General features: G+C 39.8%; 4 protein-coding genes across 4 annotated transcripts in view; 1 reads left to right on the top strand and 3 right to left on the bottom strand.

The window, feature by feature from the left end:
- Positions 1-1,411: 1,411 nt before the first annotated feature.
- Positions 1,412-51,514, bottom strand: LOC117824246 (rho-associated protein kinase 2-like). Its single transcript, XM_034699691.1, has 32 exons — positions 51,051-51,514; positions 44,947-45,028; positions 43,392-43,492; positions 42,570-42,707; positions 37,931-38,191; positions 36,268-36,412; positions 35,945-36,083; positions 33,029-33,120; positions 27,748-27,907; positions 24,074-24,170; positions 23,858-23,937; positions 23,675-23,723; positions 23,446-23,581; positions 23,039-23,130; positions 22,513-22,759; positions 19,894-20,000; positions 19,564-19,723; positions 19,027-19,187; positions 18,039-18,223; positions 16,270-16,339; positions 15,914-16,017; positions 14,138-14,324; positions 12,452-12,545; positions 12,074-12,168; positions 11,596-11,784; positions 9,742-9,910; positions 8,171-8,238; positions 7,974-8,062; positions 6,248-6,326; positions 5,858-6,125; positions 5,421-5,700; positions 1,412-2,007 (listed from the first exon to the last, which is right to left on the bottom strand). The coding sequence occupies exons 1-32, from the start codon at positions 51,144-51,146 to the stop codon at positions 2,004-2,006; spliced, it is 4,224 nt and encodes a 1,407-aa protein (XP_034555582.1). The 5' UTR covers positions 51,147-51,514; the 3' UTR covers positions 1,412-2,003.
- Positions 51,515-53,416: 1,902 nt separating this feature from the next.
- Positions 53,417-72,075, bottom strand: LOC117823894 (sine oculis-binding protein homolog). Its single transcript, XM_034699162.1, has 8 exons — positions 71,476-72,075; positions 66,988-67,321; positions 63,958-64,087; positions 63,470-63,664; positions 61,766-61,917; positions 60,447-60,542; positions 58,371-60,248; positions 53,417-55,703 (listed from the first exon to the last, which is right to left on the bottom strand). Exons 2-7 carry the CDS (start codon positions 67,078-67,080, stop codon positions 58,380-58,382), a joined length of 2,535 nt encoding a protein of 844 aa, XP_034555053.1. The 5' UTR covers positions 67,081-67,321; positions 71,476-72,075; the 3' UTR covers positions 53,417-55,703; positions 58,371-58,379.
- A 22,277-nt stretch (positions 72,076-94,352) lies between these two features.
- Positions 94,353-106,835, top strand: LOC117823897 (reticulon-4-interacting protein 1 homolog, mitochondrial-like). The gene is made up of 9 exons (XM_034699164.1): positions 94,353-94,979; positions 95,071-95,222; positions 99,307-99,375; positions 100,304-100,428; positions 100,893-100,941; positions 101,039-101,175; positions 103,157-103,340; positions 104,827-104,922; positions 106,114-106,835. Exons 1-9 carry the CDS (start codon positions 94,682-94,684, stop codon positions 106,312-106,314), a joined length of 1,311 nt encoding a protein of 436 aa, XP_034555055.1. The 5' UTR covers positions 94,353-94,681; the 3' UTR covers positions 106,315-106,835.
- The window catches only part of LOC117823895 (beta/gamma crystallin domain-containing protein 1-like), a 40,225-nt gene continuing 2,791 nt past the window's right edge, over positions 106,746-144,179 (bottom strand). The window contains exons 2-22 of the mRNA XM_034699163.1: positions 142,076-143,478; positions 137,922-141,537; positions 137,488-137,667; positions 136,264-136,302; positions 135,361-135,479; positions 134,004-134,160; positions 130,646-130,785; positions 129,030-129,156; positions 126,320-126,355; positions 125,283-125,443; positions 124,754-124,877; positions 122,354-122,499; positions 120,862-120,988; positions 119,887-119,916; positions 119,645-119,757; positions 119,063-119,195; positions 116,809-116,948; positions 115,348-115,471; positions 113,123-113,281; positions 108,834-108,990; positions 106,746-107,321 (exon numbers count right to left, since the gene is read on the bottom strand). Of these exons, the coding sequence (XP_034555054.1) occupies positions 107,233-107,321; positions 108,834-108,990; positions 113,123-113,281; positions 115,348-115,471; positions 116,809-116,948; positions 119,063-119,195; positions 119,645-119,757; positions 119,887-119,916; positions 120,862-120,988; positions 122,354-122,499; positions 124,754-124,877; positions 125,283-125,443; positions 126,320-126,355; positions 129,030-129,156; positions 130,646-130,785; positions 134,004-134,160; positions 135,361-135,479; positions 136,264-136,302; positions 137,488-137,667; positions 137,922-141,537; positions 142,076-143,478 (7,320 nt within the window). The 3' untranslated portion in view covers positions 106,746-107,232. The remainder of the gene's footprint in view (positions 107,322-108,833; positions 108,991-113,122; positions 113,282-115,347; positions 115,472-116,808; positions 116,949-119,062; positions 119,196-119,644; positions 119,758-119,886; positions 119,917-120,861; positions 120,989-122,353; positions 122,500-124,753; positions 124,878-125,282; positions 125,444-126,319; positions 126,356-129,029; positions 129,157-130,645; positions 130,786-134,003; positions 134,161-135,360; positions 135,480-136,263; positions 136,303-137,487; positions 137,668-137,921; positions 141,538-142,075; positions 143,479-144,179) is intronic.

The raw sequence follows: 144,179 nt of genomic DNA on the forward strand, positions 1-144,179 counted from the left end.
TTTTTGACGGTGGTAACTCAGTTTTTAGGTGCTGTGAAAATTATTAAATTCCATATAAACCAATTCCTAACTTTTTAAATCATAAGTGATGCTAAAGAAGCAGTTTATCTATCAGCTTGGCCGTTGTTTACTTCCGCTTTCCGAAACCGGAAAAATCCAGTGACATCTGGCCCAGCAAACTGCAAGACAGATCCAACAGAACAGTCATTCTACATACTAAATTCAAACACAGTATGTAGTAGGCAGTACCTACAGTATGTAGTAGGCAGTACCTAGTAGGTAGTATGTAGCAAGCCATTTCGAAAACAGCCTAAGAGTCCCCAGAACACCCCCCACCCACCAACTTTTTTCTTCTCTGTAGCTTAAAGATCTGTGCTTCTCTCCAACAAGAGAAATCAAAGCCAAGGAGTCGCTAGCATGAGCTTTGCTTTTTGCTTTTTTTTTAAGTTATATTTTTGGCTTTTTTGCCTTTATTTGGCCAGGAATCAAACTGGCCACCCCTGCGACACAATGGTAAATGGACTTTTAGTTATATAGCGCTTTTCTACTCTGTCTGACCACTCAAAGCGCTTTTACACTAATCGTTGCATTCACCCATTCATACACTGATGGTAGAGGCTGTAAACATAAGGAACCATCAGTATCAGCTGATATCTCATTTGTACACATTCACACACTGCTGAACAACAGCAGGAGCAATTTGGGGTTCAGTGTCTTGCTCAAGGAACATGTGACTGCCGGAGCTGGGATCAAACCGCCAACCTTCCGATTGTAAGACGACCAACTCTACCCACTGAGCCACAGCCGCCCCCTCTGTATGTGGGGCGCTTAGACCGCTAGGCCACCAGCGCCCCAGCTTTGCTATTTGTGTAGATCACCCAACTTCAGTATGTTAAAGAATTTAAATGTAGATTAATCTTTTATGCACTCATTGGTTTAACTGACACTGATATTATGATTCCCGGAAGAGTATCTGCTGCAATGCTGTTGCTAATGGGGATCAAATGATAATCTTAAATAAACCACTCAGATCATTCCTGGGAAGGGATTCCTGAGACCTGAGAAGCTGTAGGTATATATTTTCTTCTAGTAATGTTAAAAACCAAGAAATCTGTTTATATTAATTTCTAACCTGCTTCTGGTGCAGTGCTTTATTATTCCACAAAGAGAACTTTTTTCATGACTCAAACAGAAACTTTAAATCAAAAAACCAACACACAAAATAAATCATTAGGTTGACTGTTTGGATTGGTGTTTGTCATGCTCTCTTTTCCTCTCTTGTATCCCAAATCCTTCGCTGCAATACACAGAGACAAATCCTCATTTCTGGATGTTGAACAATAACTGAAAAATGAATGCTTTATTCAATTTCTGATGAATTGCAAAAAGAAAACACAGTTCCTGTTCAACATATTGGATTGTTTTGTGTTTTAATGGATCTACTATATGCAGCAAATATTTCCAAGAAACAACAGTCACAGTGATGTAAAATCTTGAAAGCAGTAAAACTGTATTCATTTACAAGACAAGGATATACTATATAATGTGCTGCTGACTCATTTCAATTAAAATAAAACAATCAACTACTATTAGCTATACTTTCTGTGATATAATACACAGACAGACCTCTTAATCCTATATACAAACGTTCACACACATGCTAGCACCCCACTAACACAAATCCATGTGAGTCACTGCAGCTGGCTGAAAACAAAGTCCATGTTTTTGTGATATTAAAATAAGGCAGCTTTAATCTCCAAGTGTCAGGCTGAGGCTTTTACCTTTTTTTTTTAGATTAAATCTCCCTTGAATATGAATACTGCTCATTTTCCCTCTTGTTAAAATAACAAAGACAGTCTCGGTTCTCATGACGACAGCCAGATTCTGTGATTAGCGGGTTTTTTCAGTCTACTTCCCTGAAGAAACAACACGTGTAGACACTGCCTCTAGACTGCTGTCGTTAATCCACAAAGATGAAAATGCACATCTTTGATCAGCAGGGGTTAACTGTGAAGAGAGAGAGAGAGAGAAAAACAAAATAATGTGAAAACCTTGGATGCTACCAACGGGACGGCTGGACTTCAAAAGCACACCCACACAAAATCCACACATATTACACAAGGAAGCAATCCAGTATCCTCACAATGCATGAGTAAAATGCATAAATAGCTGACAAATATTGGAATAATCTTCATCTGTATGTCTGGAAGAAGTAAAATATGAAAGCACATTTTTGGGATGGTGCTCATCTAGATTTTTAGTGTAATCGCAGTATGGTAAAAATAAAGCTAGCTTGGTCCAGTTAGACAGATACTTGAAGCTTAAGAGTAACAGCAGCCAATTGTTGTTTTATGACAGGTGTGAAGCATACCACTCTTTGCTTGGAGATGTTTTTGTTTAACCATTAAGCTAGGCCAGGCCAAACAACAGTCAGCTAAGGCTTCATATTTGATATTTTGGGATGTGTGCTAATATTTGCTCCCTTACACAGAGTTTAGTAAGAAGATTTAAACCACCTCCATGCCAGTACGATAAGCTACAGCCATCTGACAGCTAGCTTAAAAATAAAATCAGGCCACCTGCATCTGAAGTTCAGAAAGTGTCAAATGATCGATTATGGCTTTAATACAGGTTTTAAGACACCCTTTTTCTTTTAACAGCACTGGACTAGCTCTTTTCCCTGTTTCCAGCATAGACTGTATAAATAATGGATGTAGTATCCGTGACGTCACCTATCTGTCCCTGAGCGCAGTTTTGAAGCGTCGGTGGCAGGCAATCGTCAGTGGCAGGCATATCGGAAATACAGAACTCAACCAGGAAGAGTGCGACGTAAAGAGGCGGAGTTTGAGCCTCTTAGCCAACAGCTATGTGTTCCCGTCAGGGAGTCAACTCAGGTCCTTATTTGGGCAAAAACTCTTAGTCTTAATATCTTCTGAACCGTCGCGTTATAAAAAAATTCACCCCCCGTACAGTGTGTGCCGATAGAGAAATTATCTACGTAGAGCCAAGCCGTTTTTTGACCCAGGCTGTAAACATGTTTATTAATGCTGCAAAGATCGTCTTTTTCCCATTCATGTCTATGTGGTTTCCGGTGTTTCTGCAGCCAGCCTCAAGCGGATTCTCAATGAATTGCAGTTTATAACACTTCCGCATGGGCTTCATAGTTTGAGACTGGAGTTTGCTGCTTGCATACCACGGACAATTTATTCATGTTTTTTAACTCTTGTAAACACGCTATGTAGCATGCAGAGATAAAGTTAGTGAATGTTTCCCACTCAAGTGTTAAATGAGAAAATCACACAGAAAAAAATGTATCTGGCCTCATTAAGGCCTCCTACAAACTGCAAACACACATGCAGAGGTGCAGTTACCATCTGTACCCCTTCCTTCACTTCCTTCAGAAGCAAATATCATCATCATCATCATCATCATTATCGACACCATCCAACGACCAACTCCAGTCTTTCAGGCCAAAATCATCAAGCAATCTGTAACAGTAGGTATGAAATTCATTGAGGGGTAAATGCCTGTAGAGCTTCATGAACAGCTGGGGCATTACATGCTAAGTTAACCAGGAGGCGGCATGGGGCTGTGAGTTTAGTTATTCAAAGCTGCGTGTTATGATGAGGGGAGGCATTAGTGCACATGGCACCACGGCACAACCAAGGGCGGACAGGTCTTACAAGCTCGGCTACTTACAGTCTCCCAGCATGAGAGACGTTAGAATGGTGAGGTCAGAGGTGGAGAGGTCAAAGGTCAGTGGAGGATGATACGGAGCATGGGGCCAGTGCTGAGGGATGAGAGCCGGTTAGGTTGTGGCTGAGAGCAAATGTTTACAACTAGGCGTCATCTCAATCAATCGCAAAAGACAAGACAGATACAGTTAGTGACTCCCAAGTGATTTGGTGCCATTTTCTACTCAATTAAGTGGCTACTGGTGCTGAAGCTGTAATGCTGCATACAACAATTTGCTCATGCAATCAATTCAGTATTGTCTTTCAGAGCTATAGATCCTCTGTCAGGCACAGTTTGAGGTTTGTATCAACCACCAGGACTGAGAATCAGTAGCAGAGGCAAAAACGTGTACAGGTTTGATGTGATTGCATTTCTCAAAACACATTCTTCTAAAAATATATGTTTTTAAGAAGCTTACGCTGAGATTTAGGGACTTTCACATACTATTCTCGTGTTCTATGTCTCCCATGAGTTATTCTTTATTTGAGTTTCTAATCAGAGTTTAGAGTCTGTCACATTTTGCCATTATGACACTGATGACTCAAACAAGGCTATAAGTAACACAAAATTAAGGCTAAAATTGGAGAAAATGCAAATGAGCAGCTGGATGGACAATTTACTGAGTCCCTCAGGACATGTTTTGTGCTTTAGAAAATTCAACAATCAAAATAAAGACAGATACATTTCTGTATTTTGATACACTTATCTAAAAAAGTCTGTCAAGACAAAAGTTTTGGAACACTACATTTAAGCTCCAAATAAGCTTTAGCATTAACAACTGTAACCCGGGGAGTCCACAGGACGCGTGTTGGGAGAGTAGCGCAGCTCAGAGCAGGCAGGATCAGCTGGGTCCAGCACCACAGAGAGAACCACATACAAACAACAGGTCACAGAGCCTTTCTGTGGTTGAATTTCCACTCATTTGGAGAGTATTCCATTACTTTTGCGCTTTAATCATCACTGAGTATGCTACAGAACTGTTAAGTTTTGTTTTTGCTGATTTAGATGAGCTTAATATTGATAACTTGGCACTATTTTGTTGTACGGTTACCTTCTGACACAGTTATCATCTTAAAGTCATGTTGTAGTTGACCTGGATCATGGATATGTGGCTGTTTGTAGCTAACATCCATAATCGATGAGTATTTCTGATCTAAATGATCTGTAAACGGTCTGGAGTCAGTATATGATGTTCTATTTTGTGATTGGCAGATGTTGCATGTGATCGTTGAGCCTGACCTCCTGTCCAGGTCATTGTTTTCTGTGCATATTTACACATGCTGGGTGCGGGCTGCGTTGAAAATACACTTGAAGCGTATCTCTGGCAGAGCGGCGCAGGGGCACGCTCCCGAGACGGAGCTGAGAGCATTGACTAGAATGAGAACGTATTGGCTGCGCAGTGCAGCTGTAACATAACGTCACGAATCCTGTGGACCCGAGGCCTAAGATTTTCAAATCAAGCTGTCAACAGGTGTTGAAAACTGGTAGCTCTACACATTAAATCTTGTACTTGCAAAAGGTTGTTTTTTTTGACAGCGTGACCTAAAGATACCTTAAGAAACATAAAGATGTAAACACAAGCTTTTTTTTTTATATTATAAAGTATTATTATAAATTGCAACAAGAGACACCGTACAGCCGTAGTAAAAGTTCATGACAGTAATCAGAAAGTTCCGTGTTCCCACCTGCCCTTCCCCGATGTCTGTGGCTGTCTTGTGGACTGGATCTTGAAGGCTCCTCGGTGGGCCGACATGTGAGGTGAACCCCGGGGTGAAGCTCTGGGGGACATTCTTGGAGATGAGCGTGACGTTGCTTCAGGAGGAGTGTTTGGTGCTGCAGAGGGGGGACTCATGGTCGGATGTTTCCTCGGAATGCGTTTGAGGAGGTGGCTGACCCAGCGCTGCTGCTCCTCCTGAGAGCTGGCCAACAGGACCAGCTCTTTGGCGGTGGACATGTCGTAGTTTACTGAAGAGATAAAAAAAACAGGGTAGAGATGAAAAAAGGTTGAGCCATGATATTTCAACACAAAGGAAGCTATTTCCCTCCAATTCTACTGTTAGATAAACTCTCAATTCCATGGTGTATAAACTGGCTATTTCATCTCTCAACTGGACAAACTGACCTTTGCAGGGTACAATAACTTCCTCCTTTCTGTCCAAGTGGTCTTTGTGACACTTGGTGTGGCAGCGGCGGCACTCGAGGGCCGGCGGGGGCTTAAAAACATGCCACAGGGGCCGAGTGCAGGCCTCGCAGCTGGAGGGAAAGTGGTAGAGAGTGAGGATGAACTCATGGCCCTTGTGGCTGATGTAAGAGGCACGATCTCCGTACTGCGTTGGCTCAACCACAATCTCCTGGTCGCGTTTGCTTTCGCCTTCATTGGCGTACAGGATCTGGCAGAGGACAGTGGAATTTTAGAGACTCACAGTTGAATTAAGAAAACTTCACATGATTTCTACTGACAGCACGTCAAAGAACAGAGAGGGGACAGAAATAAAGAGTGTTAGCTCATTACCTGAAATATCCTTGGAACTTCTTTGGCATCTGCACGGTACACATCAGTGTGAGTGACGGGTCGGACATGAAACAGTTTACTGTGAGAGGGAGAGAGTTAGAAAAGTTACCTTTTGATTAGAGATAGACCGATGTGTTTTTTTTCAGGGCCGATACCGATACCGATTACTAGTAGTCAAGGAGGCTGATAACTGATATTTGGAGCCGATATTCATTTGCAGTAAAAGGGGAAGTATTGGCATAAAAATTTTGAATAATACAAACTCCAACACTTAACTACGTTTAAATGCCTTTGTTTATTAAACAGCCTTTCAGATTTGCAACATGTTAAAGGTTCTTTTTTTTCTTAGACAATAGACATCTTTGTTTTAAAATTCTAACACAAAGTGCAGGGAGCTCCCAGGCTCAGCAGCATGTCTTATAAAGTTCAATGAAAACTTAAACAAATAAATAGCTCTCTAAAGTTTTCTACAGTAAATAAAGTTTTCCAAAATGTCAATATAACTGAAATGTTAATCTTTCCCTTATCTTTGTTTTATAGGGGTATTTAAGTTTTTTTGAAGTAAGTTTTAAATCACTAGTAATTGTAGGGGCCACAATGGATGCTGACCAGCTCGTCTCCTGCAATGAGAAACTGCAGGAGAAATGGAACACAAGCTAGGCTACGGTTTCTGCAGATGGTGTCATTTCTGCCACGTGATTTAGTGAATTTTGAGCCAAAATAACCAAGTTTTAAATTGATCTCTTAACGGCCGTCGGATTTTTAAAAAAGGCCGATGCCGATATGCGTCAAAATGCCGAATATCTGTGAGGATAATCGGTCTGGCCGATAATCGGTCTATCCCTAATTCTGATTCTGGGTTACTTCTCTGGGATTTGGGGTTCATTAAAATCTAATGCATAATCTATTCTATTCTATTTCTGGCTATTTGAAAAAATGAAAGAGTTTTGGACAGCTTTAGGTAAAAAACATTATAATTTGAGTCAAGTTCAAGAAGTATTTTGGGTTCACAATTCACCCTGATTTCATTTATTGTACTTCCTGTATTACAAATTGAATCTTCTTTATGAGGCTGTTCTGTCTGTTTTTATACACATTAGGATGTCATTCTAGTATAACATCTGCTACAGGTGGGGCTGACAGATACTAGCAGCTGGACACTTTTGTCCTTTGCTTCAGTTCTATGTTGTTCTATATTTGTTTTCTGGTTTGGCCATCAGTCAGTGATGTCAAAGTTTGTGATGCTGTAGGACTAACTTTCTTTTTCTGTGGAACTTCAGGACGGAGTGCAGAGCAAATTGCTTGGAGGGATATTAAAGTGTATTTTATCTTATCAGTAGCATGGCTACTAGGATGGAACTCTCAATGTGTACCACAATTTGGCCCAGAGCAATCTCCTGACTTTTCCCCTAGCTATTTTTATTCAAAGGTAAATGTCAATACAGCTATTGGATGATAACCCTTGAAATCTGGTGCACTCTTTTATGTTCCCCTCAGGGATGATTTGTAATCACTAGTTTGGGGTAAAAGGTTACTTCTCTGGTAAAATGTGATAATTGTTCAGTGCTTTCGTTAATGTCTATCCCTGCAAAGTTACTATCAAGGCTGAAGACTTTTAGTGGTTACTACTAAAGGTGAAACTGCTGTTATGAAAATTTTTGATTTATATTTGAAAGTCATGGCAATTTTTTGTAATATGTGTTTGAATCCTGCGGTAATGACTCACTCGATTTCCAGGGTCATGAAAGGATTGGCCTGCTCTCGGTCACGCTCGCTGTTGTAGAACAGGATCTTCTTACTGCTCACTACTATGTACTGTAAAGGAAAGAGAAGAAAGGGCCATAAGGTTAGTGGGGGAAATGACTCATTTCTCATGGTGACTAATAGGAAAACAAATCTGAGAAGTAAGGGTGGATGCATTACTTTTCTGTCCCAGCCAAAGCGCTTTGTGTTCTTGTTAGGAAGTGAAATCCAGCCTTCCAGCCTCGAGTCTAATTACAGAGGAAAAATAACAGGAAGGTGTTAGAGAACAGCCTTTAATCACATTAAGTACTTGCACCTTGACATTATGACACTCTTTTATTCATTTTCTACTCCTTTTTTTCCCAAAGAAATGATTCTCTGCTTAAACTAACAGACAAGTGGTAAGCTTTACTAATCCCGTTCAGAAAAATATAATTCCGTAGGAACCATATTTTTTTACTGTATGTCCTTTTTAACAAGCTAGAAACATTTCAAATCAATACAGTGCTTGGTTGAAACTTAATATTTTAACAACAAAATTACAGTAGCTCCACCGCATTTTACATGTTGTGCATTGCATTTCAAATGAAAGTCCAAAAAAGAACTCCAATATCAATTTTTGGTATTTTTGGTATTCACTATAGGGGGCTGGTTTACTCCAGATATATACATACTGTTTATGTGTATGTTGAGGAGCTGCTGTATCAAAATGAGTTGTCTTTCCCCAGAAATTAGGGTTACCATATGTTTCTTTTATGATTCCAATCCATTTCTCTTTTGCTGTGGCTCAGCATTTAAATAACCTTTATAAGATTTGATGGTTTAGTCACAGACTTTACCAAAAAGTGTTATACTTTTCTTTCACAAATGCAGGAATGAAATTGCATTAAAATGTACAAAACAGTGAAATTTATCTTGCCTGGCTCAGCACCCCTAAACATCCAATCCTAGAATCGCCCCTAAATTTCAGTTTTGAAAAAACTCCACACAAACTTCACACTTGAAAAATGTGTCCCTTCATCTTTTGCAGTGGGATATTTCTGAACAAAGCGGGGCAGCATCACACTGTGAGAATTCCCGTGTCCAGTGCACAATAAAAAGGATTATAGCACAGCAGAGACAGAGACAACAGAGCAGAAGGATTAGCTGAGACTTTGCAGGGACAGACCAAGGTTGTTTCTTAATACAACAGGAGGAAAATATGTGGATCAAATCTTAGAACACAAATATTATGCTGTAAAACATTATAAACCATTGTTAGGTCTACAGCAGCTTCCTATTTTTAACCCCATGCGCCATGCAGGGTCACCTTCAGGTTCACCCTCAGAGGGCTGATCGTAGGTGAGGGCCAGAGGACGGGGGCCCTCCTCCACCTGCCCATCATGTTCATCATCATCCTCAGAGTCAGAGTCAAAGAGAGAGTGAGCAGAGTGAAGGTTTGGCCGGGTGTCGATGCAGACAGATTTGTGCGTGCGCTGGTAGGTGAAGGACATTGATTCAGAGGTGTGGGAGTGAGTAATGCGCACTGTGCCGCATCCCGGAGGAGGAGTTGAGGTCAAATGAGGGGGGAAAGGGAAGAAGCATTAAGAGGAAAAGGTCAAAATCAATTGGCCTGGAAGACAGAAACTCAAAGTGAGTTTTTAAGAGAACAGTGAGAACTTAGAAAGAAATTCTGCAGAGAGAGAGGAATGCAGAGAGTACATGCATAAGTGTGTTTGATCTGAGCTGATGAGAAGGTCTTTTTGGGCTACCTGGATAGCCTTCACCAGTGTCCAGCTCGTTGCCGCTGCTGATGCTGGTGGAATCCAGAGAGTGAACACTGAGGGAGGTTAGCTGGCAACGAAGCTGCTCCAGGTCGCTGTCTTTACTGTCCAGCGTCATCTGAAGCTCCAGACGCATCTGGTTCTCCTCTGCTATCACCTGAATCAAACACACAAACAGGACCATCGTTTCTTCTGTCTTTTACATTACACAAAAGGAAAATCAGTACACAGCTTTGTTTACATTCTACTTCTGAAAAAGTCAAATGGGATATTTTGTAACACAATACAACTTTTACATGTCAGTGTTAATTTTGGCGGCTATTTTAGATTTAGTCTTAGTCTTAGTCTTAGACGAAAATGCCTGTTTTAGTCAAATTTTAGTCTTTTAAGCCCTTTATAGTTTTAGTCTAGTTTTAGTCGACGGAAACTCAAAACATTTTAGTCTTTGATTTTTGTTAACATCTTCACTCTTTAAATAATTCATGGAGTCAATCAGATATTGGTATCAGGGTTGTACCAAGTGCTAAAATTGTCAACACTCCTTTAACACTTTTGCTTGTGTAATATCTTAAGTTAAATAATTCAGCCTGTCCCTGCTAAAAAGTCAAAAAGAAAACATTCTTGATGTGACCACTGTGACTGAATTTTGATTCTCTTTATTCACAGAAAAATGCCATGAAAGGACTGTTGCACATTTACGACTGTCCTTGAATGTACCTGCAGTGACAGGCGCACTGGACAGTCAGTTCATGGCACTCTGAAATGCATCTGTGTCTTTGATGACTAGGAGTTGATCCAAACTTACTGAAGATATCTGATGTATCACCAAACTGGATTAAATCAAGCTCAAGACGTGGAGCTTTTTACTGCAATAGCGGCAAAAACGGCAAACATCAAATATCCTGGTTGTGTCTTTGTCACTAACGCACACTGAGGGTAAAAATCATCAATGAAGATGAGACAGATGCATGGAGGCGAGGAGAGCTGGTTCATAATGCACACCTGCTGCAGGTAGAGACCAAGCTAACACTGCTCCCCTCAGATAATAACTCAGCCTGTCACAGGAATGCATCACTTTATTTCTAAAGATTAGACGCACAGTGGGGGAAACATGGATTTTGATTGTCCAACGATCGGCCACTAAAGTTTTCGTTTCATCGTCTCGTCAACAAAATCAAAACATATGATCGTCTTAGTTTTTTATTATCAGTGATGCACTTCAGTTTGTCATAGTCTCGTTTTCGTCATGAAAAATTAGTCGTAGACAAACATTTATCGTAACTTCGTTAACGAAATTAACACTGTTACATGTTTAGCACAAGATCAGAAAAGCGACAAAAGCTGATGGTGTCTTTTGCTTTTGTAGGTCATAAAGAGCCATCATTATTGACATCACTTTGTTTCATAACCAGCCAATAATTCCTAACAGGAGCTTTAATTTGCAATTGCTAGGGAATAGTGTGTCTCCAGCAGCCGTTTACACAGCAAGCATATTTTACTTGGAAGTTTAGTGCATAAAATATTAAAGCAGCCTTGGTAAAAGTCACAGACAAATTTTAATGTTTTGCATGTAATGTTTTTGAAGCTGGAGACTGCTGTCCATAAGATCTGTTTTCCTACACGGTCCTAAAGCTAAATAACTCCACACAGAATACATCATTTAATGTCAATTCTAACCTACAGCATCTATAGCTCCATCTCACATCTATATTCAGGGCTTTAATCATCAATAAAAACCCTCCTTGTCTGTCAGAAACACAGATGGTTTTCAGTAAGTGTGGCAGTATGTATTCACGCAGTGCCATTTGTTGGTATGCTGGTGTGCTGTGTGGGAGTACTGACCGCCTGCATCTCCGTCATCTCCCTCTGGTATTTGATGATGGTGCTGTTGAGTTTCTCCTTCTCGGTTCTCAGCTCCAGCTGCAGCTTCCTGTTTTCTTTCTCCTTCCTGTGCACCTCGGTGGCAGGGCCCCGGTGGCCTCCTCGCACCGTCTCCCTCCTGTTCATCACTTCAGCTAGCTTGTTGATAGCCTGGAAGAAAAAATAAATAAATAAATAAATAAAAGAGAAAACATAGCAATGCAGCTTTAAAAGATCTCTGTATGATAAATCTGCATCAGTGAGTAAACAGGGAAGCCTGCAGAAACATCAATGTTGCTGCAAGATAGCTGGTTTTAGATCTCAGGGAGAGTTCAGCACAAGCCTGCAGCTCAACGTTATTCTTATCATGGTATAAAAGTTGCCTGTGAAAAGTAAAAGTATGAAAGTACAGGAAGTATTCTCGGCATTCCAGACCTGTGTAGGCGCCCAGACATCATACCTGAATTTTTAGTGTCCTTTCATTCTGCAGCTGCTTTTCAAAGCACACTTTGAGTAAGTTCATCTGCTTCTCCCCCTCCTTGGTTTTCTGCAACTCTGTATAAACAGCAGAGAAGAATATGTATTCATGGCTCGTACATATTTCTACCTAAAGTAGGCTCTGCTGAAGTAATCTGTAACTTATGCTGGGAATTTGTGGACCAGTATCCTGCCGTTTTATAGACACTTGCTTTCCTGATGGAGACATTAATGGCTACTTTTTTACAGCCTCCTCATAAATCATTGGGATGTAAGACAGCTTTGTAACACATTTCCCAGGACTGAGGGAAATGTCACTCCTGCAGAAATCTGGTGCTCATTAACTCAGGATGACACTCACGCTGCTGCAGCTCTTTCAGCTGGTTGTTGAGCTCCTCTTTCTCACTCGCCAGGTTGGCCACATCCTCTGTCAGAGTGCGATTGGATTCTTCCAGCTGTAAGGGATGTGGAGAAGAGGAGTCTCATAAATCAAAACGTTGGCAAACAGGCAAGCAAAATTAATTGATGTTAGAAGTAAGTACTTGCTTTTCTTTATGATTGATTCAGCTGTATGATAAAACATATTGTGGTTTGCTATTTAAAAGATAGACAGTGAGACTCCTAGCACATCTGTGAGGTAATGTATTAGTGACTGAGGTGATTCACATTTAGTCTGTTCTTCTGACATTATTCATCAGTAAAAATACAGGAAAGCTGACAGTATGCTAACAAAAGAAAAGAGAACATGTACAAAATATAGTTTTTGAAATATGGTAAAACTTAAATGCCGGGTACACACATGTATACATGACTTCAAGCAAAAAAAGCATGAATTCTGCTATGATACTTTCAAAAATGTCAAAAGATATCACGCATGATTTAATGCAAGATCGATACAATCGTAAGTGCAACAACTATCATGGTATTTTTGACTCATAGTGATATGTGAGGCATCAATAATGATCATGACTTGGGGCGATGGTGGCCTAGAGGTCTAAGTGCCCCACATACAGAGGCTACTGTCCTCGTCGCAGGGGTCGCTAGTTCGATTCCCGGCCGCAACCATTTCCTGCATGTCTTCCTCCACTCTACTCCCCAAAATGTCCTGTCTCTCTTCAATTGTCCTATCAAATAGAGGCAAAAAGCCCCGAAATATGACTTTTTAAAAAAAAAATTATAATAATAATAATCATGACGTCCACATTGGTAAGTCTACAATTGAAGGTAAGGGGGGAAATGGAGCAAAGTCACAGCAGTTTGGTTATATTTTGTAGAGTAGTCCCTAAGGGGCAATTCACTTTGCAGACAGTCCCAGGTCTGTATACTTAATTAATCTGATGTTGCCCTACTTGTGGTGAAAAAAGAGAATGGAGACGATAACAGTGGTGTAGTGGTTAGAAGCTGAGCAGCAACCTCCAGAGTTGAAAAATGAAGCCAATACAGAAGTGCAAAAAAAAATGCAGTTCCTGGAGTGCCCACTTGGGGTTGGCTGCAAAGCCAAGGAATCCCCATTGGTTAAGATAATAGAAAAGGTACAAGTTATACAAAAATCTACATAATTAGGGTTATGGCAGTTGCGACTGACAGGTTGGTGCATTGTAGCTGTTTGCCGGGAGGCTAGAAGCCCGCCTCAGCTCCACCTCTCTGCCTGTTTATGCTTTGATCAAAAGCTAGGCTGAGTCAGTTTTTCCAATATGACGACCGCCAATGTTCGTCTTCATAATGCCTCTTCAGAGACCAATGGTTGAGGTCACTGCAACTACTATCTATGTCGGGGACCCAAAAACTGGAGTTTTGCATAAAGTAAGTTTATTTAAAGAACGCCACAGAGTTGATCATTGCAAGACAAGACCCCTGTTTTTTGTCCCGCTCTCCCAGTCTGTGTTCCAATCTGCTAGAACAACCAGCTCACTATAAATCATTCCTTACAAAAACAACAAATCCACAAATGAAATGTCACCTGTTCTGTAAAAAAAAGTTCTTCATTGTGTCTAAAAAACTTTGAGTATTGGAATTTCAAACTTTTTGACCTTGACTGTGCTCTTACCGAGCTGATAGTAGCCTCCTTGTCGCCGAGCTCCTGTTTGTGTCTCGCCATCATGTCTTTGATCTCCAGCTCCTTCATTATCTTCTCCTTCTCCAGATCTGAGTACTGCTCCTCAGCAATGGAGCGAGCCAGCTGCTCAGAGTCAGCTTTGGTCAAACTGGCCTCCAGCTGGGATGTCAGAGAGTCTCTGTGGATGGAAGAAGAGAAAAGATCAATTAGTAAGGCCACATTTAAGTGGTACAACCGAACAAATCAATGAATAACAATGAGCCTTGCTGTCATTGTGGCAGTCGGGAACAGACTGACGATGGATGATGGACCTGAAGTTAAATGTCTGGGCATGCATGCATCGTTTTGTGACCTTTTTGTTAATAAATGTTTTTGAATGTGTTTTTTTTTTTCTTACAGCTTAAGTAAATCTAAGAACATTTACTTGTCTACAGTGATCCTTGGCTGTAGTGTGTCTGGGCTGCTAATCTAGTTAAAACTTAAGTCAATCAGATAAAGGTCAAGTCCTCTTTTTCAAGAGGAGATGCAATCCAAAAGGGAAAAAAAATCTTTAAAGTCTGCTACATTCTTCAGAAACAGATAAATGTTGACTGTGCATGATGCAAATAACTCTTCACTGTAACTCGGTTTTGGCTCTAAAACCACTGTGTATAAGTTTTTAACTGTTTTTTTTTTTGCTTGGTATGTAGGGGAGAACGAGGTTGGTTGTCACACGGGTTGGTTGGCACACTCGTTATATCTCGCCACCAGAGGGCACTGTCTCTCAAATTGTGAAATGGACATTTCCAGAATTAGGACCCGAGCTCACCTACATAGTCTTCTCTGGAGTAAGACAGCTGAACTTGAGGACTTTTTGTGTTGTTCATGTCAAATTGTAAATATTCAGCTCCTCAGTATTTTTCTTCTAGACTTTTAAATGATGGGTTTATAACAAAACAAGTGTTACCCTTACAAAGTGTGAGGGGAAAGCTATAGTTTAGATTTGTATTAGCTAGCTAAGTAGTTGTTAGATGGTTGTTAGCCTTGATGCTAGCAAAAAAAAATCCAGTTGGGGTTGGTTGTCACATGTGACATGTTGGCAACATCATGCATGGTGAAATGAGTTGGAGTGTGCAGACCCTACATTTGCCATCACTGTAACTCAGACAGTGACTGCATGTAGTCTGGTTGAGTAGGCCGTTATTGTTCGGCCTATTTGTTTTGTTCTTTATGTTGTTATATAGGCTGGCCTAAAGATGTGTTTCCTGTTCATGTTCCTTGCTCATTTTATGTTAAAATGCATTAAGTTATGTAGGCCTATCACTTGTCAGTGCAATTAAACTTTCAAATTTAGTTCTGCCTTCTTGCCTTTTTAAAAAGATTTTTCCCATTGAAATACCATTGTGACAACCAACCCCATAGTGTGTGACAACCAACCCTGTGATGGGGTTGGTTGTCACACACTATGGGGTTGGTTGTCACAATGTGTCAGAGTGTCTTTGATAGTTAATTACCTCTTTGTTACAAATAGTTGGAAAATGAGAGGGATACACATTTCAAGCTGACACCTTAAGCTTCAATTTAATGTAGGAATGACTATTGAAAGATGTTTTGATGATGAGCAATCATCAAAACAGTAAAAAAAATGTGATGACCAACCCCGTTCTCCCCTATTTGTCAATTCATTAAAAAAGTGTTGTGTAGTGTTTGCACCAGTTTCACATCAGAATTTCCCTTATCTCTTGTTGAAATATGTGAAACAGAGAGGTCAGAACAAAACACTGTTACCTCTCCTCCTCATATTCTGCCAGTCGTTGTCGCGCGTCTTTGCACAGCTTGTTCTTCTCATCGCACTCCTCCTTCAGCTCTCTGATCTGCGTCTTGTAAAGGGTCTTGGGGGAGGACAGGTGGAGATTCAATTAATTTAATATCACAGATACAGCATGGGATGGAGCATGCACGAAAAAAAAAAATCCCCCTCTTTGCTCATATCATCTTCCCACTCAAGCGCCACATTGAGGATCAATTTAGGTTTCTTGCTTGTCTGACAATATAATGTCTGTGATAGTGAGTGAGAAATGTTTGGCTGTCACTTCTGTGTTGACGAGGTGCACAAAAGAAGCAAAATTATTGGGTAGAGTTACCGTGAAATACTGCTCTGCCTCCAGTTGGTCCTTCAAGTCCTTCAGCTGGCCGCCCGCCTCCTGCTTCTCCCTGGAGCCCAACCAACAATCTGTCAATCATTTCAGCCTGCCAACCACCCACCAGAGCCAAAACACTTCCCTCTAATAAAACATGTTGAATGTGATTCTCCACAACAATTAGCAAACAGAAACACAAGAAAAAACAGTGCATTGTGTGTTTATATTCAACATGCTCTTTGCCCATTGACTTTACTCATCATCATACATTTCCTCTGACATCACACTCTTGATAGGAAGCTCAAATACTGTTATAATATCCTTATGCTGTGTTCCAGGCTGTAAGTTGTATGAATTAAGCATTTCTGACAGCCGTTACTAATTCAACTGTCCCGGTTTGATCAGTGACCAAAAAACAACGAACAGTAAAGCGTATGGGAAAACAACATAATGTATAATGCAACTGCTACGGTAAAAAAACAGCCAAAATTAGCATCACGCCACCAACAAGATAACATTGCTGTTAGCCTAAATTCCTTGCTAAGATAGCTATAGCAATTCCCTCCTTTTTTATATTTTGGGCCTTTTTGCCATTATCTTATAGGACAGCTGAAGAAAGACAGGAAATGTGGGGAGTAGAGAGTGGGGGAGGACATGCAGGAAATGGTCGACCGGCCAGGAATCAAAACCAGCGACCCCTTCGACGAGGACTACAGCCTCTGTACGTGGGGCGCTAAGACTGCTAGGCCACCAGTGCCCCAGCAATTCCCTTTTAATGGCAAATGCTGCACCAGCAACATGATCACAAATGTTAAATCAATCAGCAGAAGGAGTCGGGAAGGAATCGGGAACATATCACCTCTGCCAGTTGACACTGTGGCAAAAACGTTATTTTCTGTAATCATACTACATGTTAGTGTTGTAGTCAAGACCACATTAACCGAGACCAAGACATGTTCGATACCAGAGTGCACCGAGACCAAGACAAGACCAAGACATTTAGGGATCGAGACCGAGTCAAGAAGACCAAGACCAAGGCAGGGCAAGACCGAGACAAGACTAAGAACATATACTGTATATCAATGAAAAATCATTATGAGAGTTAACAAAATAAGAGACTTCTGTTTATTAATTTAAGTTTGCTTTGAATACAGCAACAAACAAGGTTTGGTTTTGTCTTTGTTATCTTTCTTTTAAATCCTTAAGTTTAATTTTTTCTCTTATCACAGTAATGACAGGGAAAAAAAGTGCATCAGTGATGGTCTCGACAGGTCTTGATATAAAATACGGAGTCCGCCCAGTCCGAGACCGAGACTAGACCGAGTAAAAATGCTTTTGATTCCGAGACGAGACAGACCTGAAATAGGCGGCCTCAAGACTGGCCTCGAGACCAAGACCGGTCCCAAGGACAACAACACTACTATATGTTTTACATTGTGGCAAAAATATTAGTTTCCTTCTGAGGCTGGTCTTGAGGGTCTGCTTTGGGGCCCTGAGTAAAATGTAGTTATTAGGTTATCAGTTATATAAGTATAAGTTATACTCAGAAATATTTCCAGCTTTCCCTCAAATGTCTGTTCAGCAACTCATTCAGTAAGAAAAGGTAAAATTGATACATTGATTTGTATGTACCCAATGTACAGTATATTTCAATTATAAACTTGTTCACAGTAGTACTTTTTGTCAGCATCTGAGCTTCATACCATGAGCTTATTTTCAGTAGAAAATGTCTTCAGTTAGAATATGGTAAAGTATATAAACGTGTGTTAGACCTGCGTAGCTCCTGGTTCTGCTTCTCCAGGACCTGCTTGAGGTCCAGCAGGTGGTTGAGCTCCTGTTTGAGCTGCTTCTCTGAGGAGCAGAGCACCGACACCTGCTGGTTCTGCATCTTCAGCTCGCTCTGGCTCAGACTGCGCTTGTGGATCTCCTGCTCCAGGCGTGAGGCTAGGTTTTTTATCTGCATAAACAAAAAGGCAAACAAAGAAGCATATTGATAAAGAATACTTATTAAACCATAATAAAGTCGAATAGATGAACACACGTCCTTCACAAGGTATGACAAACTATGTTAAGAAAAACTGCAAATCTTCCCAATAGACTCATTTTGAAATATTTATTTGATGGAAAAAATAAAATGTTGTCAATGAGTTCTAGGTTATTTAATTTATTGTTATTGATTTGTAAACTGTCAACCTAATTATTATAGTAAATTACATATTTAAAAAAAAAATTATTTGCATTTTTCAAGTTTATTACATACAGTTAGTCAAAAAAACAAAACAAAAAAAAAACAAGACAGATGGACAAAGTAATATACAACGACCAATGAAAAGGATAATAATAATATTAAATAAAAGTAAAATAATAATAATTAATTTTCAATAAGATTGCAAATTACACTAAAATCAGAATTACATAGAATTTTGATTGGCTTCTTACACTTGTAAAACATGGGAATTTATTACCATTATAAGTGTGAGTGACATCCAATGTGGTTTAATTCATCTAGTTAATTCAGAATGTCAATACATATTTGAAAATGAACAAAGTGTATACCTACCTGTGTACAATTTCATGTGTATATTAAGCGTTGAAAAGAGGAGAGAAGCGAGGGTTAGTAAATTACATCTTATGATGCAGTATAGTCATAAAAGCTCTTGTGGAAGCAGTTACTGGTTAATCCCAGGAAAATGCAGCTACAGACCATGACTACCCTGCTGTCTCCAAAGAACATGGATTTTTATAAATAGTAAGACTGACCTCTTCAGAAAGTTTCTCCTTCTGTGCCTGCAGCTCGTCCAGTCTGTGCTGCCCCTGCTTGTAGTCATGGTCCAGCATGGAGTAATCCTTCTCTAGCTGTAGCAGCTTTCCCTCCACCTGTAGCTTCAAGCTGTGCTCCTCCTGTAGGTTGCTCTCCATCTCTGGAGCCAACAAGCAAGCGGGAAAACAATCAGTCATCAGTACATTTTCACAGCACTGACAAAACACTTTTTACCAATGATCTTAGCCTGCGTTAAGCACCAGATCGATGTCTATCGGAGCAAAGTGTTGTATTGTAGCCCCAGCCTGTTATATTTTTTGTCAAATCGCTGGGAAACTACAAGTACTTGCAAATGTAAATTGTCCAAATTCCAAAGTTATCTTTCATTTCCTGCGGAGCTGTTCTGAAAAAGATGAGTCTTGTGCTCTTTTGTGTGTATTATCTTAGTATCTACATTTAAAATAACTTTAAAAAAGGCTGATAATTTCACCCATCCTTCAATTATCTTGCAAAAATGTGTTCTCCCACTTGCTCACCCTTCACAGCCTCTGACTTTGCCACCTCGATGGACTGGTTTATGTTGTTTTTATCCGCCAGCTTGGCTTTCGTGGCCTTGTGCTCTGCCTCCTCCTGCTCCAGATTCTGCTGCAGTGACTTCAGCTTGTACGCTAAGTCGATCTCTTGGTTGCTCTTCTCCTATAGAATCAAAGCAGGTGCTGGTTTTCATAACATCTAATGAAAATGCTTTGTGTTAAATCAAAGTTTTCCTGTAAAAAAAAAAAAATATATATATATCCTAGACAGCTACTTCAACTTGATCTGTAAATGTCAAATTAAACGAGGAGCTTTTTTCCGGGCCAGCCCACCTTCTCGAGCTCGTTGAACTTCTCCTGCAGCTGCTTCTTTTCATCCTGGACTTTAGAGAGAGAAGCCTTCAACTCTTTCATGTCGTCTTCCAGGTGAGAGAGTCGTCCTACGGTGGAGAAATGGGAACAGGGAAACAGGGAAAAGTAAATGATAAAAAAAAGATGTTATGGAAATATGTTAAAGAAAGAAATAGGATGATATGAAGTGCAAAAACTACAAGAAAATGCACCTGAACAAGACATTGCTTAATTTTCCTGCAAATGTTCAGCCTCCAATATTCAAAAAACAACACACTGAATGTTTCCCTTTCACTAACTCCACCCCGATGGAGAGTTTTACTAAGAGAGAAAAAAACATGGAGACACCACTGCAAACAGTCGACATCGTTGTTTTGATTTTGTCCCCTCTAACCTCAGCGTGGACCGAACACATTCAAGTTTCCAAACAGTGTCTCACAAGAGGTGGCTGGCTTTGCTCCAGATTTGCTTTCACAGCCTCTTACTTCACTCCGAGTCTTTTGAACACATGTTTCCACCTATGATCTGATATTTCCCAAAGCCTGGTCCAAAACAACGATTCACATCTAACACTCCTTCCAAACACTCAAGGCTCCAGGTTGTGTAAGGCATTTTTTTCCCCCTGCTGCTGCTGAGGAGATGTTTACTGCAGCCGCTCAGACAAACACAGTTTGATTCCCCGCAGTTATGGCAGCAGATTAATCTTTCATAGCTTTTGTAACCTTTTAGCATTTAAAAGACACATCAAATGTTGGAATATAAACAGCTCATAAATATTAATTTTCTGGTTTCTATGATGGTTTTAAGCAGTTACTTTTAACAACTAGGACAACACAGTAGCAATTTTCTTCAGCTAATTTGCATGCTGGCAGTGTGAACAAACAAATGATCAAAGCTACAATGTTCAGCAGTTAGCTAAAATGTTAAGTTACTTTGTTAAGAGAGGAAAGTTACTAATTCATTGCTAGATATATTTGATAAAATTAGCCACCATCAGAGGTGCTAATTACAGACATTGTTTTCACTCAAGCTGCAGTACAGATTCATTTTAGCAGTTAGATAGAATGGTAAGCTATAGCTAAAATTGCTGCTAAGAGAGGAACGTTCTTAAGTCAATAAAGTGACTTATTTTTCACTAGTTACAGTATATTTGCTAATGTTATCCACCATAAGAGGTGCAAAACATGGATAGCAGTTAGCTCAAATAGCAAGCTGTTGCTAAGAGTTATTTATGGGTGGTTTGCTAACATTAGCCACCGCACACACATTACTATGAACTCATGTTGCAGATATTTGTGAGGCAACAGGTTCTGATAAATGTGACAGTACTGTTTTAAATGTTCTACTTAAGTCAAATGTGACGGATGTGTGATGTTTTCACAGAATAAAAGTATTAAAGTAGTCCTCTGAAAATCACCTCTAAGCTAACGAAACCATGCTTTATATCTGGGAGACTATGAAGTGTAGGGTTGCCAACTGTCCTGTATTCGCCGGGACATACCATATATTGGGCTAAATAGTTTTTTTTCATAGGGGACCTCAATTGTCCCGTATATTGGCTATTAACTATTTTAAATACAGCAAACTGCACTCATACAGATCCTAGATCAGATAAAACGGCAGGGGCAGATCATGTGCCAATCACACTGCCTGTCATCCCATCACAGGCCCCCTCACGCGCATCAGTTCAAGAGAGGATTTTCTCTCTGATGGTCATTAAATGGTCAGACTCGAGAAACAGATGCAGCACAGAGGTAATCAAAAATGAACTTTAAATATCAGTAAACTGTGACTTGTCATGTAAGGACTTCTCTCTGGCTGCAAAAGGACAGAAGACTGTTTGAGTCAGTCAAGAGCAGCAAAAAGGATCCATGGAAAAAGGACATTTGGTGAGTCATACTCCTCTTTTGCATTTCATTTTTCTTTTACCTGTTATTTTATGTAAAGAGCCAAATTGTGGTTTCTTTGAGGATTATTCATATGAGGTTACATAATGATACAGTAAGGATTAAAGGGAATATACACACTTTCTGCATTTCCAGTTGAATCAGAATATGAATATACGCTGAATTCACACATCATGCTCACACCACCATGGCACTGTTCACCTGTCCCTTATTTAGTAGTGATAAAGTTGGCAACCCTACACTGCACACACATTACTTTGAACTCATGTTGCAGATAGTGTCCCATATTTCTATTGATTTACAGTCATATGGCAAGGTGTCGTTACATCCCTAGTCTTGATGTTGATTAGTTGGAATGATATTATATGTAATAAAATCAATTTATGATTCACCTCAACTACATTAGATCACATAACAAGCCTTTTTGGAAAATGTAAAGAGGAGAAAGTACAGGTATTTGTGTTAAAGTGTAAGGTAGAGATTAAAAAAAAAAGGTGCCATAATAACAAATACTCAAATGTGGTACAAGTATCTGAAACTGAACAAGTGGGATTTGCTGCTTTGAAATCCAACTTTTCACTTGATAAATGAGTAATAGCCTCATAGTCTGCTGTAAAGTCTCACTTTGGAATGACCTATCCAGAACTTTTAAATACTTTTAAAGAACAAAGTATAACAGACAGCAGCTTCTCACCCTGCAGGTCAGTAATAGTTTCTGTCCCGAGGCTGTGACCTCTTCTTTCCTCCTCCAGCTCAGCTTGCAGCCCCCTCATCTGCTTCTCCAGCTCCATCTTGCTGTTCTCCAGCTGTGTGCTTCTTTCTTGCACCTCCCTCAGGCTGACCTCAAGGCTCTGAATCTGTTTCTGTGCCTCTGCCTGACTCTTCTTCAGCCGCCCTGCCCCCTCCTGCTCAGCCTGCAGCACGGCGCTGGCCTCCTCCAGCTACAGAGGAGAAACGGGAGAGGATGAAACATTTCGCTTCTACAAACTGGGATAGGAAAGCAACACAATTAGAGGGATTTAATGAGGGAAATGCAGAAGAATGATAAAAAAAAACACCAGGCACAGCTGTTTGCTTCACTGTAGCTTAATAAATTAGCATATTCCATTTGCACAAGTACAAACACTTATAAAACAGTGAAGCTTTATGAAAAGTTAATAAAGGGTGAGCGATAAACATTAAAGAGTCTATGTTATGTGGAGTTAAAAGCTCTTTCTCACTTGTTTCTGAAGCTGGATGTTCTTTTCATTGGAGATCTGAGAATTCTGGTTTTTCTTCTTCAGATCCTCAAGCTGGTCTCTCAGGTTGTTCACTTGTGATTAAACCCAGAGAAATAACAGATTTTATACAGTGTTTGATTTCACAGATTCACTGGACCCCTGAAAGACAGCCAACCACCCACTATCAGCAAGCATACATTATATATAGGCTGTAATATAATGAGTGAGATACCCTTGAGGATGGACTTGTTCGGCATGTAAGTTACGTGAAAACGAAAACAACTGAGACCTACATACACATACAATCCTCCAACTGATTTCCCCATGTGCATTTAAATCACATGGCGTTTAGAGATTATACAGGGAGATATTCAAGCCTCTCGTTTAGATATTTCTGTGGTGCTCACATTCGTTCTCCAGGCCACGCTTTCTGTCAATTTCAATATCCGCCTTGCGCTGGTTGTCAGCACTCTGGTGCTGCAGCAGAGCTCGCTCTCTCTCCAGCTGCCTGAGCGAGGCCTCCACTTTCTGCCTGCTGCTCATCTGATCACAGAGGAAATCAAAAACAGTGTGAGTGGAATAAACTCTGACCTGCTGCGTCGTTTTACGGCTTGAAAACCATCTTTCCATCCTTACCTCCTTATCTAATTCTTTGACAATCTTGTCTAAACGGTTGGTGGCATTTCTGTAGAAACAAAAACAACACAGATTTGTTTTTATTCTGTTATTTCTGCACAGTAAATAGTGATTTGTTTTTATTATCAGAACCAGATTTTGTTTGTGTGTGTGTGTGTAGTTTTGTTATTTGTCCTTTCATACTTGCACTTCTGCTCCAGCTCATTCTTGGCCTGCATCTCATTGTCGAGCTTCTCCTCCTGCTGATGAAGCTTTTTCTGCAGCTGCTCAGACAAACCGACAGATGTTGAAAAATACTATTATCTGAATGAAAGTTTCCGTATTTTATTTTATTTTATGCATTTTATCTATCAACTGTTACCATGACATTAAGATGTACTTGACACACAGAATATTTACCTCTTTCTTGCTTTCAATGTCTTTCTCCTTATCCTCAGAGCTTTCCCTACTCTCCTCTGAATCCTCCACAGAACTGCTGTTGTCTCCTTTCAGCAGCCTGAGTGTGAGAGAGAGAAACTGAGTTCTGGCAAAATTCATCTCCATCCACAGTTCCTTATTTCTACAGCCAAGTGACATATTTTACCCTAAAGAGACTCATAATGTCCACTGGGTGGTAAAGAGAGTGCTGATTCAGCAATAGATGTCAAATGTATTGCTTTACTATTTCCATTCACTTATTCCGAAGATCCAGAGCTTCATGCTGAAACCCAAGCCCACTCTGTCTGCCTCATATCTCCTAAAGGGATAGTTCTGCCGGAGTTCCTACACAGCTGCAGTGGTACAAGCTAGCTTTGTAACCACTGCATATGGAGTCACAAGTTCTATGAATTTAAGTGAACTTAACTTAAGTGTATGTTACATTTGGGAATTTTTTTTCACAGCTTCAACTTCATGTCAAGCAGCCCTTTCCCTCTACACTAGTGGTGTCCAAACTTTTTTCAAAGAGGGCCACATTTTATGGTTTCAGAATACCTCAGGGCCAGTGGCTCCTAAAATCATAAAAGTTATATATGAAATATCTATTTAATAACAATTATTTTACTTTTTTTTTCTCAATAAGAAAGTAACTAGGTAGTCCTAAGTTCTCCACAAGTCACGTAAACATTAGCAAACTTTTTCTTCTTCTGGAGGAAAATGTTTTTCATTAGGGTCGGGCAATGTGGGAAAAATAGTGTCTCGTTATTTTTCTCAGACAGGATCACGATCTGGATTTAATCACACTTCTGACCAGCAGACAACAATTTTAGAACAAAATAACTATTTTCCTACATTCTGAAGATTTTTTCTGCACCAAATTTCGCCTTTTCTGCCTAATTTCACAATTTTTATCTTGTCTTGTGTCCTCTTTTGTGTCATCTGAACTTTTAGTGTTCATAAAGAACATTTTCACAAAACCTGTCAACTTTAAAGAGTTCTTGTGTTTCTTCTTTATTGCTGTCTTGCAGAATTCCCAGAGCTTTGGCTTTATACAAAAAGTCCATATGAAGCTTTTGAGACGTTTCTGGATTGACTTTAGTTTTGTTTGTGTGCTTGAAAGAAACTGCAAATGTACAGATAATTCAGAATGTGATTCATTTCTTTGCTATAATTAACACGTTGTAAGATGCAAGCTTGGGGCCATAAATAAATGGACCTTGGACTTTGGATTGGCCCCGGGCCGTACTTTGGACATGCCTGCTCTACACTATGGGGTCACAACAATTATTAATACCTCCACATGCAGCTCACAGTATCAGAACAGCTGTTTGGGTCAGTTATTAATGGGAGAAAAAATAAACAAAGGACAATACATGATATAATTATGGAAACAAAATGCTGTTCATGATGGGGATTCCTTATATGAGGTTGGCTTCTCCTATAGGAGCCGTGCTGACTGCTCTAATCCACTTCATAGATTCAGTCTTGACAAGTACCTCATTCAACCCCACTTAAAAAAAACAAAACAGTTTTAACCAGGGTGAGGGTGGTGGACTCTAGAAATCACTACAGACTCCTCCACCAGGCTGCATGATGACCAAAATATCTAAAGTTAGTTTATGATCTCTTTAGGACCAGCCATGCTCTTCAGTGTTAACTGTTTTTGTTGATGCTAGTTGTGTCACAGTGGCTTAAGGGCAGCGTTCTTTCTCAAACTTGAGAAACTTAAAAACAACATTAGAGGGAATACTGATGAGCTATTCCTAATACAATCTTAGCAATCTTGTTTTTTTTGTACTTTACAGAACTGCAGGTGTTGCCAGACTGTAGGCTATCTTCCTTCTGGTTCTCCTTCTTGTGATTCTGCTTTAAAATCACATATATGAGAACTCATTTCTAATAACGAGCTGAACTGGGACAGGTTGGGTTTGCATTTAGGATTTATGGTAAATGGACTTGTACTTATATAGCGCTTTTCTAGTCTTTCTGACCACTCAAAGTGCTTTTACACTACTAGTCACATTCACCAATTCATACCCATTCCCTCACTCACTGATGGTAGAGGCTGCCATAGTAAGGGGCCATCAGTGTTAGCTAATCTCATTCATTCACATTCACACACCTCGGAACAACAGAGGGAGCAATTTGGAGTTCAGTGTCTTGCTCAAGGACACTTCGGCATGTGACTGCCAGAGCTGGGATCGAACCGCCAACCTTCCAATAGATGAACGACTCTACCCACTGAGTCACAGCCGCCCCATTTAGTGTGTATGGAAGTGTATTTGATAACCTGAATGTGTCTGTAAATACATAAACATATGTAAACATGTGTATATAGGTAATTTGTTTACATATTTTTGATCCTTCTTTCCTCATCCGTTGTTTTAAATGCTCATAAAAAGCTGCCATGCATTTCTCTGTTGTTAGAACACTAAATAATATATTTTAAATACATAATTTCAGGGTAATTTTTTTTTTTTAAGTGTAAGCTATTTTTGTATGATGCTAGTTCAGTCAGGACCACTCTCGTCAAAATAATAATTATTTGCATGCAATAAGTTATATTTGGCTCTCTTCTGAGAGCTCCGTGTGCCTACATGGAATGCCAAAAGCTAAGGTAGGGAGAGCACACCTCCCTTCTCTTACATGTGCATACATTGAAAGCCAAGGCAGGATGATCAGCAGCAGCAGTACCCAGGGGTACAGAACAGGTATCAGTGACAATACACATGACACTGGTAAAATTAGATACAGCAGAAAAGGAGAAGCTGGGGTGGAGGTGCGTCGCAAAGGAATTTTTTGGTGGGGGGTATTAACTTTGGGCCCCAGCAGTTTCAGAGTCCATCAGCATCTTTTCCAGTGACTCAACGCATGGTTGCTTTACACTGCAGACCTTGCTGAGTGAAGAAGGAATAAAAACGGTGCTGTTCTCCCTCCTACACAATCAAAGTTCTGCACAGAATCAAAGATGCCTTTTAGATGAGAGGTGAAATGCCTTCAAGAACTTTAACCAACCCCAGCTACCAGCTACCTTTTGGATACAGCTTTGAATCTTAATGACCTGGATGACTAAGGACTTTCACAGATCCCTCCAAAAGCTGGGGTTTTTAATCAAAACACTTATAAATACTGATTTAACTCAGTCACTGTGATTGTATTGTAACATCTACATAAGATAACTGCTCAGACACAAATAGTTGAACCTTAAACCTCAAAGCCTTAAAAGTAAAATAGAGCACTATAGAATCATGAATTAAAAACATGTGTTGTTGTTTTTACTGCTTTTTCAGCAAATAAGGACCAGAGCTTCAAAAAGTTGACTTCATCCTAAGCAAAGGGGGATTTTAAAGGGGCTGTCAGAACAAGGCAGCAGTGTGGAGCCTGAACAGGCAAACAGTGTCTGACTGCTGTAAGACTGTATTAAAGGTTTGGGTGTGAGGCTGTTTTTTTACCTCTTACGTTTTAGGCACAGAAATGTCCTTAAAGGCCTTTCCTTAGTGTGGAGCTCTTTAAGAAAATCAACTTAACATAAAGGCTGCAGTATTCTGAGGTAAGATCTAGATTAAATCCCAGAATTATTAACAAAATGCACAAAAAACATAAAATCTAGACATCAGTTGAATAAAAAACTGTAGATATGAATTAAAAACACTCACTGGTCCTCTTTGAAGTAAGTGAAGCCGATGAACGGTAGCTGGTTGCCCACAAAGGCTTTGGGTGGTGGAAAGGTCTCAGCATCTTTTTTATCTTCCTCGATGTCGTCAAAGTTAGTGGTGTCTATGTCGCTGTTCAGCTCTGGCACCACTGGAGCAACAGCTGGAAGACAGAATTACATACAGTCATTAGGAGGAGGAGGAGGAGGAGAAGGAGAAGAGGAGGAGGAGGTCTCCGTCAGTCTCTCTCTTTCAGCCTCTACCTTCATCCAACTTCGGAGGCAGATGGCTGTCTACAAATTTGTCTGGTTCTGCACAAGTTTTCTGCTTGTTAAAGACAGATTTACCTGCCATTGTCTCAAAATTTTGCCAAATGTTTTGGTGGATTAATGTTAGGACTCTTTACTAAAATATCAAGGGGGATAATCTGAACCAGTTTAGTAAAAAAAAAAGTCCTTTTGTTATGATTTGGTGCTATGGAAATAAAACCTAACTAATACAGGAAGGTGCAAACAAAGATGTTACAGAAAAAAATAAAGATTTATTCTGTTACATTACAGCTTAAGTTTAAGTTTTTAAGATGTCAAATTAGTTTGCTGAATGAGGCTAACCCAGGGGTGCAGCACGCCCCGCTGGGGGTGAAGCTTCCACCAAAGCGTCTGCCCCCTGGTGGCTGGCTGCAGTACATGTCAAAAACTCTTTCTCCCCCATTCATTTGAATGGGGCTGCAGTCAAACTTTAAAAAATAAATACACGTCGTATGAATGTTTCTCACATATGCTGTGGTGATATTATATAGTTATCATTTTACTGTTTTGTGTTCAAGGCCTCTTTTTTCTGAAAAATTTATTTTTCATTAGTTATCAGAGGTTAAAAAATGGGGTTTAACTTCCAGATTCACTTTGATTGACAGCTGCTGTAGATGGAAACTCCACAGGATCTTGTGACACTACGCTGAAGGGCGGAGCTCATTACCGTGGCAACACAGAAATTACAGTGGCAACCACAGAAATTCTCTACAGCGCAGACTCTGGCTGCACAATGGCTGTGTATAGGAACGGTGTTTTTTGGCTTCAAAACCGTACAATGTTGTACAATGCGTATAAAATATGTAATGAATATAATATGTAATGAATATAATATGTAATGTATGTGTATAAATCTTATGTGCTTTGGCAACAACATGTCTTTGTTTATGCCAATAAAGCAAATTGAATTGAATTGAATTGAATTGAAAAGGCGGAGCAACGCTGTCCATTTTATATACAGTCTATGGGCTAACTCTAGCAGAGCTAGCACTTCGGTCCTCCTTGCAGGTTAACGAACACATGCCTCAGCTCGCCACTTATAACTCCGGTCGAGTGGTTATACGCCAATTTAACAAGACACAGCCTTCATGCAACTTCCTTTTCTAGGTCAAAATACTGCCAAATTGCCCTGCGCTACAGGAAGCAATCTGTCCAGTATTTGTTTACATTTAGGTAGCACTTCATTACAGCATTATGGCAGGAGCCAATAACTTGAGCTTGAGGCGGATGGCTACAGCTCAGACACAGCATATTACTGGCATTTTAGGCTTACATTAATATAAACATTTTAGAACTGATAAGTAATTCTCCTGCCGACTGACAAGGGTGACAATGATTAATCTTTTAGTGTACTAAACGTTCACATCCCTAATATTTAACATCTTTTATAGATGTACTTTTAAAAAAATCATGCATATATGGTAAGAATATGAAGAAGAAAGAAGAAGAAACATACTTTAATAATCCCCAGGGGGGAAATTCAAATTTTTCCACTCGTGTTATATTTTTTGGTCATGCTACACGCACAGTTTGGTATATACATACAATTTTATGCACAAACATGCAAAGGACATGCACTTAGGGGGAGATGTCAAAGTGAGGATGCTGCCTTCAACCAGCGTACCCAGGCAGTTGGGGGTTCGGTGCCTTTCTCAAGGGCACCTCGACAGTGCCCAGGCAAGTGAACCAGCAACTCTACAGCCACAAGTCCACTTGTCAAATGTCGTCAATGCTGGGACTCGAACTGGTGACCCTTTGGTTGCCAAGCTAAGCCCCTATGGACTGAGCTACTGCCACCCCATGGTTGTCATTTTAGGCTAAATGTTGCTGTCCATTTATTTCTATATCAAGCACTGAGTGAAAGACAGCCACTGAAATATAGAGTTGAGTCGAGGCCATGAGTTAAGCTCTACGGTTGAATCAAGCGCCCCATGTACGAGGCTACAGGCTCTCAGAGCATCAGTTATGGGTTTAATTCCAACCCTCTGCAATTTGCCATAAGTCATCCTCCACTCTCGAGGGGCGACTCTATCCACTATCTCGTCCTTTCAATATAGACATAAAAGCCCCCACTTTAAAAATCGGGTGGAGTTAAGAAAAGAGAGGAGTGATGTATTAATTAAATTGAAGATTTTGTTGATAAAACTCTTTCCTGCTAAAGGACTAAATACTTAAAATAGATCCTCAACAAACTGCAAATTTTTTTCAGGGGTAAACTCACTGCCAGCTTTGGCACAATTTGCAGTAGGAGTGAGTTTCTGCAGGTTGGCTTGAAGCTAACACCACTCCTCTCTCTGTACAGAGCTCGCTTTGTGCCCCACACACAGTTCCTTTCACAGATGGAGCCTTAACGCCTGCTCTCTCCTCACAGACGCAGGCGAGCTTTAAAAGTCTCAACAACAGGCAGACAAAAACGTGTCAAAGGGCCAATCAGATAAAACTAAGCTAGTCCTTTAGCCTATAAATAGTTCCTAATTGGAAAAGAAAGCAGCCATTATGGATCCAGTTCCTCAGACCAGAGCTCATTACAGTCGGGTCAAGTCAGAAACCCTCAGCGTGACAAATGTGACTCAAAGTCGGTGCAGAAAATACAGGCAGAGATGGAGCGCAGGAATGAAACAAACGAGGGGAAATAAAAGAGAAGAGGCTGTAAAAAATAAAAGCAGGAATGTGGTGAGACAGAAAGAGACACAGGCCGCTCCGTGGAGGCCCTTGTGGCACGGCTTTCCCAGAATGCTCTCTGATAGCGGGCGGTTAATGACAGGCAGCAGTGGCCACAGTGAGAGTGAGAGAGCGGGAGCAGCCCTCCAAACCGGGGTGCCCCTCTCATTAGGGCTGTCCACACAGGCCGCACAGCCAGCCCCGCCCGCCGCTACAGGGGGTGCTGCCTCCTGTCCCGTCAATACTGGGTGCTGGTTTCTTTTCCCCTCAACTATTCCAATGCTTGATAAGCTTTGCAGAGAAGAAAACAACTGGGAAAATCTGAACAATCAACCACACAGTCGCACACAGCAGGGAGTAAAGACACTCCTAAACAGACACTTAGGGCTGGGAGGTACATGCAAGTCATGTTTTGAGTGTGTGTTTGAGTGTGGGACATGATATGAATGTCCAAACTGAGCAGCACAGTGGTGGCACAGCACAGTAGTGGGGTTTGTGTTGTAGACTGCCAGGCGGTCTGAAGTTGTGTCTTAATCAGAGCCAGGTGAGGTAGAAAGACCCTGCTCTTAATGCTAAAAAGACACAGAAGTCCTGCTGAAAGGCCCCATATATCCTTATTTCCTTCCTTCCAAGGAAATGCTACATCTGATAGGACTTTGAATCTCTTTTCAAAACTTAGGGTGTTTTGCTTTTGATCTAATCAACCCACAATAGTGCACCTTCCTGCTGCATCCCAACCTCTCCAAAACAAAAGAACACTGTTTCATTGAACTGTTAAAGATTTTATGTTTTTCGGTGATTTAATAATCGATAATTTAACTAATGTAAAAAGCACACTGTACATCAGAGTAAGCCAGTACATGTAATAATCAGTATGACAAAATGTTTTCACTAACAGTTAGTATCTACAGAAGAGGATCATGGCAACTGATATCTAAGTTTTGACCTTTTTTCAGAACTCTGAGTTATTGGCTGTTTTCGAAACGGTCTGCTACATACTACCTACTAATGTAGTAGGCAGTAGGTACTGCCTACTACATACTGCATTTGAATTTTATATGTAGTATGAGTGTTCTGTTCGATCTGTGTTGCAGTACGCTGGGCCAGACGTCACTGGATTTCTGGTTTCGGAATGCGGAAGTAAACAACGGCCAAGCTGATAAAGAAACTGCTTCTTTAGCATCACTTATGATTTAATAAGTTAAGAAGTGGTTTATATGGAAAGTAATAATTTTCACAGCACCTAAAAACCGAGTTCCCCTATCAAAAAAAGAAGACATAAGAAAAAGCGTAACGAGCGCTGTGCATTGGGGGAAACAGTACGCGAGGCAGATTGGTCCGATGCATACTGTGAAATTTTCCTGAATCAGTTCAACATCCGGCATACTGAAAATTTTGCTCTTCTTCACATACTCCTTATACATCAGTGCGTAGTGCTAGTATAGTAGGGAGTTTCGAAAACAGCCATTGTCTCTGAAAAAATCTTAATTCTGACTTTTTTTGATACCATTTTCAACGATTTTACTCAGAATTTGGAGAGGTTTGACAAAACAGATCAGAACAAAACATATTGTTGGATTAAAGCCAGTGAAAAGGGAGGATAAAGTTCTAAGATCAAAGTTATACTTATTACTTTTATTTCCAGGAAATCTGATAAAAAAAGGTCACAACTTAAGGAAAAATGAAGTGGCCTTAATCCTCTAAGGAAATGATCCCCCTTGTTTTTAGCCAAATGAAGAGTGTTGTATTTGTTGCCACTTTGAGGGAGCAGAGGTTCAGCTCTGTGGTGGTTTAATCCTTATAATAATAATAATAATAATAATAATAATAATAATAATAATAATAATAATAATAATAATAATAATAATAATAATAATAATAATAACGCCAGGCCGCTCTTTTTTATATACATATATATATGATGATGATATGATGATATATATACACTCCTCAATTACTTAAGCTTTATTATTCCATTTGTATGACACACTTGCAGTTTCACTCCCAGTTGTTTCCTCATTGAGTTGCACCCATGCAGCTGGTTCTCCTGCATCATGAGCATCCAGTCTTATAAAATATTTGTGGGGGAGCATATGGAGAACACATGGAGCATTTATGTATGCTTTGTAGCTCAGGAGATGGAAATAAACTATGAGCTAATGCTGAAAAGAAACAGATCAGCAGAAGAATGAGTTGCAGGTGATAAGAAGTCAGACGATAAGAGTCAGAAGTCAAACATGACCAGAAATGGAAAATCTGCACCTGCAGAGAGGATTTAAGAAACACACAGGATTCATAAACGTGCACACACTTACTTTCTCTGATGTTGTCAAAGGTCCACTGGTTGTTCTTAAAGAAAGGGTGAATTTGAATTTCATCCACTCCTGAGCGGCCCAGACGGACTTTCCTGCACACACAAGACCAGGACCAAGACTATGAGCAAAACCTGAACACAAAACACACCCTGGTCCTCCCCTCCACCCACCAACATCGTCATCAACACACAGCCTGGTGACCAGTGACCACGCTGACCAGTATGGAGAGCCGCATGACCACTGGTGAGCACCGGAACCTCCTCTAACCAGACAGATAGAGACCCATGAGGAGAAGGATAGACAGTGTTAAGATCTACAGAAGATTAGCTGCTTCTACCTTCACTCCTTCTCCCTAAAACTCTGCACACACTCTTTCTCTCTGCTGGGTACAGGGCTGGAGGGGTGCGGCACTTTGGGCTTGCCACGTGTGGGACATTCCAGACCCAGCCAAGAGGAAGAGGAGAGGAGAGGGCAGGGGCGGGGAGGCAGAAAAATTAGAGAAGGGAGAGTTTTTAAAACCCCCGCAAAATCAGAAGAAACACTGACATGGGGCTGTTGTGTTCCAATGCTTGGAAAGCTGCAGGAGTGCTACAGGAGAAAGTTAGGGCTGGAAAATGAGAGGATGAAGAAAACAAAGTGACATCAAGATGAGAGGGTGAAGAAGAAAGAAAATTATAAACAGAGAGTGATGAAAAACACATGGAAGAGGAGAGAGGAAAAAACAAAAAAAAAGGAGAGCGGAGAAGGTGGTTAGTACAGGAATGATTCAGCAGGACAGCTCGACAGTGACAGAGCATGTGGGGTGAGTGGTGAATGAATGTATTGGTCAGTATGAGTGTGGTGTGTGTGTGTGTGTGTGTGTGTGTGTGTGTGTGTGTGTGTGTGTGTGTGTGTGTGTGTGTGTGTGTGTGTGTGTGTGTGTGAGGCAGGGCAGCCGTGCACATGTGAGATTCTGTGTGTGGTGGGAGAATAGTGAGCGAGAAGGTAAATAAACCGTCAAGTGAAAGTCTGCTCTGTGTGGGAGCAGAAAGGGCCTGTGTCTGAGCTCTCAAAGGGGGGGTTACTAGTGTAAACAGGAAGTGGTTACTTCCAGGGGGATGGGCCTGTGACCAAGTGCATGACCCACGCCCACACGTTCATGCAGCGTTTACCTGTATTACTAAAAAGACATTATGACGCATTTAAAACTATCTCGTTCAGTAATGTAGCTGAGATCTGTCACACTCAGGTTACAGGTACTGATATCACTGTTAGTGAATATTTCAAGACAGAATTTTTGTTTTATCCAATAACAGAGTGGTACTAAACACATCCGCAACTCTGACTCACTTCAGTCATTTAAAAACCACCTCAAGACCTTCCTGTTCATAAAGCATACAATACATAACCTCTAATCCTACTCTACCTCTGTCTTTATTCTGTTCTGTTTTCTTTATTTTCTTTATTTCTATTCTTATTTTTTTGTAAAGCAACTTTGAGTGCCATGAAAAGCGCTATACAAATCCGATCAATTATTATCATTATTATTACTATTATTATTATTACTATCTCACTGTATCTATCCAATTTTTTTTAGAAATACCATGATAAAAGGAGTGTGTACGTGTGTGTTTGGGTGTATTCTTAGATATATTTACGTGCGCTTGTGTGTATCTATACTTATGTTCATGCGCTCTTGTGTGCGTGTGTATGTGCGTTTGAATGTGTGTGTGTTGGTGGATCTGCTTGTGTGCCTGTGTGTATTGGTACATGGGGTGCCCTTCTTTCGTTCTGTTTTACTTTTACTTTTATTTTTTTATTTACTCATTTCTTTTTCCTATGTCTCTCCCCTTCAATTTATATATATTTATTTACTTATATTTACTTTATATTTACTTATTTCTTGTTCTTACTCTCTCCATTTGGAACTGACAATTTTTCAATCGCTCCAAAATCCATTACTACTAACATATTATCATTATTATTATTATTATTATTATTATTATTATTATTATTATTAATATTATTATTATTATTATTATTATTATTATTATTATTATTATTATTATTATTATTATTATTATCTTACAATAGTCATCTGAACTTTGTTGAAATACCATCCACTCTCTACCAGTGTACTTTCTATTAGTTATTCTGCTGTTCCGAGTCATGTGTTGTGTATAATGCAATTGTCCCTCTGCACATCTGTCTGTTACGAAAATCACAAATAAAGAAAAAAAAAAAAAAAAAAAAAGGAAAACCAACAATAATTTGGTCCTACCATTAAATGAAGTGTCGTATTATCCAAAATTACGACTGAATAAAGACTTTTTTTGGCTACATTTTTTGTCCAAAAACAACAGAAATCAATGAGCCTCACAATTGCAATGACAGACATTTGCATCCATTGAAAAATATTTGCACTAATTATTCATCCTGTCATCCTGCATGCTGCAAATACTCCCTGGCACACCAAGCGTATCAATCTGCCAAAGAAAATAGCCCCAGAAACATTTTGCTCTTGCTTGAGAAACTGATGCTGTTTCTAGGAATTCCCAGCTGTATTACGCCCTTTTTTTTTTTTTTATAAAATCCATTTGGGACCTGTTTTAAAAGATACATAATATTCACAAATGTCTTAGGGCAATGAAAATATAGAACAAGGAAAAATCTGTGTCCTTGTAGCTTGTTTCTTGAGTTCTAACTAAATGTGTGTTTTGAAGTTATTCTCTTTCACACAATATTGTAGCTAAGGATTTAACACGTTGTACCTCTGCTTGACGTTTTTCTTTTTCAGATCAGTGTCCTCTCCGATCCAACATAAATCTAAGTGTGTGTTTGCATCTGTCTTTACATGACAGGCAGTCTGATCTTATAAATTATTCAGACTTTTTGTCAAAGCACAAGCGTTTGATGAAATGATTTCCATGTGCGAACCTGTCAGTCAGAAAGGCACAGATGAGGTCTTTGGCATCCCGAGACATCTCCACATCCTCGGGAAAAACGAGCGAGTTCTTGTGGTTCATAATCTTCCCATAAGTTCCAACCAGGGACTCTGCATAGAAAGGAGTCTCACCTGGAAAAGAAAAAAGAAAATTGAATTTCCAGTCACTAAAGGGTATCTTATCAATCAGCCGGGGGTAAGTGATTGATGGTGAATCAGAAGCTTCAATGCAGACAGTTACTGTATGTGCTGTATTATATCCTTTCAACATGTGACTTAAAAAAAAAACATAGCTGTGTTATGTTAGACCTCTTACCAACAAACAACTCGAACATAAAGACTCCTACAGACCACCAGTCACACTCTCGGCCGTAGTAACCGTCACCACCCTGAGACTGGAGCACCTCAGGAGAGATGTAGTCTGGTGTGCCAACAGCTGTGTCACAGTGCACCATGCCCGTCTGCAAACACAAAAACACAAGATCAAATAAAGCAGGGAGCAAAAGTGAACAAGAACATAACGATAACTGTGAGTGCATGAGTTGGAATAAAGTAAAACAAATTACTAACAAGCAGATTCAGGTGTCTTAATGTGAGGATTTACATCTTTTCTTTGGGATTTATGGCAGTAAATAAAGAGGCTTTGGGGTTTTGAATGCTCATTGGTCAAACTTAGCAATTTGAAGACATCATATGGGAATCTTGGGAAATTGTGAGAAGCAGTTTTTTAAACATTTATGATGTCAAAGATATATAATTCATAGTGTAAATAACCTGCAGCCATATTTATTACATTTACATTAAAATGAAACATTTTTCAATCAAACAAAAGATATGTAGTGTAGCCTGAGGGGACATTTCTATCTAAGTCAGACTGTCAGAGAATAGACTGTAAAATCCTGCTGATGGTTATAAAGCACTGAATGGTTTAGGCCCAAAATACATTGCTGATCTGCTGCTACTGTATGAACCATCTGGACCTCTGAGGTCATCAGGTACTGGTCTACTTTCAGTCCCGAGAGTCAGAACGAAACATGGTGAAGCAGCGTTTAGTCATTATGCACCACATATCTGGAACACACTCCAACTCTCACCTCTTTTAAATCAAAGATTAATACTTTTTTATTTGCCACTGCCTTCCTATCTTAGCTTATTTTAACTCACTTTAATCTAATGTAATTTTTGATATATTTCTAATTTTCTTTTTCTTTTCTGTTTTATTATATTTGTCATTTTAATTGTGTTCTTTTATGCTTGTCTCAATGTTTCCAATGCTTATAATGTTTTAATGTAAAGCACATTGAGTTGCCCTTGTGTATAAAATGCGCTATACAAATAAAGTTGCCTTGTCTTGCCTAAGTGGCCCTAAAAAAGTGTAAAAAAAAAAAATGCTATTTAAAGCACTAAATGTATGAAACAGTCTTCCACTGTGCCACATTGTGTCTGTTTACATGCCTCTATAACATTTACAACATTCCATATTTAGAAAGACTGTCAAGAAAGGAAATCCTTTCATGTCTTCATGCATAGTTTGTTTACTTAGAGCAGCTAAATCTCTGCTAGACTGTCTTGACTGTGTTTATATGACACACTGTCAACAGTTAGATTTTCAGAGAGCTTAAATGTGTGGGACCACTCATAAACCATCTATTTAAAAATTCACAGTAGTGAAAAACAGAAGACGGAAAAACATTTCCTGACCGACATAAGAGGCGGGACCGCCGCTGGCTGTCTTGATTGGTTGGTTAGCACAATAACTTCTGAGGACTTTCAAAACAACATGATGCAAGAAAGCTGTACTGAGCTGAACTTCATGATCTGAACACTAGGTGGTGCAATAGAGCTCTGATATAAAGCCACCAGATTCAAGATACAGAAGACAGCTGTCCTGTTTTCAACTGATTCAATCATTTAGTTGTTTTTCTCAAAATAAAAGGCTTGAACTCTAAAGTTCAGTGTTTAAAACATTTCAAACCCACCGAGTCCATCTTCATACATGTGCCGAAATCTGCCAGTTTGAGGTGCCCGTGTTTGTCCAGCAGCATGTTGTCTGGTTTGACATCCCGGTGGATGAAGCCCATGGAGTGGATGGCGTCCAGCGCCAACACGACCTCAGCAGTGTAGAAGCGAGCCCACTTCTCAGGTATATCGTAGTTCATGGTGAGTGTTACCAGGTCTCCTCCGGGCATGAACTCCATCACCATGTAGAGGTGGCGGTCGTCTTGGAAAGCACAGCACAGCTAGGAGACAAAAACACAATCACTTTGTGTCCTTGAAAGTCTCATGTGGGATGTTGAGCTGTTCTTTTGGAGCAGAGTAAACTACAATGTGTGGGTGTTATTTCAGGATCATCTGGAGGCATTATTGAACAACAGACCCCGGTGATTAATCATTATCCACAATTTCATGCAACATCGTGACACCAGCTTAATACTGCAAGGCATGATAGGGAGAGCTTAGACTGGACAAACCAAAATAAATGTTGTCTCATAGGATCACATTATCATCTCAGAAATCCTTCGGGCTTTGGTTATTGTAATGTAATGCCTCAAAGTTAAATTAAGTGGATTTTTCTTTGGTTCATCATACTCACATTACATTTTACTCTGAGTGTTTCTCATGTTTACATTTGGGCCTGCCTGCTGTTTGTTCTGGACATTACAGTAGTCCCTTTGTATACACTACCGTTCAAAAGTTTGGGGTCACTTAGAAATGTCCTTATTTTTGAAAGAAAAGCACTGTTTTTTTCAATGAAGATAACATTAAATTAATCAGAAATACACTCTATACATTGTTAATGTGGTAAATGACTATTCTAGCTGCAAACGTCTGGTTTTTAATGGAATATCTACATAGGTGTATAGAAGCTCATTTCCAGCAACCATCACTCCAGTGTTCTAATGGTACATTGTGTTTGCTAATCGCGTTAGAAAGCTAATGGATGATTAGAAACATCTTGAAAACCCTTGTGCAGTTACGTTAGCACAGCTGAAAAAGGTTTTGCTGGTTAGAGAAGCTATAAAACTGGCCTTTCTTTGAGTTAGTTGAGTATCTGGAGCATCACATTTGTGGGTTCGATTATACTCTCAGAATGGCCAGAAAAAGAGAACTTTCATATGAAACTCGACAGTCTATTCTTGTTCTTAGAAATGAAGGCTATTCCATGCGAGAAATTTCCAAGAAACTGAACATTTCCTACAACGATGTGTACTACTCCCTTCAGAGAACAGCACAAACAGGCTCTAACCAGAGTAGAAAGAGAAGTGGGAGGCCCCGGTGCACAACTGAACAAGAAGACAAGTAAAGTAGAGTCTCTAGTTTGAGAAATAGACACCTGACAGGTCCTGAACTGGCAGCTTCATTAAATGGTACCCGCAAAACGCCAGTGTCAACGTCTACAGTGAAGAGGCGACTCCGGGATGCTGGCCTTCTAGGCAGAGTGGCAAAGAAAAGGCCATATCTGAGACTGGCCAATAAAAGGAAAATATTAATATGGGCAAAAGAACACAGACATTAGACAGAGGAAGATTGGAAAAAAGTGTTATGGACAGACAAATCGAAGTTTCAGGTGTTTGGATCACACAGAAGAAGATTAGTGAGATGCAGAACAAGTGAAAAGATGCTGGAAGAGTGCCTGACACCATCTGTTAAGCATGGTGGAGGTAATGTGATGGTCTGGGGCTGCTTTGGTGCTGGTAAAGTGGGAGATTTGTACAAGATAAAAGGGATTTTGAATAATGAAGGCTATCACTCAATTTTGCAATGCCATGCCATACCCTGTGGACAGCGCTTGATTGGAGCCAATTTCCTCCTACAACAGGACAATGACCCAAAGCACACCTCCAGATTATGCAAGAACTATTTAGGGAAGAAGCAGGCAGCTGGTATTCTGTCTGTAATGGAGTGGACAGCGCAGTCACCAGATCTCAACCCCATTGAGCTGTTGTGGGAGCAGCTTCACCGTATGGTACGCAAGAAGTGTCCATCAAGCCAATCCAACTTGTGGGAGGTGCTTCAGGAAGCGTGGGATGAAATGTCTTCAGATTCCCTCAACAAATAAACAGCTAGAATGCCAAAGGTCTGCAATGCTGTAATTGCTGCAAAGGGAGCATTCTTTGATGAAAGCAAAGTTTGAAGGACAAAATTATTATTTCAACTAAAAATCATTATTTCTAACATTCTCAATGTCTTGACTATATTTTCTATTCATTTTGTAACTCATTTGATAAATAAAAGTGTGAGTTTTCATGAAAAACACAAAATTGTCTAGGTGACCCCAAACTTTTGAACGGTAGTGTATATTATTCATACTTCTGTTAATATAAAAGTTACAGTATTAACCCATCATTGTTTTTCTTGATCTGGTGTGTATAAGTGTATAAGTATGCATTATTAATGTCAGTGCCTCATTATTTGAATGTTCTTTCTGCTCATTTTATTTCTCTTCTTAGATTTCTTCCAGCACTAGGCGCTGAGTAATTAAAAGCTGAGCTGTATTTTGTTCCAATGGAACTAACAGCAATTAAATTACATTTAAAGCTCCTCTGAGGACTCTTTCTCTGGTAATGAAACAGACTGAAATTCAAACTAATACGTCTTTATGACCTAGAAAAGTAAATGAGACCATCAGAGAGAAAACTGATTATATGTATACAGTTATTTTATATATCTGTCTCCCCTGCTGGGGGGTAGGTGTCAGAAAAGTCGATTAGTAGCATGCTGCCAAAGATAGCTCTGTCAAAATTGTTCCACTCAGAGGATTCAATTTCAGTCGCACGCGAGTCATTTTCAATCAATCATTATTTCTAGAGGTGTGAAAAAATATTGATACAGCAATATATCCCAATACTTTGACCTCCGATATAATATTGATAGTTCAACTCTTAATATCGATTTTTTGTAAAAATAAAAATTCATAGTTTAGCCGAGTTGGAACTAAAATACGACTTCAGTATTTTAAAAACAATAAAGTGGAAAAGTTGCTTTCAATCCAATAGTTTTGACTTGATTTGTCATTTCAATTTTGAGTAATATTGTATGATTTACATATACACCATCTCTATTTTTTTCTTAGTTTACTGTGTAGAATATCGTGATATATCGTGATGCGTATCGTGAGGTTCTTGCCAATACTCACCCCTAGTTATTTCTGGCACCTATTTTAGATGTAGTCCTAGTCTTGAAATAAAAAGGCTTATTAATTTCAGTCTTAGTCACATTTTAGTCTTTTATGTCCTCTCTAGTCTTAGTCTTGTTTTTGTCAAAAAATCATTTGTAGTCAAAACATTTTCTCTCTTTCAGCTCATTCAATTAACAAATTAGTCACTGGTATCAAGCTTGTACCAGGCGTTTAAACCTGTAAAGCAACATTTCACCCTCTCAATACTTTAACTTGTGTAATATTTGGATTACTTTCCTTATTTGGATGATTTAGCCTAGACCCACTCACAACACAATGCTGCTGTGATATCCCTGCTGATCTACTGAGGTAAGGAAAGTGTATTACATACGGTACATGTAAAAGTGGTAGTATAGTCCCTGGTTTTATCCATATCTGACCTTCCCTGCTGCTTTTTACTTGTTTTATTTAACCACAGTGTTTTAACAAGTGTCTGCATTTTACTGTCTGTTTTTAACCTGTTTTTATTCTTACTGCCTTTTTAATATGTCCTGTAGCACTTTGAGATTTGTCTAGAATGTGAAGTGCATGATAAATAAAATGCATTATTTTTATTATTATTATTATTATTATTATTATTATTATTATTATTATTATTATTATTATTATCATAGGGGACAGTTCTTTACTGTCTTACTTAATAATTTCTCTAACATATTCCCAAACTAGGATACATAGTACATTTTGGCAGACTACAGAGGACAGATTGGATGTTCAGGAGGGGAAAATATCCTGGATTTTGAATTTCTGACAGTCCACCACTAATATTTCAGCACTGTCTCGTTAGCGAAAGCAGTCCTGTGCTCATCAGAGTTTTTGTCAGTGATGTATCGTCATCATCTTATCTTTATCATGGAAAAGAAGGTTATTTAGAAACATTTATCGCCATAATTGTCTTAAGTGAAATTAATGCTGAATAGAAAACACTTCTGACACATGTACAAAACAAGATGAGCAAGCAGTTAATTCATCAAGCTTTGGCCAAAAATCGACTGAAACTGAAAATTACTCAAGGAGCTTTAATCTGGTTTTATCAAAAGCATTAACATAATATAACTTGAGGATGATGCTGATTAAACTATGTTTAATTATTGGCTTATTTTACTTAAAGTGCACATTTGAAATGTGTTGTTTTTTTGACAATTAATGTTTCAATTTTCTAATATCTTGAATATTGTTATCTATTTCTTTTGATAATTATTTGTTTGATAAGAGAAGTTTGAGAGGGAAAAGAATAACTAAGTTTATTACAAGTAGTAAATTAAAAAAATGACTATATGCGTGTTTAAAGGGACCAATCAAGCAAAGTTCCACTCCTGTGCCTGTAAGGAGGTCAGGTTTGAGAGAGAATATACTCATGTTTCTATATTTGAATGTTTGACTCTGTCACTGTGCAATCATGTGTAATTTCTGTGAAATAAAAACATTGATGTGCACACCTGGACAACCCAGGGACTGTTGGAGAAGGCCATGATGTGTCTCTCCTCCCAGAAGAATGCAGAGTCTGACCGCTTGATCATCTCAAACTTGCTGAGCTGCTTCATAGCATAAACCTCCTGAGAGGCCTTGTGACGGACCTGCAGAGACAGAAGACGCTGACTTGTAAACATTGATAACTATGCAAGGACAAGAAAGAAAATGGAATGTCATGAAGTAAGAATGTCACATTAACCAGAGATAACATGAGATACAAGAAGAGACAGCGAGAGGGGAGCCCATAATTACAGGCACACACCCATACAGAGACATGCTTACACAAGACTTAAGCACAAACACAGCATGCATCCCCCACCACCACACCCCCACTGCAGACTTCGCACTCCTCTCCCACACGCTGAGCCTGTCCAGACTTGTTTCTAGCACAATACTCTCAGTAGAGACCAGATTCAAGCTTCCAGCAGCACCAGAGACAGACATCTGGAAAAAGTGGTTGTTAAGAGGGATTTACTGGAATCCCTAATGACTTTATTGAACTCAAATTCGGTTTAATGGACCATGCTGTGGAGACAGATCCTGATTATGTTTCAAAACAAGTTGCAGAGGTGACATGTTTCATATTGTTGCAATTTAAGAGATTGCTGCGCCCTCTACTGGTTCACATTTTGGGTGTTTTGGTGCAACTTGCTGATTCCAGATGCATCTGGGGAATCTCTGCTGCTCCATGTCCCTTTATACACCTAGCTGTACGACTGCTGCTGCATAATCTAAATAAACAACAACAACATCAACAACACGGTGACTCATTCATTTAAACATCTCACCAGCTGCACTTCTCCATATGCTCCTCTTCCGATCAACTTCACTCTTTCAAAGTCGTCCAGCTTCACCTGCAGCTCTCGCAGCTGACTCACCACCTTTTCATCTGTGGAGATTGAAATACACAATGTGTTACCATGGTAACAGACATTTGCGTTGAAAGGAGTGGGTCAGTTTTTAAACGCTGGACCAGACAGAGGTCAGTGAGAGAGATCATACCATTCCAATGTTATTTCATAAGAACCTATGCAGTTTATAGATTTAGAGGTCATGATGCTGCTTTTGTGTTCTTTCACACAGGAAATTTATTTTAGCCACATGCTGACCCACGTTGCTAATTTTCCTCTATTCAAGTCAAATTAAAGGTGCGGAATAAAAGTTTCAGAAAAAAGTAGAGAGGCTTCAGAAAAGTGACTCATATCCAGGGCGTAAAATTAACTTTTTACCTCATCAGCCATTGGCTAGTGACCTCCAAAAATTGACCGGCCAAAATTTTTTTCCCCAGCCAAATAAAAAATAATGCCTTATTTGATTTAAAATAAATACCATACATTTTTATTATGAAAAGACAACTTAAGCATCACTTAAAGAATGCTATCTTATTAGGTTATACTTCATTTCAAGGTGACTGCTGCATCATCATGTATTAGAAATATTAAATATTAGAAGTGGACGCATGACCTTAATCAAAAACCAGACAAGTTCTGGAGGATCTGGCAACCACTGCACTCCTTCTTGCTGAGGATATAACTTATCATCTGTGCCTGGAAGATGAGGACTGTTTGCCCTTTCATTTTTTTCATGTATGTGCTCTTTGTTTACCTGTCTCCTGTCATCCTTTCATTTACTAATTTTTCTTGTGTATATGTACAGCACAACGCTCTCTGTTAGTTTGGGGAGGGACTTTTTATGTTTTCTATGTGTTTTGTTTTATTTTGTTCTAATATTTGTGTTTATAAAATTGAAAAATCAATTAAAAACAGTATTAAAAAAATATATATATATATATTAGAATATGTGTCGCCACATCTTCCTGGAAACGCTCTTCCCACCGTGCTTCTTCAAGCAAAGGGAATGAATAGAACTCCACTAACTGAAGTCATGCCGTTCCCGACATACCAAATCACAACAGAAGTACAGCGCGCTGCAAGGGTCAAAATAGCCTGACAGTCGGCAGAAATGGGTGAAAGTATGAAAACAAAACCTCACATGCAATACAAAATTTACCATCAGCCACTGGCAGGTGTGTGTTTTTTTACACGCCAAATTAATTGTTTACCCACCATTGACGCTTGGCGGGTGTTAATTTTACGCCCTGCTCATATCTCACTTTTAGTTGAACGGCTGCAAAAACTTTCAGGACAGTTATAACTGATATTCAGACTGCAGAGGCGTTGAGTGATAGATTTCCTATCTCTTTTGTGACCTGGGTTCATGGACAAAACAAGCAGCACACTCAGTTCCTCGTGACTTGCTGTTTCATTAAAACACATCATAAGTATTTATCAAGCTGGACACGGGACTCTTGACCTTTCACCAAACACACTGTAGCTCTCTTACATCGATTCAGAAAGGCCTCAATGTTTTTGTTTTTCCTCAGGGCAGGATAGTTCAAATCATGAGCCAGAGCGTTCATGGAATCCTGAAAGACAGAGAAGACAAAACATTGATTTAACATTTGAGAACAAACAAACAAGAAAAGGAACAAAGTGCAGAGATTTAACGTCTAAGTTACAAACTTGTGTTTTAGAAACCTTATTTAATAGTACTTCTTTTTCTAAAACTGACCACATTGTTGGTAAAACATGAAATGCTGGAACTTTTATTTCTTAGGTTTGGCTGAAATTTTCACTTTGAAATTGAGAAACAGGATACTAAAATTCAGTTTCAGAGAGAATCTGAAATTTAATTTATGTTGGGAAGGAAGGAATATTTTTACGACTCTCATTAATCTGTCTGGACATGTTGTCTAAGTTCGGCAACCCAGACCTTCTGCGGGCTGAGGGAACAACAAAACCAGCATGAATGGAGGAAACAAGGAGGGAAGGAAAGAAGGAGTTGTTTATGTTCTCTGCTAACAACGAAACAGGGACAATGGAGGTTGGAAGAAGACATAAAAGTCATGCTAGAACAATATGAAGTCGCATGGTGTGAGCCCCCTGCCTGATCTCACACATTGTCACCAAGGCCCACCAACAAACCCCTGTGTGTGGGGGCAAGGCAGCATCAGACTAAGAGCCAAGGTCTCAGTAGTGTCATTAGCACTTAAATCAGCTGTGTTCAGTTTCAACCCAGGACCCAAAATGTCACTGTGAACCAAACACATGAGGCCGCTGGGGCAGTTGGGCAGCTGGGTGAGTGGGTGAGTGGGAGCAAAGGGGGATGGTCGGTAAAGTTTCATCCCCTGATCCCCAAAAACAAGGGTCATGTGAAGTCACCCAGTGTATGTGTTGGAGGCAGTCGAGTCTTTAGCTTGTTTGTTCGGGGACATATGAGTGGGTGGGCACAGGCATGTGGAACAATTCTGCACCTTTAAATAGCAGCAGTGTGGAGAGATCCCCCCACCCACCACCACCACCCAAAACCCCCACCCAACCACAGACGGATGGAAATAGACCTGAAGCCTCAGAAGCTATTGTGGGACAAACAGCTTATGGGTCTGGATTGAGGCAGAGCGCTCGAGGATCTGTGATAATTTTACACCGTGTGTGTGTCCCTAAGTGTGTGCTGTAGCAGCTATGGTTACTGCAGTGGAGGGGACTCTGTTTTCCACAGTCTGGCAGCCATGTTGAAGTCTGTAGCTTTTGAATAGTACATAAATATGATCAGATTTTAGCTGTGGCTTCCTGTGAAAAACAAGTGTATGTGTTGCTATAGAAAAAATCATTAACATCAAGTCTGATATCCCTGTATATTTACTTACCGATAGTTATTAAATATAAAGGTTAAAATATCTGGGAAATTAAATTGCAGTACATTACGGACAACAAGTTTGACAGCTGTGTAAGACAACAGTCAGAATCTGTATCCAGGGCAGGTAAAGTTTCAGTTCTTAATTTATTAATAAAGTACTTTATTGCTTTTTGATGGGAAAACTTTATGACTCCCCTGTCAAATCCAAAAGTTATGAACACAGTAACATTATATGTTTAACCAGAACCAAAACATTCAACCACATCTCTCCGGTTTTAGCTTCCCTGCACTGGCTCCCTGTATGTTTTAGAATTGATTTTAAGATTTTACTGATTACTTTTAAAGCTCTACACAGTCTTGCTCCGAGCTATATAGCAGACCTTTTAATACCCTATGAGCCAACGCGTACATTGAGATCCTCGGGCAGAGGTTTATTGTGCATTCCAAATACTAAAATGAAAACAAAAGGGGACAGGGCGTTCGCAGTGAGGGGTCCGACACTCTGGAACAATCTGCCCGAGGAGATCAGGTCTGCTGAGTCAGGGAGCTCTTTTAAATCCCTTCTTAAAACATACTTTTATCACAGAGCCTTCCCGGATTTTATCTGAATTTTATTTGACTTTATTTTATTTTAACCGTCTTAAGAAATATATTTTAAAATAATTTTATTCTCTTAGTGTTCCTTTAGGGGAATTTTATGTCTTTAAAATATGTTTTATTTCTTTATCTTGACTTGTGTGTTTTTATGATCTGCATGTTTTATTTTGCTGCCCATGTAAAGCACTTTGTAACCTGGTTTTGAAAAGTGCTCTACAAATAAAATTATTATTATTATTATTATTATTATTATTATTATTATTATTATATGTAAGAATCAGGTGTTGCAGACATAGTTGAAGGTATCTTAAGAGTTTTTATCTACTAGTAGCACTGTTGTAGAAGTCTTTGTTTTGTTGGTGCTATTGCTCATTAAGGCTCATGTAATGAACAGTAGATTCGTTGCACCTCATGACACACACATAACACATCATGTAATAAGCTTTTTTAATTAAACCTGCCTGGGTTTAGAGTGTTTTTACGTGCTAAAAAGCTTAAAATCGTTAGTTTAAACTGGATTTTTCTTTAACATTAACAAGAAAATGATCCCTTCTGCCGTCTTGATTTGCAGGGTTCATCGGCTTTAAGACTGAAGCATAACAGTTCGAAGGGGGGGTTATCATATATTCATTAGGAATGTAGCAATGTATTGGCTGAAAATCTGTATGGGCAAATATCTGCCCTGTTGACAAAAATCAGCCCGACAATAATGTGCTATGCATGAATGTCACAGCAATGTGTTGCACCAATTTAATATTCAGAGAATGTTTTTTATGCTAGGTGGAAGAAGATACCTGTTGGACAAACTCTGATTTGTGATCACGGTCAAACATGCAAGAAAATGTCAGTAGAGATCAGGAACATGCAGTTTGTAAGACAAGAGGGACGACTAGTTTGAGTTTTACTATCACATCTCATAGCTCAAATAAAAAACAGCCATTCAAAGAAGGAATAAAAAACATTAGTACTGGAATCAGCTTTTGACTGCTTATTTTAAACGTAGGAATCAGGATCGGCCTTGATTTTGACAATCAGTTTGTCTCTAAAATGTATGTCTTTGAGTCGTCCTTAACTTTAACCCACATACATGGGATACTGACACCTGGGATTTAGAAATTTAAGCAAGAAGTGTGATGCAACGTTTGCTGAAACTACTCCACTGAATACAAAGACTTCAAGATCATTGAAAATCTACTACTACAGACTGCAAAGTGTGATACAGCCAGAGTCTTTAAATTGTCTGAGGTACACTCAAACACTTGACCAAGATCTGTTGTACAGAGATCTGCCTCAATCAAAATCATGACATCAACATTATCTTGGGTGACTATCTTCATTGGATAGTCTCTGAGTTATCATGTTGAATTATAATCCCACTTCTATTTTCACTGCAGGGATTAAAGATTCCTTCGTCTGCTGGTTCAGTCTGGTCAGACAGTAATTGCGTTAAACTGGTTTGATTTTCACTTCTGGAATCTGAACATGATGCAGTAGTTTGGCTTTGTGTGTGCGTTCTCACCGCCTCAGACAACACCTCCCACCTACTCCTCTGTGACTGCCTGAGCACAGTCGACAACAATAGAGAGGATCTCGCAAAGTATGAAAATGAAAAACGAGTCCTGTCTCAAGGGAAATTGAAGACAAGTTCCTACCAAGACTAAAAACTAGGACTGCCTTTAAATGTGCTAGATTCAATTAAACCTATTTCTTTATACATTGTCGGATCTGTCTGTATGAAAAAAAATACTGGAATTGTCACATACCTCTGAAACTCCCTGCATTTGCATATTACCCGTCTTTATAATGTATGCATGCTTGGATAATAACAATGTTGCAGAGGGAGAGAACGAGAAAGTAGATGTGGCTCGTAAATATACTGCCATGTTCACACATAGCCTCCATCCAGACTGAGGGTTTCGGTTAGTAGACTCCTAGTGAGAGATACTGACTGGCACATTTATCACATTTGTTATGTGTGATCACTTACAATGCTGAGATGGGAATAATGGTGTCATCTATTTCTGCATGGTCTCTGTGTGTGCATATATTTTGATAATGGCTTCAGTGAGAACAACTGCCTCTATGATTATTCTGCCAACTGTTCAACAAACACAATGAAGACAGTTTAAGAAACTTAACAGCAGAACATCCTTTTAAAAATTGTCCTTTTAGAGCTCGATGTTTTGTTCTACAAATAAAAAAAAACGCTTCAAAACACATCTTCTGTGCAACAAAACTCATTGTGGACAAACAGGAAATAGTGATGTGAGATCACTGTAGGTTAACGCCATCTCAATTCCAGGAAGTGACTCTAGCTTCCTGTGTGGTAGCTCCCAGCATCAGGCAGCATGCCGGCCACTTTTAAATCCACTATGGAGCAGCTCAGAGTAAGCGCAGCTGAGTTAATTGATAAAACTAAGAGTGAAGACTGCAGAGGTTTGGATTGGCTTTAACTGATTGATCTCACTTTGCGGCCCGTTATGTGACATAAGTTTGGATTGCTCTAAAGCTAAAGCAGAGGTTGTAAGTGTGACTCATCAGCGCTGAGAATAGAAACAACATACAAAGGGCACGGTTGTGTTATGTCAAAAACCTGGGCATAGTATTTTAAATCTTGTTAAAATGCCCCACCTGGTCATGAGGTTATAATTCAAATCCATTTATGATACCTAAGCATGACTCAGCTATCCATCAGGTTTTTAATTTTGACCCAACCATAATCATTGAGTCAGACTTATCCATTCATAAGGTTGTCATTTTGACCCCACTCGAATCCCTGAGCAGGGCTCCTTAGCATCAAAAATCTATTCATCAGGTTTTCAGCCTGTCATGATCTGTAGACACAGCAAATCTGTTGATAGGGTCATAATTTCAACCTCCTTATGATATCAAAGTAACACAATCTAATAAAGTAATGATAATCTTTTCAACAGATGATCATTTTGACCCCGTTGTGATTCCTAAGCTTTCCCCACTAAGTACCCTGATCACTATTTTGATCCCAATGTAATCCCCAAGCATGAATCATTGTTTTACCAGCTGATCAATTTGACCCCACTTGGATGTGTCAATATGAATCGCTGATTCATCAGGTCATCATTTTGACCCTACCAAAATCCCTAAGCATGACTCATCTTTTCACCAGGTTATCATTTTATGCTAGTTTGATCTGAAAGTATAATTCGTGTATTTGTCAGACAATCATTTCAACCCATTGTTCCCTCCAATCTGACTAATCTACCTCCCAGGTTAGAATTTTGACCCATTTTCACCGTTATGATTGCTAAGAGTGACTCGGGTCAAGACATTTCCTCAGGTACGGAAGTTAGTGGGTTTAACATACGCTGAATGTATATTTGCTGTGTATTGCTGAACAAAATCCATAGATTCCATCCATAGAGTCAGTATTCGATTAACAAACAACCAAACAAGATTAGTTAAGTTTTAGTCTGCATGGCCTGGTGTGAGATCCTGTCCAGAACAAAGCTGTGCCATATCAGCTCATGTGTATGTGTATCTGTTGACAGAGGTCGGGGCAGAGAGGCTTAGCTCTGGGAGTAGTTTTATCAAAGTTGGCTGAGTGCATTCTTAGGACAGTTCAAAGAAAGGACATGTCAATTATAGGACACGCCAAGAGACTCCCTAATGATCAAGGGGGCAAGAAAAGACAAATGAATCAGCTGGATTTTAAGAAGGGGGGCACTGATCATGTCTAGTGTACAATACTTGATTGCCTTTTCATCAAAATACGCTTTTAAACATATATTCCATATTTGATAGTTACAAAGTCAGGATCCCATTGTGTAGGCCCAGTGTCATTTTAAAGATAAGATAACCACAAACACTAGACAATGGCTACATTTGGGGTGTGGGTGGGGTTTCCCTCTGCTGCACCTTTGGTTAAAGGTCAAACTAATAATAAACAAGACTATTGTTCAATCATTCGCTCACAAGGTGACAGCAATATCTGTTTATCTTTGCTTCTTATACATTGTGCGGTAGAGTCTGATCTGACAGCCACAACTATTTAGACACAGACAGAACTATTTAGGTGAAGTGTGATCAGGTTAAACTCTTGTCTGACTCACTAGTCAGTCTGAGATATGAAGCCTGCCTACCTGTATCAAACTCTGACGGTATTCATGCAAACTCACCAGCAGTGTTTCAAAGTTAAGTGCTGACTGTGGAGTCTTCAACAGGGTCTCCAGCTTCTTCAGCCGGCTCTCCAGCCTGCTCTCCGCTCCAAGCATGGTTACAGTCCGGTGTATCCAGATAAAATGTCATCAAAAACAAACATACACAAACACCTGTAGGCCTGTTTTTTTTTTGTCTCAGCGCACAATCGGGCGGTAGTCACACTCCCAGGCTCCTCATGTCAGCTCCCCTGTAAACTGCGGTTGGAGTTGTCAGGTTAATTATTTATCCACTGGCAAAGTCTTCTGTCTCACTCCTGTTTTTTATTTATGTCTCAAAAGAAAGTGAAACCGAGCGGATCGTTTCAGGGGGGAAAGGAGGCGCGCTTCACTTTCAGGTGCGCCTAGTCTGCTCCCAGGTAGCTACAACAAAATCTGATCCAACCACAACGTGTCCAACCTGTAGGACGGACCACAGTCAAGTTAGACAGGACATAGAAGAAGGACTTCCGGGGACAACTACCAAAGTAAAAGTATGATGACCCTCTCAACTAAAACAGAAATAAAATAAAATAAAATTTGCTCTACCCTGTAAAGCAGGGGTTCCCAAACTTTTCAGCCCGTGACCCCCAAAGCATAGGTGACCCCCACTGTCCCTCAAAGTGATTTAATGTGGCTTCATCCAGCTGGTCTGCAGAAAATTAGCCTACATATATGAGCCTGTGGCTGTGTTTCCTGTGCTGTTATGAATTAACCTACAGCTACTGATGCTTTTGATAATTAACTGTTCACTAACTCTAAACTTAGGAGTCATCAGGCAAAAAGAAAGGCAGAGCACTCATTACATTTTCTATTTTCAAAGTTTTATTTCAAGTTTAGATACTATTTTTGTGGATATTTTTTTACTATAATGGGTAAAATATACTATTTTTAGATTTTTTTTTAATTCTGGAAGACATCTCACGACCCACAATTTGGTACTCGCAGCCACCCAGGGGGTCCCGATCCACACTTTGGGAACCCCTGCTATAAAGAATACGGAAATATATACAAATGAAAATTCAGAGAATTAATAATGATTAGAATTGAAAGTCAACGGTACACATATTGTGGTATGTTGAAATTATACAAATGTACAAATTTAAAAGATAAAAATGAAATTATTTATTTTTCAGAAGCTTAAATGGAATAATTCATAAAATGTATGTTAAGGAATGAGTTTTCTCCTATGGTTTTCTCTTATAGAAACCTCAACACATATTGATTGAAGCTTGTGGAGATAATATGATATTTTTATCTTTTGACTGTGTACTACCCTTTCATGTTATTTTATATATATATATATATATATATACATATATATATATATATATATATATATATATATACATATACATATGCATAAAAGATGGCTTCTGGCCTGAGAAGAAGTTTGTTTTCATGTTTAATGTTGGTGGGTGCTTTGGTTGTGAGGCACACATCAATTTGTTGTTTTGTCTCTAAAATGTGTAAAAAAAAAAACAACTCATAAATATATTGATTGAGAAATGCATGTTAAGCAAAACGTACCTTAATCTGGAAATATGTCAATAAAAATATTCAGACAAATGAAACAAAAAGCCAATGCTCAAGGTTTATAAGGATTAAAAATATGAAAGTAAGAAAGTAAAGGCTTTTTAGAGTTCATCATTTAACCATAGCTATTCAAGTCAATTTAATATGGAAGAGGATAAGGGCCACCAAAAAAAAAAAAAATTACAATAAGTACAATATATGTGCTTATTGCACTTTGATTAAATGTTTAACAACAAAACAATGAAACACAAAAAGGCTAGTTTCTGTTTCCTACCTAGCCTCACAGCTAGGTAGGAATAATTAACGCCTTTATTTTGAAGGTAACGCTTCACATCCGGTGTCGTCTTGTCTATTGCAGGTGAATTGTCATTTGTTAATCACATATTTCTGTTACTTCCTCGTCTGTGCGGTAATTTGCATTTCTTAAGAGACACAATTATCGATATATTTATTTTACTCATGAAAAGTTGCCCCTGTCTGGGACACCACCGCCCTGAAATACTTCCAATCGCTGCTGCAGGAAGCCCTCACCAAGCCGGAATTCCTGCCCTCTTATCTCATTCATCAGGTTTACCGTCACAGCTCAGGGCCTCGACCAACTTTCAGTATTTTAGGAATGTTGATGCGCTGCCTCGCAGGCTGCTGGCACTAAAAATAGACATTTATTGCAATCAGAGTGAGTTAGCAGTCCTTATCTATAGCATGATGACTAAATCATAGGTTATAGGCTCACCATCTCAAGTATCAGGGAGAAATTAGAGGAAAAACTGTCACATTACTTTTATTGAACATCTGTGAAAACACACCAGTGATTTACTTGCTCTTAGAATATTTTTTTATTTGTTTTACTTTACAAAGAGGTCGCCACCAAAGCTTTTTGGATAATTAATCTATATTCAAATACAAACAATCTGTGGATAATGTATTTAGACAGTGAGATAAATGTTTGATAAGGTAGTTCAGAAAGTAACAATGAATTTCAGGCAACAAAATGTCTGACAAAAAAAAATGTTGTATCCAAACTTAGATAGAAACACATCCAGTATCAGGTTAGAAATGACAATGATTAAAATGTGCAATAAAACCAACATAGGCAGTCTGAAATTATTCCTTTTTTTGGCCTTTGGTGTCAATGCAGAGGAACACCTGTTGGCAACGCAGCTATTTGCGTGGAGTGATGTCGTCACTGACTCATAGTAGCAGTTGACAAAGAGTCCCCTGATGACACCAACATGATGGCATGACCTGTGGTGAAGATGTAGGCTGGAATGAGTAGGTGGGGGGTGACGTGTGGCGCACATACAGACTGATGTCGTTTTGGAATGATGGCCAAGGTGGGTCACATTTGGAGTTATTCTAGGAGTGGGCCACAATGACTACTTATCCCAGGAGACTTTTGAAGAACACCCTCTGAAGAGCAGCTTTGGTTTTCTATGTGTGACACTGCTGTCATTGTAGGCAACATAATGGGATGCAATGAGAAAGTAGTTTCAGAATTAAATGGCAGGAAAGCTTTCTGCTTGGCATTTGATATCAGCCAGGTGGCACTGGGTGCAGCATTGTGTTCTGCGAAAATCATATGGTTTTCAGCGGGCTTCCTCTGGGCCTCTTGTTGCTTTTGTCGGCAAAGGGCAGGTGCAAAGTTACAAAGGCAAACACTGCTCTCTAGTGGGGATTCAGTATATAAACACAAAAACAGGGAGGGGGGATTTAAGGGCTTTAGCAGGCACAAAATACAATCATCAAAGAGAAAACAAATGAAGTAATATAGCACTTTTTTGTGAAAATCTACAGATGCATCATCCATAAGTTAATATTACATCAAATAATATCTGTGTAGAGTTCAACTAGAAAATCTGAAACCTTACAAAGGGATAAAAGAGTTGAAAAAGCCTCTAAGTGTTCTAGCTGGATCATATCTCATGTATCCCCAATGGAGGGGAACCGTAATACTGATTGCTGCAAACTACAGCATTTAACTGTTGAGTATAATACCACATTTGGTAATATTACAAGCCATTAAAAATGAATCTGGAGAAGTTTAACTGCCACATGTCATGAATATTCATGGTTTTAGAGTTTAACAAGCATGACACTTTGAGCTAAAAGTGATTCAAATTCTGCTATGAAAGCTTTGGCAGATCAGGTGAGGGAGGGTCTGGATATAGCGCATTTACGGACCAGCCTCATTAGGATGACTTAACTGTTCTCAGACCGTCACAGCTACTGTAGAATAGTAGATGTACCCTCACATATTCTGTGTAGTTAAACTTTGTTTTAGAGGATGCAGCAGGAACATCCTTTCTCCTCAGTCATCTGTCTTGACAGCCCAGCTAGGAAATGTCCATGGAGGTGAATAAATCTCAGCAGTTCTCCTCTCCTCCCTTGAAGAAAGTGAGCAGGGAATTACAAGCAACCGGTTGTGGGAAATGAAACCTCAGAATTTGTATGTTGCTGTGTACCGTATTTAGATTGGGCGATGAGGGTGGAGGGGAGAGAGGGGTATACCATTTTCCTGGCTGTCGCTCAAAAAAATAAAAAAAGCTCCTGAAGTCTGAGCCCCCGCCAGCCAGGTAACCCAAAACCTGGAGTGGGGAGTCAGCGTGGGATATGGGGAGAGGAACAATGTGGCTCTTTGTGCGAGGCGGGCAGAGAAAACAAACCGTTTCCCCTGGAAAGAGATCATGTTCAGGCTCCATCTGAGAAGACCACACAAGGCTGATCTAAGCCCTGTCTGCTGTGGATAGCGAGGAGCGGAGGAGGAGCACACACACAAACACACTTTAGGTCAATGTCAGACAGGTAGAAGATCTGAGATGCTCCTTATCAAGCGCTCACTGACCACAACATAACACAATCGCCAGAAATACTATTTGGTCCAAGACAAAATGTGTGGCTGTGTTCTTCCCCATCTTTGATTTGTGATATTATGGCCATCTGGACTGCTTCCTGGTTTGGCACCCTGCTGGTCTACAGGCAGAGCAACACTCTGGTGGGCTGACAGGCTGAGGGACTCACAGGAGGGTGTTAGCACTGGCGTTGTCCACGAGAGGGCGTGGCACTGAATCTGGCACGGCCATACAGTGATAAACAGGGAGTCTGTTCATTAGGTGGAGAGAGGGGAGAGGAAAAAGAGCAGAAAGAGAGGTGAGATGTCTAAACTTCTTGACAGATTCTCTGTGATTTATATATCTATCATATCTCATATCAATCCTGCCTTCACAGGACACTCATTCCTTGATCCACCCATTCTACATAAACACTGAGAATGAGGCTTTTAGTCATGTCAACACTCAGATAACTGTCGCACAGGGCACAATCAAACCAAGAACATCTGGCCTCTTTCTCTCTCACACACTAACAGACTTTCATTCAAACACACATTCACATGTAAGGGCCAAACCAGGGTTCTGTACTCCCTCTGTCCCATTGCGTTTTAGTTTCAAACGCTCAGCGAATACCCATGTGGTGGGATCAGGTTACACGGAGCTATAAAATATCCCAAATAAAGGCAGGGAAAACTGAGACGAGAAAAAAAATAAGAGCTGTTTCCTGAGGTGAAATCCTCCAGTTGGCTGTGGATTCTGTCAGAGTGAGAGATTGTTTTAGAAACTTTTAGCACTGGAGACAATGGAACAGGACAGCAATGTTGGGCTCAGAGGTGGCAAGCTAAAGTCATTCACATACAGCAGCCAGCTCCCATTACACACAACGCAGGGCCATAAATCCGTCTGCACGACACAAGCAGCATGCTGTGATTTCATATGTATTGGTTACTAAGGGGACGCATGAAACCACAACAAATGACAAAGAGTTAAGTGGGAACTCATTCAGTGGAAGGGGATCTTGTAACTTAGACACAAAACATCTGTGGTAGAAGATAAAGATTCATGTTGTGCTTTCTCTGTCGTCATTTAAAACATAATTATTAAGCCGACCCTTGGCCTTTGGAAAGGGTAATGGAGAGAAAAGCAAGCCAGGTGAAACCAGAACCATCTCTATAATATCAGCGGATTAATCTCAGGGCATACAGTAAAATGGTAATGTGATCTCATTATGGCCAGATACCAGCGGGTGAGGACATTGGGTGGTGTTACGGCCATTTGGACAACCAATCAGGCAAGTGAAATCAATAGGGCCTTTGATTGGTCCAGAGGATTTTCTGCTGCGCTCTAACAACAACATCTGGTTGGCAGTGGACAGCGGTGGTGAGTGAAATAAAGGAAACGGATTGAAAGGGGAGAGCAGCGGAGTGGTCTAAACTCATATATGAGAGAGGGATAGGCCAAAGCTTGAAAAGGGTGTCATTATGACATGTGTAATGGTAACGCTCTCATTGTGCCCCTTAAGCCCAGAGCTCTGTCACAGCAGGAGGGTTAGCTCTCATATCACAGCGCCTTGTAGTCTGCCTGACAATCACTTCTGTCTCTATAGTGACCTCAGAAACAATCTACACTGCCTAACTGTCCATACCACGAGAAAGAGGGTCACACTTGATCCCCCTGCCTTGATTCTGTCTTTCTGTCTGGGTGTCAGGTTGGACACACCATCGGATAACCTGAAGGTCATGGTTTTGATTCAGCTGCAGTCATCTGTCCTTGTCAAGACAATGAATCTCCTACCTTCTCTTTCATTGCAAACTTTTTTTTGGATTAAGGCATCAGCTAATAGTGAACATACAGAAATCTGTCAATCCCTCATAAACAAACACTCACATATCTCTGCAAAACTGAGTCTAGTAAACAGGCTGCCATGCAAACAAAGCATTGTGACTGTCAGGCTGTGGTAGAGTGATCACCTTTCAAAGTGACTCTCACTGCCTGTGCCCTCCACCTCCTTCCCCTGTTGTAACCTTAGAGCCCCAAGGAGTGCCAGGTTACTGGGATTCTCTCTCTTTGGCGCCATGCTGTTTAGTGACCATGGGCATACTGTGAGACCTGTGATTAAGCTTGCCCTGTGTGTGTGTGTGTAAATCTGTATATGCGCACATTTTCCAATCCCTTGTCAAATGGCTTTTAAAAATAATTGCTGGTTTTTAATGTGACCAAAATGGGTTGCCACACAGAACAGTACAATGGGATTTGTAAAGTGAACGCAGTACGGGAACAACTTGGTATATTCCTGAATTCACCTCTCCTAAAATTCCTACTGTATATGACACACCTCCTGTGGAAGATAAAAGCTAAAGTAGCTCTCTACCTTCTTGCCAAGCCTTACAAGGAAGAACAAGTGAAAGCTATCCATTTCCCTCTGAAATCAAGGGTTTAAGAACTCATATGCTGTTATAATCACATACCATGTTCCATGTTGAAAGATGTACAAATGTAGGGGACTGATAATCATTCTTTTTTAACAACTATTTGATCTGCAAATTAAAAGACAAATGATAATGTAAATCCGATAAAATCCTGATAAATTTCACCCACTAGCAATGCTAAGACAGCTAATGCTATGAATTCAAATCTGTGTTGATAACATTACTCAGCTAAAATTATTTTAGCTAGTAAGTATGCTAATTAGTGATTCATTCCAAGTAAACACCATGTTAAAAGAAAGGATATTTTTTACCCATATTAACCCACCAAACTCTAATATTAGCAGGGTGCTAACATTAGCTGAGGCTAACAGGTCATATAACATGCTGTTTTATCTTGAAATACAACCACATTCCCTCTGGATTTTTCTCATTAGCATCTCAGTGCTTAACCATTTGGATATGGTGAATCCCATCCATACCCTTCCACGTCTTGTAGTAGAATCTCTCACCTCTGTCTTCTATTTATTCTGATCACGGATTCGTAGGCATCGTCTCTTTAGGGCTGGCTCCATGTCTCCAGCACTAGGAATATTGGCAGGGCTCCGCAGGCTACCCTTGTCTCTGAGCTTGGGCAAGAGTAGCGGGGTGGTAGTCCCACCCATTTTTGGCGCTGTAGGCAAGGCATAGGCATGGTCCTCATCAGGAACATGGGGATCTTCCCCTACTTCCCCAACTATTGCTAAGGGCTCCTCTGGCTGAGTAACTGCACCCTCAACCCGCACAACAGAACACTTGTTCTCTTTGATAGCCTCAAGCTCACTGACTGCAGGGTCAGGGTTGGATGCTGGCACTCCCTGGGTTAAGGATGAGTCCGGACTTTCGGGGGTTGATGGCGACATCCCATTTGGACCATGGTCCTGAGAAATCAGGGCAGAAGATGGGGCATCCATTGAATGACTGCTCCCATTGGGGCTGCTTGGCGTGCTTGAAAGTGGAGAGTTGGGGTCCTGTTGGTGGTAGAAGGTGTCATGTAAAGGGGACAGTGACTGAGGAGGGGTTGGTCTGGCAATATTGTGAAGACCTAATCTGGTACCCTGCCCTGCTCCAGACTCCCCAAGCCCTGATACATCAACCACTCCATTGGCACTTGTCCCTAGCTTCACTTGGGTCCTTTGAAGAACCCTTTGAATGACTTGTCGCTCTGACTGTGGCTGCTTATAGTCTGTCAGCCCCTCCAACTCTTGGGCTGAGCAAGGGGATCCATTGTACTGTGCTCTGGGGGAGGATGCGCCACTGTGGGGCTTGGGTGTTGGGGATGGGAATGGCCTTTCTGATTTAACCCAGTCTGTGTCTCTTGTGCTGGGGTCACTTGGTGAGGTTCCACCCAGTTTATTAGCTATCAATCTGCTGTTCCCTTCAGGAATTCCTGGTGTTTGTGGCCTTGTAGCCCTGGATCTACCCCAATCTATCCCTTCTGGCACAGGTTGGATTACACTTGGAGTTTCTGGGGTTGCCTTTGAAGGGACTGGAATGGGAATAGGAATGGGTATAGGGACAGGTAGGGGGACAATGATGGGGTAAGGCACCAAGACCATGGGTTGGGGAAGAAGAGGGCTGAAGGAGGGAATACCATAGTTCATTATGTGAGGCATTGGGACAGGACCTCTTGGCATCATGTTCAAGGGCGGGGAGTGCAAACCAGGGAAATATGCTCCTGGGAAGGGGTGCATCAGTCCAGGGGGGTTCATGGAGGAGGTTGGGGGCTGCAAGTGAGGTGAATGAGGAGGTCTGTGGATAGGGCTGGAAGAGGGGGCTGGGTTTCTGGGAGGGTTGGCAAGGGGGCTTTTTAGACCCTGAGCATGAAGAGGAGGTCTGATGAATGGTATGGGGATTTGAGGTACTGGATGATGATCTAGAAGGTGGCGAGAAGATGGTGGAGGATGAAGGGAACCAGGATGGGGCGACACTTCAACAGCAGGGTGTTGTGGAGGAGGCTGGATGGGTCTCTCCAGTGTCCTCAGCCCAGCGACTGTGACCTTGGGATTACAAGAGGAAGCCTCTGAAGGGGAGATAGAGGTGGATTCTGCTGATCCATGGATTGATGCATGCACCTTGGGGGAAAGGTTTCTACGACAAGCTTCTCCTGCAGCACTGTTCCAAGAATCAGGCGTGAGTAGCTTTTGACCTCCCAAACTGTTCTCTGCCCTCCCTTCCTGGCTTGATCTACTCGGACTGGAGCTGGTGAGAGCTGCACGAGCTTCTCTGTAGAAAACATCCATCTTGTACTGATTCAGACATTTGGTGCTGCAGAACTGGAGTCGTTCTTCACCGGATCCAAAGTCCAGGTATTCTTTAGTGTGGCGGACATGCTTGCACCAATCACATACCTGTGGTACAGGGGAGAGAGACTGTGGAGGGTTATTTAAGGAATCCTTGCAGAAAGACCTTTGTATAAATACAGTAATAGAAACCCAACCTCTTGATGTAATAATACCTAAGCTACATGCGTAAAAAAGTCTTTAAATTTTGTAATTTCATAGCACACCCATGTGAAAAACAAAGATACATTCATAGTGTCCTCTTACTCTGACATTGCTGTTTATCTTCAACACCAGTCTGGGCGAGTCCTCCGGATGGGGGTGCTGAGGGGATCTCTCACCATGGAGGTCTTCATCTCTGGCCTGACAGGGATAAACCACAATGTGTCACATTTGATATGAACCACTGTGAAGCAGTTTATCAGACCTCTTTTGATGAATTAATTTCCTATTCATGGATGTAGCAGCACTTGCCTAAAATAAAAAAGGTCTCTGTTAGATCACTCTGTGGTCTTTAAACCAAACTTGAGATAAAATGTGCTTAAAAAAATAGTTTCTAATGAGTTGTTAGGCATCAATGTAGAAAGCCTTTTAACACCATCCTTGGCACAGCAAAAGGGAATCCCTGTGCTGTCAAACAAATATGACTCTTTAACTTGATTAAGAGAGATAATGCAGGTGATACATTGTCTTATTATTAATGGCCTTGCCTGTATTAATATAGGAAATTCCTCTTGATTCATGCAAGCTGATCTGCTGTGGATCTGAGTGCTCCCCCATTTCTGTGACCCATTGAGTCGTGTTGAGTTACGAAACATGAGGCAGCTGAAGGTAAGGTATGCACTGAAAGTGGACACCTCGCCCCAGGCCTCCTGGCTTTCCTCTTAGACAAGCAGCGACAAGCCACCGGCAACGCTTTCCTCAACGCCTCCGAAAAACTAGAGGGCTTGTAGCACACAGTCTGCTCGTCCTCTTTTTATGCCTGTTGTTGTGAGAATAAAACCTACCCCAGTATAAACAACAGTGAGGGTGAAAGACGATACGGCTGCTGTCACACCACACATCCAAAGAGAGTATATCCATGTCGCAATGAAAGGTGAAAAATCGTGACAATGTGCACCTGAGCGGTTCACCAAAGTTGCAGCTTTCCTGTCCTGCAGACCAAAAGCCACTTAATGGTAGGCCCCCTCTCCATTAACGGGAAACTGATACTAAGTGTCCTCTACAAACTTTGACCTCCCTCCCACCATTCCTATTCTGGATCCTCCCTAATAACTAAAAGGTGTCGACCATTGCTTTTTGAATTCTGGTAAAATAATCCATCATTTATGACCTCACAGGATCGGGAGTATCTGATTTTACAGGTCTGTTTACCTTAACCATGATGCCTGAGTCTCTTTTGTAAGGACACCAAACAGCTGGTGTGTATGTGCATATATGCATGCGTTTGACAAAAACATCTACAGGTCACTCTTCATCATATAGATAACAGAGTTTTAGAGGCCTCACCAACAAATGCACAACCCCCTCCAAAACAGAGCAGACAAACCCATTTATATCTCACACACTCTTTCATTACCACTGACCTTATTGCGTTTGAAGTAGGCCCGTCTGCAGGCTGCAAAGCATTTCTCACTGCAGAAGCTCTTCAGCTCTGAGCCCATACATAGAGAGTAGCGCTTTACTCCTTCTTTCTGGCACCAAACACAGACTATCTGCACATTTTGTACATCTTCCACTGATGGAGAAAAGGAAAGAAAAGTTAAATAATGGATATATAATGAATGCAATGTGTAAAAGAATGACTGATGATTGATCCTTTATCCACATCTCTGATTAAGTACATATTTATTTAACACATGTATGTTAAAGAATATACAATATTGGTCCCGAGCTGGAGTGATTCCTGAGCTTCCATTGGGATGTATCCTTCCATGGACTAATTAAAGAAGTCTTGAGCAATACTGTGTCAGAGTTCCTGTTTCATTTCTTTCTATCTGAACCAGTGCTTCATGAATGTATTAGTGCTGCATGTGGATTTATGGACCTTATTTCTATTATCTCTACACTCTTTTATATAGAAATTGAAACTATGACAGAGCCTCAAAAGTTGTTTTTCATCCTATGTGGGTTTTTTTTATGATTGCCATACACACTTAAAACTGTAACCGGTTACTGTTAACATAATCACAGGTGGCACAGTTAATAATTAAAAGCTAATGGATCATCAAAATAACCTTTTAAAAAACTGTTGTGACTCTTACTGGGCAGCGTCTTGAGTTTTTCTAGCCCTAATAATTTTATTGTCACTTTAAGTTTAAGTTTATTTGATTTATATAGCATCTTAAAAGTAAAACAAGTTCTGCAGCGAGGTGCTTCACAAGAACGGATATAGGCTATATATATCGGATTGTATCACATCGTACTCAAGCGGCAACCTCTCAAACTATGAAGCCCATGTGGAAGTGTTATAAACTGCTATTCATTGAGAACCTGCTTGAGGCTGACTGCAGAAACACAGGAAACCACATGCACACCAATTCAAAACAGACAATCTTTGCAGCATTAATAAACATGTTTACAGACTGGTTAAAAAAACGGCTTGGCTCTACGTAGCTAATCTCTCTATCCGCACACACTGTACGGGGGGTGAATTTTTTTCTAACGCGATGGTTCAGAAGATATTAAGATTACGATTTTTTGCCCGATTAAGGACATTACTGAATTGACTCCCGGATGGGAACAAATAGCTTTTGGCTCGGAGGCTCAAACTCCCCCTCTTTACGTCACACTCTGCCTGGTTGAGTTCCGCATTTCCAATATGGCTCCCCCCGACGATTGGCTTCAAAACACTGCCCAGGAACAGATGGGTGACGTCACAGGTACTGCGTCCATTATTTATACAGTCTATGATCGTACTGTATGATATTTTATTCTATCACCAATTATCTAATCTAATACAAACCGTACTGTATTTATTATCATATCTTATCAATCTCATCTAATCATATTTAATCGTATCATAATGTATTTTATCAAATTCTATATCATGAAACCATACAAAAATAATGGTTATAAGTAATCATATGCAGTCTAATAATATTTAGGAGCCATGAAAAAATGTGGTAGCCCAAATTTTCTCTATCCACATACTGACCCTGCACTCTGACTCCTCACATATGATCCCAACACCAATAATGGATTATGTGTGGCTATGTGAAGCTAAGACAGCAATGCTAAAGCTAAAATCATATCTCTGAAATCATACATGTAGTCGCATAGCCCAGTACCTGCTGATGGCTTTATAAGAGGAACAATGACAGGGGCACTCTTGTGCTCCTTCGGGGTGGTCAGGGATGAGCTTGTAGAGGAAGAGGATGGTGAGGATGAGGGGACACTGGAGGACTCTCTTTCCACACTCTTCATGGTGAGGACTGAGTGACCGGCCTTGGTTTCAAGGCCTTTCTGTTTTGGCAATGAGTTTTCTGAAAAACATAAATGCAACACTATGCTAACGACTCTGATTTTCAAGTAATGCTATAGCATACATGCACGTTCAAGATATCGTGATAATAAGCCCTATATTGACTTCTATAAGAAAAAGTGGTGAGAAACAAAAGATGTATCTGAATGAATGAAACTTGAGAAGATACAACTACATTATGTCTGGTAAATTTGAACAGTGACTTGGTGTCTACAATGAAACCTGCAGAACCTGTTGGGAGTAAATCCAAGAAGACTCTTCTCTTACAGTGAACTGTAACACACCTGCCCTCACCTTTAAGCACGGACACATGCTGCCTCCTTTCTCTGTAGTTTCTGATCTCGTTGGCCTCCGAGTCTCTGAGATCTACCTTGTCGTAGCCGTACCATCCCAACAGCTCGTTCATGGTGCTTTCTGCAAACGTCTGCTTGAGAAAAAAAGGAAAAGAAATCATTGATTAAACCTCCATGTAAAAGGATAGGGTATCTGAGCTACAGCTAGCCTACAACTGGGAAACTGTGAGTGTACATCTTGGGGTTGTTAGTGGAACTTTTTATCCTACGTTAAACATAATCAGACCTCCCTTCTCTGAATCAATGTGAGGGATTCTTTCTCAGCCCAGGTCCACTTTGGAAATGAATACGGGCACAGTGGAGTACAGTATGACGCTTTTTTCCATGATGTGTTCAAGTTGTTTACTCTTGCTAAATCTGAGACGGAAAGGTTTAAAACCTAACACCAGTGTGAAATCTATGAATCATCCTTTGTTTATCTCTCTTAATTGGAAAAAAGAGGCAGAAAAGAAAACTGTTCTCCACAGATGGGATGTGTGGTCTCTCTTTTTTTTTATCACGACCAGATGAAAAAAAAAAAAACACAACACAAAGGTCTCTCTCTTTATCCACCCACCTCTCTCTGTGGCTTTGGGAGAACTGGATTGGAGGAGAAACCTGATCCGGGACGGGCAGAAATCAGAGCGGGACACCCTACACCGCAGCGAGGTCCCACGGTTCTCAGAAATGCCCCACTCGTCTTCTCTCTCCAATGTCCACCACTCTCTCTCTCTTTGCCCAGCTTCCCCTGTCCCTCCCCTTGTCTCTCTTCCTCCCCCCCTCCGCCTCCCATCTTCACCATCCTCCCCTCCACCTTCTAACCATGACACCCGACACAGCTCTGCCTCTCAGGTTTCACCCTTTTCCAGCACAGCCCGGCCTGCTGTGGTGGTGTTGTAGTGCTGTAGTACTGACTGCACATTCTTTCCCCTGCTTTCCTCACTCCGACCTCTGCTCTGCACTCGGGCCTCAGAAAGAAATGGATCTCTCCCTTGCTTGCTCACTTTCTGCTGTGTGTGTGTGTGTGTGTCTGGGAGAGTGTGTGGGTGAGTGCAAGCAGTGGTATCATATCCAGCTAAATATGCCTAACGATGATTAAAGTGAGGTATCCGGTGTCTGGTGCTGCGCTCGGGTCTGACGTGGAGGGAGTAGGTCCGAATGTGGTGTTGAAACAGATGTATTACAGAGACAACACTAGGCTGGACCTCAGCTGAGTTAGAAATCAGTTTTCCGCCTTCCTGTCTGTCTTTTTGTCTCTTTTTTCCTCTGTCTTTTCATAACTTTTATCACATCCCCAGGACTAAACTCTGAATTTGGAGTCCTGTGATACTGATGTTGAGACTTGTTTGTCTGCTGATACACCTGTTAACATTTTGCTGTTCCAAAAACATTGATTATTTTGCTAGCTTTAACTAACATTACTCTAGCATAGCATTGCTAGCTTAGCTGTGTTGTTTGTTTTGTTTTGCTAATCAAATATTGTACTGAATCAATGCATTGACTGACAAGCACTTTGATACGCTGTTTTCAGTTTCAGTTTTTGGGCTGTCGCAGAGGCCGATATCGACACAGATATCAGTACCGATAATACTAACCCATATTGATACTGGCTTCAGTCCCAATACTGGTAACGCTTCTGGGATGTGTATCTCTCAACGTTGGTTTCACATCTGATTAAATTGTGTATTGTGATGTTCTGCAGGAAGACTACAAATTAACGACAACTCCTCTGTATGCATTCACTCCAGTATCATTTTCTGTTTTCTTGTTAGCGAAAAACATTTTTTCTACCCACCCCTCAACTTCCCACAATGTTGTTTTTGTTTCTTTCTGGCAGTTAAGACAAACATCTGCTTTGTGAGAGTGACAAGCCATATCCCAAACCACAGAGAGAGTTGCAGCCAAAGGCAACAAACTGGGGCCGACCCTGAGATCCAGCCCAGGCAGGGCTCACATCAAGCAGGGATAGCGTTTCACATGTTTTGATTAAAATTAGTTAAGATGTAACACTACACCTCCCCTGGATATCAAGCGCTACAATCCAAACCACTTACACAAAAAAGTGCACATTTCCTCTCTCACGAAAAACCAGAATCCCCAATCATCCCCAAAGAAACAGCATGTCTTTTTAGATTTCTGAGCTCCTGCTTGAGGGAGCTTTGGGTATCCCTTACCGCCGCGGTCGACACTCTCAAATACCCAGTGTCCAAACCCAAACAAAGCAGACAATCCATGGATTAGTTTCCACACAGTAATAGACTCATAATGGTGGGAGGAAATCATATCTGTTACTGTGATTGAACTTATTGCCTGTGCACTGTGTTTTATTTCAAAGCAACTGAGGGGAGATTCTACAATAAAAAGTGTAGGTTTACATTATCTTAGAACAGGAACTTTACTTTGTGGGTGATTTTTTGCATTATTCCCATAATAGGACTGATGAAGTGCTTTTGGAAGATATAAATACTCTGAAATACTCTGGAAGGCATCAGGGCAAGTCTCTGTGGTACAGCAAGTGTACGAGAGCGGGGAAGAAGTGACGCACATCTGGATCTCCGCTGGACATAAGCGTCCGGCCACAGCTGGCCTGACATGGCGTCACTAGAAGGCGAAGGCTAATCCACTCATTTGCATTGCAGGGCACGATAACTAAAAAGTCCTGTGAACCTCGCATCTGTGAGACACTTTCAGTAAAGTTTTAAAGATTAGAAAAAGATTTTTTTTTTAAAATAAAGTTCGTTTCTCATCTTATACCGGGTGCCAACTTTTGAGGCTTTGATGATTTTGCAATAAAAACGTTGATTCAAGGTGTTTCCTTACATTAAAGGCATAAGAAGCTCATTCATTGAAAACAAAAACAGTGCGTGTCTGATTATTCCCAGCATTCATTTGTGCGCAGTTCACTCTCGTCAGCCTGAGGAGACAGACTTTGCGTGCGTATACTTCGGTTAGGAACTTCTCTCTGAATAAAAGCTAACAAACTCCTTCTCACCTTCATCTCCTGGTTGATCTCCCTCTTTACAGGGTGCGCAGGTTTCCTGCTGCGTTTATTTTCTGGAGGTCTCCCTTTCTCCATCTCTGGCATAATCCTGGTCTGTCTGGATCCGATCCGGATCAGAGTTGCCTGTCAGCAGGAGGATTTCTCAGCGGAGTTTTTTCTCAGAGTGAAAGCTGTCACTCCCGGTGACAGCGGCTGTCATTCCCGGACGTCTGAGTCCCTCATCTGGGGCTTTACACCATGAGAGTCCACTGGAACATGCGTGCGCTCCGGGCTGGAGTCTCCGCCGCCGAACAATCTCCACTCTCTCTGCAACGCTGTCAGAGACCTGCCGTGAACAGAGACAGCGCTTCCGGTTAGACATTTCAAAGTAAAGTATTAATTAAAACACGTTGCGTTATGAGAATTTGAATATCAAAAGTTAACATCAGTCACTTAATGATGAAAATTAGATGTTGGTTCGTGTGAAAAATTGAAGAGTTCATTTGCAAAAACAGATAACTCCGTTTTTATACATTTTCAAAAAACATTTCCTTTTTATATAGATTCCCTAAAAAAAAGTTACATTTTCAAGATACCTCTGATAAGTAAAGTCGTTTTGACTTAGTCAAAGCCACCCAACCTCAGTTGATTGATCATACCAAAAGCTAGTTTTAGAAAAAAAGATGTTTTTTGAAACATAATTTAAAATTTTCAAAAGTGAGCTCACTTTTTTTGCAAATTAACTCTTCAAATGTGTTCTAAGGATCTAGTGCAAACATCGCATCGTTATCATACCAGTGGAATTAATAACACCAATGTCTAAATTTACCATTTTAGGCTGGAGAAGAATAACATTAATGGACAAAATATCTCCAATCACTACTCAAGTAAATTGAAATAATACAAACCAATGTGAACTAACAAAAGAAAGTATGCAAATAACATTTAAATTCCACGCATTAAGTAATAGAAAAACAAAATCATTATGCACCCTGAAAAAAATGCTCTGTTCAATCTGCACAGAATAAATCGTTTTTTTTATAATGGAATAATTTATATTAATAAAACTCTTCAAAATAATACAGTACGTTTTAGGGATAAACAACGTCCATTACACCTTTAGTACATTGAGATGAAGTTTGATTCTCTGCAACGTCCCTCTGACATGAACACTCTTTCCAACCACTATTGAGAAAGTATTGTCGCCTTGTTTCCTGTGCAATTCGTACTCTTTATGTCTAGCTTTAGTTGCCCTCTCCAGATTGGGAAGGGAGGGCCCTCTGAGTGGATGTAACCCAACACTTGGCGCCCACCCCTCCCAAATCTCAACAGATACATTTCATAAGGAATGCAAAGACTGTGTTTTATCTAAGGGGACACAGTACAAACACTGTACAAATACTCTTGTCTTAAAATAAAGAGATGAAAAGAGCATGCAGAGTTAAATGATACCATGGCAGGGAGACCTTCTCAAATGGCATCTGTTTGATCACTGTTTATGTGTGCCTCTGTGTGTGTGTGTGTGTGTGTGTGTGTGTGTGTGTGTGTGTGTGTGTGTGTGTGCGCGCGTGCGTGCGTGCGTGCGTGCGTGTGTGTGTGCCTGTGTGTGTGTGTGTGTGTGTGTGTGTTTGGGAGCACTGAAAAAACACCTGAAATGTCCTTATTTTGCTCTTTAACCAAACTTGCCTTGGGGAAAGAACATTATGCCTGAAGGCTGGATTTACAATTACACATCAGAGAGTGTGTGTATCCTGTGCATGTGAGCAAACAACAGCTTTGAGCATAAACATTTGTCCCCTGGTTATTCTCGACGGTAAAGGCCAGTCGATTTATTACCATATCATGTTTCCAGGCTGCTGATGAAAAGATGGAAAGAATCAAGTTGCAATCAGAAAAATAAATATGTTATTCCAGACGAGTTCGACAACTTATTTATTTACCTGTTTTGTGATTATTGCAATTTTCTTTTTATACTAACCAGAAAAAGTAACACGTTTTGGCCATTTTGTTCGATCTTTGTGAGAAACACCCCCTCTGAATAAGATCAGCTTGAAAGTCCTTCAACGGGGCGTGTAAAAGTCACCGAAATGGTCATCAAGCAGGCAAACTTGACTTGGATAGCTTAATTGCATCCTTAAATTCCTCCTTCTTGCTGAACTTTCACTTGGTCACCAAACCCGCAGAGAGACAGACAGGTAGACAGACAGGCGGGACAGCAGGGCTGTCTCAAGGTCTCTCTCCTCCATGGGACCTGTCTCCTGCCGCCCTCACTCTGCTCTGGTTGGAGGAATCCAGGGAGCACGCTCGTGTAAACAGAAACCTGATCAAGCGCGCAGGGCTTGGGTTTCGCCCCTCCGTACAGCCGCTGATGATACCCGATCCTGCACGGCTTTGGGAACAGGGCTTATCTGATGCCTCACAAAAGGCCCCTCACATCTGGTGCCTCTGCAGGGAGCGCTGTCCCTTTAGGTTCCTCTAAGGGATGAAGGCGAGAATGAGAGCGTCTCACAAGTCCTAGGAAATCCACTTACACAAACTATAGAGGAAAAGAGACAGTATAAAGTTACAATCCTGAACATCTGGACTAAATCATAAAAATTGGCCACTTTGTGTAGCTTTACTTGTATTACGGTCCATGGATATATGACTACAATGAAAATACCCTGTCAATCAGGACGATGATTGAAAAGGTTGAAGTCCAATAGTAACAGAAGGATATACAGTGTGATCTCCTGAGGCTTGCAGTGACGTCCTTTCACCATTAGGGGGTGATGTCTCCTCATTGGCTTCAAAGAGCTTTGCCAGTGAATACAGCACATTGTAGTGCCAGCATCAAATTACATGTAAATAGTTCCATGATAAGGATATCTCTTCCTGGCCCAATAATCAAATAAACTTATCTTGAGTGTTGAAATACAAGTAAATGCACTTTACATTAACATCTTCAAACAATTTGACATTTGATAGTCTCTTTTGATTGTTTTTCAAGTTCTACTTGTAAATTGCAATTGGCATTCAGAAAATTAACTTGGGACCCATATCATGTTGAAATAAAATCACACAATCAAATAAAAAAATCCTTGTAAAATTGACTGGGTACAAGTCTTAAACTTTTACAGAAAGTATTTTTTTTTTTGATTAATTGAATTAAATGTCTTGGAAATTTCAGAGCACTTCAGCTTAGTCAAGAAAGTTAAATCTGAAATCAACCTGACAAAAAAATAAACATTTGTACGAGTGAAAAAATGATACAAAATGTATGGTCGGTCAATCAGTCTGAAAAAAACACATTCAAACATTAAATGACATGACAACAATAAACCAACCATCAAATGGTCTTTATGCTGTGACTATATCTGCAGTACAGAAACACTATTATTTATTCAAATAAAATATGAAATTATTTATGGTCTTGTGTTAATGCACTGTTATTGTATACCTCTTGTGAGTTAATATGGGCCTTACCTTTTCTGTTGAACAACCCTGTACAGGTGCTTAATGGTACAAACTATAACTATAGTTATAAAACTTAGTTGGTTGAAGTTAGTTAGGAAAGACATACCTTCAATCTTCTCATACAAACATTAACCCTCACAAGACACACTTTCTGTTTATTTATTTATTTATTTTTACACGTTTATATATATATATATATATATATATATATATATATATATATATATATATATATATATATATATATATATATTATCATTATTATCTTTTTTTTAATCTATTTATTTAATGTATTAACCCCCTGGAATTAACAATTAGGACTTTATCATCCAGTCTTATCTGTTTCATTATCAATATTGATAAAATAGATTTTTAACATTCATATTATTATTATTATTATTATTATTATTATTATTAATAATAATGTTATTATTTTTGTAAATTTTTGTTTATTTAAACATCAATTGTTTTGTTTTTTTGTTTGTCTCTCTTGTTTGTTCTGTTTTCTTTTTGTTTTTGCCTTGGTTTTCCTCTTATTATTAGTATTACTATTATTGCCACTTCTCTGTCTGTCTGTTTTTCTTTTTTTTTGTATTGTTGTCCACATTCGTTCCTTGTTTACGTGTTACTCTATCTACTATCACTTGGTCACCCTTTGTTGTAAAACACATTTCTTGCACAATAAAAATAAAAAAAATAAAAAAATAAAACAGTAGTATAACATGATAAATTAAAGCTCCTGTGAGGAAAAAAAAATGTTAGGAAGGATATGAAGAAACTTTTCAATGGGCCTCCTCTTTTTTAGACCAGCCTGTGCGCCCCATTGCTAAACACTGGGTGTCGCTGTTGCCACACTTTAAACAACGCCCAGTCACAAGACACTGATCAACAAGTTGTATTACCTTTTCTGTTCGCCACTTATTTGTACTTGTCTTGACGAACATGTCACTTTATTCCGAATACGATTGCAACGATCAGTGAATAAACAGAAATTAAAACGTAGTTTTTTTGTTATTAGTATTATCAGTTTTATAAACATCTTACCATAATGAATCCAGCAGCATACCAACATGTGTGGCCATGGCACCGTAACGGTTCGAGCAGGCTGCAGGTGTTTGGCTCCACCATGCTGGTCAAAGTGGTTTAAATCCTGATTATGAGCAATGTGCTTACCTTAAAATAATGGTGAGAAAGTGCAAAAGTTGGGCTAAGGAGGAGCACGCGCGCTCATCATAACTCTTAATTTTTTTTTTATAATTCACAACATTAACACCCATAAGTGTGTCTATGTTTCAGCAAGTGATGATCCTGCAGAGTAAATTATACTACATATCTGCATATCTCTTTCCCACCATGTCCGGGACTCAGTCAGGACCCTATAGGTTACGTCACAGACCTGCAGCTGGTATAAAAAGCTGCGTGTGATGCTGCGTCCACATTAGAGAGAAGCAGAGTCTGTGAGCAGCCTCCTCAATTGGGCCAAATTACCACAATAACAGACGACAAAATGTCTAAAATGACGATCGTTCAGATTGGAGTGCTTGTGTTCGCCATTTGTTTAACACGAGAGGTAAGATAGATGACATCTACTTTCATTTATATAGTCATATTACTTTAATCATTCTGTATTGATGAGACTTTTTGTGCTTTTGGTTGAGATATTTCTTTATTTTTTTCACACTGATGGAAATGATCTGTTTTAAAGATGAGTTATTTGGATAGAATGAGTGTTTCTACACAGGGATACTAATCGAGTAGTGTGATGGTTTTGACTGTATAATGCTGGACTTGGCGCTCTCTGGGGAAATTAACATTACCCTAAATTCTAGTCAGTCGATTTAAAAAAAAAAGTGTAATTAAACTTCTCTCCCAGTCATAAATATGCTTTTCACGTGTATTTTTTACCTCTTGTTTAGCGTGCACTGTGAATTAATGATTCAGGCGCAGTGTATTGTGTACCTGTGCATAGGTGGGGAGAAAATCTAAAGTTACGTTTTGGTGCGGTGTGCCAAACGAAACCTGACACGCAGGCGCAGAAGCTATTTTCTCTTATCTTTTTTAGCTCGCTCTCTCACCCTCCCATGGTGTTAGGAAGTATACTGTGTGCACTCTTGGCTGTGTTAGTGTCTTATTGATTAACAACTTGGAAACATTCCCAGTGTTTTGGACTGGTTTTGCTATTATTCATGATCAGTTTTCATGGTTCAGTTTGCTTCATCTTGATAGAATACCTCAAATCATGCAAAGTCAAACTTTGATGGTTAATTTGCATTACATTTAAATGACTTGGTTTTTATCACCACAGTGTTTCCTAATATGACCTCTAAGCTCACCTCCTGCAAATGAAACACAAGCTTTTTAATTGCTGTTTTCCACCCTTCTCATCCCTCCTCTGCCCCCTCTCAAACAGGCAGTCTCCAATAACAGCACAGACCCCACAGCGGGAGGAAACTCCACCTCCAACCCCAACGCCACTACCATGGCAACAGGCACCCTCAGCAGTTCGACCAACTCCACCGCTACCGGAGCAGGCGTCTCGCTGCAGGCATCCGGCACCTTCTCCTTCCTGATTCCCATCATCATGGCCGCCTCTCTTATGCAGCGCTACTGTTGAAGCCCGGACCCAAGAGCCCCCTCTTCTTCACCTCCCATCCAGTCATCCCACCGGGTCCGGCCTCGTTCCTCCACCCTTCACTGCACAGAGACCACAAGACTAACAAGGATGGACTCTACAACCCTCTTTGTCCTCCTTAAGTAATGATTAAAAGATATAATTCAAGACATTTCTCAGTAAAAAGGGGTTCATGCGTCAGCTGGAGATCACCGCTGAACCCCTTCAGTCCCTGCATGGATTCAAAAAGGAGCGTTGGTGCACCCAGCTTCTCTTTTGGCCTGCGTTTCCATAGTCATGCCATCAAATTTTGGAGATGCTCAGGGCTGCGATTGTCATGTCACATGTTTTGATTGAAATGTGGACCACTTGAGTGTACAGAGGTTCTTTTTGTGGCTTCAAATCCACCTTGCATTCAATATGAGAAGATTTCTTGTCTGTTAAGTGAAGTTTGGCACATATAAAACACACAAAGCCAGATGACATTTTTAGTTGGGTTTTTTCATTATTTGGCTCCTGGGTCTTTTTATTAGAAATGTCAAAGAGATGTATGTAGCAAAAATGAGTTGCCGCAGGACTTGTGTCAGTTTTGCCTTGTGATTTATAATGAGTTACGGTCTTTTACAATGAGGGTTTGATTGACACCTTTCCCCCTTCATCCATGGGTTAGACCCAGGAAATGACTGTATGTATAACCATATGGGAAGGGTTGATGTTAGATTTATATTTCCCCCTTATAGTTTATATTTTGTATAAATGGAAATGTACTGTTTATTAGTTTGGATATAAGATAACGGAAGAGATGTACAATAAATTATGAAAAACGAACACTGTAATTGTTTCTTTGATTTCCTTTATGTCTCACTTTTGCTACAATTCTGATCTTTTCTGACAAACCATATCCCATTCATGTTGCATTACCTTGTTCTTGTGTCAAATCTAAATCCCTAAAATGATCCTGATGGAGTCAATTTAAAGGGTGTGGTAATGTTGTGTTCATCATAGCTGTGCTGCCAGGCAGTCTAGACAGGCAACTGCTGCACTAAAGGCCAGAGATGGGCTCAGCATTCCCTGATGTCCCCACTGATCTCCTCTGGATTAATGCCAGAGCAGCATTGACGGGAAACAGGACCAGTCTCTATGGTATTCTACAGATGTACAAAATCTAAACAAGCCACTCTATAACATTAAGATCACTGTGACTCTACAAGGAAGAGAGAGGCCTACAACTTGCAGAGAAACCTGTTATATCAGCCAAGAGTTTCAATATTGGTTATATCTTCAGTTTTTTGGAAGAATAAACGCAGGTTTGAAGAGGCCTAAGGGAACACTTTGTCATATTTGACTAGCTATTTATACAAGGCGGACTTTTGCTGTGTCTCAACACTGTCGGGTCCTGTTGGTGTCAGTGCTTATACTCCAACAGCTGCAGAGCATATCGACACACTGATACCATGATCAAAATTAGGTCTATTAAACACACATAAAGGGAGGAGAGTTAACCTTTAAAGAGAAACTAAAATATGTGGATATATTTCTATGAAGTGATTTTCCAGTATGAAAGTACAACGTGGATTAAAAAGGCCAAAAGTTATCTCTATATTCAGAATAATAAACAGTCATTTGGTGGTTTATTTCAACTTTTCTACCATTGATTTGTCTACAAGTGAAATTTAAGGTGTAAAGCTGTTTAATAGTTTCCAAAAATGCTTCAGTATGTGTTTTATAATGAACTCAGTGGTGTCAGAGTGAGTAGCGTGCAGCTCGGAAATGCCTCAGCACCAGTAAAGCCAGCCTCATGACTCATTAGTCCGGCCTATTGTCTCCCAATCCTCTCTGCACTATTAACCTCTCCCTACACAGCACCATCTCTCCTCTCTCTCACCTCCCCTGTAACATCCCTCTTTCCTTTTACTGTCCTCCACCAGGCAGGCCTGGAGAGACGATGTAGATGTTCAATTTGCTCACTGCAGAGTTGGTTTAAGTCACGTGTGTTTGTTTTTTTACACACTGTGCATTGTGAGGCCCTTATTTGCAAGAGTTGTTGAGACGACAAGCAGACGTCTTTGAAAACACAAACAGGAGAAACACGAACAGCGCTTATGTAACTAAAAACATATTAAAATTAGATATTCAAATACTTAGTTATAGTAGGAGACAGTGCCTAAGTGACAAATCTAAAGCAACAGCTGGTCCTGAGAGAGCCTTGATAACCTCAAATGAAAAAGAAACGCCATCCTTTGTTTTCAGGATTAAGCTGACTGAAAAACATGTCTTTTTTGCTATTTAATGGATAGACAAATGCAACAGGCATAATACTGCAATTGTGTGAGCGAAACGGGCAACCTGACATCAAGGGGCTTAAGAGTGCAGGTGGCTTCATGTGTACATCAGTCTCAACAGAAGGAAAAGGTCCTTTTTTCAGCCCTTTGTGTACAAAACATATTAAAATGACTCAAGCACAAAAGCATTTTCCAGCACGTTTCATTACAGTCAGTCCATCCAATGGTTAAACTATGTTTGAGTTGCTTGTCTTTCTGTGAGTTGACCATTAGTGGTAACTTCATTCTTTTCAGTCTATAGGTGGTGGCTATATACGACAAACAACATCAGACAAGATGCTATTTGTGGGATTAAAATGGGGCGCTGGTGGCCTAGCAGTCTATAAACGCCCAACACACAGAGGCTATAGAACTCGTTGCAGGGGTCGCCGGTTCATTCCCGGGCTGCGACCATTTCCTGCATGTCTTCCCCCGCTCTCTCCTCGCATTTCCTCTCTTTAGCTGTCCAATCAAATAAAGGTAAAAAAGCCCCCCTCCCCAAAAAAATAAATAAAATAAAATACATTTAAAATTAAAATTAAAATTAAATAAAAAATAAAATGTATTTGTATAATGTATCTGATTGCACAGTGTGGTTTAATGTGTATTTATGTCCACCCCTTGTTTTCTTCAGACAAAAAAAGTCAAAAAAAGGTAGTCATACTCAGAGCTAAAGTTACATCATCAACATACAGTGAGACTTTTTGTGTCATATACAATTTCTTAACTCAAAACTCTGCAAAACATACAGGACTGACATCATTGATTAGTTCAACTCTTCTTTCTCAAAGTTTTCCTTTAAGACATATTTTGACAACATTTACCAATTAGTTAATTAGTATTCATCAATCGGTTATTAACCACTATGATATTTGTTAGAAGGGGCATGTCTAAGCACTGTTGATGCATTTTAGTGACTAACCAAGAGGGCTGCCTCTGATGTAGAATGTTTAAACCACCATCATGGTTCATCCCTACAGAAAAACTGGGCTAGCTCACATTATATTCAAATGGTACAATAATGGCTAATTCATTAAGCCATGCTTATTCTTTTTAATGTATAATGCTTAACTAGATTCCGAATTAATTTGATTTTGGAACAAGCTAACTACATTTGCTCTACATTTGAGTTTTCTAGTATTTATTCCTGGCTACTGTGTTTTTAAAAAAAGTTATTTTAGTCTTTTTTAACATTATTTAACATTATTTTACTCTTTCTGACAAGCCCCATCTTGCACTGCTGTTGTCACTGACATGTTGACTGTTGTTTGCCTGTTTGTTAGTGTTTGTGTTGTTTGTCGACAAGCTGGGACACTGCAAACCAAATTGCCCTCGGGGATTAATAAAGTTCTCTGAATGGCTAAAGGCAAACCAATCATGCGATCATTGATTAAATATTTTATGCAAATAAACAGTCTTAAAAATGATTTAATCTGATTTGAAATATGTTGTTTTATGTGATGTACTGTTTGTCTTGTTTTTAGTTGTATTAATACTGTTTTTTTTTAATGTTAGTATTGTATGTTTTTAACTCTTCCTGGCCAGGGACAACGGGTATGAATTAGCAAAATTACCTAGCACCTCTGGCTCAGCAGTTGTGCTGTGCATGGTACCTGTGCATGGTACCCACATGTATTTCAAGAAACAGGGGCGTATGATAGGAATCATTCCATCAAAAGTTGCAAGCAGCCTCCTTTACACTATCTCACTGTTAGAAATTAATTTGGTCAGCATATGCACAAAAGAAAAATAAAGTTAACTATGATTGGCTTTTTTGTTTTATCAGAGGCGGGACTTATGTCAAAATCAATCATTTGGTCATGTCCCTGAATCGTCATGGCCTGTTTTAAAAAATCAAACTCTGTTTCATGAGTAGAAGTAGTAGAAGTTGTAATGCCTCAGTAACTTTGCAAGGGAATCACTTGGATTAGCAGTACATTGTACAGTTAGTTAGTTCCATTAACTTTATTTCCTCCATCGAGTTATTCCCTGTTATCTCAGTACAGAACTTGTCAGAGTCTTATCTTTATATCACCTTTGACTGCAGGTTGTTGAAACATTCACAAAAAGCACTTCCCATCCATCAAACTGGAGGTGTATTTTGTGTTGAGTATTTTCTGATTACCTTTAAAAAATGCCAGAGATACTGTTTCCATTAACTCCAGACGCATCACTTTATGTGTGCCAGACTTTTTCCTGGAGAGATCTATTAGACACAGGCTGATAAGCAACAACCACAACTCTGTCAGTTTTGGTTATACAAGTAAATCATCTTTATTTTACATAAAGCTGCAGAAAGAGTCAAATAAAAAGTTAGAAGATGTTTAAAAATGCAAAGTGGAATATTTTTCAGTTAAACTAACTTTAAGCTTCTGTTGAATCTTACATTATGTCTCTGTGAGTTTTACTTCTTCTCTCCTCTTCTGTATAAGACACACAGTTCAACTTAACATCCATACCGTCCTCCATACTGTCTCCATTACACCAACTGACACACAGTCACCTGTCCTCTGAAGTGAGGTGTGACACCCAGCAGACCTTTAATCATTGATCGGCTTTATGAATTATTCAGACGTCCGCCGGTGTTGCAGGGACAATGTCACACACACTCATATAATACTGTACGCCCAACCCACATGGACACCCTTCTCCTGAGGGCCTCTTATACATTGTCCCTGTGGTGTGTGATCACATGGTCATTATCTAAACATGGTGTTGTGAAACTGGAGAGATGTTTGTTTGGACATATTTACCATTACTCTTAAAAGTGTACATTTATGTATGTTTGTGTGTCAATAATGTGACCGATATTATAGCAGTCACACTCCTGTCATTAAAGGCTAAGCCCCCCTGAGTTGTGTCAAGTTGCAGGACTATGTGAAGACTTGACTTACTCAAGGGTTGCTTAGGAACAGGGAAGTCACTTTTTTGGAAAACGAAGTCTAAATGATAAACTGTTGGGTGTTTTAGGCTGTCTAAGAAACCTTTCCTTCTACTACTTATTAAAAAAAATGCTTTTTGTATTACCACTCCAGCTGTATAGGAGATTTTAGCTTCCACTCCATCCAGTAGTTTGTTTTCAGCTCATGAAGTATTCATTTCACACCTCAAACAAATGTGAGGCACAGTGTCACACCTGTCCACCCGGCGCTTGTTGCTTAGTGCCCAAAATCATCCCTGTCCTGTCAGGCTGATTCATCGATTGAAAATGACTGAAAAGAAAATGCTTGAGGTTTCAGCCTTCTCAAATGGTCACTGAACCTTACAGCAGCTGCTCACACACTGTTCTCACAGTACACTCTGTACCATTCTTGATTTTCCAGAGAACAACAACCAGGCTCTTATTCAGTGGGTAGAGAGAAAAAGACATTCAGGTAGAAGCTGCAGTATGCTGCTACAAAACAACCTACTCTTAGAGAGGTATTAAATCAAAGTAACAAGTTGTTGTACAAGGGACATATTGTAATTCAGAGAACACAACAGTTAAATAAAGGCACACATTTCTCATAAAATGCTTTATGGTTATAATAAATGAGTTTAGGCATAGTGGACCAATTTATCATAATAACACAGTAGCCTCAGTCTTCTGCCAGGCACTCAGATGCTTATTGATTTTGTAGGCTGCAGGTTTAAAACTAGCTTAAACACAATGAATCTGCTAGGTTGTTAGCCATTTATCTTAAAACTCATCAAGAGCTTATTCACGAAAGCTAACATCAGCATTAAACCGGGGCCTTGTTACTTTGACCTAGTAGAAATTACTGCTAGTTAGCTAACATTACTGTTGGCTAAAAATTTAGGTTACTAAGGCTACGTACACACTGCAAGGCTTAATGCTCAATTCCGATTTTTTGCGGAGTTAGTGTCACCCCATATATTCCTAAGGTCCAAGACCTCGCTGTCCCTCTACTGACTTGCTCCATCATTGCTATCCTCCATTTTTGCAAGGCTACCACCGCGCAGAATTGTGATGTGTGTCGCTATAAAGTGACGTGAAAGTATCAAATGCACATCAAATCCGCCTTGGCTGTTCACACTGAGGTCGCATTGAAAAAAATCAGATCTGTATCTGATTCAGGACCACATATGGAAGCGGTCTAAATCTGATTCGAAAAAATCTGATTTGGGCCACTTTTGCCTGCAGTGTGAACATAGCCATAGTTGTGTAACACCATTAAAAAGTAATGTTAGCTAATCAACACAACCTTGAAATCAACTGGAGAAAAGATCCAAAACATTTTAAAATGAATATAGTGTGAAAATAACACACTAAATAACATGAAGGGGAAACCTAAGGAGTTGGAGCACGAGTTCCATGAGAGCCACAACACGTGTTTTCAGAAAAATAAAAATCATTCAAATGACAGTAAGTCCTTCTGCTGAAGAACCAAATTTGGTTTGCAAGTTGTCCTGAGCAAAGAAAGGATCTCTTGAGTAAAGATGTTTACTAAAGGATGAGGTCAATTTACAAAAATTTCCATGTTTGTAAGCAAACCCCTCCTTTCAAATTTGCAAGGTTTCCATTTTAAAATGTTGAACTTCGAAAAGAGAGTTCACCTCAAAAGTACTTGCATTACAGTGATTACCACTGTTAAATTATGTTTAATTTTGTAATAGTTATAGCAAGTTTTGTGTGTCAGGTGGAAATAATTCATGCTTATTCATTTTACTGAGGAGTAGCAGTGTTTGCACATTATACCACTATACAAACACTGTACGTCTGACCACTAATCAGTCATTGCATTTCATCTGAAAGGCTTTTAGTCTAAATGCTCTGTGGTTGTCAGAACTGTAACGGTAATATTTTGCGGTGATTAGATCATCATGATCCCTTTTCTGTTTATCCCTCTTTAATGCAAATCATCTGTTCCTGTCAACATTTGACTGTCAAGACCGGAAAAAGCCATCACCGCTCTTATCTATCAGGACATTTTCCACATCTGTCAAGTCATTACTGCCAGTTTTCACCATGATAAGCTATTTACAGCTCATAAGACAGCATGATATTAATGTCTTGCTTCCATATAAATAATATAAAACAAGTTCAAACCATGGTTGTTTCTAGGGTTGTTTTAGAAACAAGGTGGCTGAAACCAACATATTTTGTTGAACTATATAGTTTATTGGCTACATGGTCTACATACAATTCCCTTGATTTCAATAAGGCTTAAACTGAGACAGTGTAATAGTTAGACAGAGACTGATCAACAAATGATCACCAGAACACACCTGCTTCATACGTTATCCAATAAACCACCAAAGGGAAAAATACTTAAGAGAGAAAACTGAATATAACTCAATTGACTGTTACAACCTTCACTCACATGGGTCAGCATTGGTTGGTGGACAAGTTAAGGATTTAATAGCTCAAGGCTGTCAATGTCAAATTCCCAGTGTGTGCCGATGCCTGAAATGGTCTCTGGATTATTTTATGGTAGTTTAAAAATGCATTTATTGCAGCAGTCCAAGGAATCCATATTGAACAAAGCTCTGCTGAAGAGGACGCTAACTTCCCCAACCCTTTCAAGTTTCTTTGCACTGATTGAGCCGTTGGACTAATTTAGAGTACAAAGGTACAGAGCAGGCTCAGTAGTAGTACCTATGTCCACAAATGACATTTTTGGTTTTTTTTGTGAGGGTATTTTCTGTTTCCTGTTTTCTAAACCAAATGTAGATCATTGTTTTCAGTGCTCGGAGTCATTAGTGGAAAAACACCCTCTGCATCAGCTGTTTTGGTCACTCCTCTCAGTAACAGCTGTAAATTGTTCAACTTTCGGAACACCCCTGCACTCATTAATGTCACTTTCCATCACCGACCAATCAAATCAAGAGAGGGGAAGGGGTCGGACCTCTGGTATCCACTTTTTCAACAACTACAGCAATAGGTCTGTATGGAGAAGACTGATTGCACTCATTTTTTGAGAGTACAGTATTAAAGCTAGGGTTGGTAGTCACAGAAAACTAGCATGAATTTGCATGTAGTGTTTCCTCAGGACTTCGTCTAACCTCTCCCCCCCTCCCTTCGGAGCTCCTACAAAACGACGCCCCCGTTCACATGTACGAGCGCCGCTGATTCACGACCATATGATCGTGACTGATTCAAAACCGGTCCTCAGCACATCGTTTGTTTTTTGCACTACGTCAACTCATGTCTCACTCAGCGGTAAGAAAACACCAAAACATAGTGAAAGTTAAAAACACAAACAAACATGAAATGTACGCGCAGGAGTCGGGCAGAACGGCAGGACAGGATTTGATTGGTCTCATAATTTGGCTCCTGACTGCAGGGACTGGTTGGTGTTTTCCCAGGTTTACTCCGGCTGTAGATAGCAGCTTTTTTTTCTCGCTCTTTTTTAAGAACACATTATGTATTGATTACCATCGGGACATAAAGATCATTTTAACCAGTATAACAAAAAGTGTATCTAAATCTGACTACTAACCCCAGCTTTAAGGTGTGGAGCTAGAACTATGTGAAACTGCACTAGATAAAAGCTAATACGAGGGATATCTAGGATTTTATAACAGACTAAATGGTTGCTACTTATGAAAGCTGAAGTGCAGAGACAACTTTTGAAACCTAGCAACAGTAAACACCACTGTGAAGCACTCTGACATTGATTGCATGGACAAAATGCTGTAAGTGGACATAGTCCTTACATAATTGGACATTTCTTGCCCTTTGTCTGTTTAAATGGTTTACATATTGGCTCCAATGATTTAAATATGATGCTTCTTATCACCCTGTTCTATTTTTCACTGAGTGAAGATGGATGTTATTTATTTCATGAATACAATATAAGCCTTACCTGGGAACTGTGCACACAGTACAGTGCTTTCAGAATCTAAAATGCAAAATACATTGCTGGCCATTACTTTCCTGTGCTACATGAGATGGAATCAATAGTAAATGAATCTTTAAAGAGGACACAGGATCAGATCAGTAACATTTTGTCCATAATGACTGGAAACTGAGGAAGGAAAAGGCAAACAAATTTATCAGCTGAAAGGCCTTTTTTGGCAGATGTTTAGCTGTACTTTTATTGTATTGCCTTAAACCTTCTAAGAAAGCTTTTTTTCTCTAGAGACACAATAGGCTTCCGCTTTTCTGTGTCCTCAGACAGCTTAAGTGGATCAATTAGCATAGACGAAGGCAGACCTTGATTAAGCTGTTGGGTTTTTCTCATTCTCACTAATCACATGGAGCTCATCAATTACGTCCATAAATGGATTCTCTGTTCCTGTCGGCCGTTTCAGTGATTCAGGTCCAGAGGCTGTGGTCACCAAGGAAACCTAACAATGGAAAAGATGTTTGACACCGATCCAGGAAAAGTGTCCTGTCAGACCCTGATGAAGAGTGTTTGGGTCTGATTTGTCTCTGTTTTATCAATGCTGGACACACTCGTCTGGCTCTGTGTGATCAGACAGGTGGAGCTTTAATGGAGTACACTTTAAACAAAACACGTAACCTGATAACAGAAATTAATATTCATTCTGCCGTCATGCAAAGTCTTTTTCCCCTTGTGTGCCTTGTGTGACCTGTTTAACACGACAGGAGTGGGAGCCCACAGAGCTAACCTGATTTCATAAGCAAATCAGGTTGTATCCCAGATGTACAACACCACTGTCCCTGCTGTCTGTGGCTACCAAACTCAGAGCGTCCTCCGAGAGCGACTCTGATCTAACTAACTGCAGATCTAGGACAACCCATCCTCCTCTCTCTGTCCAACCTTTGGAAAGGACACCTGATGCCACATGATGGCACCTGTTTGCCGGGAATAGCTCCCGCCCACACTTTGTCGAAAGATGGCTAAGTGAGAAGCCCCAGACAGAAACCTGTAATGTACATGGGCTAATCCTGCACACAATGACTGTTGAATTCACTGATCTATGAGAGGGAGAGTCAGCATGTCTCAGGACCATCTGGTCTACAGGGCAGCAGAGAATCAATGCTTTTTCCTCATGCTGCACTCGCCTGTCAGAGACATCTGACGAACTGGAAGCTGCACACAGAAATTTCACACACTTCAAATTGGCTTTCCTGCCAAGAAGGTCTGAGGGGATCTCATTAGAAGTAACACAAAATGTGAGAAAAACATGAAGCTGGGTCTGCATGAAGTATTGACAGATGATTTTGAGTAGATGGTGATCACCACAAAGCTTTTATGACTACTAAAAAACTTTTCAGACCACAACCCACAAAATAAATGCACCGGAGACTGGCAACACCAACTGTCCTGCAAGGTGAACGATTATTGCACTCAGCTGTAGGCATGGACTACAAGCCAATCCAGAAACAAGACTTTACAACAACACAAAGAACAGCCAAACAAGAATACTGCTGTGTTATTTCATAGTATTTTTAAAAAGGCTACATATGTTATCTTCATGTTTAGACTTTACCAGTGATAGGACCTACAATATTTAATAAGCAGACAGAGGAGAGTCTATGAGATTCATACTGGTTAATTTAGCTGGTCTGCAGAATCCTATGTGCACGTCTCTGTGTTTCCGGTGCTGCTGTTAGTCAACCTTTTGCTACTCATACTTCAATTAATCTGTCACCTCATTCAACACTGTCTCATACGAACAAAGAGTCAGATCCACAGTTCAGGGAGCAAAAGGAATAGACATCAGTGTACAAAACCATGGACATTTGGAATATTACCAAAAACAAGTGCTGAATCTGCTGCTGCTGTTGGGAGAAGCATTCCTACTGACCCTGATTATTTGATATTGAACATCTATACCCAATGTACCCCTCTTCAATCAATACAGTGTGTATGGTGCAAAGTAATGTTTCAGGTTATTCATGTCTGTTTATAGATTTATTTAGCATTAGTATAGTTAATAAATTGTTGTGGTAAAGCATGTAGGAACTATAATTAGATTGGGTTGTTTAACATACTGTTATAGTTTAATTTTTTGACGAGAAGACACTGTCTCTTTAATATAGGTTTGTGTGTGTGGCACAGACAGTGGGAGGAGTCAGTGGAATCTAGATTGATTTGGAGTTACACGTTTTTTTATGGTGTCTGTTAGAATTTTGTTTATTATCATGGAATCCTGCATTATCTGCTACGTTTTGGGATTTGTGACACTGATGGAACATCAAAATAAAGTTGTTTTAGTTTTTACAACATTCAACGGCTCACGAGTGGATGATTGCTTGGGATGCAACAGGGAGACACGTGTAAGCCAGGACTCCAGCAAGCAATGCAGTTTTGTCAGCTACCCAGTGTTTCAAGTTCTCAATCTGATGAACTCTTTAGTTCAATTTTAAAAAGGTTAGATATGGATTTGGACAGGAAAGGTTACACTGTGAATCAGTCAGTTGACTCAGCAGCACACAGCAGTTCTTTTTAAATCCAAAGGATCCAAACCAATACCTCTTGATATAAAATGAATTGGACCAAGCCCTGAATTGATCAATACTTTGTTGGAAAAGGGAGATTTGAATGTTTTCAATCAATCTTAACCAGTGGCATATGCCAACATTAAGATGGGAATTATTGTTAATGTAGCAAGGTGGAGGGGGGCGGCATTAAGGGTTTGTCGTATAATAAAAGTAATAAAAATGTAACTGATCCGACAAAGCCACCTTGGGAATTTCACCCCAGGAAATAAAGAAACACTTAAATAAATAAAAAGGCAACACAGGTTCAACAACTGAATTGAGACAGAGATGTGGTTCAAAAGAAGACGTACATTTATTGATAATTTAAAATGGGATTATCTGTGAAGAGAAGGGGTTTAGTTATTGCGGTAAGGATGTAAATTAGTCAGTTTAGGGAGATGTATTAAAGTTACAAGTAAATTAAAATATAATTTGTTTATTTTATCTTAAAAAGACACTTCCAGTCCAAGGTGATTTAAAATTAGCAAAATGGAAGGGGGAAGTGAGGGGTGCCAGCAGAGGGGAGGCAGCCTACCATCAAGGGGTGTGTTCCAGGAATGCAACTTACCCACCTCTGGTGAACTCACAGCAAACATGGCAAACAGGTGCAAACTACTACCACTACATTAACTTTACTTAAAGGCAGACACCCCTCCTAAAACTTAAACTGTTATTTCTATACTGCACTTCAACTGATGCATTACTTTATACTGCAAAACCTGATGTCATATATCAATTAGTTGGCCTTAGATGTCTTGTGGATTTTTAAAAAACTTTTGGATGGAACTAGGATGCTAGTTTCCCCATTTACAATCCAAATGCTATGTTAAGCTAAGCTACGCTAACCAGCTTATTTAACTAACAGATGGAGGAACTGTATTAGGGTTTTCGTCACACTCTCTGCAAGAGCATACCTTTAAAAAATGAGATAAAAATGAAAACCTTTTTTAAAGCAGTGATCTACACCAATATAGTCAAGTGCCTTAAAGGTAAAGATTCTAGCATGTTAGCTTTGAAATGCATCCCTTATTGACCTCTTCAAAACATTTATGTGACATTTATGTGACTCATGTTTGGTTGTTTTTTTACATGGTTAACATATCATTATGAACTACATGTTAAACAAACAGAAACTGTCTGTTTTGTTAGCTAAAAGTAAATAGTGTTGAGAAAACAAACAAACATTCAGTGAATCTTTTGATATACATTAACCTACTGTCCAGCTTGACCTGGAGACCAGATAAGTTCTTACTCTCTGTTAGCAGCTACATATCCACTGCTTTTTGACAGCAAAGGTGATGAGTCAATTTGAATAGCCAACAGGATGTCAGACAAGAAGAGAAAATATTTAAACACCATCGGAGTGTTTAAATAGCTTAGACTTAAACGAAAGACAGAGGATGACACAATACCTCTAAAGTATACTTCAAAGACTTTTCCTTGATGCTTTCGCATTAGCAGCTCGTCAGCTCGACTGACGGCCTCTACACACGTCCTCGCAGCCCTCTCTTCTTCCTACACTCGAGGAAAAGGCACTGACATTTGTATAATGACTGTGGCTCATTTATCTGGAAACCTCCTAATTAGATCTCTGACACTGTGGACTGGGGATAGAGTTCTTTTTTGAATTTGTCATTAGTGTAATTTTCTGTGGCCAAAATATTTGTGTGGATTTCATTTGATCTCTGCACTTTTAATAGAAAGATAATTCATTCATTGTGAATCTTTTTTCCCCCCACTACATTTAATTGCTAATAAGCTAATTTTGCCCTTTCAAATAATTCTCTTCCATTGTATCAACCCTGTGATCATTTGAAGAATATATTTGAAATAATTATTCAAACTGTTGGTAATAGAGTAACTACCTCTAGCAAATGATTAGCCTAGTGTAGCACAAACACCTGAAACAGCAGCAAACAGCTAGCTTAGCACCTATGTAGCCCTGTTTCCTGTGAGATGGTGTAGCTATCTCATATGTTAAATCAAAAAAGACTGCACAGTTAAAAAGGAAAAGTCCTTTCTTAAGACGTTAGGGTTAGTTCTATTGGTCCATAAGGCACCTAAAATAAATTCAGTTCATTTTTACACTTGAGTGTAAGCACACGTTGGTCAGACAAGATGCATTGTATTAGTACAAGTAAGGCGTGCTGCCAGAATGGTTTTGGATTAAGTTTAGCTAGGTGTTAACTAGTTTCACGCCTATTAGCTAAGCTAAGCTAACCGTCTAGCAACATACCTAATGTATAGACAATGGAGTGATATCCCTACTAGTATTTTTGGGGCAATTTTGCCTTTATGGATAGGACAGCTAAAGAAAGACAGGAAACATGGGGAGTAGAGAGGGGAGGACATGCAGTAAATGGTCAAGGCTGGAAATGAACCTACGACCTCTGCGACGAGGGCTATAGCCTCTGTATGTGTGGCGCTTAGACCACTAGGCCACCGGCACCCCAAATTGATGTATTGCTTAACCCTCCTGTTATCCTTGGGGTCAATTTGACCCAATTCAATGTTTAACATCTCTAAAAATATGGTTAACATATTTTTTTGGCTTCCTATTTTATGACTTTTCCTAATTCTAAGGGGACAACTGGGTAAACAGAAAAAATAATGTGATGATATGTTCCAATGTCCTCCACAAATTTATATGCATCTGCCTTGGGGTCAATTTGACCCCTGACTGTTTAAAACATAAACAATATCTACTTTTTACACGTTTGTTTTGGTTGTTTTTGGATGATACTGAGGTCCTTATAACATATAATTCTATTATCTAGGAAAACCTCCCTCTGCTGTAGGGCCCTAACCTGACATCACCTGTCATACTGTGAGAAATTCTGATTGGTCAAACAACATGGGACAGGGGGGAAATTTCTTTCCCATGAGAACATTGATATTTGCTGTACTGTGGGGTGGGAAATGTTGTCCCGTGAAGACATTGATGATTCACACAACAGAGGACTGGAGCTGACATATAGAAGAATGCCCAGCTCAGTAAAATTTGAGGATAACAGGATGGTTAAGGTATCCTGCTTTAAGAGTCGCTAATACTTTGGATGTTGTTTTTGGCAAACACAACAGAAGTAAGGGAAGTAATCCAGAGGAAGCTTTGCCAAAATAATAAAGTGAAAGCATATTGTAAATACATGCTTTCTTGCTGTTTGTGAATGAGCACAGACTACTTGTGTTGACCTCAAACAGCCTGTGTTATATAATTGAATTTGGGGTTGAGGCTTAGCAGATGGCAGGGATGCCAACGAGGAAGAGCTGAAACACACATAGAAACATCCTGTTGAGACGTTGTTAGAGTAAACTGTATATATGAGGTGCTGTATTTTGTATACGTGGTTTAAGCAATAGTAAAATCCCTTTATCAACAACACTGTCCTTGGAAATGATTAGGTACACTTTAAGGGGCAAGGAGTCACTCTGATCAAATCTAAGGGTCCCTTGATAAACTACTTAGAGAAGATAGACATAGCACACCTGATGGAAGAACCTGGGAATGAATAGATGGCCCTGTAGATACCCACGTTAATGTTATGGATGCTCGAATACTAGACTGATTTAACACCTTGAGCATTCCCCAACTCAAACTACTGAGTTCAAGAAATAATTTATTTTATTTTATTGCATTTATTTACTTATTCTATTTTATATCATTATCATTATCATTATTATAATAATTATAATTATTATAATTATCATCATATTAATACTAATAATACTAATACTAATACTACTACTAATAATAATAATAATAATAATAATAATAATAATTATTATTATTATTATTATTATTATTATTATTATTATTATTATTATTATTATTGTTATTATTAGTGTGTGGATGCAAGATGTTTTTAGTTCTTTACGTCCTTCATCGTTATATCTAAGATTTTGTTTGTTTGTTCTATACTGTATTTGTGCACATCCAGTAAACATGTGATGACATATGTATATTAGCATATATGTCCAAAGTTTTTGTTAAAATCAATAAAAACAATGTTAAAAAAAGAATCACTTTAAATTTGAACAGCATTAGGTACAGGTTTGAAATAGTCAGTGTAGGTAGTAGTGGTTGTGAATTATATGTACATACATACAAATGCTAAAATAGAGGAACGATCTGACTTTTATACAGTCGGAAAGTTTAGACAGGATTCCTCCTAAATAGTTCAGAGAGGCTTCACTAGGCCCTTAAGTAAATTTGCAGATCGAGGAAGTTCAGTTTGGAACAGGAGTTGGAGTTGCATTCTGTTTAAGTTTCAGCTTAGAAGCTGTCGGAGTCATCCCAAACATGTAAATGTGTTTACTCTCAGAAGGTTTGTCCATGTGGACAACCTTAAGCTGTAGGCTACTTAATGTAAGTAATAGAGTATGTTTACATGACAATAACTCTAATACAATGTGCCTAGCCTGTCTTTAGTTAGATATTTTAAAATGTTTAAATTTAAAATGATATGTATTTAAATTTCATATGCTTTCTTAATTTTGAGCAATTATAATAGCATTTCTGGATTAGGCTTTTAAAAAAAATAATTCACATACTAAACTCTGCTGACAAGAGAAACGTAAAAAAAAGTAGAAGACTATAAAATTGTGACAAAGTGTAATTACAGCCGTTAAATACACCGTCCCAAAATACACCGTCCCAAAATTTAAACATAATTTTAATAAAGGTTGTGTCCATCTGAAATCAAAGCTTAATTTTTTTATTATTGTAAAGCAAAACAAGGTAAATAAATATGTACAATCTTGAGAAAAGTGGTCAGTGACACGAAATGCATGAAAACAATGAGAAACATTGTGTGTGTATGTGTGTGTGTGTGTGTGTGTGTGTATGTGTGTGTGTGTGTGTGTGTGTGTGTGTGTGTGTGTGTGTGTGTGTGTGTGTGTGCATGCGTGCGTGCATGCGTGTGTGTGTGTATTTGGTGACAGGGTCGGAGGACAGTGTAAACTAAAGTTTTAAGCTGACTGCAGTGACAGTGATGTCAGCATACAGTACAGCTCTGCCTAATCCTCAGGATAAACAGAAACTGAACAGTGCATACCCACTGCTGTCCTTGCAGTGTGGAGGAAGCCTGTAGATAAAATAAGATGCTATCTGTGGATGAAAAGCAGAGCACATTGTGTTTCCTGTGCCACTGCTGTGGACTGATCATGAAGTATGTGTGTGAGGTTACTTGTACAGCAAGCGGTATGAGGACCAGTGCTAGTCCTTAAAGATTGGGTGTTGGGACGGCTGCACAGGATTGACAGCTCTTAATAGGCCTGGAGAAGCAGCTGAGGTTCCCTCAACAATATCTAGTTTATCAGTTAAGTTATAAAAACCGATAGAGGATAAATATATCTGAAATGTGTTTTTATTCAACCCTTATTATTTCTTTCTTTCTTTCTTTCTTTAATTCAGTGTTCTACTTATATGTTCAACAGTTTAAAAAGTAGAAATTAACATGGAAACAAACACAGTATATGATATTATGACATGATTGTTTGGTGTACTACAGTGTTTTAATATAAGAACTATAAAGCATGACAAAAAAGGACAAAGTTTAAAGATGTAGAGAGGTAGCGCCTGCTGGTTCTCTTATGTGGACGCCCTTGTTGTTAGTATTTGCATTCAACTTGCCTTCTTCAAATCCAGTGAGCCATGTAAGAGGGCCTTGAAGCTCCATCTAATGGTGAATATAAAGATTAGACGTGGGTCCTAACAGGTGGTGTTGACTTTGAGTAATTTTCCAACAAACCTCATTAACCTTTACAAATAAACCCTATATATAACTAACTCATGGGGAATTCATGAAATGTAATTTTAAACTCACATCTTAATCAGACATGTCCCACTGTAAATAGATTACAAGGCTGCATTAGCTCCAGGTGTGTTGGTCCTCGCTTTTGTCTAACCCCCACTACAAACAAGTTGCTTTCAAATGTGGGGATATCAGAGAGATATGCCAACAAGGATATCCAGTTTCTCTGTGTATAAGCAGTGAAATCAATACCTCAAACATTAATTTGTGGATCTTCTGTTTGACCTCCAGGTCTGATTCATTGATTAAACACATTTTATTCTCCTAACACACAGGGAAGAGTTTTTTCAACAGGCAAAAAATGAAAATGAAAAGCCAGTTAATTTGACATCATTGAAATCCTTTTTATACCTGGAACAATGACCTTAAGAAGCCTCTGGATTTCCTTTAGATTGCTGTACATCACAACCACTATCCACTGGGCTTGTGTCTGACCTATCCAAGAAAAAAATGGGGCAGTAACCAAGGAGAGAAACCAATCGTTCATGCTATAAATGTAATCTCAGAGGCCGGGTAGTGAGAGGTTGTGCTACACAGTCCCCCTTTCCTTCCCTCTGACACAGCTTAATAGAAGTTGTATTATAATAAACAAGGATCGTCTGATCATTATCCAAGCTGCAAGCAGCCATTCACGCTCAACCTCACCACAGGCCCTCTGTTTAACTGTGGTGTGCCAAGTATCTAGAGATTTGTTTGCTAATTGGTTTGTTTGACTCTTGAAAGAGCTTAAAAAGGAGAGGGAAGAATGGTGAAAGAAAATTAAGTGGGAAGAACAACAGTGAAAAAGATGTGAATACAAAATAACTCTCTCTTTGCAATGAGGTAAATCAAGCAGGGGAGACATAAGGCCTTAAACTTTCCTTTTTAGATATTGACAGTCCATTCTACAAAAGTACTAAATGAAATTAGATCAAAACTGTTTCTTTTTTGGAGCGACCATGTGATTGGTTCACAGGTCCCTAGATGACAGGCAGGCCTTAAATACTACACAAGGCGTTTCTGTGAAAAGATGACTCTCTGAAAAAGCATACTTTTAAGGCACTAACACAGAAATGTTTTATTTTTTTCTCATTTTTTTCTGTGCAGCAGCCAGGACTCAGATTCATTAGACAGACCCACCATAATGAGCCAGCACAGACAAAGCCCCCAATTTTCCAGTGTGTCCTCTTTCCCCTGGGAGCTGTGATCATAATGACAGTTCTGTTTGTTGCCTGGTTTCATGCTGAATCATGACCACTCAGCAACAGGCCCCACGTTTTCTTTCTTTTCTCACCTCTCTCACTTGGATGTCTGGGAGAAAGGAACATCAGTTCTGTATGCAAATTCTGTCATTTGCATGAGACATGTGTGACAAGTTTATTATAATTCAGTCATCAGTGTATACCTGGTTAACATGAGGTGACTGCTTTGCCTGATATGATCTCCTGATAGGAATCATGCAGCTCTGCAGCATCAATTGCAAGCCCTGATGTAAATTTGTTATCAGCAGTTTGCATGCCAACAAGAGAGTAACTGTAAGGTGAAGAATTAAACAGCTAAATGTGATAATCTGTGGTTTTGAGCTCCATGAAGGCTTCATCTCACTGATCGCATTCCTCAAAAGAATATTCAAATAAGCTTATGCCGTGTAATAACTGTGATGTGTCATGTAAACATTAAAACCACCCCGCAAACACTTGCATATTACTAATGCATAAATTTCATAATGTTTTGCTGTCTTTCTTCTTGGGTTCAGTCCATTAGCGTTTGCTTCACAGGCATGTATTCCATCCATTTGTCTCGTCCTGAGTGAGCACTCAGCACTCAGCACTCACTTTATTGTTGAGTGGACCTCTCAAGCATATTGGTTTATAATTTTTTCATGTACAACTGAATTTTTATGATAATAGATAATTATTGCTAGTACATAATGGATTTTTGCATTTTACCATTCCTGGGCACAGTGTATCATAGTTTCTTCCATATGGACTATAGATTTGATGCTGTAAGGGTACATTACTTAACTTTGATTAAGTATAGAGATGTATACATTTTTACCAACATTTCCTGTTTTTACCTCAGCTGTGCTATCAATAAAGGAAAAACACACACACACACACACACACACACACACACACACACACACACACACACACACACACACACACACACACACACACACACACACACACACACACACACACACACACACACACACACACAATATATATATGTTGTATATTTGTGTGTTATATATTATATTTTGCGGGCAGCAGGGGACATGACAGATCATCCTCAAGATTGAGAATTGTGAAAAAATAATTCAGTATTCAACACAGTTTTAAAGTTAAAAAAATATTAATAATTGAGCATTGTGGTGTTGTAAAAAGCAGGTAACTCCTTAAATGTGTAACTTTCTGTGGATCGTGACTTGTGTGATGACATTTTATATGTTAAAATGCAAAAACATTGATAATTTAAAGTCTTTAATTGTTAAGCGAAGTGTCCTGGGATGGTAAGAAAAGTTGATTTGCTTTTAAACACACATTTTAAACCTTGTAAAAAAATGAAAACAAGTTCTTGAGATGGGCACAGGGGCGTCGTTGTGTGGGGAAAAGTGGGACTGACTACCTAGGGCCCAAGTGGCCTGAAATAAAATGTGTTTTCTACTATGCTTTTCTTTTGTTTTGTTATAACTGCAATAAGATAACTAAGATTGCCTGAATAAATAAACAAACATTTAGAATTCCTTTCTGGAAAAAGGGGAGTCTCTGTTTACGTTTGGACTGCAGCGGTCTGTCAGCAGCAGGCATCTCCTGGGGTGCTGAGTGAACAGTGGCTGCAGAACAGACTGTGAGCCTTGATTGAGATTAAGACACTTGGCTTCAAATAATCTTGTTTAAAGAGGTGGACATTCAATATTGTGCAGTTACATTTGGAGAAATTGTAAAATAAATAATATTGATATGTAGCTTAGATTTGAGTCAGTTAACCAGGATAGTTTTAAGCATATATTTTTATTTAATGCAAATAAACCAGTATTATAGCAGCAATGTTATATTTTGTAGGGTTGGCTGTGGTGATGGGGCCTACTTAGATATCTTTTCAGGGGGCCCAGAATTCCTGGCAAAGGCCCTGGATGGGCAGGTTAGGTTTGAATACTTATTGTTTTTAAGTGTCATGGGTTCAGTATAAAAAAATTACTTGTGAAGGTTATCTTTTAAGAACTTTTAAGAACAAAATCACGTCATATGGCAGAAAGACCAATAAAGTCACTAAGGAAGAGGATTAGGGCCATTGAAAATAAAAAAATAAAGGTCCAATATATATTTTTTATTATTATTATTATGAAAAGAAAATCTGAATTCTGAGATTAAAGTCAGAATTCAGATTTTTTTTCTCAGAATAATAATAATAATAAATATGCATTGGACCCTTATTTTTTCCCAAGTGGATTAAAGTCAGAATTCTGAGATTAAAGTCAGAATTCTGACTTTTTTCTCATAATAATAATAATAATAATAATAATAATAATAATAATAATAATAATAAATATATATTGGACCTTCAATTTTTTCCCCAGTGGATTAAAAGTCAGAATTCTGAGAAAAAAGTCAGAATTTTTTAGTTTTCTCAGAATAATTATAAAATATATATATATTTTCAGTGGCTCTAATCGTCTTCCGTAAATCACCGTCCTCACTATGGCACAAGTGTTTTGGGGGTCCAGTGTGTCATTATTAGCAGTAAACACGTCAGAGTCATTCTCTCCATCTATTGGCTGGAATATTTAGCTGCTGAATCCTGATTGGCTGCTGCTGCGAGTTCAGAGGTTGATTTGTTATGTAGCAGCTAGCAGAAGAGGGGTGTGTTATATTCATATTTTGTCACGTTTATTCTTATTTCTGCCTTTGTAACATTATAAATAACGCTTTTCTTGCAAAAGGGTGGTGTCGCTGATTTACTCCAGCTCTTATGTTCAGTTTTGTTCATGCTTTTAGCACTGACGACCTGTACATGCTAGCTACCAGGTTTGACAACTAGCTAACTTCGTAGCATGTGTTATTCCCAATGAACTAATACAGCAAGAACTGACCTTTTAGCAGCAGCCATCTGTCGCACGGTGTATATGGGGTCTGTCAGAGTTATGGCATCAACCAGGTTCCTGTGTTTGCTCAACGCGAAAGCAGCAGCCTCGACCAAATCATTAGCCAGGGCAGGTCTGAGTGTGTGCCTGAAGAGACATGTCTGCAGTTCACCTTCAAGATTGCAGAGCTGCATGCCAGCCTGGGTCATTGATCAGTACGGTACTAATGAGGTTCTGCGGTACACAGAAGATCAACCCCTCCCCAATATTAGTTCTGCTAGTGACGTGATGATTAAAGTCCATGCTGCCAGTCTGAACCCTCTTGATATATCTATGAGGGGTAAGTTATTGGAACATTACACATCAAATGCATTGTGTGATAGTATTACAGCTTTTGATCATACTGTATCTGTGTACTTTTCTATTTTCAGGTGGTTATGGGGCTAAAATGCTCAAACTAAGAAGAGATCCAACGTCTATGATGAACAATGATAGTGAGTTTCCTCTGGTTCTGGGTCGAGATGTGTCTGGTGTAGTGGTGGACTGTGGATCTGAGGTGACCCACTTTTTTCCAGGAGATGAGGTAGGAGCTGCACTGCACACCTATGTTTTTCAAAGAGTCAATCTTTATCAATTAATCAATCAATCTTTATTTGTATAGCGCCAAATCACAACAAACGTTATCTCAACACGCTTTTACAAACATAGGAGGTCTAGACCACTCTATGTCAAATTATGAACAGAGACCCAACTTCAAGACAGGGTAAGACTCAGTCTTATCCCACCTTAATCCACCATGAGCATTGCACATCACAGTATTTAGCTAGTTACAGTGGCGAGGAAAAACTTCCTTTTAACAGGCAGAAACCTCAGGCAGAACCAGTCTCATGTTAGGCAGACATCATGCCTTGACCGAGTTGGGTCTTGAAAGAGGGATAGAGGGAAGAGTCACATCATTCCATTTATTATGTTGTATTAAAGTTACATTTAAAAAACTTCATAAGATACCCACACATCAATGTTTATGTTGTGATTAAACGAGGAAACTGAATGTCGGAAAAAAATATCATGCACAAGTCATATAACTACAACTCAACTCAACTTTATTTATTTATCACCTTTCGTACATAAAAACATGCAGCCCAAAGTGCTTTACAGAATAACAGAGACAGAAAACAACAGCAATGGTAAAATTATAAAAGGCCTGATTATAAATAAAATACTTAAAATAAAATAAAATAAAATCAATACAGTAAAATTAGTAGAATAAGTAATAATGGAAAGAAAAGTTAAAAATAAGGTAGCGTTAACAAGATCAGATGAATATAAGAAATAAATAGATAAATAATTAAAAAGATAAATATATGTTAAAGCAACGATTCAAATAATAATGATTAAAATAATAATAAAAATAATAATGCAGTCCAGGGCTAAAAATAAATTACTCCACATTAAAAGCTAGATACTTTTAAAAACACCCAGAGAGCTCGCCGTTATAATGTCCAGAGGCAGAGAGTTCACAGCTTAGGGGCGTTAAAACAGAAAGCTCTCTGGCCGGTACTACAGCATTGTTATGAATCAGTCATTCTCACTGGTAGACCAGCTAGAATGGACACACTGGTTGCCAAACTGGGAACCTGTTGAGTTGAAGGATGAACAGCACTGACTAAAACATTTATTTATAAGCTTTTATTATTTATAATTATCATAGAAGTTGAAGAAGTTTCTCTCATCTTTGCATTTACTCCCTGTGAATAATTCAGAATTTTCTTGGACAAAAAATAAATCAGCATAAAGAAGTTTGGTGAAATCAGATGATGTGATTTTATGTGTTGAAATTGCTTCATGTCATGGGGTCATATGCCAAAACAAATTTGCAACAGCCACTCTAAAACACCCAAAGATGTTTAACAAGTAGTTACCTTTGCTTTTAACATTGACAGTATATAAATATAGATGAAAAGCCTCCGCCTCCTTCTTTGACAGCAAAATTAAGCCAAAAATACCTACCCCCACAGGCACTACTGTCCTGGTGATGTATTGTGGAGCCGGTGTCTCTGCACACCTATAGCAGTAAAATATATATACACAGTTAAAACAATACACATGAAAAGAGTTAAAAATCAATTAAAGCAAACATTTGAAAAAGTTGAAATAAAAAGATTAAGTTATAGATAAATAAAGGTATTTAAGATAGGTTATAGACTTCTGTAGTTGGTACAGTCCACAGCAGAGCTAATTCTTGTGTTTATTTGAAGTAGACACAATCCATGTTGATGGAAAGTTCAATGGTCCACACTATAGTTTATTCTGCTTTTCTCGCTGTTCTCTACTCTACTAATGTGGTGAATAAGGCTATTGTCGACGGTGCTGTCAATCATGAAGTCACATCCGCTATTTTTTATCATCAAACAATACATCAAAACTACACTGAAAAATTAACACATGCACATAAATCAGCATGATATGAACTCACTATAATGTGAGAAAGAGGATAAGGGACACTTTAAAAATATGTTGGAGGTAAGGCGAGGAAAAATAAGGAAAAAATAAATAAATTCTGACTTTTATCTCCAAATTCTATAAAGTCAGAACTGTAACTTTAAAGTCAGAATTTAAAAAAAGTTAAATCTCACAAAAAAATGTTGTTTGTCTGTCCTCACACTTTTTTCCCCTTATCCTCTTCGGTAATAATGAGAGAAAGCTTGTTGGAAGAAAATGTATTCAACGTGTATTCTAATTTTCTAGTTTGACCCCTGTTCCAGCTGATGTAATGAAGGGGGGGGTGCTTTATGACCATAGACTGTATAAAAAAATTGACGCAGTATCTGTGACGTCACCCATTCCTGAGCGCTGTTTACAAGCTAATCGTCAGTGGGTGCCATATAGGAAATAGGGGAGAACGGGGTTGGTTGTCACACTTTTTACTGTTTTGATGATTGCTCATCATCAAAACAGCTTTCAATAGTCATTCCTACATTAAATTGAAGCTTAAGGTGTTGGCTTGAAATGTGCATCCCTCTCATTTTCCAACTCATTGTAAAAAAGAGGCAATTAACTATCAAAGACACTCTGACACATTCTGACAACCAACCCCATCACGGGGTTGGTTGTAACACAGTATGGGGTTTGGTTGTCTCAATGGTATTTCAATGGAAAAAAATCTTTTAAAAAAGGCAAGAAGGCAGAACTAAATTTGAAAGTTTGATTGCACTGACAAGTGGCCAGTCTATATAACAACATAAAGAACAAAACAAATAGGCCGAACAATAATGGCCTACTCAACTAGGCTACATGCAGTCACTGTCTGAGTTACAGTGATGGCAAATGTAGGGTCTGTGCACTCCAACTAATTTCACCATGCATGATTTTGCCAACATAGTGGTTAGTTGTTACATGTGACGACCAACCCCAACTGGAATTTTTTGCTAGCATCAAGGCTAACGGCCATCTAACAACTAGTTAGCTAGCTAATAAAAATCAAAACTATAGCTTTCCCCTCACTTTGTAAGGGTAACACTTGTTTTGTTATAAACCCATTGTTTAAAAGCCTAGAAGAAAAACACTGAGGAGTTGAATATTTACAATTTGACATGAAAAATACAAAAAGTCCTCTCACCTCAAGTTCAGCTGTCTTACTCCTGAGAAGACTATGTAGGTGAGCTCTGATCATCATTCTGGAAATGTACATACCCCAATTTGAGAGACAGTGCCCTTTGGTGGCGAGATATAATGAGTGTGCCAACCAACCCGTGTGACAACCAACCCCGTTCTCCTCTACTGAACACAACCAAACTTCGTCCGAGCTAGTGTGCGGTAAAGAGGCGGGCTTTTAGAATTTTCGCTAACAGTTACAGGGTGCCTGTCAAACTGTCAATCAAATCAGCCATGTCCTTAGTTGGGCAAAACTCATAAGTTTAATATCTTTGAAAATACAGTGTTATAATAAATTAGAGAAATGAGCTACTCAGACCTAAACTGTTTTTTGAACCAGGCTGTAAACATGTTTATTAATGCTGCAAAGATCGTCTATTTTGAATTGGTGTTTATGTGGTTTCCAGTGTTTCTGCAGCCAGCCTCAGTGAAAGCTATTTGAACTGCAGTTTTAAGCACTTCCACGTGTGCTTTATATTTTAAGACTGGAGGTTGCACATTACTTTTGGAAGCGCTGTCATGCCATCCATCTTTTTTTATACAGTTTACGGCATCAACTGAGAAGCAAACCTGTTGATGTTAAACCATAGTAATAGTCTCTCAGCTTATACGATGCTATTGTTCAACCCTATTTCACCCAACTCTATTGTGAGGGTATTCATGGTCTTGAAGCTCTTTCTGCTTGTTCATCACATGATTTTGGCTCATACTAATTTGAGTCATTGACTGTGTAGTTTCCCACTCATTCACAACAATGTCCTCCCGCTGACAGTATTGGCATTATACAAATTCAGCTTTAACCCAGTTGAATCATGGAACAATATATAAGCAGATATTTCTACATATAGTGTTCTGGTATTCTTGTTCCATGAGTGTGAAAACATCTCTGGAAATGAGTAATGATGAGTATGGGAACAGCCGACTTAATCGCTGATTAACAAGGTTCAGAAACGAAGAGTAGGCGGTAAAATTGAATCGTATTCATAATGTTAAATGTCAAATTCGTGTTCCAGGTGTGGGCTGCTGTTCCCCCATGGAAACAAGGCAGCCTGTCAGAATTTGTGACTCTGACAGAGTATGAGGTGAGAGACAGAGCGGGTAGAGTTTGTCCATAATCTAATGAATGTTAAACTTCAATTCTGTTTATTATTTATTGTTTGCCTTAAGACAGATTTTGATGTAATTTGATGACTTTGTTATTTTTTTAAACTAGGGATGCACAATATTATCGGCACATTATCGGTATCGGCCGATATTGGCTTTAAAATGAACTATCGGATATCGGCCAACACGCCGACATAATTAACCGATAAAATAATGGGCTGCTGCACACATGTTGGGCTCATGTTTTAAGTTAAATTTGAATTTAAGCAGCAGTCTGTAAGGTACATGTAGCTGACTAATTTAGGCACATTTACTGTCAAAGAGTAAACCATTTTATTTAATTTGGGTTTAATTGCTGTACAGTTGCAGTTTTCACATGTTCCCTGTGAACAGAGGTTAGGTTTACTTACTATGTCAAATGTGAAATTGGCCAAATGTGCCCTGGTTGTTGTTATTGTTACGATTGTCTCATGGAGAGCATCATCCAAGTTTTAAGTAGGATGTATCTTTTTGTATGAATTTTGTTTGAAAGCAATTGTCATAAATAAATATGCAGTTTTAAGTATAAAGTATTTTTCTTATTTTGCACAAGAAACAAATATTATATAACAAATGTGATCAGAGTATCACCATAATACTGTACGCTAATTCCACTACAGAAAAGTACGTCCAGCTCTGTAATAAGTATTAAGTTTGTTTTGTTGCAGAAGCCACTGAGGAATTACAGACACACTCTGTTTTCTTTCAATAGTGTACATACTGTAATTAATTCAGCCATTTAGAGATATCTGTCATCACAGCATCTGTAGTGATTAGACTTCACTTTGAATTTGATCATGAAAAAAAGGGTTTTGATACATTTCTATTTTTGACTTTGTCTGACTTTTTTTTTCTTTTTTCTTCCAGGTTTCCCAAAAGCCCAAATCACTGAGTCACACAGAAGCAGCATCCATCCCTTATGTAGCCAACACAGCTTTGTCTGCACTTGTTAATGCAGGTGGTCTTTGCAGAGACAGCTCTTCAAATAAAAGGCAAGAACCAGCCTGATCATGGACAACCTTGTGTTGAACCCTTTTTCTACTCAATATCATTAAAGATGTGAGTCACAGTTAAAGGCACAAGCCAAAAATCTCTTCAAAGTGTCTTCAGCTATCATAAAAAAGTTTGTATTCTGTAAAGTGTCTGGGTTTTAAAGTGCGATCTTATTATGTAAAATCAGTTTGGTCATGCAGACTTATTTCGGTTGGTCTCATTTTTCATTCTAATTGGCATCAGATGTTTTTCTTTTTTTAAATACTGTCTTTAACAAGTGGTCTGTTAGAATTGAACCTTGTGTAATTTAAAGGAGATTTCACTCCTTCTTGAGAGTAATAGCTTCCATTCCTGCTAAAAAAAACTCCTTTTTGCCCCTCAAGACATCCACTTCTTTTTGTAGCTTTGCTTCAGTTTCAGCTTAATTGAATGACCTTGTGGTTGCTGGGGTTTCTCCTCCTAGAGTTCTGATCACCGGAGGATCTGGAGGTGTCGGAACATTCTCAATCCAGGTAAGCCGTGGTGTATTCCCAGGGCTGTACCATCTTCTATTTTTGACTCTTTTGAACTCGGCTGTAACAGTCAATATTTCTGTTTTCTTCCTGACAGTTATTAAAGGCCTGGGGTGCCCATGTAACCGTTACCTGCTCCCAGAATGCTGAAGGCCTCGTTAGGGGGCTCGGGGCAGATGAGGTGGTGGATTACACATCAGGAGATGCAGCTGAGCGGCTGGAAATGATGGAGAAGTAAGTTTTGAAGCAGTGAAGAACAAGAAACTTTATTTATAGAGCACCTTTTGTATTGGCTGAGTGTGGATCAAATTGTTTTACAGTAACAAGAGAATAAAGAATGCAATGCAGAATACCTATGAAGGGCATCAGAGTGGAATAGCTGTAGTTATTCAGGAATGTGTCATATATTAAAGTTTATAAAGTAGAGACAGGGGCCGTGTCCACTTAAGTATATTTTTTGTGCTGTGAGCGCCCACGGCCTCAATTCCAGAGCACTTCTCACCAGCATTTACCTGCAGGACTTCCGTTTCCTCATGTAGTGACCGTTAGGTCTGTTTTAAAATGCACTGTATGCTTGACACTTGCTTTCATTCAATGGCATTTCATCAAGAAACTGTAAAAACTATAGATAGAAATCATGTCATGGCATTAGTAGCAGCTCTAAACTTGGAAATTGTACCTCAGAAAAACGAGTGTAGTAACTTTTTTCCTCCGTACGGACCTCCATCGTTGTTGAGTAGGGTTGCAAAGGGGTGGAAAATTTCCAGTAAATTTTCATGGGAATTTTGGAAATATTCCAAATTGGAAATTATGGGAATTAATGGGAATTTAGGGTAATTTCATGGAAAGGTATCATATCCAAGCATAAATATTTGTTTTGTTATAAGCAGACATCCATCAAAATAATACAATTAATACAGATTTATTTGTAAGTAGAACTTTATCAAGTGTTAAATATATTATTGAACAATCAATTCTTTCATTGAAGAACAAAAACATGAATAATGAGTTAAATATTACTCACCCCTCCAACCCAACCCATTCAAAAATTAAAAAAAATGCAATTTCAACAAAGTCCCATTCAAAGTATTAACTGAAAAGAGCCCTCTTCCCTCTGAAAAAGTCCCATTCAACATGCAAATAAAAAAGCATCTTCCCTCAAGCTTCTCAAGCCTAGCCTCTGCAGGATTCTAGAAATCCTCTGTGCATGTGATGGAGGAATGCACAGTGCATGTAGGGGGCATGGTCTCAATAGCCCTACAGTAAGCAGGGTGATATGTGCATGTGATTGAGGAATAGCATAGATATTCAACTGTACATGAAATCTGGTTGTTTTATTCAGGATTATGCTAAAATATATTTTCCCCAACTTTATCTAAGTTCCCTTATTAAGAGCCAACCTTCAATTTAATAAATTCCTGGTTTATTCCCTTAAATTCCCATGGAAAGTTTCCAACTTTGAAAATTCCCGGAATTTTGCAACCCTATTGTTGACACAGTTGGTATCAGAAAGGTGCGGGACGCCCCTTCTTGATTCTGATGGTTGGTGATAAAGAAGTGACATTGATGAGCACGGTGGTGTTCCTAAAGTAAGTAGGCGCTGCCAACACAAAAAACGGCGTTAGTGGACACGGTAGCTAAGCTGTATTGATAATAATACTCAAGTCAGGTGTGCTCAAAGTGGCAACATTAATCTGCTTTCATTAAAGATAGAAACATCAAAGCAGAATTTTCTCTCTCAGTTCTTGTTTCACTGAATCCTCACTTTAATGAAGCGTTGTTAAAGTCAGCGTCAGTCCAATGAAGGTGCTAATAGACATGAATCATCCACGTCTTGGAGATTCATCTTGGCCTCTTTCTTTCAAACACCCTAAATTGTGGTAAACATCTTCCTGTCAGCATGGCACATCTACTTACTGGTTTGCCTTCCAGTTTCCATGGAAACTAGGACTCAAAGCCTGTGAGTGGACTGGAGGCTGGTTCGTCCTTTTGAACGCCCCCAAAATAAAAAAACCCTGGATTAAGTTTGAAGACAAAACAGCTCTTTTTCAGAGTCTAATCTTTAAGTGAGGTCTCTTACAAAATCTAAGTTACTCACTTCAGATACTGAAAGGTTTAAAACTCTGTGTTGCCTTCTGGAAATATGCGTGTTTATCTTTTACAGAGTTCCTTCTTTAACTCTTCTTTAACTCTGACAGTCTGTTTTCCCCCTCAGGTTTGACGTGGTTTTAGACAACGTGGGCGGGGAAACAGAGGAGTGGGCGATGGGCCTGCTGAAGCCCTGGTCTGGGGCGAAGTACGTCACACTGGTGTCACCTTTACTCCTCAGCACTGATTCCATGGGCCTGCTGGATGGGGTATTTCAGGCTGGATTCACCCTGCACAACAAAGCCATACAGGTACACTAAACCAAACTTTGTGATGTGAAGGATTGCCCTGCTATTTACGTTCCAACATTCACATCTACTTGCCCAGCGAACACAACCCTCACTGCCCTGTTGTTTGTTTTTATAAAGTGTTTTGAGCCTGGCATTTCTCATAAAGCCATTAGCGTGGGTGTGGACCATGGGTGCTTCCTAACTGAAATGAATACTTTATCCCCAGTGGCATGGAAAGGCAGCATTGTGGAGTTGGTAAACACCTGTTCCAGCCAGAAGACGCTTTTGCTTTATTTCCATTCGGTTGATCAGATCAAGTTTGGCTAAAAATGGAAGGAAAGCACGTCATAACTTGACTCTGCTTCATAGCTTAATCTCTTTCTGCAATTTTTCATGCTTGGGTTGTTGAAATGTACCTGCAGGGTGTCATAAATCTACCGGTGTGCAGGTGCAGGTGCAGAGGGAACTCTTGGATTGAAGGTTTGGGTCCCTGCATGTGTGCGAGCCTCGTGTTGTTGCATGAACACCGTGTCCCTCCAGCTGCTCTGTTAGTGGAGTGAATGTGTAATGAGGGTAGTGGGTGAATAGGCGCGGACAGGGTGGAGCTGCACAGGGGGTGGGGGAGACTGAGTCAAGTTGTCCCGGGCATTGCAGGCGTTGGTGACAGCACAGCCGGCTGGCAGTGTCGGAGTCATGTGTGTGTGTATGAGTTTGTGGTTGCTGCTGAACCAGCAGTATTTGGTGTTTGTGCAGATTGTAGCTGACCCCCCAACCCCTCCCTCCCTCCCTCCCTCCCGGCAAATACCAGTGTTTGTGTGTTTCTTGCCAAGCCTCCGGGCCCCTTTGTCTGCAGGAGCAGCCAGCTGGTCAGTTTGGCGGGGCTCAACCGCAGCAGTCACACCCTCAGCTGCCCGGCTCTGGACAGCACGTCCTCATCCGTCTGAGGATCAAAGCGCGACTGAGCCCTCTAGTGTTCGACTCTTTGGCAGCACTGAGTAATCAGGAAGAATCTGTTATAATCTGATGTTTTTTGTTTTTTTTTACAGCATGAAAGGGGTAGATTTACCAAAGACTAGCAGAGGTGTGGCAAAGTACAGGCATAGAATGATATACTGTGATCAAATATCATGCTGTGATGAATTTCAAGAAGTGTAAGGGAGTTTCCTTATGCCTATCTTTCCTCTCACAGTGATATATGCTGCTTTTGTACCTTTTATAAGGATTGTTTGATATTTGAAATAAAATAAAAATAGCAAAACAAATATGGATCTTTACCATGGCACATTATTGATATATAATATATGTAAATTTGATCAAACAGAGAAATGACTCAGCTTTTTTATAGCTCATCAGCAGGACTGGTCCCCCTCTTTTAGTCTGTCGTTTCATCTTGTCTTCTTTGTGTGTTTTAATAGAAGCTGAAGAATGTTTTAAACATGATTACACTTTCTGATATAACACCACAAACCAAATAAGGAGTCATCTTCGATCTTCTGTCTTCTCTCAGAACATCATATCGAGCGGAGTCTTCTACAGGTGGGGTTTTTTTGCTCCAGATGGGCCTGCGCTCGATGAAGTCAGCAAGCTGGTGGATGCAGGGAAGGTACTGTAACACCTTATTACTGATATCATACAAGCAGATGTCTCCACTCATTTAATTACTGACAGAATGGAAAATGGAAATCCTCTCATTTGCATACCAGTCACAGTTTGAGAGTGAAATAGACCACGGCATGGAGATCTTCGCTGCATGGTCTCCATGCATCTATTATTGAATATGAACATAGCAGGCATTCCACACATGCCTATAATCAAGTCTCCCCTGTGGCTTTTGTAAAGGTGTGGGCATCACATTCCCGCTTTTTTGGTTGGCGCACCGTTTCCGTGATTGAGTCAGGCGCCAGGAGAGCGTGGACACATTTTTGAACAGTGCTGAGCAGCCATTCGCAAAAGCGTGCGGGACCTCTGTCCCTTTTGTCTCGGGGGCTTACAGCGAGCTTGTGCACTCAGACCAGCGGCAGGAAGCTACAGACACACACACACAAAACACACACACACAAAACACACACACACGCTCGCTCACTCTCCCTGCATGTCTGAGGTGTGTATGGTTCCCAGCGTGCCGCCCCTGCTCTCTCCAGTTCATTGTTACTGACAAGAGATGCTGACCAGAATAACAAGGCTGGCTGCTGCTGGTGTTGTGAGCCAGCACAGGATTGTCCAGCCTCATCACATTCTGAACCCCGCCCTCACTTTGTTCATTTTAAAGCTAGGGAAGCAGAGATGATGAAGCAACTTGTGGGTATTTTCTTTACCTACTAGAGCAAATATAGGATAAAATGGATGGACAAAATACATACATGCAGCTTTGATTAGGGTCAGAGTATTCAAAACTATGTTTACCTGTGTTATCATCATTTGCCTTTTTTCTAGCAAGAACCCCACATTTTTGACATTACACAAACTATAATATTTGATGATACACAAGAAGAATCATTAATCAGTGACGAAAAAGAAATGCTTGTTGCAGCCCTCGTGAAGCTCTTGGTTTTTTGTGATATGAGGCACTTAAAAAATGTAGTTTATTCCATCAGCACTATTCATAAGGAATAAATTGCCAAGAAAAAAAATTGATTACCTAAATTGTGAAATTTTTACACCATTTCTCATAAAGCAGTCTCTCTGTATCCCCATTATAATAAAAGCTTATATCCCATGTCTGAAGTGCTGCAGGCTTTACTTTCCTTATCTACTTTCCTTTCTTACTTCCTGATTTTCTGCTGCTTCATCACAGATCCTGCCGGTTGTAGAGGCCCAGTTTCCCTTCACCCAGGTGCCCCAGGCTTTCCAAAAGGTGGAAGAGGGCCACGCCAGAGGGAAGACGGTCGTACGCATGGCCGAGGAAGATGACAGACAGGCCGAAGAGCTGGTGCAGGACCCTCCCATTGGGGCTGCCGAGTCAGAGCCGGGAGAAGAAAGCGCCAAGCAAAACTAGAGACAGTCAGCAAGAGAATCAAAACGTTTGTGATTCTTCTCACCTGTATGAGGCTGCTCTGGACTGCAGCAGACTTTTATTATTCAAAGGGATCAGGGATGCTGCTGGTGGGCTGCAGAACACAAGCAGGATCTGAGCTTGTGATGTGAGCGTGCTGCTGTGTTGTCTTTTTTGTTGAAGCTTACACCCTTCTGTACTGTATTGATGTCTTTATAAGGTGTTTGAGTCATATTGCATCCACGTCTCCTGGAACATACTTTAATTGCCAACTGCACTCTAATAAATATCAAACAAGTCCAGCTGGTAGTCAGTACCCGGCTTTTGGAAGCTGTCCAATTGGTGAAATGATCAACCCAACCTTTTTTGCATTTACTCTGGACAGTGTTGTTACCAAAGTGCAGCTTAATGTACTGTACAATATATTTAAGAAATGTATTGACAAAAATACTTTTATTATTCTGACAACAAAAGAGTTGTGTGCTGTCTAGTTTTTGATTAAACACAGAAAAAAGACGTTTCAAGAGACACTCTTTTTGCATCGTCATGTTGCATGCAGCACAAAAAGAAAGCCATAAAATACAATGCATAGAAAGCTATGATAAAGTGTTAACACTGTTCAAGTTCATTAACAATAGGCAAACAGATTTATTCTTAAAAAGACAAAAATAAACATCAGTATATATTACTGCTAAAGTGTGAAATATGAAGTATTTAACGCCAGATTCTCTATTCTTCTGAGTGTTTTCCTTTGCTCCTTGTTGACCTCCTTATTTGGATTTATTTATCTCTCCTGCAGCAAAGGTCAAGCCTCTCCTCTGATTCTCTCCACATGTCCTTGAGTATCCGTCTACAGAGCCGGTGATGACTTGTGCGTCTGACTATTTGTACCGATCCAGTCCAGCAGTGAATCATGTGTTGTCATATAATCTCCACATCCCACCGTTGGTGCAGTTTGTGTGGATCCAATGTGTTCAGAATTACTTGGTTTTTATCATAGTTGTGGCCCCCTGAAAGAGAAAGAGGTGATCTCATTAACTCACATCTTTGTTCTTAATCTGGGTTCTAATGTGTTTCTGAGGCAGGCAATGCAGCTTCATTTGTATAGCGCATTTCATACACAAGGGCAACTCAATGTGCTTTACATTAAAACATTAAAAGCATTGGGAACAATCAGACAGGCATAAAAGAACATAATTAAAATGACAAATATAATAAAACAGAAAAGAAAAGGAAAATTAGAAATACATTAAAAGTAAATTTAAAATTTGCATTTAAAGTGAGATAAAATAAGCTAAGATATGAAAGCAGTGGCAAATAAGTCTTAATCTTTGACTTAAAAGAGGTGAGAGTTGGAGCGGACCTGCAGCTTTCAGGGAGTTTGTTCCAGATATGTGGTGCATAATGACTAAACGCTGCTTCACCATGTTTCGTTCTGACTCTAGGGACTGAAAGCAGACCAGTACCTGATGACCTCAGAGGTCGAGATGGTTCATACAGTAGCAGCAGATCAGCAATGTATTTTGAGTCTAAACCATTCAGTGCTTTATAAACCATCAGCAGGATTTTAAAGTCTATTCTCTGACAGACAGGAAGCCAGTGTAGGGATCTAAGAACTGGAGTGATGTGGTCTACTTTTGTGGTCCTTGTTAGGACTCGAGCAGCAGCATTCTGTATGAGCTGCAGTCTTCTGATGGACTTTTTAGGAAGTCCTGTAAAGACCCCGTTACAGTAGTCTACTCTGCTAAAGATGAATGCATGGACAAGTTTTTCTGCATCCTGCTGAGACATAAGTCCTTTAATCCTTGAAATATTCTTAAGGTGATAGCAGGGTGACTTTGTAATTGTCTTAATTGTCTGAGATGAGCTTATATTTTTAATCATACTAAGTATTTAAACAGGATCAATTACGCAAATATATAATTTGATCACTTAGATGATGAGCTCTTTTAAACCTCCTCCATCTTTTTAGTTTAAATGTTTTAAATAGATAATAATACAAAATGTAATATCCAGCATGTAACTGCAGTGAATGAGGAATTCGTTCAGTTGCATTATTTAGTCCACAAGGTGTCACTAATCGACAATGATGCATACAACCACACTGCCAGAGCCAAATATAGGTGACAGTAATGACCTCTAAATGGCTAGGCTTGAAGTAATTTCGGGTGATTACCTGAGCCAAGATGCATTCAAGGAAGCAACAGTATAGAAATGTAATGTTAGCTGCATAAAGGTATGCATGTCACTTTAAATTCCTTGTGTTCACAGGTGATTTAACTTCAAAACCTGAGCATATAGAGTGTGGGAGTTTGAGCGACACTGACGTTATATAACCTTTAAATACCTCCCTGTGATCTTTAAAACGTTTGAACACTTAGATTCCCAGTGGTAAACTCATCTCAGCTTGTCCCCCTTCTTGAATAGTCTACCTTCCAAAGTATTTTATAGTCGTTAAGAGTATACTGTGACATTTTGAAAATCCTTTAAAAAAAATGTTTTTACACCAAGTTAATGCTTACCTTTGACCTCCAGGACCAGATCAGATGTGGGTGAGTAGCGAATAAAGCCCTCAGGTGTGATGCTCCAGAGGTGATTTTGTGGTTCAGGGGTGAGACCTACGCGGCTCCCTGCCATTGTCATACTACCACTGGGGCTCAGGCAGCATTCCTCCAGCATCTGGAGATATACAGGTAGAGGAGATGATCAATTTAATTAGTATCATTCAGTTAACCAACATCACTGGACCAGTGCTTAGTATGATAACACAGGTCTGTGCTCAAAGAACATACCCTGTGGGAAAAGAAGTTACAAGAGAAAAAAAATGATGTAAACAGCTGTATTACTTTTCATGATCCACTTCTACATTCATATCTAAAAATGTTAAATTACATGCTTTATTTCACAATTCTATTTCACGTCATACAGTTTTTACTTTGTGGACTAAACAGTTAAATGTCATCACCTTCGTCGGTGCCAGAAGTACTAGTCAGGTAAGCAATTTACTAATGTACATTTGTGTGTTTGTGTGTGTGTGTGTGTATATATATATATATATATATATATATATATATATATATATATACTGTACGTATATATTATATATATACAGTGGTGGAAAAAAGTTTTCAGACTCAATCTCAAATATTGTCATGAAATATTTGTGGAAAAATCTTTTTTGTGTTTCAAGCATTAGACTGACATAAACAAATACAAATTATATATTTTTTGTTTATTGTTTACAAGAAAAACTAACAAAGCTAAATTCTTGACAGTTTCAATATGTCAGTTCTCAACATTGTCGGTATCAAAGTCAACAAATAACAGAGATTGTGTTCAAAAATGAACAAAAAAATAAATAAACCTGGCTGTACTAAAAGAAATTGCACTTGAAGACCTAAGAGTGATTCTCAATGCAATATTTGTGGTGTCTGAAAACTTTTTTCCATCCCTGTAAATATATATATATTATATTATATACATATATTATATTTTATACACACACACACACACACACACACACACACACACACACACACACACACACACACACACACACACACACACACACACATATATATAAAATGTATGAATAATTATTCCAGGCCCAAAGTTGTCCATCAAATGTTGTGTTTGAGCTGTAGCGCAGCCACCCACCACTAGCCGGAGTCGTAGCTCCACTTCCATGATGCCACAAGGCGATACTACTAGAGCGTACATATGCACATATGGAAGATAGCATTTCACAGCATAGTGCAGTTTGGCAGCATTTTGATCTAATAAATGAAGATACAGTTTGTAAGCTGTGACTAGTTCAAGTGTCTTAAAACCACTTGTCTAAAACAGACGTGGACTGCAAGTTGGTGTTAGCTCTGCTAATGTTAGCCATATTTTGCGATATTTTAAAAGTTAAAGCTGCTGTTGGTAGGAATGGTGGAAAAAAAACGTTACTTTTTTTATCTGTACTCATCAGTAAGTGGAGTAATTTGAGACTATTGCGACATCTCTGCGTTTTCCAATGCCTTTGTATCTAGCAATGTTATTATTCCCCTTGTTCCCGATATGACGGACCAATCATAGCTAATCTCCAATCCTCTGTCCTGATTGGTTATGAGTCCGGCACTATCATGACTGCACACGCCTATCTGTGTTGGGGGGCTAAGAGGAAATCTGGTTGGGAGGGATTAACATTCAAAGACCCTCTCTCTGAAAAGATGTTTACTCCATGACTACCAACAGCAGCTTTAAGCCATGCTAAATTCACTGTACTCGTAGTGTTTTCTGACTATTCTGTAAGTAACACGTTAAATTTCAATTTAAACAACCTGGAGATTAGTCATTTCAGAATATCACTAGTTCTTACTATTAACAACCTACCATATTTAGCAGAGTGTAGAATGAGTGTGTTTTTGGAAGAGGCTCTTGACTAGAAGTGTTTTTTTTCATTAGCATTCATGGAGTGTTAATTAGAAACATATTACATTCACAGTGACAACACTGCTGCAGTAGTTATCACTGTTTTTTTTGTTTTTTCATAAAAGTTAAACATCTATTTGAAAACATTGATTAAAAAAAGATTAAAAGCCAGAAAGCCTGTATTTGTTGTTATGCAGATACAGATGCTTATTACTACTATTTTGGGTGATTGGTTAAATTGTATTGCCTATTGACTCCTGTGATATATCCCATACATGTGCAATACTTTATTTCTGGTGCAATACCTCATAACCATGTGCAATATTGTATTTTTTTCCATAACATATTTTATTATTATATTTATCTACTACATGTGCATTCTGCACTACTGTTTTAGTGTGTCCTTACTGTCTTGGTGTGTCCTTAGTGTCTTGTTGTGCCCCTACTGTCTTGTGTCCGTACTGTCTTGTCTAGTTGTGCCCTTACTGTCTTGTCTTGTTGTGTCCTTACTGTCTTGTCTTGTTGTGCCCTTACTGTCTTGTTGTGCCCTTACTGTCTTGTCTTGTTGTGCCCTTAATGTCTTGTTGTGCCCTTACTGTCTTGTGTCCTTAATGTCTTGTTGTGTCCTTACTGTCTTGTGCCCCTACTGTCTTGTTGTGTCCTTACTGTCTTGTGTCCTTACTGTCTTGTTGTGTCCTTACTATCTTGAAGTGCTGTTACTGTCTTATTGTGTCCTTACTGTCTTGTTTTCTCCCTACTGTCTCTCTGTGTCCTTACTGTCTTGTTGTGTCCTTACTATCTTGTAGTGCCGTTACTGTCTTGTAGTGTCCTTACTGTCTTGTTGTCTCCTTACTGTCTTGTTGTCTCCTTACTGTCTTGTTGTGTCCTTACTGTCTTGTTGTCTCCTTACTGTCTTGTTGTGTCCTTATTGTCTTGTTGTGTCCTTACTGTCTCTTTGTGTCCTTACTGTCTTGTTGTGTCCTTACTATCTTGTAGTGCCGTTACTGTCTTGTAGTGTCCTTACTGTCTTGTTGTCTCCTTACTGTCTTGTTGTGTCCTTACTGTCTCGTTGTCTCCTTACTGTCTTGTTGTCTCCTTACTGTCTTGTTGTGTCCTTATTGTCTTGTTGTCTCCTTACTGAATTGTTGTGTCCTTCATGTCTTGTTGTGCCCTTACTGTCTAGTGTCCTTACTGTCTTGTTGTCTTGTTGTCCTTACTGTCTTGTCTTGTTGTTCTTACTGTCTTGTTGTGTCCTTACTGTCTTGTTGTCTCCTTACTGTCTTGTTGTGTCCTTACTATCTTGTAGTGCCGTTACTGTCTTGTAGTGTCCTTACTGTCTTGTTGTCTCCTTACTGTCTTGTTGTGTCCTTACTGTCTCGTTGTCTCCTTACTGTCTTGTTGTCTCCTTACTGTCTTGTTGTGTCCTTATTGTCTTGTTGTCTCCTTACTGAATTGTTGTGTCCATCATGTCTTGTTGTGCCCTTACTGTCTTGTGTCCTTACTGCCTTGTCTTGTTGTCCTTACTGTCTTGTCTTGTTGTTCTTACTGTCTTGTTGTGTCCTTACTGTCTTGTTGTCTCCTTACTGTCTTGTTGTGCGCTTACTGTCTTGTTGTGTCCTTACTGTCTTGTGTCCTTACTGTCTTGTTGTGTCCTTACTATCTTGTTGTGCCGTTACTGTCTTGTGCCCCTACTGTCTTGGTGTGTCCTTACTGCCTTGTGTCCTTACTGTCTTGTGTCCTTACTGTCTTGTTGTGTCCTTACTATCTTTTAGTGCCGTTACTGTCTTTTTGTGTTCTTAATGTCTTGTTGTGTCCTAACCGTCTTGTTGTGTCCTTACTGTCTTGTTGTGTCCTTACTGTCTTGTTGTGTCCTTACTGTCTTGTTGTCTCCTTACTGTCTTGTTGTGTCCTTACTGTCTTGTTGTCTCCTTACTGTCTTGTTTCCTTACTGTCTTGTTGTGTCCTTGCTGTCTTGTTGTTTCCTTACTGTCTTGTTGTGTCCCTACTGTCTTGTGTCCTTACTGTCTTGTCTTGTTGTGTCCTTACTGTCTTGTTGTTTCCTTACGTTCTTGTTGTGTCCTTACTGTCTTGTCTTGTTTCCTTACTGTCTGTGTTGTTAAGTACCAGTGTTCCATTCACCACGTCAAATTCCTTGTATGTGCGAGCTCACTTGGCAATAAAGCTTTCTTGAATCTTGAATCTTGAATCTATTGTGGTATTGTGATGATGGTATATTCCACAACAGACCGATGTTCTCAATTTTTGCTAGTGTTTTCAAAAAGTTGCTTGGGTTTGTTTAAAAGGATGTTAGTGTGTAAAAAATAACATATATGAAGCTTTTTTCTCACCATTTCACATCACTATCCACAAAGATGTATAATAATTGTTCTGTTACCTTGCAGTGAAGATGTCCATTCTGATAGAGCCAGATCTGCTCGAATCCATCAGTGTCTTCCATTTCTTGGATCCGCATCATTTTAACATCATCCAAATCTCCGGTGAGTGACATCATCAGCCTTGTCTTTCTATTCCTGATACGAAAGTGCACCTTTTTCTGTACGCAAACCACACAAGGCCAAACAGACACAGAATCAGCACTTATTCACAATGATTCACAGAGTTTGAAGACAAGCTGCATTAAACAATAAGCTTGCGTTAAGCATGAAAACATTTAAATCCTGCAGCTATTTTCAGATCCACACAAAGTGCAATATCAACATTCAATGACAAACTTCATTGAGTGTGTGAGAACAAAGTTATATTTTTAACTTGTTTATGCTGTAATCCTGAATAATTCTACACCACACAAGACTTTGATTACGCCTGATGTGATTTCATACAGCAGCGGCAGCAGTCCTCACATTCAGCAAAGAAATCAGTCACAGTTAGTCGGCTGATGAGGCACACAATGTGTGATCCTCATGCACATTCAATAACGGCAAATCTTTTAATGACAGCTGTTAAGAGCTGTTGTTATAGAGCAAGAAAACATAGCAGAGATTTTAAACTAACATCAGATTGAGGTTAGTCTAACATAACAACACATTTAGAAGTGGAACTGCCATCACTGGGGTGTACACTTTCTCTAAGGCAGGAAACCGAAGACTTGTTTCCTTGTATGTTACTGTATTATATAGTGTTTGTTGTGTTGTGTTGTATCTTACCATGTCATATTGTACGTTTCGTGTTGTAACTTGTTGTGTCTTAGTCTACGTTTACACTGCAGGCAAAAGTGGCCCAAATCTGATTTTTCTGGGGTCAAGTGACCAGGTCAGATTTTTTAGAGGCAGTGTGAACACTCAAATCTGGCCCAAATCTGATTTTTCAAATCAGATTTAGACCACTTCCATATATGGTCCTGAATCAGATACAGATCTGATTTTTTTCAATGCGACCTCAGTGTGAACGGCCAAGGTGGATTTGATGTTCATTTGATACTTTGTCACTTTATAGCGACACACGTCACTATTCTGCGCGGTGGTAGCCTTGCACAAATGGAGGATAGCAACGATGGAGCAAGTCAGTTGAGTGTCCTGCCAAAGGAGTCTTGGGGAGAGCCGCTGACAGATGTAACTGAAAGTTGCCCACGACATCCTGAAGTTTTGAATAAACTCTGTCTCTGTGAAACTATTAACGTCGCAGACCCCCCCACTCCTGACTCCGTGTCCGCATACACATTAACCTTTCAATCGTATTTGCGGCCACAGCTCCGCAAAATGCCGAAACAAGAAATTTGTCTCTCTTTTTCTTTATACTTGACCTCCTCCACACCTGGCCCTTCATTCTCTGGCTCCTACTGCACAAAAACTTTGTGACAAAGGCGAAAATGCTGACTTCCTCCATGTTTACGTTTGTGAAACAGCTGCATGTGACGTCATTGTTACTGTTCTTTTACGTATGCGTGGCAGTTCAAAGCGGCAAACAGTTCACACTGGAATCAGATACAGGTCACATTATAGATGGTAATGTGAACAGGCAAACAAAAAATCGGATCTGAGCAAAAAATTTGAATTGAGCATTACGCCTTGCAGTGTGAACGTAGCCATATTGTATGGTTTGAGTCATGTTGTATCTTATTGTATCATATTGTTCGTTTCGTATGGTAACCTATCATGTCATATTGTATCCTTTGCGTCGTATCTTATCTTATCATATTGCTCGTTTCATGTTTTAACATTTCGTGTCATATTATATTGTTTGTGTCGTATCTTTGTATAATATTGTACTGTTTGTGTCGTGTTGTATCTAATAGTATTGTCTTGTATGGTTCTTATTGTATCTTATCGTGTCATATTGTATTGTTTCTGTCATGTTGTGTTGTGTCGCGTCATGCCATATTTTATCTTGTTATATTGTATTTTTCATGTCATGTCGTATCCTATCTGATCATGTTATATTGTATATTTCATGTCGTGTCATATCTTATCGTGTAATATTGTATTATTCGTGTCCAGTTGTGCCGTGTTATGTCATATTGTTCGTCTCATATTGTATTGTTCGTGTCGTGTGGTATCTTATCATGTTATATTGTATTGTTCGTGTCTTGTTTGTCATGTCTTGTCCTATGTTATCGTGTAATATTGGATCATTTTTGTCCTGTTGTGCCGCATTGTGTCATACCTGCAGAAGAGGACGGAGGGAGCCTATTTTCCGCCAGCTGCAGAACTGGTGCCAATCAGAGATCTCGCCAGGTTTCAGCAAAACTTGGGCACCACGATAGTTGATTTCCTCATATAACACCCAACTGGACACAGGAAAAAAAAGATTAAAAACACAGCTCTCATTTTCATCTGTACCTTTAAACTCTATTTAAAATGGAATCAAGACATTTATCTAACTACTTTATAACAAAGTTTCTCTTCAAATGGCCTGAGTATCAGTCCCAAGATAAAGAATAGTGCCTACAGAAGCTTTTCCTATACAGAGAATACTGGGTGTTATAAGAAATCACTTAATTTTTTTAAGGTATGACACATTTTCTTTCTTTCATTATCTTTTTCCTTCTGCAGACTCCTTCGTCTCTAACTGCATTTTAGCAAGTTGAAAAAGTCTTAGAGTAAAGCAGGTCATAATAAGAATGTTGTCCAACTCTTGGTTCCAATTCAATAATACATTTACAGTAAAACCAGGCTGTTTAACTTGTGATCCTGGAAACAGTGTTTGCCTCTGACTTGCGGTTGTAATTTGGAGTCTTCTCTCTGCAGCACGCCAGATTTAATCTTTTGGAAATGTGCTGAGCCTCTACCCCTCCAATTTCGCTGTGACACTGAATGTTGCTTTTAGCTGGATGGCTCGGCTCTCTGGCTGGTTGCCTGTCTCTCCTGCTGTAGGAATGTGCCACTCCACAGACAGCTCTGGCTCACTGTGAGCCTTTTATTTCCTCAGCATGGGCTCACACCTGCAGTCTGAATCTCACACATCAGCAGCAGGTTTCCATCATCGCTCACTCTGTCAGTACGCTGTCATATACTATGCACAAACCTCACACTCTGTATTTAAAGCTATGAAACATCATGTCTTGAGCATACAGGCCAAAAAACTGCTGGCTACACAGACTCAAACAAAAATAACTACAAATATATCAGCACTATTTCGTCTCATTACTAAACCTAGATAATAAACTTTCTTTTCTTAGAGATATCAGATAACCTCCTCCTATTTAAAAGAACACAAAGGAATATCCTGAGACACAAACCATCCACTTTGTTTCCTTTGTCATCTCTTCGTCCTTTTTCGTTGAGTTAAAATGCTTTGCTTTGCCTGAAAAGATCTGTATTGCACTGGATGCCTAATACCTGATGCGTCACCTTGAGTGTTGACAAGTTTTTAATTAAAAAGATTCAGAATAAGATTACAAATAAAAGGGAAATAGATGTAGAGCTGCAGTGACAGAACAGAGACTTAATCAAGAGAAAGCATGTGTAACCAATGAGGATATTTTGTGTTGCAGTGTGTCCGTTCCTCGGCACAAACACAAACTGGCTGTTACACATGGAACTGTCAAACTCGCACCAAGAGGAGAACTTGGACGGCAGCTTTACATCAGAGCGAGGAACCACACAGCAGCTGTTGGATACTCACATGCCTCCTTCCACCAGCACAGACTGGACTCTGCTGCAGCCTCCAGCCAGCTGAAGGTTGACCGATCCATCCGTCAGCACCACCCTCTTCCCCCTCAGAGCACAGCGCTCAAAAACAGTGATTGAAGGCAGTGAGAACTCCTGTTTAATAAAGAGAGGAAGAGACGGAGAGTTATTATTAAGTAAAAGGAAGGAGATGAGACCGACAGGTACTGCTGGTTGACTTCAAAGTTACTTTGATGTTGTCCTGGAAACAGACCACATGCTCACCTCAGGGCTCAATTTGAGTTTCCTGATACCGATGGGTTTGACTTTAAAATGTGTGTAGAGCACTGTGGATCTATCTCAGATATATTTAATGGAGCTATTTAAAGCAAGTAAAGTAAGGGTGCTAACGTAAAACAAGCATGCTTTATTTCATCTGGCTTGACAGCTAACCCATCGCAGAGGTTTCAGGTATTAAAAAGTATACAGAAATGTTCAATTTTGTTGCTAATGGTCCTGTTTGCTTATTCAGTATTAATTTCAGTCTGCTGAACAAGGACTTGAAAACTCCTCACAGGAGCTTTAACTAAATTTTCCACCTTGTGGTGATGTCCTTGACTTACAATTTGGTGCCCAAATTATGTTGTGAGTTGGTTATGATGGTAACTTCAGAATGCACTGTTTGCCTAAACAAAGACTATTCAAACTGTTTCATTAGACTGTTGGATCACCACAGGGAACTGAAGACACAGCAATGACAAATTCTGGCTACAAAGCTAAAATGGCAAAGTAGAAACAAACAGATGCCAGCTTACTCTTTCAGCAGACATGGGGCAACATTAGCTGTTGTTTGGAGTCATGGTACTTGACAACCTTGAATTATATGTCTGTATTCTGGCAGTATTTTTTGTCGGACAACACATGAGGGAAATATTTGGTTCTTGAAATGCTCACAAGCTAGTCGCTAGCTTTGTCTATTTGGTGTTATTTAGGTAGCATACCTTTCACACCGTAACCTCAAAATTGTCATCCATGCATTCATCACTTCCCGATTAGATTATTGTAACTCACTCTACACCTGCCTAAGCAAACACGACCTCTCAAAACTCCAGTTAGTCTAAAACGCCGCTGCCAGACTCCTCACACACACCAATAAAAGGAAACACATCACACCCATTTTAGCCTCTCTTCACTGGTTGCCTGTGGGTTTTAGAATTGATTTTAAGATTTTAACACTCACTTTTAAAGCCATAAATGGACTGGCCCCTGAGTACCTATGGATGTATGTCCCCAACTGCTGCCTGAGATCCTCCGGCAGATCCCTCTTGGAACTTCCTAGGGTTAAGATAAAAACCAGAGGTGACGGGGCCTTTGCAGTCAGGGCCCCGTCACTCTGGAATGACCTGCCGGAGGAGATCAGGCAAGCCTCATCCTTGTCCTCTTTTAAATCTCTTTTAAAAACACACTTTTTAAAATGTGCATTTACTTTTTAACTCATCACTGACTTTTTAATTTCTTCATGGTTTTTATTATTGTCTTTTACTCAACTCATTTTAGTTCTCGTAAACCTTTGTCATGTGCTTTTGTGTTTTTTCTATGTCTTGCATTCTGTAAAGCACTTTTTAAACCGGTTTTTAAAATGTGCTATATAAATAAATGTATTATTATTATTATTACAGTGTTTAATCTGAGCAAACAACTTCTTGAGAATGTAGAAAGTCAACCTAAACCGAAAAATGATACTGGAAAACCTGAAAATCTAGCTGAGAGACTCAAAAAAATGTGCATGTTCTAGGCGGTGCTGGCTTCACTTTAGCACAACATGTGACAATGCTAAAGAAACATAACCAGTGATCTAAGCTGATGGAGATTCCATTTGCCTTTACATGCCAAAGCCTGTTTACAAGTCTGGTGTGGGGCGGGCCTACCAAACCGCTTCCCACTCTTACAGCCTGTTGAGGCTAGCAGTTTGGAACCTTGCTTAGCTGCTATTAGCATGACACACCACAACCTGAACCAAGCTATTGATCATGTTACATTTTGTAGTCATGCATCACAAGGTTCTGCCAAGTAAATAAAATGCACTAAATGATAAAATATTCTATCTCTGGTACTGCTAGAACATTTTTAGAGCAAACAGGAGTCTGACATTGTTACATTAGCTTGATGTATTGTCCAAATTTATCACCAAAGATAAATGTTTTAGTGTTTAGGCCGACCAAAGTGGGTGGTAAAAGTGTGAGAGAGTGTTACAGAGAAAACAAACTTACAAAGCCAACAGTCTGTAGTGACAGGATTGATGAGCTCGCATTAAAACAGCCCATTGCTCTCAGGTCTGGGTAGCTTCCCACTTCCAACACGTACATCTTGCCAGAGAAGTCCTTACCCTCAAATGCCAGCCAGCTGAAAGTAATTTGCATAAATACACAAACACAGACACACAAGCACATTAACAAACACCAGAAGAGCAGCAAATGGGATTTATGTTCTGTGTTGATGAGGATTTTCAATCACAATTCTAACTATTTGCATAATGTAGGTTTCCGGCTTTCATCTGGACATTTAATTACAGGCTATAGTGCACAGTTGATTACAATATGCAGATGATACTTGATTAGTCATGAGTGCTGTTGAACAGTGACAGCCTGGCAGACCCAGGAATAGAAACAGGAAACAATTTTTGTAATATGAGCAATGTGCAGCTTAAATAGCATCACCTTTGGGGAAATCTGAAGGTGTCTTGTTTCTAAAATCAGCTTTTGCAGTGTGGTATTTCAAATAACTAGGATTCGTTGTATCCACATAATAAAGCACAGATTGTTATTTTGTCCACAGTGTGCTGTATAACTCACCTGCCAGCCAGGACTTTGCATGATGCCACAGAGAAACCGTCCTGTAGGGAGGTCACACTGTCCTCCAGAGTGAGGACAGTGCCTTGAAAACCTGGATCAGAGAATAGCTGCACCTGGGGCACAAACAGTAACAAAGTACAGACTGAGTCATACAGGCCGTGACCCTTACACACATCACCAGGTAAGACAAACATTGTTTCAATGAGAGTGCATGTGCTCTTTGATGCTTTCCAGTCACCTACCTTAAAACTGGCTGCGTTCTCAAAGTCATCCTGAAAGAAAACAACAGCTTAATTAAACTGATTTACTCATTCACTGACACACAATAGAACATGATTAGAAGTAGATGTTTCCATTGTGATATGTTTGTTCCACAGCAGTCGTTAATTTGCATAATAGGGTAACACAGTGGCTCAAATTACCTTTAATTATTTGACTTAAAGCTCCTGTGAGAAGTTTTTGACTGGCTATGAAATAAACAATGGTGCTAATTAAGACCTAAAAATGCAAACAAGACCATGAGCAACGAGATTGGCTCATTTTATATGATTATTTTGAATGCTTGTAACTGCTGAGAGAGGGTAAGGTTCAGACAAGATTATCTAAAATCATATGCAAACAGACAGTTCCTCGCAGGAGCTTCAACAAATGAAGCTAAATTGTAAATTATTCTCCTCCATTCTGCCTTCTAACTTCAGAAGGGAAAAAAACATTGTCAAAGACTTGCATGTACTCGCAACACTACATAAGACTTTGCATGCATGCTTCGTCTCTTTGTCATCATCTGGTATGAAATTGAAGTAGCATGATGCTGACTCACTGCTGTAATCTCATAAGATTTGACTTTCAGTCTCATGACAAACTTGTTCCTCTCATACACTGACGGCCCATTTTACCCTCATGCTCTTCAGAGATAATATACTATTCTGTTTTAAGGGCATTCAAACTTTCTAAAATTCTGCTTTGGTCACGGACATGTGAGTGTTACGGCTGGTCACATGCAATGAAAACTCTTGGTTCACTAAACTTGGACTACTAGGGGAAGTGAGAATACAGTGAGCTCTCTCCTGTTACAAAACAGTGACATGATGAATCCAAGAAGGCTTAAATTAGAGGTATGTAAAATATAAGGGTATAGCACAATCTATATGACCGGACAAGTTTTTCACCACTGCACAAACAGATCAGTCAATAACTGTGTATGAGTCATTCCTTACCAAAACAACAGGCATTGCAGCGGCCACTCTGGGCTGCATCGCCCCCCAGTCCTCAGGGCTTCCATACAAGCCTTTTTCCAGGATGTAAGACTCCCCACAAAAACCTGGCTCCTCAAACACAACCCATCTGAGAGAGAGAGAGAACACAAGACATAATTATAATCCTTACATTTTTTGCACTGACATTTCAGAATTGTGTATTCCTCTTCATCTTCTTCTGTCTCTCATTTCATCCTAATTCAGTCTTTCATGTGCCCACACTTGCTAACAGAGAAAACCACAGAAATTCTGTTCTACACAGCCAAAGTGTTGTTCATTTACAATGTATGTCAACAATTCTTGGTTAGAGTCCAAGTTGATGATAACCTCCTACATGATAGCATCTCAGCAGTTATGTACTGCATGCACTGTCTTGACAAATGTGGCATGTTTTGGGAAGCTGTTCCAGTGTGTCTTAATGTGGAAAGCTCAAGTATTTCTGCTCCAGGCCTCACACAAACACAGACTGACATGCTACACAACAAACAACTCCCTCTCAGTGATGCTAAAACAACACAGAGCTCATCACAGGCTTAAAGGGACAGGCAGCGGAACATGGGCGAGGCTTTGCAAGCTAATGACAGGCTAGCCGGCGCAGCAAGAATAACTCTTGGTTGTTATGAGAGTCCTGCCTGCTGAAGAAGGACGAAATGTTCCACTGCACATTATTCATCATTTTGTCTCTTTGTCCCTTGAGATAGAAATGATCAGCGTGTTCTTTCCTAGCTGTGATAGGAATAATAATTCTTATTTTTATGATGTGCTTTTGTTTGTTTCCCTCAGCTTTTAATAGCTGATTGTAGAATACAGAAATAGAAACAAGTAGGGAACATAACCGGTACTTCGGTTTACAGCATGCCACATTACAGATGATAGGACAAAACAGAAGAAAGAAAGAAAAACATCTGAAAATAGAACACAACATTCCCTGTAAGCATTGTTATTCAGTTGTCTAGGAACGCTTCCTTCACATCTTGCACTCTTATGCATGTATTCTCCCTGCAGCAGGGCGTGAAGAAGCACACTTTAAAACCAACTAACATGACAGGAAGTGAGGTGTGGCAGACAAAACATTAGTGAACCAGGTGATCTGTCTCAATCCGTCAGCCTAGGCGTGGCAGCCCTACCACCACACACCTGACTTTCACAGAACACCAATCAAATGCAGACGACTTCACGGGAACTGCAGCACAAAATAATTATCAGTTTGACGCACAAGAATGCTTCTTAAACATGCACCGTGCTGCAAGTACGGATCGAGCATACTTTATTAGAAACGCACTTCTGAGTCCTGCAGAAGGAAGACAGCTCAGGAATTCAAATAAACAGAAACAGATTTGATGCTTTTTCTATAAGCTGGAGGAAGAAAAATCCTGTGAACTATATACTCTGTTATTTCACATATCAGCTCAGACAGCTGAGAGGGTTAGTCGAGGATAAGATTGTCACTTACACTCCGCTCATAACATCAATAGATTGTGTCTTCATGCCGTAGCCTGTGTTATCCATGTTGATGACAGGCACTGTGAGGTCAATGTTGACTCCCATGTCTCCAAAGTTTCTGTCACTGAACATTTTGAGGTGCGGAGACAAGAAGTCCTGAAACAGGAATAGAGATTAGTGTGAAAATCTCAGGAACATAAAGCAATCCAACTTAACACATAGTTTGAGATCTACTGTTCAAAGATGTACTTATAACTTAGTTACCAGAAAATATTAAATTGGTGCAATATATCAATATTTGTTTAGAAAGGGATTTTGGGACCCTCTCAATCAGAGCGTCCCAAAGTAGGCGTCACGAACACTGATAGGGAGGTCTCAAAATGCCGCCCATAAGCAAATAATATTTACAATAACACATTTAATCCAGAATTTTGTTAATATAAATGAAAAAAGTGGTTAGATTTCAAATAAAACCATGCAAATAAAAACTGTTTTATCTGCTCTCCATTTTTCTTTGTTGCTACAATATTCCTTAGGTGACTTAGCCAGATAAAAAACGGTATCAATGGCAGCAGGTTCATTTACAACAGCACAGGAAACAAAGCAACATGTGCACAAAGGAAGTCTAATTTTCTACTGTATCTTAGGCCGTTTTATTTGTCTTATTTTGTCCATATTATTTTAGTGTGTTTCCACAGCAGTGCGGAACATTTCACCTCCTCGAAGGACAGTGGTGTTAGCTGCTCTCTGGTTCTGCTATTTTGAGGGTCACAGGCTGGAAAGTTTGGGAACCCCTGGTCTAAATAAAGATTTTTTTATTATTTACCAATATATACAGTTGTGCTCAAAAGTCTACATACCCTGGCAGAATTTATGATTTTTTTGGCCATTTTTCAGAGAATATGAAAAAACTTTTTTTCACTCATGGTTAGCGGTTGGGTTAAGCAAATTATTATCAAACAACTGTGTTTGCTCTTTTTATATCATAATGACAACAGAAACTACTCAAGAAATCATAAATTCTGCCAGGGTATGTATACTTATGAGCACAACTGTATTTTCTTCCCTTTTCTTTTCATCACTTTCTCTCTAGATGTTTAGTCATTCTAACGCTCCTTTCAGCAGCTATTCAAAAAAAAATCCAACAGCATATTTTAACAGATACAATATATATCAAATAACCAAATCCTTTGTACGCCGTGCTCATTGAGTTTTCCTTTTCTCCTTTGATCTGAGATTAAACCACATTCCTTGATGTGTTTATATATCCTTAGATACCAAACTTGTTGCTTGTAACTGCGATAGCAATGCATATGTGACAATACAAATCAAAGCATTAAATGAGAAAATGAAGGGTTTTGTTGATCAGGTGTGCTTGTTCAGGAAATACAGGGTCATTAAAAACAAGCGCGCTAGCTGCTAATTACATCACATTTATTTCCTTTCCACAGCTCCATTGAAATATAACTTTGCTGCCTTTAACAGTTAGATCCCTGAACTGATATTACACTAAAAACTTCAGCAAACTTCAACTTCTTAATGTAATTTAAAATCTAGGTTGGATCCCTGTACTTAAAACATTGATTTTGTTCTATGTGTGAAGATTTTTGCCTCCCTTGTTTTGCTTAATACACAAGTTTCCCATTCTTACATTAACAGCCTTTTTTAGAATTGAATTTTGAGCTGCTCAGAAAAGTTGACAGAGTAGGAAACTGGGGAGAGAGAGAGAGACAGGATTGACTTGCTGCTGAGCTGAACTGGCATCAGTTCTAGGGGTGATATATATTTGCTTATATTAAGTTAGATTAATTCTGATCTGCACAGACTCATGTTCCTTGAGGCACAATTTTCAAAGTACACCACATTTATTTATTTTTTTACCACTTTTGGTGTATTATAAACTAACTTCAGTAACTTAACAGTGTACAGTGAATCAGCGCATCATAGCAGGGGTTCCCAAAGTGTGTGTCAGGACCCCCTGGGGGTTGCGAGACAAAAATGGGTAATGGTGAGATGTCTTCCATATATATATATTTTTTTTAAGTTATCTAAAATTAGTATATTTTACCCATTATAGTAAAAAATATCAACAAAAGTAGAAGCTAAACTTGAAATAAAACCTTGAAAAAAGAATGTAATGAGTTTTCTGCCTTTCTTTTTGCCAGATGACTCCTAAGTTTATAGTTAGTGAACAGTTAATTATCAAAAGCATCAGTAGCAGTAGGTTAATTCATAACGGCACAGGAAACACAGCCACATGCTCATATATGTAGGCTAATTTTCCGCAGACCAGCTAAATGAAGCCACATTAAATCACTTTGAGGGACAGTGGGGGTATCAAGTCTTTGGCACCTATATTTTGGGGGTTGCGGGAGGAAAAGTTTGGGAACACCGGCATTATAGTACTCACAGCTTGTATTGGTCTCAGTGACAGGAGCTGCTCAGGGCCTCCCCAGTCCGTACAGTCCATATACTCTCCCTCCTCCAGGATGAACTGCTGGCCCTCAAACCCAGGATGGCTGTAACCCACCCAGCTGGAAGGGAAAGATGAACAGCAATGGTAGCGTCAACTTGTAGACTTCTGTGAAGCAGTGATTTGTTATTGTGCACCACAGGCCTCGATTAATGTCCCAAACTATGCTAGTGCTCGTGCTTATCTAAACACCTACTTTTTGTTACTTTTTTAAAACTTTGCATTTAAGCTATGTTCATTGATTTTAATAAAGTGTAAATCTTTAACTCCTGCTCTTTGTGACTGTAAATCTGTCTTTCATTACGCCCTATTACTCTATGAGGTACTAGAAACTGTCTCAGTGTTTGACACATGCCAAACAAATATGTCCTGAATAAACTGTATTTTCAAGCCAAGTTCACCACCTAACTTTATACAAGTAAGCACAAAAAGTGAAGTATAAAAAAATAGAGGAATAAAGACTCACAGTCCTCCGATGATCTTGAAAGAACCCACAGATTTAATTTTCTTTGAGTCTGAGTTGACTCCATCAGGGGGGTTGTCTTCTTCACTTTCACTAAAGCTGAAAACTTCACTGTCGATTTCTAAACAGGAGCCTTCAAAGCCAGGACTCTCATACACCACAGCCTGTAAAAGAGAAAAGATTGAACTTACATAAAAGATGACTCAGGGTTTAGAAACATTTTGTAAATGAACTGTTATTCCTGCTACGTCTGTCCTTTATTCTGGTTAAACACAATCAATTCTTTGAAGCACATAAGACACATTTGACCAAATTTTTCCTTTTTTGTAAAAATAACCTCATACGAAATATAATCTAAAGGAGAGGTATTATGAAGTTATTTTTAATTTCTCTTTAACGTTTTACGTGAAAGAAAAGAAGGGCAGCCTTGAATACTTCTTCTGTTCTTCTTCGGACTTTAAAGCTGACATCTATACCCTCTTTTGCAGAATTTAAGATTTTGATCTCAGACCACTGTGTCTCAAATTGTATCTGTTTTAATTAATATATTATTTTGTGAATGATTGTGTGGTTTCTTTGCTGTTTCTAATGTGCCTGTGGTCTCGACGACATTGGAAATGAGGGAAAACTATATGTCTTTTCGAGAATAAATAAAAGTTTTGAATTGAATTGGATTTAATTGAATTTAGCGATGTTCCCCCTGTAAGACTGCTGTATTACAATACAAGTGAAACTTAAAAATGCCCTCTCTTATTCATTCTGGGGTCGTTCTGAGAATAGCCGCAGACCAAACTCTGTGGTTTTACTGGAAAATTCCCCCACAATGCATCTATTTTTGGCTTAAAATACTGTAAGGTAAACACAACACTTTGCAGAAAATTGAGCCAAGGAATGTAATGGAAAATGCCTGGAGGAGTTTTAAAAGACTTGTTTACCCTTCATACAATCAACAAAGCGTAAACTGTAGTATGCAGATTTAAAATGACTTAGTTTACATTCACTTCAAGCACACATGCCAAACAAGTGAAGTAAAATCTTACCTTGACTTCACTGGGATTTTCCACTTTGAAACCGCCCTGAAACACACACAAACACACACACACACACACACACACACACACACACACACACACACACACACACACACACACACACACACACACACACACACGATCGTCAGCATCAATTGTCTGTTTTTAATTCAAAACACACACACAAAAAAAAGACAGTCACTGATACTGACATAATGAGTTCTCTTTCCTTGAATGGAGCATTGAAAACAGTGACATGGTGCAAAAAGAGCACAATGGCCTGAACTTCTGTCGTTGTGGAAGGTAATTAGTAACTAGTTCCCATATTGACTGCTTGTGGAGAGACTCAGACAAAAGACATAAAGACAACTGTGTCAGAAAGTCACAACAGAGAAGGACTGTTGAAACTAATAATGTGCCATGGGAAATCTGCATATCAGAAGCCAACAGTGTTATTCCTTTGATATAATCAAAGGTACATGTGGCTGATTTCAACCTCACATCGTCCCTATTAAGTGCAAAGTAAAACAAATACCTGCAGCAAATGTTGTATTTTTGTTCTGGTCACCAGTGCCATCATTTGACATGGTTCATGGCCAGTGAGACCGGACTAGACCAGTTTGTCTGTTATGTTTCTGCCTTTGTTTTTATTGCAAATTAGCAACAGAATTACACTACAAACATTAAAATCTCCAGCTTCAATAATGAGTGCAGAGATATTATGGGCAAATATGAATCATGCAGCGTGTGGCTGATTGTATATCTGTCTCAAGTACCATTGATCAAGACTCTTGAGCTTTATCAGTCTGTATGGCGCTCAGTGACCTTCAGTTGATCACGTTAACCATCCACAGCAAGACACCAATGGGAGGGGGGGGGGGGGGGGGGGTCGCGAGATGTCTTCCAGATTTTTTACTTTTTTTTTTAAGTAATCTAAATTTGCTTATTTTATCCATTATTTTAAAAAATACAAACAAAAATAGTACATTTCTATTGAAACCCTGCAAATCAGTACATTTCATTCGTTTTCTGCCTTTCTTTGTTGCCAGATGACTCCTAAAGTTAGGGTTAGCAAACAGCTAATTAACAAAAGGATCAGTATTAATTCACAGCAGCACAGAAAACACAGCCACATGTGCATGCAGGTGAACTACTTTTGAAGTATGAGGTAACATTTAACCACTTCGAGGGACAGTGGGAGTCCCAAGTCTTCTTTGGCACCTATATTTTGGGGGTCGCGCGCTGAAAATTTTGGGAACCCCTGATCTACAGATATTGGACACTCACAAGAAATGTGGCAAAACTTCACTTGAACTGTACAGATTAATCAGCAAGCACAAAAATACTGAGCAGAGCAGAGTGGGCAATAGATAAAGACTCTTAAGACACATTAGAGAGACTATGTGACTAACTTTGACTACTAACTTTAGCATGCTAACAAGCTTGAAGATCTTTTTTCAGGGGTACATCACCTCATTTTAGCTCATTAACATGGCAAGATCAGCTAATTTGAAATAAAGACAAGGTACTTGTGCTCTCAGTAAAGAAACTCCACATAATAGCTAATATATAACCTACGAAATAGCCCTTAATGTTCCCACAACCCAAACATTAAGATGGGAATAGATAGGCAGTAGGAGCCAGTACATCAACAGGGTTATCAATTGAGGGCCTCCTTGGTGCTTTGTCATATTAGGCCCAGGAAGCTTAACAGTTAGCTCCTCTTTGAACCATTCCACTCCTTGCTAGCACTCTACCTCTTCATAAAATGGAGTGAGAAAAAAACAAACAGAGGAGTCTATATAGGGGAGGGAAGGCAGAGCCAAGGTGAGACGCATGTCCATGCTAGAGCTGACCCTCTCTGGGTTATGCCGTATATTCTACCTTTCCCTTGAGGGAGAGAGAAAAGAGGGAGTGTCTGTGAAGAGATGTAAGAAAAGGGGCATTTCGACTGGAGGAACTTTACCCCAAAACTAGGGACTTTACCCCTGAACTACGTGCGTTTCGACCGGTTGAACCAGGGTCTAAATTTAGTTCAGGGGTAGATAATCTCCCCCCTAAAAAGACCCTGCTAGGGGGGTAGTACTTTTCAAAAAGCCCCGGGGCTTTTTGGGGGCAGGGCCTGCAATGCTGAACGTGTCTGATTGGTAGCTTAACCGCAGTGTTTTTATTCCGCCTACCGTCCACAATAAGAGGATAGGGAAGGCAGAGCCAGATCGAGAGCTTAATTCCGCCAATTTAGCACAAGGGATCATCCATCAAAGTATTGGACTTTAATTTTGATTACTCGATCATAAGTTCATTATAATAATTCTTAAAGTCTTGCAGGGAAAAATGGCAAATAATATTTTTTTGGAGGAAAGTATGAGTGTATATATCTTTTAGCATGTGTATTTACTGAACAGCTGTCAATTTACTTTTTAAAGGATGGGGGCAGGATTTTTAAGATTCATCCTTGTCTGCGCCAAATTTCATCACAATCATCTGACCGTTTGTAGATATTTTAATAAAAAGCATAAGCAGTCACATGGTTGCACAACAGGAAATCATGCATTCACACAATTAATTCAAATTCATCCCATAGGCCACAAGTTTTAGTCCAGACCACAGTGAGTGAAAACAATTATCCCAATAGAATCACAACAGTAGCATAGCTAAAAATAGCATCTGATCACATTCAGACAACATCCTCTGCATTGTATACTGCAGAAATACTCACAATTTTTAATGGTCGAATTGAGCCGACAAATGGTGATTGGAAGCCCCAGGTCTCAGGGAAAGGATAAACTCCTGTCTCCAGCACAGCCACCATGCCCTGAAAGCCGGGGTCACTGAACACCAGCCACCTAAAGAAGAGAGGAACACCCACATTGCATGATAATTAAGCATTAAGCAAAAAGTCCCTCTGCATTATGCCTAACTATGCCTCCAGGCTGTTTTAGCATATCTGCTAGTCGTGACCTTGTATAGCTTGTTATGAAACAGAACCAAGACATATCTTTAGAAAAATGAACTCACTGGCTCCAGCTTTTCTACATAGAAATCAGCAGTTATTATCTATTTGTTCAGAGCCTTTAGTTTTATTAAGTCGGGTCAGTGTTTACTTTTATTTTTAGTATTTCATATCTTTTCAGACATGAGTCATACAACTGCAGATGACAACAGAAGCTACTTATTTTCGAGTAAAAGATCTTCATTTCAAACCTTTACAATTCATTCTTAGCGTAGGCAGCATTTGCTGGAACTCTGGGTCCAGATCCCTGACATTTTGGGCCTTTATGTGCCACAGCACAATGCCCTAAAAAGACCTTCACATATGAGCATCTGGTAGAAAAGTGCCCCTGTTCATTTAATCACTATGGTGGAACTGCTAGCAAGAGATGATGGAAGCCTTAAGGCTCTGAAAGACATGAACTACAAGGCAAAAAAACTTGGTCATTTTTGACAGAAAACTCAACTGAGCGAGCAGCACTTTTTATTTATTTTGCTAAAACTACATCCAGCTAGCAACTTTTAAACTTGTCATGAGATGAAATCTGTAAAGGTTGCTGCTGGAACAGAATCATTTTCATCTGACAGCAATTAGCTTTGTCTAAATATTGAGAAATACTGAAAAAGAAATCTCCAAAATGTTGTCTTTCTATCAAACGTGCCAAAGTAAACCTACAGAAATAGTTGTGGGAAAAAACGTCTGCTGTCGTTGTCTTCCCTGTGGGTAGGGCACAAACTGTCCTGCATGCCTACACCTCTCACATGGTAAAAAAAAACTTCTCCCTTTTGCCAAATTCTCTCCGCACCTTTGTTTGACTCTTGCTCTCTGTCTAGTCTCCACCTCTCCACTCTGTTTTCCAACATGCAACAGCAGGACAGACATTCCTGAATAGACGAAGCAGTGAGAGTCAAACCAAAGGCAAAGACTGAGGAACGTAGCTGGGATAACAATCTCTCACCTATTTGTCAAAGCCTTACGCTGCGAACATCTCATTAAAAAAAGCAGCCTCATGCTGAGCACAGCTGGATGGATTTCGATAGCCTACTCTTCTTGTTGTTCAGCAAGTGATTAACAATAAAAAAATCAATGTGGAAAACCACGGTTGTCTCATTATCTCCAATTGAAGCTATTCTGCCACAAAGCATTAACTCTCCTTTTTCATCCTTACCTAAATCTATTTAAAATAAAATCCAGTCTCCATATAACTACCTTTCTACCACTCAGATCAATCACAATAACTAAGCAATGTGTCTTACTAATGATTTGATCTCAGCAGCTTAACGCCTTCACGCTCGCTTTACCAGATTTCAATCACAAAGACCTGCACAGACGGCCGTACTTACACCCCAGAGTGTACTTGGATGGAAGCAGTGCTCAGCGGGATGCCAAATGAGCCTGTCTCAATGGTGTCATCATGGTACGGTGTTACTCTGCCAAGGCCCTCTGGTTCAGTAAACAGATCGATATGAGGGAGGCTGTAATCCTGTAGACGGGGGGGACCAACCACAGCAATTATCAGCAGCAGCCTGTACTAGGCCTTTAAAACGTCTTGAAAAGACTAGAACCCTTATTCCAAATGTTTACACAATGTTAAATTGCAAAAATCAGTCATTTCACTGAAGGTAACTGTTTCATTTGGTCGCCAGTCTCCTCAGTGAACAGCAAAAAGAACAGAAACATCACAGAATATGGAAAGAGGTCAGTAAACTGTTTATATTAGTTTTAATTGCTCAGTTAAGAAGAGGCAAGATTAGCTGTTGATGTCTGCTGCCCGTCTAAGGATATAGCTGCCATTTTGAAGCTCAAATTATTACAGGACCTGAGATGGTTATTGGATGAGATAAGAGGTAAAGCATAGACTGTATAAAATATGGATGTAGTATCCGTTACGTCACCCATCTGTTTCTGAAGTGCTGTTTTGAGGCCAATCGGCAGCGGCAGCCGCTTTGTCACTTGAGCCCCATTCACCACTCACCACTGTCACCTGTACTCTCAGCTGAACTGGCCCTCACTCCACTCTCGCAGACAAACACACTGGTTTCTAGTCGTTTACAAATCCCTCACTGGTAAAACCCTGTTATATCTACAGTCACTAATCAAACTTCACAGCACAAACTGTAGCCTGCGCTCAAGTAGCCTTATCAAACTCATCACACCCAAAGCCCGGACCTCCTTTGGACGCACCTCCTTCCAGTTTTCCGCTGCAAATGACTGGAATCACCTGCAACAATCCCTAAAGCTGACCTCTGTCATTCCACTCGCCACTTTCAAAAACTTAATACACCCCATAACTCAACATCACTACAGTTGCTTTTAAATTGCATTTAAGTTTCTACTGCTGTCATATTTTTGTATTGTATTGTTATGTTTCTAGGTTTCTCTGTATGTCCTCTCTGTTTTTTGTTTTTGTCTTTTATTTAATGTCATGCCACCTGTGTTGCCTTCTCACCCAGGTCGTAGTTGCAAATGAGAATTGGTTCTCAATTAACTCACCTGGTTAAATAAAGGTTAAAAAAAAAATACATACATATATATATATATGTATATATATATATATATATTGCTGCCGTCAAGCGATTCTCTCGTTAAGAGGCGGGCTTTGAGCCTCCTAGCCAATAGCTACAGTGTTCCTGCCTGTCAATCAAGTCAGCTGTGCCTCTCATTGGAAGACTCAGAATCTCAAATTCTTCGAAATTGCAGCGTTAGAAAAAAATTCACCCTCCCTACAGTGTGTGCCAATCGAGAAATGAGCTATCCAGACTACACTCGTCTTTTGTACCAGGCTGTAAACATGTTTATTTCTGCTGTAAAGTTGGCCTTTTTTTAATTGGTGTGTATGTGGTTTCCAGTACTTCTGGAGCCAGCCTCAAGCGGATCCTCGATGAACTGCAGTTTTTAGCACTTCCACATTGGACTCATATTTTTAGACCGGAGGTTACCACTTGAGGTAAAGTGGTATGAAAACTGATATCACATTTACAAGGCAGAGAGATTACTGGCAAATTAGGGAAACGGGGGCTCCGCTTGAGCTCACTTGGTAGAGTATGTGCCCCATGTACAGAGGATACAGTCCTTGTTGCACTGAGCATAAGGTCAGTGCATTGGCCCGACTTGATTTGGTGCACCTCTTCCCCCCCTGTCTCCTTAAATTTCCCATCTCTCTCTCAAGCTGTCCTATCTAATAAAGACAGGTAACCACCCCTTTGGTTTATCATATCATTTAACCAATCATGTATCAGCAAACGTTGGTGTATGCAGGAAAACAGTCCATTTGGTCCAGCTTCCATCAGTGGTCAGCTGACAATTTATTTATCTCTATAAACAGATATAAACAGAAAATGCATCTTCTTCTCTTGAGGACAGACCGGACAAAGCCTGAACTTTTTCTGTTAACATCATAATGTTTAATGACAAACTCAAGATATATCACTTGCAGGAAAAACACAACTAAATTGTTTTTCAAGATTGAAGCCTCTGTGTCAATCACTGTTTACAGTGAAACTGAGACTTACTAAGAATGTATTGTATTCCTTTAACGTCATGATGTAATTTCAGCAAACTTAAAACTGGTTACTTGTAATGAATCAAGAGTTAAATTAGTTTATCTTTTAAGTTCATACTGCTATACTAAGCGAGATTAAAGCCTCTGTGTAAATTACTATTTGCAGCAAAGCTGAGACTCACTAGAAACAGATGAATTGGCACTCCTCCAAATGATGTAATGGCTCAAGAAGTGATAACGCTTATTTTGAGGAGCAGTTTCGCTTTTCTTTTGGTCTGAACCAAGTGGTAATCTCCAGTTTAAAAATATGAGTTCAATGCAGAAGTGCTAAAAAACTGCAGTTCATTGAGGATCCGCTTGAGGCTGGCTCCAGAAGTACCAGAAACCACATACACACCAATTAGAAAAAGGCCAACTTTACAGCAGAAATAAACGTGTTTACAGCCTGGTACAAAAGATGAGTGTAGTCTGGATAGCTAATTTCTCGATTGGCACACACTGTAGGGGGGGTGAATTTTTTTCTAATGCTGCAATTTCGAAGATATTGAGATTATGAGTCTTCCAATGAGAGGCACAGTTGACTGCCGGAACACTGTAGCTGTTGGCTAGGAGGCTCAAAGCCCGCCTCTTTACGTCACAATCGCTCGACAGCAGCAATAAGGCTGCCCTCGACGATTGGCCTCAAAACAGCGCTTCAGAAACAGATGGGTGACGTCACGGACCGTACCTCCATATTTTATACAGTCTATGGTCTGAACACACTGTTGATTCTCAAGTTGCTTGTTTGATTGTGAACAATCCAGCACATGGAATAGGGAGTCTTGGCTGGCAGCTGTTTATTCCTAACCCCTGGCTACACCTGAAATACTGAGAAGTGGCCATCATTTGCAGAGGCATATATCCCCATCAGGTAATGGACAAGGATTTCTGAGATTGGTTGGTCATTACAGATGATGGAATCGAAGAAATCGACTCCCAGACTATCACACTGCTTCATGACCCCATCAAACTACATCTTTTGTTGTTTTGGTTGAGACAGCAGCTTCAATTACATATGGTAGCTTCATACTCCTGGCAGGATAATCAAGTAATTATCACATACAAGCTGCATTTCAAAAGGTTAGGTGAGGCCAATTCAGTACCAATTTTGAAATGCTAAAGGTAGAGCGAGGTGATGATTATTTATCTAGAGCACTTACCGAGACGGCCAGTCTAATCGATCCAATAAGCATTGGCGGGCCATTCTGTGGTTCAGTCCCTGGTGCAGGCTCAGCCCACACATCTGACAATTCAATGCCTCCCTCCTCCAGGGCGATGCAGCGCCCCTGAAAATCAGGCTTCTCGTAGAGCACCCAACTATAGTGAAAACAAAATCAAGAATTTAAATGGCTGCATTATATGCTTTAAAATAAATAAAGGGGTTTGAATAAAATTAGCACTTTAAAATTTCAGGAATGTTTGCTTTGCTATGAGAATAGAGGAGACAGTCAAATTAAGAGTCAAGTCAACTTAATATGGAGCCACAGCTGTGAGTTTATCTTTGCATTCAGGCTGGAAACACCCAGGCTAGCTCTATTTATGGCAACACAATCTTTCTACCAGCAAGTTGAAAGCTGACTCAGTAACATGTTTGTTTGATTTTTGCAGAAAAAGAGTGAGTGTATAGTGTAGTAATATGAGTTAACCTTTCACAGGATTAACCTCACCAGACTTCAGAAAGTTACTGCCTTGCCACGAGACAATCCACCACATTATCATCTTAAACCGCTAAAGCATGGTTGTTACTCTGGATCATGTACTGGTTTAACCAACGAGATACAACATGTTAATTTGTGAGCTTTAAAGTGTTGGTTGAGGTTTTCGTTACTGTTGAGCAAAATAAGGCTACAGTGTTCTTTTGCTGACACTTTCTATGCTAAAGCTCAGCTGGTTCTGTCCTTTGCAGTATATTTAACAGGAAGCCAGGAGAGTAGCAGCGTCGTTCTATATCTCTTGGTAGATTTTAAGTAATGATGATAGCCTAAATATTATGTAACTACCTCTTTTAAGTGGAGCAATTTCGAGATCTTGGTTGGAGGTTGGATGGAGTCTGAGATTTTCACTAGAGCTATGTGGCAAATATGCATAACACCATTTCACCAGTGGTTATATACTATTTAACCAATCCAAAGCGGGGGGTAAAACACCAATAAATCCACAGATTATCTAACACAGGGAGACCACTGACAAGTAAACAAAGCTTTGCAAATGATTTATAAGAAAGGGAATTCATTAAACTGGGTCTCCTTCCCTGATTTGGTTTGGGGAGGAACACTGAAATTATAGAGACCTCTGCTCAATTACAAGAAATGATCAAGGGACCCTTTACAGAAATATAATTATGAAGTATGGAACTCTCAGCGTCGATATATTTCATTAATTTACTCTTGTGACACATCGACAGACCTTAACAAGCAACACCAAGGTCCCAAAATTGCTTCACACTAATTAGTCCTACACTTTGCTTCACATTTTCTCTCCATGGACTGAAAGTTCCAGTAAAATACAGTTACTCACCATCCTCTAACAACCTTCACAGATATAAGAGGTGAGAGCTTCAGAGACGTAGCATCTGCAACATCTCTGTAAATCTCAAACGCCTGGCCGCTGAACTGAGCTTTCTCAAACAACACCATCTGTGGAGATTGAGAAGGGGCAGGGTGAGAGAAAAAAAAACATCAAAAATGTATTGCATGCCTACCCCATCCCATTAAATAATGATTCACTGTGAGCTGACGAAAACCAAATGGCAAGGCACTTTACTTTCTCCTCTGTTTTATTATAACAGAAAAAGCATGTTTGTGTTAATCTGCAGCTAAGAGCATAAACAGTTACACAATTACTTGAACTAATGGGGGCTTCCTGGTAATGCATTTTCTACCACCCAGTGTGACATAATAACTGCATTTGTATTTTAAAGGCCAGCAAAATAATTGAAGTTTGTGAATAATGAGCTGGCTGCTCTGCATACTTTGCGGTCACTGCCCTTAGCTTTATTCTTATCCTAAAAGCTTTCATCAAATCTGCCCTTTTCATGCAGTGCTTTGTGCGCCTCCACGTATGTGTGTGTGTTTTAATGCCAGTCAAGGCAGTAGGTCCAAAGCACAGCTAGCCTGGGGTAGACAAGGAACTGGAAATGTTCAGCAGCTGGGGAATATATCTCGTCCTTGCAACAACTTCTATCATACTTCAACAATAATGAGGACCCACAAGCTTTGCTCTGCATTGGCAGCACTGAATTCCATGATTGTAATCACATCCAGCTGAACATTTGCACTCAACTGCTTTTTTTAATACTTTGTTTACCCCCAAGTACACCATATGAGAAGCAGATGTTTTCATAGAACAGTGAGTGTCTAGATCCAGATTCCTTTCTCCATCTTGTTTTATTTTATGTGGGCAAATATGTGCCTACTGTACCTTTCCAGGGCGCTTGTGAAATCCCTTGACAGTTCTTATCTGGAATGCAGAAACACAGAATTATAATCGGAAGAAACACAGAGCAGGGTGAAAAAATACCATACACCACTAAGGAAACCAATCTGCATTTTCTGATGCAGCAGCTCTGCGACTGCTCAATATCCTGACCTTTAAGTTTATATCGAGGGGAACAGGACCGGTCGATGGAGACATGGAGACTACACTGTTTTGAATCTGCATTCATGCAACACACTGGCAGGCATAGCCAGCAGATGAAAGTGTTTGTTATTATCACATACTTTCAAAGTACGCAACTTCTGATATTGGGAGCGGCAAATGTCAGCAAAAGGAATGGTAGAAATTCTTGAAGATGTTTCACCTCTCCTCCGAAAAGCTTCTTCAATTCTGACCAGACTGGGGAAGAGCTTGTAGATATAAGCCACTAACACTGTCAAAACAAGTAAGGCCATACTCACACCAGAGACCATGTGACTCTAACGACTAACAGCTGACCCATCACCCTAAGGACTGTAAGGAACTAGACTAACGACCCCACTTAGGACCCTTTGTGACTCTTGGACACACCCACGACTGTTAGTGGCTTATATCTTCAAGCTCTTCCTTAGTTTAATCAGAACTGAAGAAGCCTTTCGGAGGAGAGGTGAAACATCTTCAAGAATTTCTACCAGTCCAGTTGCCTTACGGATCAAGCTTTGGATGCAAAATATGAAAATTTCTCAAACGTCTGACTAAGCATATTTAGAGAATCCAAATTTCGGCACATAAGTTGCTAAAGATCAAAAAGTAAGTTAAATTTGTAAATTATATTATCAATATCAAATTGAGCTATTAATTATATTGCTAATAAAACGTAGTTGAAAATTATTCCAATGAATTATGCAAGTACAACCCTAAAAATGGCGACTTCATTTTTACCAGGCAGCATTCAATCAAAGTACATAGCAAGACAAAAGATCCTCTGTTCTATGGATAGAAAGACTCCTCCTCTGGTGATGATACTTGATACCAGAGTGCAAATTGGGCTGAGACAAAAAGTGGTGACTTTTCTGCAGAAGTTAGTTCAGTGCTGCGGAGATGAATAACAGTGGTTTCCTGCTCAACTGACTGTGCAGGAAGTATTCTCACCTCCTGTACTGCATATGTTGAGTTCTAAATAGTGACTCTAAACTATTTGGTACACCATTATGTAGTCTGCACACTTACGTTATTATCAAGGATCCCCTGTGAGTGAGCCAGAGGCTGCTTGAGCTCAGGGAGAGTAGAGTGGGAGGGTGGAGGAATCCCAGGGAAACGTGGAGGCACAGCATCAGGGAGCACAAGACCTGGTTTTACAGCCACATCTGTTTCAACTACAGGGGCTGGAGTTGTCATTTTTCCAGTAGCCTGATCCAAAAAGCAAAAAACTTTATGTAAACAAAAAGTATCACAGTGGCATTTCTTGTTGTTTGGGGACTTGATAAAGCAGAGCTCTTGTTTTTACAAGTATTCCCTGCCAGATTATGAAACCTCTGAGGGCTGCTGTTATTGGTCCCTACCCTCTAGCTTCAACTTCTTTAGTGCTTGCAGGAGACGACTTGTCTGTGAGTAAAACTTGTGTACATTCATATCATGGAGAAGAAAAAACACATAAAACTAACCTCGGTTCTGGCTTGCTCTTGTCCTTGTTTGCTCTGCACGGGTTTTGGTTCTCGGGGGAGGTACTTCTCTAAATAGTCCGGCAGCTTGATGTCGTTAAAGGAGGGAAATGGAGGGGTTGAGTCACTGACCACAGCCTCCCCTGCCTGGGCTTCCTCTTTGTTGCTCTGCTTGGCCAGTATGTCTTTGAGTGGTGCTGTAGCAGTCGGGCTTGGTGGGGGTGGCTGGGATGACAGTGGAGGGCTAGGCAGGGGGGAATCACTGGGTGAAACATCCCCAGAGCTGGTGCCATCTGCATGGGTTTGAAGCCCAGACCTCTTTCCTCTGTGGATAGAGTTGGTCAGGCTGCTGAGGACACAGCTCCCCTCCAAGCGAGACTTCCACTTGATTTGGTCGTCTTTTTCTTCCTTTAAATCCTCGTCTTCATTCAAGGGGCTCTTCTCCCTTAGTCGAGAATGAGTGTCCAGGCTGCTAAGCAGCAGGCTCCTGTCAGCCAAACTCACCCTGGCCGGCTTCGGGACAGACTTTTCCTCTGTGTTCTGCAGTTTGATTAAGGTGCTCGGGGTTGTATCTATGCTGAACTGTTTTTTTTTCCTCAAGCCAAACTTAAACTCCTCAGGGTCAAATGTCTTCTCAAACCGGTCCTCCCTGATAGCAGGCATGGCGAATGGTGGCTGAGGTGGCCTGAATGGATTGTGTTTACGTGGTGGAAGTGAGAACGGGGCGCAGAGTTTCTTGATTCTCTCGACAAAATCATCATCATCTAGGTCATCTGGCGTGTCAAGAAGGTTGCTCTCACTTCCAGCATGGGTCAGTTTAGGCATGGACACTTTGAGTTTCCGCTTTGGGAAGTCCACATCCAGCCAGCTGGATGGGGCGTCTTGTTGTTCACTTGCTGTGGAATCATCTTTGCTTAGTCCCCGTGGCAAGTGGAGCTTCTTCATGGGTGAACGCTGACTTGAGTCTTTAGTTGGCTTCTTGTCCTCCTGGGAAGTTGGTGCTTTTGGGGTTTGACTCTGCTTAATATTGAATTGTTCCTTTTTGACAGTGGTGGATGGTGCATACGGGTTGATTATACCATTCATAATAAGAGAAAGCTCATTCTCTGGTGTCAGGATTGATTTTTCAGCTGACATCCCTACCACGTTAACTGTAGATTTGGAAGCAGTGCTATTCAAGGACACCTCTGCCTTTATCCCTGCACCCTTTAGTGGAGTGATATCCCTTGTGCTCTCTGTGTTTTTTGATGCCTCATGCAGTTGCACACTCGGAGAAAGTTTCACATTATCTCCAGAGATATTCACTTCTGAGGATGCTAACTTGGCAGCCTTATCCTGCCTTCCTCTCTTGCTATCTACAGATTCAGGGGCAGTAATGAGAGTAGGTTTTTTAAGTGTTGTCTGTGTAGCTGCCATATTATCAGCCTTTGCAGTAATCAGAGCTGGAGTGTCATTACTGGCTTTTACAGTTGTTTCCTTGACTGCTGTAGCTGCTTTGGTAATAGGCTTTTGGCTGGAGAGCTTAGCATCATTAGCTCCATGTGCACATGAGTCATCTAGTGAGTTTTCAGATTTTTCCACGGATACAGAATTAGGCTTTGGATCTGCTGCGGTCAACACTGGCTCTGTTTTTGTTCCAGTGCTTTCTGTTGAGTTCTTTCGCACATTTGTTACCATCTCTGCCTTTGATGGTTCTTTATCACTCTCGATCCCACTCCCAGCCTGCTTAGCGTGTGTGCCAATGCCAGCTTTCTGAGAACCTGAAGACTTGTTCTGTGTCTCATGTTGTGTTTGAATACGAATGTCTGATGATGTCTTTTCCGTGCTTTTAGACGCGGGTTCCTGTTGGTTGGATTCTGGTTTTGTTGTGTTTTGGGAGAGCTGTGTGTCATCTTTTCTTTCAGCCATTTTTCCTTCACCTTTCCTCAAAACAGATGCATCTGTCTCTTGGAAACCTTGCCCACCCTCTGAGAGCTCTGACTTTTTGGTACTCTTATCTAAGTGCAGGAGTGCTTTTTCTTTGTCTTTCTTTTCAGTCTGATGTGTTCTTTCTCTCTCTGCCTTTTCAGATTTGTCCATTTCTTTCCTCCCAGCTTGTTTTGATATTTTGCTCTCTACCTTTTCTAATTTACCTGTGTCTCTACTCTCAGCTTGTTTTTTTATTTCTCTATCTTCCTTTACTAGCTTGCCCACGTCTTTACTCTCAGCCTGCTTAGTTAGGGTTGTGTTCTTGTTTTTGGATTGATCTTTCTGCCCTGCCTCTTCTTGACTAGACTCCTTCACTTTTCCTTGACTCTTTGGCTCAGATTGCACTGACAAATCTTTGTTCAATTTGGGATGTTCAACAGAAGACTCTTGCTCCTTCGCAGGAGTTTTCTGAGTAGCTTTTTGAGGTGCAGGTGAAGAGGAAGGGGAGAAGGAGGATGACATTTCTTTACTGTCCTTAGAGGCCTTTCTCCCCTCCTGAGTGAACAATCCTCCTCCTTTTTCCTCCTTGTGGGGTAAAACAACAGAACCCTTATCAATAAGTGTCTTTGTTTTACTGCTACAAGCAGCAGTATCAGGTTCATCTTTGGTGACAGGCGGTTCAGACAATCCCCCCTGCTTTTCGAGTGGTTTGTCAGTTTTCTCCTTTTTAAAAGAAGAATCCACCTGTTTCTTCTGTTTGTCCGACTCCTCTCCATCATCCTTAAAAGCTTTGTGTTTGGTGTCAGGCAGAGACTGTTTATCTGGTATCTTTTCTTTGGCTTTATCACGTGTTATGTCCTTCTCTGTGGGTTGTTTAGATGCAGAGGCAGTTTCTGCATCATCCACCTGCTCTGGGTTTAAAGCAGCGATTTCTGACTTTGCTGTAAAGTGATCGGGTTTGTTCTCAATGTTTGGGCTCATGGGACTGGTCGGCTCTTTACTTTTCCTTCTCTTAGAGCGGGAGCCTGTTCTGTTTTGGCCTTTAGACCTTGGGCTCAGGCTCATGTTAGGTTCTTTCGAGTCTTCTGGCTCTTTTGCTGGGAGAGATGTTTCAACACTGTTAGGTTTCTTACATTGATCTGATGCTTTTGATGCCTCTAGGTCCTTTCTTTTGGAGTCTGTTGCTTGTTCTTCAGGAGGGAAAATCTTAACCTCTACATCAGCTGCGTCTTGCCCATCTGGTTTAGATGTTATCTCTGTTTTGGTTTCTATCTGCATACGCTGTTTAGTATCCTGTTTACCCTGATTGTCCAGTTCTTGTGACTTTGATGCAGCTGACGGGGTGGTTTTTTGAGGCATTCTTGTCATACTTGGCTTTAGAGGCAACGCTGGCTTTACCCCTGCTTTTGTTGCCTCACTGAGATTCTTCATTCGCTCCTTGATCGTCACCGGCTTCTCCCTGGCAGGTGACGCAGAGCTGGACCTGCTTGTGCCATAACGCTCAACTGATCTTGATCTCTGGTCTGATGATGAAAAATTAACTTTCAGCTCCTCTATGTCTTTCCTGATGGGTGAAACATCGGCACTCCTCGGGGCTTTAGAAGTCAACTTGCTGACCCCACCTGCAGGGCGCTCAAAGAGGCTGATTCTATCTGCAATCCGGCCACTCACAGGCTTAGCCTCCTCATCAATTTTTTTAAGACTATGTTGTCTGTAATTAAAAAAAAAGAGAGAAGAGTCAAACATTTTACACCCAGCAACATTTGGAACACGTATGCATGAATTAAACTTGCTCAACTGCCTCAGTGAGGATAATTTTGTCCACCACAAACTAATTAAAGTTCCACGTCTGTGTGTTTTGTTAAATCAATTTGACCTATATTTTATCAGAAGTGAACTTTGCAGTACCAATCCTAGCAGAGTGCTGCACTTTGTGTTATGACTCACACTGTTGTTTCACTGCGGGTACACCTGCATTATACCTCCCATAGCAGTAAGCGCACATTCCCTATTTTGACAGCAGTGTAGTGATAGACAAAAGCTTGGTAGGTAGGTTACAATGCCTTTCAAGACTGGAGGAGCGCTTGTTTTAAAGTGAAACACTTATTTCAGGCAAATGTGATTTTTAAGAGAACATTTTTTCTTGAGACTTTTCTTTTAACACAGCAGTCTATGCAACTGTAGTAAATCATTGTTCCATTAATATACAAATGACTGACTGTTTATTTGACATGTAAGGAAAGACTTACCTTGAATCAGTCTCTGTTTTGACTTTATCCTTAGCTTCATCTTGGAAAGAATTCAGTCTCGAGCTGAAATCCTGGGTGTCACCTGCTGGACTTTGCTTTGAATTCAGAGCCACGCTTTTTGTAAAAAACTTCACCTCGCTCCGAGAAACCTTCATACTCCTACGTTTGGACTCCGGTGTCTCTGTTTTCCTTTCCACTTTGTAAAGACTGTCATCGTCCTCCATGACTGCTCCTCCATCCACCACACTTGCCGCAGTGGCTTCTGTAACTGTGGAATTTGCGTCCTGGAAGACATCCAGCTTGGTGACTGAGTCAGGACAGGAAGTCTCACCTTCTCCTCCTACAGGTGAGGCCTGAGAGGATGGGTGGTGCTTAGAGGAGGAGTGTGCAGATGACTCTCCCATGTTAGTGTTTGGACTCTTGCCCTCAGCGCTGGTCACTGTGTTATCTGATGAAGGGAATCCCTCTGAGACAGCATTGGGAGGCATTTTTTCCTGCTGGGGGCTGCTCCCTCCATCTCCCTGAGAGTTCTTCCTGAGTCTCCTTTTGGCAGAATTTTTCCGCCCCATTATGTCTTCCTCTGTTTGTTTATGATCAGGTTCAGCCTCTAGCTCTGAGTCTTTCTGTGATTTCAGTGACACTCCCACTAGGGCACTGTAATAACTTGGTGCCCCAACCGCGGGCGTCACATTTGTCCTTTTGTTCTCTGCGCTTGTTGAATTTGCCCTCTTTGGTAGATCAAAACTCTTTGTGGATTTCGCCCTAGGGTGAACCTGCAGGCTTGTCTTGACCTTAGTGATGACTTCCTGTCCGGAGTTTGTGTCTTTGCCACAATGAATCACACTGGTCTCCTCCAAGTAAACTTGGAGCCTCTTGCCTGTCTGGGCCTGTGCTTTTCTTTGGGCCTGAGGCTGGGTATGGGCTCGGTCAGAGTCCCGTAGCACTCCCTGCTCAGGCGAAGAAGAGAGATGTGTCAGATGGCTGGCATTCTCCTTTGAATTCCCGCTCTCTGAAGTACCGTTGCTGCCCTCCTCCCTATCCTTGCCCTGCCCTGTTCTGTTCTCCCCCCACCCGAAAAACTCCTCCTCATTTGGACCTCCTCCTGCACTCTCAGTGCTGCTCACAGCAGAGCCGTCTCTGTGGGCAGACTGCGTGGCGTCCTCGCCTTCCCCGAAGAAAATGTCTCTGGAGATCTGTTGAATCTCCTTCTTCTGTTGTTGCCTTCCTCTGGGTCTTACAGACTCCTCACTCTCCTCTTCTTCTCCCTCTGACTTAAAAACCTCATCACTTGTTGGGGAGGCATGTTCAGATGGACTCTTGGGACTCTTTGCCCTCCATGGAGAGAACCAGCTCCCAATACGACCCAAGACCCCGGTACTCGGCTGCTCCTCAGGGGTCTCAGACTAAAGCAAAGCAGAGAAATAAGCCACATAAATGTCTCTTTACTTGTGCAGGAGCAGGTAATGAACATGCATATTTCACATGAATATGCACTGACAGTAGTTACACGTGGTGGTGCAAATACCATAGACTGCCAATGAACAAAGGAAGGGAGCAGGCGTGGGATCTAAATCACACATAAGTAGGGGTTGTTGGTTTAAAGACATTTTTTAGTATGGCCATGCATCTCTCAGCATAGTAAAGACATGCATGAGTGCTTATAACCTGTACGCTTACCGTAGAAAATACCATATCATTCAGATTCTTTATGTAGGATGTGAACATGATTTTGGTTTAGAACAAAAACTCCTAAAGAGCATAAAACAAACACAACATCATTCCAAGACATCCAAAACAAAAGCACTTCTTAAAAAAAAGCAAAAACTTGTAATTTAAAAAGATATTCTGCTTTGGTATAGAAGGAGATATATCCTTAACTTTCTATATTTCATCACATATTTTGACAGTAAATTCAAGATCAACTCACCCTTAATTAAACACAGAGGAAAAGTTTTCTCCTTACTCCAAAAAGAAACAACTTCTCACTAATCTGCATGTCTAACTGATTAACATGTAAGTTCAGGTTTTCAGAACCTCCTCGCATCCAAGGAAGCATCCACAACTGCATGAGAGCGGCAGACTGTGGGCGCTGAAGAAGTTCTGC

The sequence above is a fragment of the Notolabrus celidotus genome, chromosome 13 (genome assembly GCF_009762535.1).
Source record: "Notolabrus celidotus isolate fNotCel1 chromosome 13, fNotCel1.pri, whole genome shotgun sequence".
In the NCBI taxonomy this organism is placed as follows: domain Eukaryota; kingdom Metazoa; phylum Chordata; class Actinopteri; order Labriformes; family Labridae; genus Notolabrus; species Notolabrus celidotus.

What these genes read in the sequence shown, in the direction of transcription:
- LOC117823897 (XM_034699164.1), top strand. Translation starts at nt 94,682, where the DNA reads ATGGGGTCTGTCAGAGTTATGGCATCAACCAGGTTCCTGTGTTTGCTC. An exon ending in TCTTGATATATCTATGAGGG is followed by an intron (nt 94,980 to 95,070) that starts GTAAGTTATTGG and finishes TTCTATTTTCAG; the next exon opens with GTGGTTATGGGGCTAAAATG. An exon ending in AGCTGGTGGATGCAGGGAAG is followed by an intron (nt 104,923 to 106,113) that starts GTACTGTAACAC and finishes GCTTCATCACAG; the next exon opens with ATCCTGCCGGTTGTAGAGGC.
- LOC117823894 (XM_034699162.1), bottom strand. Translation starts at nt 67,080, where the DNA reads ATGCCAGAGATGGAGAAAGGGAGACCTCCAGAAAATAAACGCAGCAGG. An exon ending in AGATCAACCAGGAGATGAAG is followed by an intron (nt 64,088 to 66,987) that starts GTGAGAAGGAGT and finishes TTTCTCAAGCAG; the next exon opens with ACGTTTGCAGAAAGCACCAT. An exon ending in GCATGTGTCCGTGCTTAAAG is followed by an intron (nt 63,665 to 63,957) that starts GTGAGGGCAGGT and finishes TATGTTTTTCAG; the next exon opens with AAAACTCATTGCCAAAACAG.
- LOC117824246 (XM_034699691.1), bottom strand. Translation starts at nt 51,146, where the DNA reads ATGCTTGGAGCGGAGAGCAGGCTGGAGAGCCGGCTGAAGAAGCTGGAG. An exon ending in CATGTATGAAGATGGACTCG is followed by an intron (nt 36,413 to 37,930) that starts GTGGGTTTGAAA and finishes TTGTGTTTGCAG; the next exon opens with ACGGGCATGGTGCACTGTGA. An exon ending in AGTTCAACGAGCTCGAGAAG is followed by an intron (nt 19,724 to 19,893) that starts GTGGGCTGGCCC and finishes TTGATTCTATAG; the next exon opens with GAGAAGAGCAACCAAGAGAT.